Genomic DNA, 144,179 nt, shown 5'->3' with positions numbered 1-144,179 from the left:
AAAGAGAAAGGAATTTTTTTTTCTTTTTAAGCCACCATAGGGAAGATGACTAAAATGGGGTCGTTAAACAGACTAACTATAAAGCCTGAAAGAGACATTTCTTTCAGTTCTGAGATATTAAATGTGTCAACAGTTTGCCCTAAGTAGTTCTTTAACAGATACAGCCTCAAAGGATACAGAGTTCTTCTCCTAAGAGAAACCTGGACCGCTCCCCCTTTCCCTGTCCTGGGATCTGATGGATCAGTGGGCAGTACCAGTGAGAACAGCCAGGCACGAGGCAGGAGACTGGGATGGCTCAGAATTGGTGTGCTACTAAGCACAGTTGAGCCCCCTGCTGGAGATGCTCAGAAGTGCAGCTGGAAGCTGAGCCCTTATCGAAGGTAAGGATATGGCACCAGAGCTGGAACCCACAGGTATAAAACTGAAAGACGGTTTCAGCTAAGGGCTTGTAAGAAGGCAACCAACGAGTGTGAATTGAGATTAGGAGGTCTTGAGGCTCCTTCGCATCTTTGGCAAAGGCAGGCTGAGGCATCCATAACTAAATTTGGTGGTCACGGAATTGGGGGAGGGGGTGTCTCCTTCAGGGACATTTTCTGACTGACTATTGTAATTTTAGCATTTGTTGGGTGCTATAGAGGACTCAGCAGTAGTGTGACTCTCCTTGGCTAACGGGCTTGTGGTGTGGGGGGGCACTGCACACTGATAGAAACAATGTGGGAGATGGAAGCTACCAGCACGTGTAGCTAGCCCCACAGTTAGAACTGTGGGGAACAGTGGCCATCCGCTAACTTGAAAAGACTGGCACAGCTCTCTCTCCAGCCGGTCTCTAAGTTACTTTGCTTGGCTCTTTTTGTTTGTCACCCTTGCTTAGTCCCCACACAAGTAAAAAACGGCTGCTAAGCTTTGAAATATATCAACTGTGAGCACTGACTCAACTTCAGATACATGTGCACTCTCATGTGCTTGTGCCAACCTCTCCACATCACTGCATTCAAAACCCTTGGGTCAGATACGTTTGATTTATAAATTAACAGCTTTAGTAACATTATATACCATCTAATCCAAGAAGGCATTTATTGTAAAATGCACTATAATTTTATGTACAAGACCAAACCTGCCAATTAAGTTATGTCACTTTTTGCTTTCTTGATGCTTAGGATTTTAAATGTGCATTTACTAAAAGAGCTCTTAAAAGCTTACCTATACTGACAATTTAATAAAATGTCCCTTGCACCCACATAAAAGGAAGCATATAAACTTAGGCCGCTGGTTCTCAACCTTCCTAACGCTGTGACCCTTTAATACAGTTCCTTGTGTTGTGGTGACCCCCAACCATAAAAGTATTTTCATTGCTACTTTGTAATTGTAATTTTGCTACTGTTATGAGTCTTAACGTAAATATCTGATAATTCTGTTGGTATTAGGCCACCCCTGTGAGAGGCTCATTTGACCCCTGAGGGAGGTCGTGACCCATAGGTGGAGAACCACTGGCTTAAGCTGTCTCTGAAACTTTTTCACTCCAAGCCTGACTCTTCAGAGTTGACATTAAACTTGGAAGTGTCAGGCTTTAATATACAATACCCTCTCTGTGCACAAGGAAAAGCAGGGTGCTCCATGGCATCTTTCCATCTTCTTGCCTCTATATACTTACATATGTGTGCGGGTAGGTGTGCACCATGATCAGAGGACAGTCTGCAGGACTTGGTTCTCCTTTTCCACTGTGTAAGTTCTGGGGATTGGACTGAAGTTCAGGCTTGGTGGGATGAGTCTTTACCTATTGAGCCATCTCACTGGCCCCATTCCTTATTTAAAATGTTGTTTTGAAAATAGGAAGTATGCTATCCAATGTTACAGCTCATTGCGTTATCCTAAAGCAAATACCCATCAAACTACTGCCCAGCTTTTGTTTTTAAAAGGAAAATCTGATCAAATACCCAAGATGCCCTGTGTACTTCTGGGCACACCGCCTTGCCTCTTTTAGCACCACTGCTCTTAATGGATTAATGTTTATCAACAAGGTTGTCTCTTCATGGCATATGTGTAAATTAAATAATTCAACATGCATTTCTTTTTGGGCCTCTTTTTTCGGCATTGTAAGTTATACCTTTGTCATACGAAACATAATGTGTTCATTCTTATTGCTTTATATAAAATTTTCCAATTGACTGTTCATCATTTTATTAATCTATTATCTAGTCAGTGGGTACTTAAACATTTATTTTCATGTTATTATTGTATTATAAGGAATGCTATGGTGATCTGTCTTGGGTTTTTCTCTTTGTCCATATACCTAATAATATGCAGAAGTGAAAATCTTTATAGCCTTGGCTGTCCTGGTCTTGCTTTGTAGACCAGGCTGCCTTCAAACTCACAAAGACCTGTCTGCTTTGGCCTCCTTGAGTCCTGGGATTACAGGTGTGCACCACCGTGCCAGGCCTAGTGTGGTTTTAATTTTAGTAAAATTAAACCACTAGTTTACAAAGTGGTTGTGTCAAATAGACCAGTTTATGAGAATTTCATGATCTTACAAGTGGGTTTTAGTTTAAAATAACAGCCAGAATTCCCTCCCACATCCCCAAGCATTTTAAATCAAATGTCTGTTCTGGGAGAAGAATCTCAGGATTGCTGTTAGGATTCTTTAGGTTTGGACTTGAAAAGCACACCCAGAAACCATAAAACCATGAGATGGGGGAGGGGGGAGGGGAGGGGGGAGGGGGAGGGTCGGATGAGGGGGAAGAGGGTTCTGCTCAACACATGTTATTTTGTTCGTTTGACTGTTAGTTGACTTGTTTTTGTTTTTGTTTGTTTTTTTTGTTTTTTGTTTTTTCAAGACAGGGTTTCTCTGTGTAGCCTTGGCTGTCCTAGACTCACTTTGTAGTCCAGGCTGGCCTCGAACTCACAGCGATCCACTTGCCTCTGCCTCCCGAGTGCTGGGATTAAAGGTGTGCGCCACCACGCCCGGCTTAGTTGACTTGTTTTTTGAGACAAGGCATCCAGTATGGATCGATTGATGACTCACCTGACAGTATGCTTATGCTGATGCCATATAAGATGCTAAATGTGGCTAAGGCGTGTAAATGTACATACAGTATGGTGTAAGAGAAAGAAAGAAGTAAAGGGTGTAGGCTTTGAACTTTTTCAAACCTACTTTATTTGGGTTTCTTTAATGCTTATACCTCCCTTCCAACCCACCTACCCCAGATAGGAGAGAAAAGAGGTTAGTGGGAACAGGAGGATAGACCTTTTTAGATTCTGTTACGTGGGGCAATTCCACTCTTTCATTGTCAGAATTCCAGTAGACCTGTTAAACATCATCCACCATTCAGCAAAGCTGACTCCAACCACAGCAGCCAGAACCTGAAACCTCGAAGTGTTCCCTGGAATTTTCCCTCTAGGAACATCTTAAAGCGGAGTGATAAACAGCCAAAGGATGGGAAGCAATGCCAAAACCAAAAAGCCAAACCTCAGGTTTGGGGCTTACACACACACACACACACACACACACACACACACACACACACACACATCCTCTCAGAGTCTGTACCAGGGAGTTTATCACGTGGCAAAGACCGTGCCCCCACAAGAGGCAATTCCTCCTCTAGTAGATAAACTCCATGTGTCCTCTCACAAGTCTGTTTTCAGTGGACAAACACCGCACACCCTCACACAAGTCTGTTTAACATCCCACACGTGGGATCAAAACAAAAACATGTTTACATCCACTACAAAAGGGGAATTTAAAAAACATGAGTCATGATGCCTGGCCATTAATCGGAGCAACTAAAGATCAAAAGAGAATAAAATTGTTAATTTTCTACTTTAGATAAGGTTTTTATCCCGATAGTTTTCTTCAATGAACCCTAATACGATTTTCTTCATGCACTTGCATTGTCCAAGCCTGCTTTCCTTGAAGCTTGTCAACCCTGTCACATATTGATTCTAGACCTCAGCTGTTCTCCCTGTCCCTCCTAGAGGACAAAAGTATCTTTGTAAGTATCCAGTCCCTTTGTCATATGTATGGGTATACGATCTCTCTATCAGTCATCTATCTGTCATGTAGCTTCTGTCTATCTATCTATCTATCATCTATCTATCTGTCTGTCTATCTATCATCTATCTATCAATCATCTATCTATCTATCTGTCTATCTATCTATCTGTCTGTCTATCTATCATCTATCTATCTATCATCTGTCTGTCTGTCTGTCTGTCTATCTATCTATCTGTCTATCATCTATCTCTACACATAGTCTGTTAAGCTTTCTGAATTTGTCACAAATCTGCTGCATACATTTCCCATGTATTTTAAAAATAATTTAAATGCTCAAATCATTGCACTAGTGAGGATTTCCCCTAAGTTACAACCAGTATAAAGAAAACAACAGCAACTGAGCTATTAGCTTGTAGCAGGCACCACAAGAGACTCCATAACACACACAGAAAAGTCCTTAATGCAGACATTGTCATCCTCTTGCCCTCGTCCCTCACTTGCTCCTGGGATGTTGACTTCCCCCATCGCTGTCCTTTCTACCTACATGAGCATCAGGCCTGAAGATAAAGTCACCTGTGTATAGAAATGGCCTCCCACAGCCACATGACCTCTAAGATAAGCGTGAGGACTGACACTAAGGGTGCCCACTGCAAACACTGGGCTGCTGTTCTGAGCACTTAGCTTTGTCCCACTCTCTTAAGGTGCCATTGTTCTTTTCCTCACCTGTTAGACATTTATTAAGCCAAGCAGATGGATTAATACCTTTGGCTTCTTTAGAACAGTTTACTAAGTCAAGGTGACATTTCCTTTCTCAGGCCAGTCGTGCACTTCTCTCTGAACATATCAGGCAGCAAGTGACCTGGAAATCAGCAGGAGCTCCTGTAGTTCTTTCCATTTCTGTTCGCTTTGTTTCATTTCCTTTGCACATTAGTTATAAAGTAACGAAGGCCAGATCAATAAGTTTGGTCTCCGGGCAACAGAGAAAATATCACTCAATTTAATCTTAGGCAGAGCCCTTTGTAAATCCAATTCTTTACAAAACCTCTGCACCTACAAAGTGAGAAGTATAACACGTTTCTAACCATTCTTTTTGTTTGATTCTGCTTTAAGCTCTACATGTGAGATCACAGGTGTGTAAAATACTTGGTAATATTGAATTTTAAAACTTTAGTATTGAGTCAGTCAATATTAAAACGTTATTGAGCGCTGCTACACGCTTTCTTCAAAAATAAAGAAGGTAAGGCTCTAATCGTCATGAAAGACAAACGCTAATGATTCATTTCACGTTCAAGGGGCTAAGGATACATGGGAACTAAGTTCATTAATTCTAGAAAAGATCTTGAATTACAAAAGTATCCATAAAGGATACTGCTGAGAAAGTTGGCGAGAGTCAAATAAGAACTGAAGCTTGGGGATTAACAGCATGTATTGTTAAACCTGATTGGCTGCTGTTTCAGAAGTAAACTCCCAACAGTAAATATTTAGGAGGGAGTGAGAGAAAAAGGCATCGATGAGACATGGTGTGTGTGTGTGTGTGTTTGTGTGTGTGTGTGTGTGTGTGTGTGTGTGCACGCATCCCTGTGTACAATTGTACAAGAGACAAATCAAGTGGTAAGTATTAAACAGTTCTTTTATTGTATTTCTGTAAAATGCTTCATTGAAAAAATAATGAAATAACAGGAAATAACGGAGAAGCCTCTCTCAGTTGCTGAAACCTCACACATCTCTTCAGCGAAACCTGTATTTGTCTATGATTCCAGTTGTGAATAAACAGGGTACGTTGTTCCAGATTCACTGTGGCATAGAACAGGCTTATAGCAAATGGTTACTGTAAATGTAAAGTTGAAATCCAATTTGGGTGTCAGGTGACTGGCTGGGCACACAGTAGGCTTACAGAGATCCTGGACTCTGCCTTCTGTCCCTCTGCAGCAGTTCTCAAGTGGATGCTGTAGGTGTGGACACAACCGTTGTTGTGATGTTCAGCAGGTGAATGAAGAGATCAGTCACGTGGGGAAGGCGTGAGCATGTGTGAATGTGAGGTTCACAGCTTCTCACCATGGTGACATATGCTTGGCGGTACCTACCTTCCTGAAACCACTTCTTAGCAATGTCACGACTTGGAGGGAGAAAGAAAATGAAATCGTAATCGTACTCAGCGATTTTAGACAGTTTCTCCTCGGCTCTTCCGTGACTTTCTCAGGCTTTCCTGTGAAGCAGGTTAAAGTGGGTAAAGCCAGACTGTTCACTTCAAGGTAGGAAAAAAAAAATAGCTTATCAGAGTAAAGTGGAGGCTATGGTTTCACCCTCAGTCATAAGCTGCTAGTGTACTGTTGAAATATTGGAAGTTTCAAAGCACTGGGATTGTCTGCCTGTTTCAAAGTCTAAAGGCGTATTGGGAAGAACACTTGAAATCAGGCTTTTCCCTGAGAATTCAAACTATATTCTATTTCATTCATAAATACACCTCAAGAATTCAGTGTCCCTCGTTCGGTGACATCCTGACAGCATTTTCTCATTCACTCTCATTTTTTCAATCTCTCTCTCTCTCTCTCTCTCTCTCTCTCTCTCTCTCTCTCCTTCCCTCCCTCCTTCCCTCCCTCCCTCCCTTCCTCCCTCCCCCCCCCCTCATAGCCAGTATATAGTAAAGACATTGGTAGCACACCTTCTTTGGAATCAGGAAGGAAGGATTCTGTATACGTATTTGATGTCTGTGTAAACATTGCCTGAAATGCGTCATGGGTGTGCTGTGTTAGCATCACAGAGGGTCTGTTCCTTTCCACAGTGTCAGGACTAAATTTGAAAGGTGCAGCCATTTTAAAGATATACATCTTTTCAAAACATTTTTATATGTTTTGCCTGCTTGTATCTCAGTGTACCAAATGCACGCCTGGTGTCCTCAAAAGCCAGAAGGGGGAGTTAGAGCTTCTGGAACTTGAGTTACAGATGTTGTGAGCCACCATGTGGGTGTGGGAGCAACTAGTGTACTTAACCGCTGAGCTGTCTAGGTAGCCCCAGGGCACAGGAGTTTTAATGGTAGAAATTTGCCAGATATTTCCATTTTCTTTGGTAACCATGGATGAAGGAAACACTTTTATAAAATTTTAATCTTAATTATTAATATTTACTCTTAGGCTTTTAATGCAAACCACAGTATGTATGTATGTGTATATATATATATATGGAATATTTTATGTGGAATCTATACTGATAAGAACGAGAAAGCCAGATGATGGTGGCGGATGCACTCAGGACACAGTGGCAGGCAGATCTCTGAGTTCAAGGCCAGCCCGGACTACAGGAAGCTGGATGTGTCAAGCCATTCAAGTGAGAGAAGCTGTGGAGCTGAGACTAGATGCAGACTTGTAAGGGTGGGACTGGAACCAGATGAAGGGATGGGTGGATGAAAGGTACACGGCAGTTGAGTCAACAATGGGGATCCAACCAAACTGGGTGTGGTCCAGAGTTCTCTGCCTGATGCACATACCAGCTGGTCAACAGGGCTATTGCAGTCTCAAGGTGAGGTGTCCTTCACCTTATGGAGTTCAGAAGAAAGAGTAACACACAGTACTTCTCGGTCTAGTCATTCCATAAGTTCTTGGGCCTCGTTCTCATGATATAATTTTAATATGCTCATGTATATAGTATATGTATATAGTAACAGTCTTGTGAGTTTGAAGGTGTCCGCCTCTTAACTTCCAGGAGTACGTCACCTGTCACCCTCGGCTGTGTGGGTGTGTTCCTGGAAAGAGGCTGTCATTCCCACATCTATCCAGGTCCAGAGTCATCCTCCATTGCTAAACCAGAGCAGGAGCTACCGGTAAAATGGAGTCTCTAGGGCAGTGGCTTCAACCTTCCTAATGCTGCGACTCTTTAATGCAGTTCCTCACGTGGAGGTGATGCCCCCCCCACCAGCCATAAAGTTACTTTGGTTGCTACTTCATAACAGTAAATAATTTTGTTACTGTTGTGAATCACAATGTAAATATGTTGGGATATAGTGGTTTGCTAAGGTGGCCGTAACCCACATGCTGAGAACCGCTGCTCTAGGGGCAAGTGAGAAGATGCAAAGTCGGTGCTTTATACAGCATGGATAAGTACGAGCAGGAGTGGCCTGATTTTAGCTCTATGCTACGGCATTACGTTTTAGCCCATGCTACTATTATACCTCTAAACTGTGGCACAGTCAATTTTTTTAAAAAAGATTTATTTCTAATTATATGTGCTCCTGTCTCTCTCTCTCTCTCTCTCTCTCTCTCTCTCTCTCTCTCTCTCCCTCCCTCCCTCCCTCCCTCCCTCCCTCCCTCCCTCCCGTGTGTGTGTGTGTGTGTGTGTGTGTGTGTGTGTGTGTGTGTGTGTAGGTGCTAGTGGAGGCCCAACAGAGGGCGTCAGATTTCCTTGAAGCTGGACTTAGATGCAGTTGTGAGCTGCTTAGTGTGGGTGCTGGGAACTGAACTTAGGTCCTCTGGCAGAGCAATTGTGCTCGTAGCTGGCCAGTCAGTCTCTGCAGCCCCAACAGGAACAGATTTGAATTACATTCTAGGGGTCTTTCTGTGTTTAGAAGTCATTTAGTTTGCAAATTAGAAATAGCTAGCTCCAGATCAGATAACTGTTAAGAGAAAGAGACAGGCTATTGTTGGCCAAGGCCAGTTGCTGGATTTGTGAAACAAATTACTATGCAGTCAGTCTGTGGAGAAGGGCCGCACAGGGCAGGATTGTCTAATGTGTTACAAATGCTCCCCAGATGGTTTTGGGTGTCAGTGAAGCCGGTAGCATGGGTAAATAGTATATGTTTTCCTATCTTTCAAAGTATTTTTTGTTGCTTTATGATCAGGTTGTCTAGAGGAACAGATCTAATGGATAAGTGCGTACATGTGCGTGTGTGTGTGAATTTGTTAAGTATTACGGAACTTTTGTGGACCTGCCCAAAGTTTAAATAATGATGTTGAGGCTTCTATATAGTTTAAAGCTTTCAGCCTTTCTCGGGAGCAGTTTGCCAGCTACTTCTAACTTAACCTGACTTCCCATGCTGTGTTCCAGCCACATGGCTAGCTCTTTACCTCTCTCTATGCTCGGGTCCATATCCTCGATTCTCCCACCTCTGCTTTCATCTCCCTGCATCCCTCTCTCTCTCTCTCTCTCTCTCTCTCTCTCTCTCTCTCTCTCTCTCTCTCTCCCTCCCTCCCTCCCTCCCTCTCTTTCTCTGTGCCTGGAAGTTCCGCCCCAGCTATCCTAGATCTTTATTACAACCAATCAGCAGTGAGACAACACCTGACGCATCTCTTAGTTTTCCTCTAAACATAGAAGGTTGTCTGATGTTTAAGTATCTGAGCAGGCGTGGAAGGACTAATGTTTACAAATATAAAGCCAGTGATGGGCCATGGAAAGACAATGCGAAAACCCTGCCAGCACTTAGGTGTCTGTTGATACAGTAATCAACAATTAAAAATAGAGACACACCTTCACACAAGGTGAAGGAAAGTCACACCATCAGTGAAGTCAGCTTTAAAATGGTAAATCACCCCCGAGAAGCTGAGAATCCAGCAGTTACTTGGTTCTTGAGGCCAGAGGTCATAACAGTCGGAGCAGTCCCACAGTAGCTGTCTCTGACTGGGGGAGAGTGGATCATATGATAGTTTGTGGTTACTCAGTTCACAGGTCCATGCCTCAGTTGTCCTAATCCAGAAGCCCATAAGCATCCTGCTGGTCCTCAGTTCACCATGGAAGCTTGAAAAGGGCTGGTTTGTCCTCTCGGTAGAGGCAGCAACAGTAATGAGGTGAGACCCAGAGAGAAGGCAGCCAGCGCAGAAAGACAAAGAACATTCTTCTGCTGTATCCTTTCGCCTGAGCAGGGTGAACCCGAACGTGCAATCCAAAAGCAAGGCTGGGCTCTCTACACCAATCAACACAGCCAGGACAGGTCTTCAGGTGCAGCTCCCTACCCAGCAGATTCTAATTTATGTCAAGGTGACACGAATACCCACTATCATGAAGGAGGCGGAGGTCCTGCCGACTTCTCAGATACACAAACCAAAAACTGAAAATGTCACCAGTGGACCTCCCTTAGAGAGATGTCGATAGGATCGCCTCAAACTGAAACGGAAGGACATGGACCATCTGAGGAACTAAGGAGCACTGTTAAACATAACTACACAAGTAAAAACATAAACAGTTATAAAGATCGCTAGAAAGAGCAACAGCATAGAGCAGTAATTATAGACATAAAAACGGTCTTCCATTAAGCTCCATTCTTCCCCTCACACATCTTTATACATTATAGGCCCATAAGCACAGAGTTAGCTTTATAAAATAAGAGCATGGCATACCAGAACTTACAGAAATATGGCTAAAGTTGGCGTTGTGGCGCACACCTTTAATCCCAGCACTTGGGAGGCAGAGGCAGGCAGATCGCATGAGTTCGAGGCCAGGCTGGTCTACAAAGTGAGTTCAGGACAGCCAAGGCTACACAGGGAAACCCTTTCTCAAACAACAACAACAACAAAAACAAACAAACAAACAAAAAAAGAAATATGGCTAAAGCTGTGAACAGAAAGAAATGTGTAGCTACGAAATTACACCTATAAGGTAAGGAAGAGCTAGCCAAGTGTGGCGGTTCACGCCTGCGATCCTAGCACTTAACGGGCTGAGGCAGGGGGATTATTCACCCATGGCCAGTCAGAACTGAGTCTTGACACCCTGTCAGCTGTTAGCAGGCACTCGCTGGTAAGTCCAGTGAGGTGGGCAGACCCTGGCAGACACCCTGGAGATTGCTGCCTAGTCGCTTTACCCAAGTGGTTGTGCTCCAGGTTCAGTGAGAGGCCCTGTCTCAAAAACAAAAACAAAAACAAAAACAAAAACAGAAACAAAAACAAAAATGTGGAGAGCGACTGATGAAGACACACGATGTTTCAATGGGTGCAGCTAACAATATTTAAGCTCTGTATACACGTTTTTGGAAAAGGCGCCGAGGCCTCGTTTTATTTCCTGTCTGGAAAAGTCCTTTACCTCCTGCTCAGGGAATAGTTAAAGTAACAGAGTACATATTATAAAAGGGGATCATGTCAGATCATCCAAGCATTCTAAAGACACTCAGCGACAGAGGACTCTCTTCTGCTAGACTACGTCAGTTTGAGGATGTCAAAAACAATCCTTGCTCTTAGGAGATTTTGAGTGGAGTCAGGGGTCATCCTAGAGTAGCATTCTCAACCTGTGGGTCACAAGCCTTTTTTTGGGGGGGGGGGTGCCAAATGACTCCTTTGCAGGGGTCGCCTGAGACCACTGAAAAACAGATATTTTCATTAGGATTCATAACAGTAGCAAAATTATAGTTATAAAGTAGTAAAAACAATAATTTGACTATTTGGGGGTCACCACAGCATGAGGAATTAATTGTATTAAAGGGTGGCAGCAGTAGGAAGGTTGAGAACCACTGTCCCAGAGTTAAAGCTGTCCAGTAAGATGGTGTTTCTTAGAACTTTAGATGCCACCCAGTACCACGTGTTCAAGCAGAGGCTGCTCCCCACCTGTCTGCGTGTTGTAGAGTTCACGTCCTGGTACATACCAGGGTCTTCTATGTCTTCCTCTGGCTTGAACCTAATCTTCCGGGAAGTCTCTTAATGTGCTTGTGATTGCTGTTTTGATTAAAGAATGCTTCTGGGTTTGGGTCCTAACTTTTTTAGAATGTCAATTAAGGAATCGAAGGCCACATCTTCTGCACTGTGTTTGGCACCGACTCGACTCTGGCTTGAGTTTTAACTTAGCCAACATTATTTTCTCTACACTAGGCAAACATTTCAGCTTGGAAATCTCTGTGGGGAGTGGAAAGAGGCATCAAATCGGGCTTTGGAGATCTGGGGTCTTTCTATGGTCCTCAAGTAAGGCATGCGGTGCTTACCCACACTTTGCATTTCTACTTACCAGTTTCCTGGTATACAGGGTCTGAGGGCTACCCTACCGCATCAGTTCCTAATAGCATACTTCAATGAACGTACACTAATATTCAGTATCTTAAATTTATTTTTTTTGGCGGACCATCTCTCAAGGCCAGCATGGCGCAGTGCATGCTGGGAAACACTGTCATTTGCCCTATAGCTCAGAAAGACACTTTCAGCTCCAGTGTTCTGAGCCAGTCGACATGCTGAGGCCACTTGAAGTCACTAACTTCAAGTGAATTTCATAACCTCCCTGAGCTTCTTCAGTTCCGTGCTCACAAAAGAGCATCTAATACACGCGCCTGAAAATACCATGTAGACGTACAAAATGCCACCCAAATGCCAAGGCATCTCTCGGAAGGACCCACAGCAGCTTAGGCTTTCTTACAACACTAAAGCTTGCTAAGGATGTTAAGACAATGGAGACCACAAATGTACATGTGTGTTCGCATTAGCACAAAGGGTGAGTAGAATTTCTCCTACATAAGGGGAATTGTCTGATTGCTCTTCAGAGTTAGTTTCTAATTACCGTGATGGCATCTGTACTTGGGAGTTTCCATATACTCAAAATGCCTAGTGGTCTGATTCATGGAGAGATTTTTCATCTGTCCTCTTCAATTTGCACTGGACAGAGACCACTCACGGAGATTGTGTTTCTTCGGCGCTGTTCTCATGGGATGGATTCCGTGCTTTCCATACATAAAAAGTAAAGCAGCTAAGGGGCTGGAGGGAAAGAGACCATGATTTTATGCAATGAAATAAATGCAAGGAATGTGATTTGCAGTGAGAAGAAAGTATGGTTCCGATTATGTCATTTGCTGGCTGAGTGAGCCTGGGCAAGCTCAAGAGAAGCAGATTCCTCCTCTGTAAAATGAACTCTGGGACAAAACATTGTACAGCGGTGGAAAGCAAGAAGAACTGTTCTCTGCATTAGATCCATGGCTTTTTAGAAATTGAAAATAGGTTTTTTTCATACAGTATGTTCTGATTAGAGTTTCCCCTCCTCCAACTCTTCCCAGATCAACCTCACTTCTCCACCAACCCAACCCTCCCCATTAGAAAGCAAACAAGCATCTAAAAATGATAACAAGAAAGAAAAATTAGACAACAAAAACAAGCCAGAATAGGACAAAACAAACTAACAAAGACCAAAATAAAGAACCAAAAGAGAAGTGTAAGAAACACATACAGATGCCGACACACATACATTTGCACACACAGAAAACCCATAAACCAGAAAGAGTAATCTATAAGCAAAAGATCTCTTAGGAAAAATATGTCCAGTTAAAGCATATCTCTTTCTGTGCTTTTACCCTGAGGTGATGTCTATCCTAGGTGTTAAGGTCTGTTTGTTGGATGCAGCAAAAGACGGATCCTGTTTTCTCATCCGTTCTGTTAGTCTATGTCTTTTACTTGGGGATTGAGAGCGTTGATGTTGAGAGCTATCAATAAGACATGCTTACTGGCTCCTATTATTTTGTTATTATGCTGTGGGCCCTCCCCAACTCTTTTGATTTGCCTCTCTGGGATTATTTATTCTTGGATATGGTAAACCTTCTGGACCAAAGTTCCTCAGTGCTTTCTGTGAAGATGGATTGTAGATAGATACTGATTACACTTGTTTTGTTTTGTGTTTTTGTTGTTGTTGTTGTTGTTGTTGTTTTTTATCATGAAATGATTTTCTTTCTCTGGCGATTGCGATTGACCTTTTTTTTTCTGGGTAGAGTGGTCTGGTCTGGCGTCTGTGGTCTCTTGGAGTCTGTAGCACATTTGTCCAGACTCTTCTGGCTTTTAGAGTCTCCACTGAGAAGTCAGGGTTTATTCTAATGGGCCTGCCTTTATATGTTGCTTGGTGTTTTCTTCCCCTTGAGCTTTTAATAGTCTTTCTTTGTTCTGTGCACTTAGTGTTTTGATTATTATGTGCTGGGGTGGGGGGTGGGGCGCGAACTTTCTTCCTGGTCCATTCTACTCGATGTTTTGTGTGTTGCCTGTACTTTCGCAGGTGCTATCTCCTTCCATAGGTTTGGGAATTTTCTTTCTATGATTTTGAAAATACTTTCTGTGCCTTTGACATGGACTTCCCCTTTTTTTGTTCCTAGTATTCAGAGATCTGATCTTTTCACAGTATCTCAGATTTCCTGGATTTTTGTGTCTGATTTTTTTTTTTCTTTTTAGAGTTAACCTTTTCTTTGACTGAGGTATCCATTTATTCTATCTTATTTTTGATGCCTAACCATCTTTTACATATTCTGTATTCTGCTGGTGAGGCTTTCCTCTGAGATTTTGTCTTGCTTTTCTTACTACCTTAGTTTGGGTTTGTTTTTGTTTTTGTTTTTAATGGTTCAATTTTTGCTTTCATGTCTTGAGTTATTGCCTTTATTTAATTCCAGTATTTGTTTATATTTTCATTAATAGATTTATTCATAATCTCCTTAAGGACCTTGAGTATCTTCATAATAGCTATTTTGAAGTTCTGGTCTTGTGCTTCAGTTTTATTACATTTCTCTGGTCTTCTGTAGTCAGGTTGCTGGGTTCTGGTGGAGACATATTGTCCTGGCTGTTGTTAGTGACTCTGTTTTTATGCTGGTTTCCAGGCACCTCAGTTTGGGATGATTGAAAAGTTGGGTGTTGATATAAAGTCTTGTCTTCACTGCGTAGATGTTCTGTTCTTTTGTTTCTGTTGCTGTCTCTAGATCTTAGGAGAGTGTATTATGGATGTGAGTTGCCTGGTAGGGAGTGCAGAAAGGCTTGACTTTCTAGAACTGCACCAACATTGTGTTCTCCCTTTTAGGATTACACAGTGCCTGAAAGCGTGTGTTGCAGTGGGTTTTTTTTTTAACCTTCTGGCCCCAAACTCCCAGAATAAAGACTTATGAGATAAAAATATATCTACAAATACCTAGGCCATATAGCTAGGCTCTTCTGTGACTAGTTCATAACTTAAAATAAGCCATTTATTCTAATTTACATTCTGCCACATGGCTGGTTACCTCTGCTCAGGTACCATGCTTCTGTCCTCCTTATATCTTGCCTGGGGAAATCTCCTGCCTGAATCTATCCCAGAATCCTTTGTGCCTGCCAGAGGTCCCACCTCCTATTTCCTGCCTCAGCTATAGGCCAATTCGCTTCTTGTTGACTGGTGATGCTTCCATGCAGACACAAGTGATTTCTTCTACAGCATGGCACATAATAAGCATGTAAAATATAATAAGCATATCATATGCAAAATAATGACCATTGTGTGGGATTCCATGTCATTTACTGTATAGATTCTATCTAATCCATATGTTTTCGGTCTTGTTCATATGGTATGGCCTGTGTGAATATCCTATGAGACTTTTTTTTCTTCAGGGCTTCTTACAGAGGATCCAGATTCAGTTCTCAGCAGCCACACGGTGCCTTACAACCATTAACCTCAGTTCTAGGGGATCTGATGCCCTGTTCTGGTACCTTATCAGATACCAGGCATACAGACGAATACACGGGCATACAGACGAATGCAGAAAGGTACACATGCATATTCAAATAAAACATACATACAAATAAGTAAATAAATTGAAGTGGGTACAAAGAGTTAAAACTAAACCTGCCTTTAAAGGTTAGAGAAATAGATCCAATATTGCTTATGTTACTTTCCCCCTACTTACGTGCATTGGAAATATTTTATTGGTCTGCTGGAATCTTTTATCAGAGGTGGCTGGAATCTACTGTCTCTGTAGTCATGAATGCTAAACATGGAGATGCCACATGGAAAGGATTTACTGAGAACTAGTGTGGAGGAGAGAGAAACATGTTTTTTGTTTATATCACAAGAGGGGGTTGAGAAAAAGACTTGTGAGAGATCAGGTGATGTTTATCCCCTTAGAAGTCGAACCACCATGAGGGGGAGATTGGTTGTTAACCAGATGAAAAACATCCTTGAACAAATTCTGAGAGGAGGTATAAATGTGAACCAAAAACAAGAGGCAGGGCCTTTGGAAACTTGGGATAGTTTTGGCTGTTCATTGCTCCGCTTTGAGATGCTCCTGGAGAGAACCACTCGAGGGAAGGCTTTGGGGCTCTGGGCTCTAGCTGAGGTTCCAGGTTCTGGTTGCTCCAGGTTCCAGCAGAAGAAATCCTGCTGATTATACCAGGAAAATTGTTCCTTGGAACTGATATCCTTACAGTTTCATTATTGTATTCTTTAATCTTCTTTTCCTATTGTTTAGGTTAGTCGGGTTATAAGTGAGGTTCTCTCTCAGTTAGTAAATTCATAATAAAATATAGTTGCTAAGAAAATTGAGCCTACACTCATGTAAGTAGCTGATTGAACAGAAAATTGATCAGGAACACCCTAAAACCTGTGTCATCACCAGTGACAGTTTAAGAAAGTATGATACAGATAGTTCCTTCGAGTGTCATGGAGGCACCCCAATCCCTAGGTCAGCTCCTTGCCTAGTTACGAAAGCATTAATGTTGAGTGGTCAATTAACAGGAGACCTACAGGCATTCAGGCTTCAGCATTCTGGTTTTATCTTTCACAAGCTTCCACAAGTACTAATACTTGGATTATTTATCTCTTCTCTTCCTTAGACAATAGAAGGAAATAGGGGCTGGAGAGATGGCTCAGAGGTTAAGAGTACTGGCTGCTTTTCCAGAGGTCCTGAGTTCAATTCCCAGCAACCACATGGTGGCTCACAGCCATCTAGAACAGGATCTGATTCTCTCTTCTGGTGTGCATATGCATAAAATGTATAAATATTTAAGAAAATAGACAGAAACATAAGTTTTTCCTGTCAAATTTTCTCTGTATGGTAAATTATTTAAATGACCCCCCCAACTTTCCTCTCTCCATATTCATACTTACAATGTGACACTGCAGATCATCCTTTAAATGAGGGCTAGTCTGTAACTGTACACTATGAATATGTGTTGTCATGTGATTCACTTTGACCAATAGGATATTAGCAAACCAGATATAACCAGAGGCTTGCAGAACATTTGTATGTTGGCGCTCACACTCTTGCAGAGTTTGGAACGCCAAGACACACTCTAGAAGAACAGCCCTAGTTAAGTTGTTCATGGTGGCAGATTACTGGGGTGGGGGTGTTGAGCACTGGCCAGTGGCACTAGCCATTAGATGTGGATAGAGCCGCTCAGGATCATGAGGACACCATTAGATCGATAGCTTGCTGCAGAGACCTAAAGAGCTCAGGCAGGATCAGGAAAAAACCTGCCCATGCCAAAACAATAGTCCAACTGACTCATAGAACTGTAAGCTAAGTCACAAGGATTAAAATGAAGGCCCTCCTACCGTACAGTCATCTGTCACTGAGGAATAAGTCACCCCTCTGTGGTTTACAGCTTACAGGGACCAACACTATCCCCTTTTCTTCTACCCCCCCAACCCCCCACCATCCCCATGCCCCCCACCTCGCATAGGAACCTAAGTACATGCAAGCTTTAGGCTCAAGGTCCCATAAGGCTGAAGTGAAGGCGGCTGACATTACAGCCATCTCAATACTTTTGGCAGACCTTGTGTCTTCACCGTTTGTTTGTCTGATGGAGCCATTCTTTTTGTTGCCACATATGTTTCTCCAAAAGGTTGGTGTGTGTGTGTGTGTGTGTGTGTGTGTGTGTGTGTGTGTGTGTGTGTGTGTCTGCTTTTTCCCAGAGCAAAAGCAACTGGGAGAATTCCCGGAGTCAGAAGTTACAGTCTTTTTTATAACTGACTCATAGAAGCAACGCCTCCTTGTTTCCACTGAAGCTATTAAAAGCTGTTAGAAGTGGGTCAAGAAAACCATCCCCTGAATAAGGTGAGGGAGGCATACAGGTCATGGGAATAGAAGGCAGAGATAAGTCTTGGAGGCTGACTATACACACACTCTTAGGAAAACATTGGATATTTTTTTCTAAATGCAGTAAGAAGTTGCCACAATACCAACTTGTCATTCTGAGGTGATGACAAGGCATGATCAGGAAACCAGACTATGGCCTCAAGATGTAGTCTTAAGTGTAATAGAAAATTCGAAGTATATTCTCAAAGAACACAGGTAGCTTTTCACATCTTTAAAAGCTGCCATAACATAATCAATGTGGGGACGGGGGGGAGAAGGGGGTTGGGTCCCTTTGGGCATCACAGCCAGGAGTGAAATGATCCAGGAAGAGTTGAGGATGAAAGCTCAGTTCAGCCCAACTTAGACTGGATCAAACGTCAGGAGTATCACGCCAGGCGACTCATCACCCAGTGTACTTAAACATGGTGCAAAATGGAAAAAGGGTTTCTGGTGTTACACAATCCCCTGTGCACAAGGAGGCATAATTACATCGAAACTCAGCTCAAAGTACGTGTCATTTCCTTCAAGAAGATGGCTTCCAGAGATAGGCTTAGAGCCTAAGGAAGGATCTGGCTTGAGCTTGGTCGTACAAATAACATCAAGGTCATTTGGGTTATTAGCCACCTATGGTTCTGCTTGTGGGAGCTCTGAGGAGCCTCTGACTATTCAGATAATGTAAGGGTCATTGAGACTGTTAGGGAGCCCCTGGATATGCAGGTAATGTAAGGGTCATTTAGATTCCTAGATACCTGTGGTCCTGGTTGTGAGAGCTTGATATGGCCTGGCCCAATGCACAATGCAGATCCCCAGGCTGTTAATTACCTCCAATGCCCGGCCTTCTGGGTGAAAGACTAGGTTTTATGTTCTTTCTTTTTTTTAGGGGACAAATCTGTGGACTTAGCATTCCTGGTTTCCATGGAGATCTGTGGGCACAAGGACCTCTATTCTCCCAAAAAAATCAGAGTCATATCTTAGATGTACGTGTAGGATGGACAGGACGAGATGCCAATGCCAGGTACACTGAGGGGCATGGAGTTTGCCATTAATCACTCAGCAGACTTTTCTCTGATGGTGTAGGGGACGGGCTACATGGCCAATGTTCAGCCATCTTGTAGAACCTAGGTTCCTATTTCTCCAGAAGTCTGCCATTCACCAAAAACTAGCTGACCTTGTCATAGGTCGGCAGTTAGACACCTGTTGTGGTTTATTGTGGGGGCTGGTCACTCTAGACCCCCGAGCTACTCCTTTTCCGGTGGGACTACTGATAAGATCAGATTAAAGGCCTTCAAGCAGCAGTTCCGGGAGCTTTTTTCTAACTAACCAGATCCTTCACGACTTTCCTGGAATTTCTCTCCTGCAATTAGCAGCTGTAAAGGTAGACACCTACCTGCTGGAGCATTCCAGAGTTAGGTATCCATAGCAACCCTTGCTTATGCAAATACCCATGCCTCTGTGACTATATAAACTCTGTGAAAATTTTCAATAAGCGGGGTTTGAACAGAATACAGACTTGCCCCCTTCTTCGTGTCTAGTGTTCTGTCTCCATACAGGAAAAATTTCCTCCCGAGCGTTAGTCGAACCCCGGTGGGCCGGGGCATGATGGAGTAAAACTTACTTCTTTTAGGGCTATTAAAAGAGAGAAGGAGCAAAACTTAATTCTCTGGGGCTGGTGAAAAATGGAGAACACACACACACACATGTGCGCGCGCGCGCACACACACACACACACACACACACACACACACACACACGCACACACAGTAGATGAGAGAAGACTCCAACAAGCCCCAACAATTTTATGTCTTTTCCCACAGCTTATAAATCCCAGCAAAATCTTTCTTTCTTTTTTTTTTTAAATACATTTTTATTAATTTATACATATTACATCTCAGTTGTTAGCCCATCCCATGTATCCTCCCACTCCTCCCTTCCTCCCACTTCCCCCCTACTCCCCTCCCCTCCCCTAAGTCTGTGTCTGAGGGGGACCTCCTCCCCCTGAATATGCTCATACGGTATCAAGTCTCTCCTTGGTGACCTATTATCTTTCCTCTGAGTGCCACCAGGCATCTCCGTCCAAGGGACATGTTCAAATATGGGGCACCAGAGTTTGTGTGAAAGTTAGATCTCCTTCTCCACTCAACAGTGGAGAATGTCCATCGGCTAGTCCGGGTAGGGGTTCAAGGTTTTTACTGCCTATTTTTTCCTTGGCTGTTGCCACAGTTTGCGGAGGGCCCCAGGGCCCAGACTCGCCTGTAGTTTTCCAGGACCCACTGGGTCCTTCCATTTCCTCTTTCTCCCAGGCTTCTCACACCTAAAGTTTCAATAGGATGTCCTCCCCTCTTACCCACTATTCTGGTAGGTACAGTTTTTCATGGGGACGTACACCTTGGACTAGTGTCTCGATATAAGTGAGTATATACCATTTAGCTCTTTTTGCTTCTGTGTGAACTCACTCATTATGACAATTTCTAGTTCAATCCATTTGTCCACAAATTTTGGAAATTCCTTGTTTTTAATAGCTGAGTAGTATTCCATAGTGTAAATGTACCACAGTTTCTTTATCCATTCTTCTATAGAGGGACACGTAGGTTGTTTCCAAGTTCTGGCTATTATGAATAAGGCAGCTATGAACATGGTTGAGCATATGTCCCTGTTGTGTAGTAGTACATCCTCTGGGTATATTCCAAGGAGTGGAATAGCTGGGTCTTGAGGAAGCCCTATTCCCATTTTTCTGAGAAAGCACCAGATAGCTTTCCAAAGTGGTTGTACTAGTTTGCATTCCCACCAGCAATGCAGGAGTGTTCCTCTTTCTCCACACCCTCGCCAGCATGAGGTGTCAGTTGAGTTATTGATCTTAGCCATTCTGATGGGTGTAAGATGGAATCTCAGTGTCGTTTTGATTTGCATTTCTCTGATGACTAAGGAGGTCGAGCATTTCTTTCAGTGTTTCTCAGCCATTTGATATTCCTCTGTTGAGAATTCTCTGTTTAGCTCTGCGCCCCATTTCTCTATTGGGTTATTTGGTTTGGTGGTGTTTAATTTCTTAAGTTCTTTATATATTTTGGATATTAGACCTTTGTCAGATGAAGAGTCGGTGAAGATCTTTTCCCAGTCTGTAGGCTGTCGCTTTGTTCTCTTGACAGTGTCACCTGCCTTACAGAAGCTTCTCAGCCTCATGAGGTCCCATTTATTAATTGTTGATGTTAAGGCCTGGGCTGTTGGTGTTCTGTTCAGGAAGTTGTCTCCTGTGCCTATGAGTTCCAGACTCTTCCCCACTTTTTCCTCTAATTGGGTTAATGTCTGTGGTTTTAGGTTGAGGTCTTTAATCCACTTGGACTTGAGTTTTGTGCATGGTGACAAATATGGGTCTAATTTCATTTTTCTACATGTAGACATCCAGTTAGACCAGCACCATTTGTTGAAGATGCTGTCGTTTTTCCATTGAATGGATTTGGCTTCTTTGTCGAAAATCAGGTGAGCAAACGTGTGTGGATTCATCTCTGGGTCTTCAGTTCGATTCCATTGATCCACTAGCCTATTGCTGTGCCAGTACCATGCTGTTTTAATTACTGTTGCTCTATAGTACAACTTGAGATCAGGTATGGAGATTCCTCCAGCGGATCTTTTATTGTATAGGATTGATTTTGCTATTCTGGGCTTTTTGTTTCTCCATATGAAGTTGAGAATTGTTCTTTCAATATCTTCAAAATATTTAGTAGGTATTCTGATAGGGATTGCATTGAATCTGTAAATCCCAGCAAAATCTTTCAAGCAATTTAAAAAATTACAGTGAGGTTACATTCTATTTTTCTTTAAATGAATAATTACAATGAATTTTTTAAAAACTGAGCATGCTCTCTAATATCTTTACGTGGTTTAACATTCTACGTAATACAGGTAAAAGAAAAATCATTCCAAGAACTTACATATAGTCATATCTAAGCAACGCGTTATAGAGTAACAAACTGTAAGAAAGGAAGTTTTTTTCCCCCTCCCCCCTTGGCCAGTTTCTCTTACTTGCAGGCTGCCATTTGCAGTTACAAAGAAAGGATCAATTATTTTATTATTTATCTTTTAAAAATTAATCTTATAAAGATCTTAAGAGAATCACAAATCTAAACTTGTATTTAAAACATCATTACTTTAAATCCTCAGAGTGCACACCTACTCATTAACAATTTAATTAAACCATATTAGGAAGCCAAAGGCAAAAATGGGTACAAGAAATTAATCATCATCTTGATCACCAGCCCAGACTTAGCAAGAAGGACACGTCAGCTACTACTAGTCGGGCTCCTTGACCTCAAAAAACCCCCTCACACAATTATCAAGAGTGTGCATTTCTGAACTTCACATTGTTTCCCAAGATTTTCTACGTCAGGGCTACTAACAAAAGCATCTTAACCTAACTTCGCTAACAATCTACATCTCCAAGTTCTTTCTAATGGCAGTGGTTTAATCATTAGTCTGCTCCAGCGGCAATGCTTGGGAAAGATCAATCACCAATATTCTAAGCGCCAATGATGACCACTGCCCAGGGTGAGGCTGGAAGCCCCCTTAGAATTTTCATACAACTCATCGGTTAGGAGGGACATGATGACCATGAGGGCAATAAGCAGAGCTAATCTCTGACAGCATGAAGCCCTCAGGATGTGTTGTCCTCGGGGCTCTGCCCCTCTGAGTACCTGGTTGTGCTAACTGTGGGCCACACCCCATGAGTTCTAAAGCTGCTTTGCTGTTCCTTTTCCACAACCCCAACAATGGGCAGGGCAGCTAGAAAGAGCTTATAATGGGGCTCCGGATTGTGCCAACCATGTAACCTTAAAAGCCACTATCACCTGTGCCCCAGCCTCTTTATCTACAAAAACCTGTGAGGTTGAGTTGTACGATTCCCAAGATGCTTTGTGGAATCTTAGGAACAGAACCGCTTAACTCTCTGGGGTTGCTGTGAAATAAAATCAAAATATTTAAGAGTTTGGGCCATTGAAGGAGCCAAAACAACCTTGGTGAGTGTCAGTGAGGAACAAACCCCCTCTTTTTATTCCACTACCTCCCAAGGCAGAAATCCCACCTGCAAAGGAGTTGACAGATGTCCTCAAGTGTCTGCTTTAACAGCTCTAGGAACAACTCATTCTCTTGGAAGAGAGCATGCATTCCATTCCTGGGTAGTTAGAATACTCTTCTCGTTTGCTTTTATGATAAGGTAAAGTTTTCCCATGATCACATCTGCATGCTCTAGAATTATACACGGGTGTCATTAGATATGGCCGTCTTTATGCCAGAGGATGTGAGTTTTTATGCCTGTCACTGTCTTGAGCACCCAGAGGAGAAAGGCTGTGAATTTTAAATTCCTTCCGCGGCAGCCCTTGGTTCCTCTTTGAAGTCTGCACTTTTCTTGGCTGTTGAGTAGGCGCATACCTCAGACACTCTCACTCAAGGGCAGAATATGTGGTTCTCCATCATGCAAGCTCCAAAGAAGAGCCTCACGGGATGATCCTGAGAGGATCTGTGCATTGGCAAGTTGGCTGGGATTCAAACCCCTCAAGATCACCCACAGCAAATGCGCTTGAGCCGGATGGACATGCCAACGAAATGGGTGTGACCTCTGGATTGGTCATGGCAGAAGAGGCCGTAGACACCAATAGGCTCTTGAATTCTGCAGGTTGTGTGTAACGAGTGTTTCTCAACAACTCCTAGAAGAGTGTACAACTAGAGTCAAGTTCAGCGCTCGAGTTCCAAAATGCTTGCTCTCACTACTAACAACCCCCATTTGATGTTATCAGAGGCCTAAGAAGTGGCTCAAGGTCCTGCCCCCCGCAATTCAAACTCACTCTGTAGTATTGTGGTTCAGATCATAAATGGCCCTCAAAAGCTTATGCATTGAAGGCTTGGCCTCAGGGCATCAGTGTTCAGAGGTGGGGCCTTTAGAAGCCATGGGCTCACCAATGAGCATATCCATCAATGGATTTGTAGATTAGCAGGCTATTGGTTCAGGAATGTAAACTTTAGGCAACGGAGCCTATCTGATAAGATACAGGTCATCAGGGAGTTCCTTAAAGGGGATATCTTGTCCCCAGCTCAATCCCTGATGCTTTTTGGCTTCTATAAGGTAAGCAGCTTTGCAACTACTGGGTGCTGTCATGGTCTACCATGACACAGGCCCAGAGACAATGGAGCCAGGGGACTATGGATTGAAATCTTTCAAAAAACAAGGCTTCATTTATCTAAAAATTGTTTTTTGGTCACGTACTGACCACTGACTACCACACTGCCTCAGGCAGCACCACCCTGGGTCCAGTGTAGCCATCCAAACCTGAGTGACAGGCTTTGAGTCGATCAAGGTCTCCAACCCTCCTTTTCCTTATCCTTGTATTACATATTTGCTTAGTGACTCTCTTACCGTTTGCTTGTCTTAAAGTTGTAGCATTTACTCGCACGCACCTCACCACAGTTTTCCAATGCACGTGTAGTACACTCTCACATGGGTGATTCTCCCGGTTTCTTCGGTGACTGACTATGCATTTCCTTTTCTCTATCCCATGTGGGGTGAGTTCTTCTCTCACTAGGGCTCACAGCAAGGGAAGTGTTAATCCCACAGTGACCACACTGTCCCTCACAGGATGAGTGTCACCCACAGATGTGCCTGCCAGCTGGAGATCAGATCTGGTGAGGGAGCTCCTCCCAGGCCTTCTGGAAAACTCTTCTTGTGGGAAGGATCCTCTTGTCAGCCAGGCTCTGGAGAGCAGCCAAGCAGGGCCCGTCTGCACACAAGCCCTTATCCCCGAGCCCAGAGTCCCCTGTCACTATTTTGTGGAGGTGAAGCCTACAGTTCCTGACAACTTGGAGCACTGTCATTTAGCTGTATCTCTTGCCACTAAGCTTTCTGCCTGTCAGCACGCTCTGAGTGCATCTTCAGTCATGACAGCAGTTCCACCACGGCCACCTTTCTGAGGTGGAGTGGAGACAGCCTGTGTGCATCACCCAAAGACCAGGAAGTCTAAAGGAACAGGCCACATCTGCTCTTTATCTTTTGCTAAGAAACTATTGACAAGGACACTCATCTGAATAGTTTGGGCTAGTTCTCAGGCCTGAAAGAGCCATCTACCTTAGTGTGATTTGAGTACTCTCAGCTAAAATGTTCTAGAATTTACATGTTTTGGGTTCAGGCATATTTGCATATCCATAATGAAACATCTTAGGGATGGGTCTAAACCAAACATGAAATTCATGTTGGCTGGAGGTAGCTTAACAAAATTCAAAAATAATTTTGTGCATGAAATGAAGTTTCCCGCTGTGGAATTTTCCACTGAGGACATTATGTCAACGCTCACAACGATTTTGGGAGCATTCTGAGTCTCAAGAGTTTGCTCAACCTGTGCAGGCAGGCTTAATTTCCTGTGTTTGGGGCATTCGTGGCATGCCCTCTGGCCATGGGCCTTCATGATGAATAGTTGAGCGTGCTAAAAATTAGAGCTGCTTAGCGTTTATTGGGTGTGCCAGGCACAGTCCTACCCACTTCATAAACAACGAAGCCTTTTAATCTGCAGGGAAAGACTACGGCAAAGGCACGCATTCTACTGCTCCGACAATGGAGGATCTAAGGTGTAGACGTAACACTGGCTCTAGATTACAACAGAGACAGAGTTTGGGCCCAAGAAACATGGCTCCAAATCCCAGGCTTACCCACCCATCTGCCCCCTTCGGATACCACTTCCCTTTGAGATGGGCCCCAGCTCACCCTTTCTTGCCCATCTCGTTTCTTCCCCTACCAGAGCTTGCTGAGCCCCTGCTGCCCTTTGTGGAGCGACTTAAGGAAACTCACACGAAGCACTTGGTGTAATCCTCAGCCTGACTCTTTGACATAGGATAACAGGTAGATTTGTCCGTTTTCCAGCTGAGAACAAGTTTCAGGATGAGTTCCCTCCACATGCAGATGATCTGACTGCAGCATTGTGCACAAGTGTGCCAGCCCATCCCCCCCAGATGCTCCGACTGTAGCATTGTGCGCAGGTGTGCCAGCCCATCCCCCCCCCAGATGATCCGACTGCAGCATTGTGCACAGGTGTGCCAGCCCATCCCCCCCAGATGCTCCGACTGCAGCATTGTGCGCAGGTGTGCCAGCCCATCCCCCCAAGATGATCCGACTGCAGCATTGTGCGCAGGTGTGCCAGCCCATCCCCCCCCAGATGATCCGACTGCAGCATTGTGCGCAGGTGTGCCAGCCCATCCCCCCCCAGATGATCCGACTGCAGCATTGTGCGCAGGTGTGCCAGCCCATCCTCCCCCCAGATGATCCGACTGCAGCATTGTGCGCAGGTGTGCCAGCCCATCCCCCCAACAGCAGTGTGTCCTCTTCCAGGTCACTCCACTTAGCACTTCAAGCATCCCTCACCATACTTGGTGGGTCGTTTGTATTGTAGATATTTGTGTAATATATCTCCGTAATACCGATTCTGAGAGCAGGAATTGCGTCATATGCCTTCTTCTCTAGGGCACCGTGCCTGGTCCTTTATACATGAGACTAATGACGAATAATATTTGTACGGTTAAATGAAACAGAGTCAGGAACCAGGGAGGCAGCCTTCATGAAGGAGGCAGGCTCGTTCTTGCCAACTCTGACACGTTCAAGTTCTTGAAAAATGAGCTGTCAGTTCCCTTGATGCACTAAGCCTTTTGGGAAGGAGCAAGCGAACTGAGGCAAGCACCTACGTGCCTTGAGCCCCAGAAGAGGAAGCTCCTGCTTCCAGACATGACAGGCCCATCAAATATGTTGCGTTAACTCCAACAGCATGTATCTAGGACAGTTCGCTACTGCATAGACGTGTGCAAACAGGTTTGCAAGTAATGAGACATCCTCACCCAAAGGTGTCAGAATGCATTTAAAACAAAAAACAACACACACACACACACAAACCACAAAACCAATTTAACTTGAATTTGACATGGTTCCTGCAGAAGAGAATAATTTGCTTAGTGACTTTATCTTATCATATGTATGCCATGTTTCCTTGAATGTTAATTAATGTCTGTTAATTAGCCTGGTTTGTACTGTGCTAGCCGGGCAAGTAATTAGATAAAGAGCCAGACAATGTGCAGAGTAAGGGACAGTTAGAAAACTCAGCACATACAGCACATCTCTATCAAATACCTCCCCCTCCGTGCTCAGAGACCAGCAGGGGAAAGGAGGAAGAAAGAGTGTAATTGCTGGAAGGAATGGAGGTCACCAAAGGACTGCTGGGTAAACACAGCAGGGCTAGCACACCCGTGATGGTCAATGCAGGATGAGTTCCGCAGCATCTTCGGAGGGTCTCTGTCCCAAAGCGTTAAGTTAGGTGGGTTTTTAAAAGATTTGTTTCAGGGCTGGAGAGATGGCTCAGAGGTTAAGAGCACTGTCTGCTCTTCCAGAGGTCCTGAGTTCAATTCCCAGCACCCACATGGTGGCTCACAACCATCAATACAGGCACCTGATGCCCTCTTCTGGTGTGCAGGTGTAAATGCAGATAAAGCACTCATACATAAAAAAAAATTGTTTTGTTTTTGTTTTAATCTTACAGGTTCTTTGTGTATGTTATGGCTTCTGGTTTGGGGGCATCCATGTGTGCAAAGTGTGTGTGTCTGTGTCTATATGTGTTTCCTGTTCTTTTTATTTGGCTATTTTCCTTGTTTTTTTTTTTTTGTTCATATTCTGATGAATTTTTGTTGTTTATTTATCTTACTGTTTTTATTATTATTTCTTAGAAGCCTGTTTGTGTTCTAATGACACAGGAAGGGGGTGGACCCAGGTGGGAGGGATCTTAGAGGAGTCGAAGCAGGAGAAACCATAATCAGAACATTTTGTATGGAAAAAAAATCTATTTTCAACACAAGTAAGGAATAAAGGAAGGGGGAAAGGAAGGAAGGAAGAGAGAGAGAGAGAGAGAGGAAGGGAGAAAGGTAGGAAGAAAGGAAAGAAGGATGGAAGGAAAGAAAGAAGAAAAAAGGAAGAAAGGAAAGAAGGAAGGGAGGGAGGGAGATAGGGAGGGAGAAAAGGCCCAGGCTCCATTCTATCATTGCTGGAACTGGAAAAAAAGTGAACCAACTGAAATAGAATATGCCCATTATAAAGGAGGACCTAGTTCACACTTTAACCTACCTAGTTCACACTTTAACCTACCTAGTTCACACTTTAACCTACCTAGTTCACACTTTAACCTACCTAGTTCACACTTTAACCTACCTAGTTCACACTTTAACCTACCTAGTTCACACTTTAACCTACCTAGTTCACACTTTAACCTACCTAGTTCACACTTTAACCTACCTAGTTCACACTTTAACCTACCTAGTTCACACTTTAACCTACCTAGTTCACACTTTAACCTACCTAGTTCACACTTTAACCTACCTAGTTCACACTTTAACCTACCTAGTTCACACTTTAACCTACAAAGGGGGGGTCATATAGAACAGTCAAATGTGGCACGACTTGGTAGAAACTGGGTTTGAGTTGGCTAAAACAGCTGCCTGGGTGGATGGTGCATTTGAAGGGTGTATGGAGATGCATTCTCTGGGTGTATGGAGACCAAGACAGGCACTGTCACAGGAAATTTCTGGCAGAAACAAAATTGAGAAGGGAGGGGCCATGATGCATTCATTGGTAGTCAGCCGAGAGAGCCTTGATGAGGAGTTAGCAGAGTCCCTGACTACAGCTCTGGGTCCTGGGTGGCAGGAACAGCAGCCAGTCCTGCAGGGGAGAAGAGGGTAAGGCAACAGTGCGCGTGTAAGACTGGTGGTTTATCTGGGTAAAGTAGAGAGCAACATCAGCGGCTACTCACAAGGATGGGTGTGTCAGGAGGTAGAAGATGGTGGAGGTTTGCAGCGGTAACCACATGTGGAACGGTGGCTGGATGGAAGGATAAGTGCGAAGGGCAGAGATGGGCGCTCAACAGTAGCTGGAGGACACACATCCGCAGACTGTGGCGATCTCCCATCTCCAGCCATGCTCAGCTGCTCGGCGGTTGGACCAGCAGATGCAGGGAACTTGAGAGTGCGGTTCATCGGCAGGGCCCGGCGGGGCATGCCTACCTGCTCCGACCTTGTGGCAGCCGATGACGTCTTGACCTAGATGGTTGCAGAGTGCCTCCCTAGGTGGTCGTGTTGTAAGTGGATTACACTTGTAAGGTAGGCAGTGACAGAAAGACGTGAGGAGGTAGGACTGGAGGCAGGAAGACCACCGTGTTACAGATGAGGCTCTGATTGAAGGCAATAAGTCAGATTTTAATGAGGGAAACAGAAATGATCACTACCTTCTCTTCTTCCTCCATGTTAATGTATGACCGAAGGCTCAAAAGGAAAGGAAGGAAACTTCTCCCAAACAAAGATGAGCCATCTATACTAAGTAATACAATGTTATTGGTAAGAACGCATATTCTGTGCTGTGTGCTGGTTAGTTTTGGTCAGCTTGACACAAATTAGAGTCAACTGGGAGAGGGGACTTCAATGCACCATGTGGCCATGTCTGTGGGGGCATTTTCTTTCTTTTTTATAATATTTTTACATATATATTTATATTATTATACATATAGAATACAAACTACATAGAGCAAGAAACATCATGAAACAATCAGGAATTATATTAATGTTGCATTCATAGTGTTTTGGCTATTTGTATTTGGCAACCTTGAAGAAAGCATTTTCCTATTTTGGTGAGTCTAAAATTCTGAATGTAAATCAATATCTATCGTATCTCATTTCTGCCAACTTAAAAGGAGTATTTTCTTGATTGATGGCTGAAGTGGGAGGGCACAGCCTGCTGTGGGTGGTGCCCCCCTTATGCAGGGGGCAGGTTGTATAAGGAAGCAAACCGAGCAAGTGCCTTGAGTAACAAGCCAATAAGCTTTGGTCCTTCATGGCCTCTGCTTAAATTCTTGCCTCAGGCTTCTCCTCCGACTTCTCTTCATGATGCTATATAAACCATAAATGCAAATTCTATATAGGATGAGACAAACACTTTCCTCCCCGTGGTGTTTATTACAGCGAGAGAAAGCAAAGCAGAACACCGTGGTAAGTCCCTATAGTCAAATCTCTTCTCTACCAACTTTGCTGTTTTCTCCCAGATTGGTGGCCGACCCCCTTTCTTTCCTCCCCTTCCTCTCCTGCCTTAAGAGTACAATTTTTTTTGATTACTAGAAACATTTGCTATTACTCTCTTTTGAGTTCACTATGAGCCGAATCTGCACGCTAAGCATCTCCAGACCCAGGCTAAGCCCCATCCCAAGCTTTTCACTTGTGTTTACTTCTTCCCAGCGTCAAACTTTAGCCACACTCTCAGACCTTCTTGCCTTGCAGTGCTTTTCTTTCAGCATTTCAGGGATATTGGATGTCATCCAAGAAGGACCTATTTTCTTCTCCCTCTTGCTCTTGAGTGAAAAATGCTGCAGGGGATCTTGGCTTTAGGACAGAGAGCCGAGATCTCATTATTGTGGTAGATAACGTATTACAAGAAAACCAATCAATGCTGAGGATCAGGTCTAACTTCATGTAATTAAAGGTAAACATTGTAAATAAAGCAACTCCATTCTTCTAAAGGTTTCTTTTTTTGTGTGCTGTTTTAAATACTGGGTTTATACTTGCACAAACTTCTGCTTGACAAGGGTGGGTCTCAGTTCACAGGAAAGCACTGGGAATATATTGAAACTGAACTCATAACTATTCATCGCTCATACATTTATACTTGGACATTTTTAAAAAGAATATAATTGCAAGGTCTTTTTTTATTTTAAGAGTGTTTTCTGGTTTATCTTCATTGTCAGCTTAATGGGATTTAGATTCAACTGGGAACTTGGTGACATGTGTCATGTGTCTGTGGGGACATTTATAAACAGGGATAGCTGAGAGGAGACAGAATTACCCTGAAAGTGAGTGGCACCATCCCAAGTGACAGAATAAGAAGAGCAAAAGGAGAAAAGCAGCTACAGGTTGGTACCCCCACCCCCCAAACTCTGTTACTTGACCCGCCGTGCTGTGAGCTGATCTGCTCAGCCATGCCTCCTCCACTAAGACAGGCTGGGCCTTCTGGAACCATGAGACCAAGTCAACACTTCCCTTCTCGAGTTGTTTCCAGCAAGCTTGTTAACTATAGCAACACCAAAGCAACTAACAGATGCGTAGAGGACAGATTAGCTGAGACAAGCACCTGCGGCTCTGTGCAACGGTGCAGGAAGCTCGCACTCCGTGAAGCTCATCTGCTGGGCAGACACGCCCGCAAAGCTATCCTCTGAGATTTGGAGTGTGTAGGCCCAGGATTCTGATCAGGAACCCCTGAATCTATTTACCCTACGGTCCTTATAGCTACAAGTTCCTTTCTTTTCCTGATCTTCAAGCACAGTTGCTCTAAGCGACTGTGCTGTGATTTTTCTGTCTATATAGGAGTTGCTGTCTTTTCCTCTGCTGGGACTGGCCAATGTGATGGACACAGTGTACAAAGTCTCTCAGACTCTGAGATAAGGACATTATGTTTGCTCAGAATTCCAGTTACAGTCCGTCACTGCAGAGATGCTGAGGCAAAACTTGATGACGCCACAGTTAAGAGCCAAGAGAGAAAGCCAGGTGTGGTGGGGCACACTTTTAATCTCAGCACTTGGGAGATGGAACCAGGCAGATCTCTGTGAGTTTCAAACCAGCCCTGGTCTAGATAGCTATGACAGGACTTTCAGACCTGCCAGTGGTATAGATGATGACACAGAGGCTTTTTTTAATACTTTAAAGCTTAGACCTTTTAGCTAGAGGTAGTCTACCATGCCAACTACCTAGCTTAACCCAACTAAGCCTGGCACAACATCCTGCCATGTGGCTAGCTCCATCTCTCTGCTCTGCTCTGGTCTGTCCACTCACCTCTGTGTCTCCCGGTGAATCCTCTGCCTTTGCTCTCTTCACCCAGAGTCCCTCTCTCTCCCAGAAGTTCCGCCCTCCACTTCCGGTCCAGATTTTTATTAGAACCAATAGGCAAGCGAGGGAGGTTGAATATTTACAAAATATAAGACTGGTGATGGGCCACAGAAGTAACAATACCAAGCTATGACTAATACTTAGCTCTCTGCCAGTTTAGCAATCAACCATTGAATATACAGAGACACACCTTCACACAATGTAGCCCAACATCTCCCCTTTTTAGTCCAGTAAATGGCTTTGTCTCTAACATCAATGAACTATATATAATAAGAACAATTGTGAGAACTGTCAGGTAAGAGTTACGTTCACGTTGTCTAGGCCGTTTGCGTTTGGCAGCCTTGGGAAAAAGTTCTCCATTATCTATCCTAACTTGGTTAGTTCAAAGGTCTGCACATAAATTACTTTATTATCATCATATACGCTTTCACATCCTCTAATCTTTACAACTTGTGTCTACCAACTTTAAAATACCGTCTTATAACTTAAACTTTCGTGCCCTCCAACCTTTATAAACGTTGTACCTCTTTTGTGAGTTTCTCTTTTTCTGAATCTCGTCACAAGGAAACTATAAAACTATAACTATCTGGTCTTCAACCCAATCAGAGACTGGAGAAGGATAAATTTCACCTCAGTAAACAGGAAGTACGGAGCAAGCTGCTCCTGAATCTATAAAAACTGACAGGGACTGACGGCCACCTGGACAGTCACCCAGGGTTCCTCTGTGTTGGTGGGGGTCTCCATCTTTGGCCACCAGGCACAGAAGATCTGGGAGACTTTTCTGTGAAGCAGGAATTTTGAAGGATTGTCCTATCTTGTCTTGGGCAAATAACTTCCCCGTGTCCTGCCTGTCCACGGTTTGGACAGCATGCTGTCAGCAGTTGAGGTAAAGACAGTTTTGTTTTGTTTTGCCCGATGGCCAGCTTTGCCACATTTGAAGCAAGCTCCATGTGGAGGCTCTTTGGTGCCCATCATCTTCTTTGAAGCAGACTGGGGTGCTCCTAGGAGCTGACATGTTTCTCTGTCAGAAGAGCCTATTATTAAGACATATTAAATGCCATATTCTATATCTCTGAAGTGTTTCAGGACCAGCTACCTAACTCAGTATATCTAAATGGACAAAAATTGTTTGTTTCTAACTATTTACTTTATGCTTAACCTTGAAAACATATACAGGAGGCTAAATAAAGCTTAGTTCTGTAATTAAATAAACTAGTACCTAAAATGGCTACAAGTATAATTATTTATAGGTGACTAACTACTACCTTGAATTTTTTTTGTTTTTTGTTTTTTGGTTTGTTTGTTTGTTTTGTTTTGTTTTTTTGAGATAGGTCTTTACTGTGTAGCCTTGGCTGTTCTAGTCTCACTTTGTAGACCAGGCTAGCCTCGAACTCACAATGATCCTCCTGCCTCTGCCTCCTGAGTGCTGGGATTAAAGGCGTGTACCACACCAGACCATCCTAAATAGTTTCAATGGCATCTTCAAGGACTAGAACCTTACATTACATTTCAAATGAACTGCATATGCACAATACTTTAAAGAAGAGTAAATCATATATACAGTATGTTGTAGCAAATATATCTTTAAATTTCTCTCAAAATACAAAAATCCATACCAATCTGAAATACTTAAGACTTGTAGCTTTCTTAGTCTAAAAGGAGGCACAACAATCCACTTTTCTTTTTCCTAAAAAGGAGATACAATAATCTGTCCTTTCTGTCCTTCCCTTCCTATTCACCTCCTTTCCTCCTTTTTACCCTCTAGTATTAGATAGGAGAAAAAGAAGGATAGAGGGGAGAAAGAAAAGAGAGAAAGAAATGCCTGAATCTAACCTCCTTTGCTTTGTTTCCTCCCTGACCATGACCTATAGCAACTTGTAACCACTCCCCACCCCCCAAATCCATATCCCATTGAACAACCAAAACCCACCCACCCCACCTCTAGGGAATGAAGGCATCGTGTTCTTTAAATTGCTTCCTTCTGTCTGGGTGCAAATCATCTTTTGGGAGACCCTAAGAAAACTGGGATATTGTTGCTGTTAGTTTAGGAGTATGGCCTAATACATGTTTATTATTAGGCTTATAGATATCACGGCAGTATTATCTAACCTGCTTTTGCAATCAATAAAGACACAGGCACCTGATGTATTTTAGAATAGCCTATTTTCACCTGGGGCAAGGCAGATATTACCTCTTAAGCTATCTTTATTTGTATCCGAGCCTCCATCCCATGCCATCTGCTTCGACTTGTTTCTATTTGATTTACCTCCCATCCATAATCCTAAAATACTCGTTCATTCGGTCCATTTCTTTCATGTGGGACTTCAGAGTTCCTCCTCTAGGCCCACATGGATCTTTCCAGCCTCATGGGGGATCCTCCTCCTTTTTCCTCATCCCTCTCGTCTTCCTCTCTCCTTCCCAAGATTCCCTCTGCTCAAAGCCCTGGAACCTTCGCTCCACCCTTCCTCCTGCCTTGCCCAGGGGTAGGCCTTTTATTCAGCCAATCAAGGAGACAGGGCAGGAACTAGATCTCAGGACCCAGTAATTAGCATCAAACATAGCACCAGGCCAACATCTAAAGGGATATTGGCCAAGTCTTGGGAGAGCTGGCTGTTTCACTTGCTGCCCAGGTTCTGTGGGATCATCTGTGCTAAGAAAGGGCAGGTATTAATAGATTCCAGACTGAATCAGTCTGTCCTGGATGTAATTTTTGAGGAAACAGAAGCTGAGGCAGTATGTGAGGCTGGATCACCTGGTATACTTGTCTTCATTGGTGTCTGGTCTTTTTGCTTTGAAAGCACACAAAATTTTAAAGGTAACACGGTAGGCACATCTCTGTATTAACACAAGTGTGGAATGTGCAGTGTGTACAAGTCAGCTAATGATGACTCTCTGCTCTATGTATGAGCAGGTGAAACACATCTGTCATTTGGACTGTATAGCCAAACTTTAATATAAATCTCCACCCATGACATATGAAGGGACGGTATGAAATAATAAGCCATGAAGGCCCTGTAGCCAAGTAGATTCACTGACTACTACAGAGACATTCATGTCTCTGCCAGTCTCTTGAGTTGTTCCCATGTAAGGGGATCAGCAGTCATGTTATCTGTTTTGTTGTTCTTCTTGGTTTCTTCTTTCATGTCTGCAGCCAAGGTTTTCAGGAGGTCTCCCCCGGTCAAATCCAATCTTTATTAACTTTGAAAGAATCCACAGCTCTTCATTCCCCAGGGAGATAAGTGTGTAGTCTTTTCCACAATGCAAAACATTTCCTGACTTCCAGTCTGTGGTTAACACATCCTTAAAGTATATAGGCCGAGCTAATTCATCAGTCCTTTCTAATATCTAGGGGTTCCCTGCCCCAAGCAGCTGTGCTACTTGTCTATTTAATCTATTTCTGGGAGATCCCATATCTCCCTCTTGTTTTATGAACATTTCCTTTAAAGTGTGGTTAAGTCTTTCCACAACTGCTTGAGCTGTAGGATTGTAAGGTATATCTCTAACATGTTTTATGTTACACCTTTTTAATGTTGCATTTTACTGGATACATATGTCAGAGAATTACCAGTTTCAACCTGTAGAGGTATTCCTAAGATACCCATCATTTCTAATGAATGTGTAATTATAGAATCAACATTTTCAGAACTCTTTTGAAATCCTTAATAGGTATCAACTGTGTGGTGTACATATTTTAATTTTCCAAGCTCCAATCTTCCATTTCCCACGAAGGGGCCTTCAATATTGAGCTATTCTCACTATTAGGGAAAAAAAACATTCAAACAAAAACCAAATAAAGAAGAAAATTCTAAGTTCTGAGCCAGCTATGTTACCTCATATGACAGCAGTGGATCCCTGCCCATCTTTCTTTGGCATTCAGGTGTTGCTTCTCTGTGCCCATAGCAGGAAGAGTTGACAGACACCTCGCAGCCAGAGTTCTGAGTTCCAGATGCCATCAATCCCCATTTTTTTCTATCAAGAAGAGCCTTTTTCCTTCCTTTATTTCTACTTTTTGTAATTTAGCTCTCCATCTCTCCTTATTTAAGTTTGCGTTTTTTCTGATCTTTCTTGGAGAAGGCACAGAAAACTGTCATTGTTACTGAGAATATTGTAATTAGTTCTATGCTGACAGTCAAAACAAAACTATACGAGGTCCAAATGCTTTCTGTCATAGTGTTTTTCATTTCAACATGGAAAATATTTTCTTTTTAATCTTGTTAACTCTCTTCTTCCTTTGGAGACTTCACTTTCTATGCACATTTACAGAACATTTCTACTTATTACTCTTTCAGAGACTTCATTTTATTATATTTAAGCCAATATTCTCTCTCTGTCTACACACAGTTTCTTTCCTTTCTTTAGTGTCTATGCACACAGACAAAATAATTCTACCGATTTCTCTTTTACTTCTTTCAAACTTTTAATATTTATTTCTGCACCTAAGTTTCTCTAAACTCTTTCTTCTGAGAAGTGTTCGTTCTGAGCATAAATTACTGGTACAGAGGTCTGAAAGTCAAGCTTCTAAGTAATGCTGCGGCTTCGGGCTCCCTGGTTCAGCTGCCTGCAGCCGGCTTCAGGTCCCAGCCAATCCGCCCTTTCTCTGAGCCATAGCAGTCACCTATGCACACCAGATTGCCAAGCTCTCACAAGCCCCGTTCGCCTGTAGACATTGCCAGCAGCCTGTCTGAGAGACGTCCGTGTACCACGGTTCCAGCACCCTCCTGCTGTGCAGGCTGCTCCTAGGCCTCACTCGTCGGTGGGCATCACCACTGCCCTTGTTCATCGGTCCATGTGGCCAGCAGGACCTCAGCCACTCCTCCCACAGAGAGCATGCCTCCACAGCGCGGCATGTGGTCACTAGGGAACTGCATCTGCATCCTGTGCCTCTTGTTGGTACAGCAGATATAGCAGGACCAGCAGTGCAAATAATGACACAAAGGATTTTTAATATTTTAAGGCTCAGGCCTTTTAACTAAGGCAGTCTCCCAGCCAACTTTCTAGCTTAACCCCACTACGTGGCTAGCTTTACCTCTCCACCCCGCTCTGTCCATCCATTCCCCTCTGTGGTCACTGGTGAATCCCTCACCTTTGCTTTCTCCTTCTAGAGTCCTTCTCTCTCTCTCTCTCCAGGAAATGCTGCCCTCCACTTCCTGCCCAGCTATTGGTTGTCAGATCTTTATTACAACCAATAGGCAACCAAAATCAGGGAGTCGTGCTGCCCCCAAAGGGAAGGTCTTCTCAACTCAAGAGTTTCAACACAACCCCCCACAGGCCAGCCTGATCTCATGCTCCCTCGCTGAGACTCCCTTCCCTGGTGAGTCTAGATGGTGTCAGTTGACAATTAAACCGTCACATTGGCTATTAAACTCATCTTCTAAATCTAGACATGTTTGAGTGATTGGAGATGTTAACAGAATGCAAGTACAAATTGATGCACAAACTGGGACGGTTCTAGAAAATGGGGATGTATGGTCAGCTGCCTACAAGGCAGCCAGTTGATGTTCACAGTGGCTATACCAGATGGGGTCCTGCCAGGCACTTATGAGATTTCATCCCCATCACAAAAGCACTGTGCAATATGTACATTTCTAAGGACATGGCAAGCATCAGAATGGGATAGCTGAGAATATAAGATCAGTTTTAGAGGTCTGAGCCTCCTCTAGAATCATGCACACCTCCAGGTGATGGGTGAGCCTCCTCCAAAATCATGCACGCCTCCAGGTGATGGGTGAGCCTCCTCCACCACCATGCACACCTCCAGGTGATGGGTGAGAGCAATTGTTGAAGGTAAAGAGGTGATGGCCACTGTGTTGACTACCCTATGTACACACACTAATAGTGATTACTTTGAGTCTGTAGGTAGCAACATTGTCTAGGCTTATAAGGGCAGGAAGTGGTGGCATCAGCATTTAAACCAGGGCAGCTTCTGTTGATAAGGCTGGTTTAGACATTCTGATTTGCTTACTTGAGAAGTCTCTTTGTGGGACTCCTCCCTCCCTCCCATCCTCTCCCCATCTCTGGTCCTCCCTCCTGTTTCTTCCCAGCCCTCTTCCCTTTCCCTCCTCTTCACTGCCCCCCTCCCTTCACAAGCTTTTACACTTCTTGGCCACGCCATAGCCTTCTCTACATTCTGAGCATCGTTAACAGTTTCCTTTCCCAGGAAGCTAGTCCTGCTCCACAGCAGAGGATACACGTGTGCACCTCATGTTGATGCCGTTGGTGTTCTTTATTACCACTAAGTAATTACCTGACTGTTTTATGGCTCCCAAGGTGATCTTAATCTCTTCATAGGAAGCCTCTGTGTTCTCATTTATTTCAAATCCCTTCTTGGGTGTAATTAGGATCATGATTGACTTTGCCCGCTCAAACACTCAATTATACGCTTGCTGACAGATTGGAGAAGACCACGTGGTTATTTCTACGCGAGCTCAGAAGGCCGTAGTCAATGTAACTGCAGAGAAAGCATCTGCCCTATGTAAGGACTCTATATGACAGAAATGGCACTCCCAGACCAGAGGAAGACATCTGTTTCCCTAGAAAGAAAACAATTTCTTCTTAGCACCACATTCAGAAGAAAATTACTAGTAAGTATCTACATTTTTAGGAACACTTAAAAGTTTAAAACACAATGATTTGATGCTCTTGGGGTTGGAGGAAAAAGAAAGGATATACTAGACTAGGTCAAAATACAGTGCTATTATGTGAAAAGGATGTTATAGGAAAAGCTACAGGAACCAGGAATGGCTTAGGGAAAATGTTCATACTACGCAGATGATTACCCTCAGACACATTTAAAATCATGACTTTATACGAACCAAGAAGTGGCCTTGGATGTGAAATGTCACCGCAGCTATGGAAGATGAACTGGAGACTGCTCGAAACATCTGACCCAGGAGCCCCACTTACAGGCATGTGGCCAAGAGATGAAGGAGAGGTTCTTAGGCATCTAGCATCCGCAGCCCATGGTAATTGGAGCATAATCCACAAAGTGGAAACGGTCTACTGCCCACTGGAGGAAGGAGGAACAAAGAAAACACAGCATTCACATGCAGATTGTCATTCAGCCTTAACCTCAGGGCCCAGCTCCGCAATCCCAAGTACCAGGAAGCCAGAGCAGGAGACTCCCGAGATCAAGGCCTGCCTGAGTGGCTCTGCTTCAAAAATACAAAGCAGGAAGTATGGGCTTGAAGTATAGATCAGCAGGGCACTGCCTACTAGCTCATGCGCACACGTAGTAAGGCTTTAGATTCAATTCCAGGTCGTGGGAAAAAAATTCTGTCAAATAGCCAATCACAAAAGGGCAAGTACTCCACATGTCCACTCCCATAAAGGCGTCTACAAGAGCCTTTAGACGTTAAAAGTAGCATGGTGGTTTCCAGGAGCTGGGGGGGGGGGGGGAGAGAAGAAAGTTGTCAATGGGTGTGTATGAGTTATCTTTGCAAGATGAATGAGGCCTGGAGGTCACCGTGCAAAGAGGTGACTATACTAAACGCCACCAAGCTGTGCCATTAAAAAAATGGATTATGGTAAATATAATGTTATGTGCCTTTTGCTACGACTTTAAAAGCAGAGCTTTAATTCTCGGTCCAAAGGAAGCAGTGCACACACAAACCCCAGGAAGAGGAAAACAACTTTAACTCAATCCTGCCTTCGCTACAAACACCCAGCATAGCACCTTATTCTAACAGTAACAGCAGGGCCTTACAGCCTGCAAGGGGCTGAGTGCTTGAAACCTGGGAACTTTAAAGGAATAAAGTGAGCTTTGATGTAATCAGGCTGGAGGGGTTTGGCAGTCAGTGGCACGAGGAGGCGTTCACTAATCTAAATTTGCTTGGGAGAGCATACGTCAAATAAAATATATTTTTTTTCTTTTTGTAAGACATCCTGACGGCAGACGGCAGCCTCCCCTCCTTCCCTTTCCTTTCAGAAAAGACCAGGCCTCCCAGGGCTAGCAACCCCACAGGGCATAGCAAGATGCAGTAAGGCTGGGCACAAACCCTCATGTCAAAGCTGGACAAAATATTTGAAGGAGCCAAGAAAGATTGATAATGAATTCATAGTGATGGTTAATACTCACCGTCAGCTTTATTACGTAGAGAGACACCTAGGAGATTGGTAAAGCACACCGCCAGACGTGTCAGTGAGGGTGAGTCCAGAAATGACTTATTTACTAGGGAGACCTGGCCTGGATGTGGGTGGCTTTGCCTGTAGGCTGGGGGTCCAGAAGGAATTAAAGGAGACAAAAGGGGAAGGGATGTCCCTCTGCCTCTCTCTCTGTCCCCCTCTCTCTATGTCACTCTGCCTGTCTCCTCCCCTCTCCCCCCTCTTTCCCCTCTCCCCTCTCTCTGTGTCTCTGTGTGCCTGTGTCTGTGTGTCTGTCTGTCTCTCTGTGTCTCTCTGTCTGTCTCTGTCTGTCTCTGTCTCTTTCTTTTTCTCTCTGCTCTGAACCATTATGCTCTGAAATCTCTGAAGTCAAAATAAAACTTTTCCTGCTTTAAATAATTTATGTCAGTATTTTGTCATAAGAAACTAACTGTGGCGCTGGAGCGATGGACGGCTCAGCAGTTAGGAGCACGTACAGCTCCTCAAGAGGACATGGATTTCAGACCCAGAAGCCTCACCCAACGGTTCACAACTGCCTACAAACCCAGATTTTGGGGATCTCACACCATCTCCTGGCTTTCATGGGTGCTGCACTCAGGTGGCATGTACTCATACACACGCATTAATAAGATAATAAAAATACATCTTTAAAACCCTAACTGCCACAAGTGGCATCTTGCTCAACATTCATGAGATTATGCATTGCTTTTGTTTTATACTGTTGTGAGAATCTGCTGTGAAAACCTAAAGGAATATGTGGGAGGTGCTTATACCGAAGCTAGGAATGGGAAGTATTCTAACTTGATTTTAAAAAAAAAAACAAAAACAAAAACAAAACATAGTCAACTAATTTGATTAAAAAAAAAAAGCTTTTAACACCTAAACATAGCAGAATGTGCTCTAGCCTGCACGGAAACTTGACAGGAACATTACACAAATGAGGAAATGACATACATTGGAGATGCAACAGATACACATACAGAGAGGCTGGGCTCCGGTGGGCTGTGCTTGCTCTGATGGAGGGCACTGCTACTCTACCACATAACTCAGGGAGTTTATTGTGTGCAGCACAAGGAGGACGGGTTAGGTAGGCTTGGAAGGAGAGCTGGGAGCGGCCAGACTCAGGGTGCTGTCATTTGGGAGCACAAACTGTCAACATTCACATAACAAACAGAGGAAGGCTTTGCCGATTTCCTGAGCTTGACAAGGAAAAGGCTTCTCTGTTCTCATTAGTCTGAGGCATTGGATGGGCCCTTGACTTAGCTGGGCCAATGTCAACAATACATGTGCCCTCGGGAGCTCATCCACTCCCTAGAGAAATGACTTTTCATGCCCCTCATTTCAGTTGGCTTTCATTACTGCAACAGAAAGAAACAGTCATCCCACTTTCTAAAGATTCCACAGCTCCCAGTAGTTCCATGGGATGTCAGGATGTGGATGTTTGAAGGACGCCCCTCAGAACCGCAGCATTGCTGGATACGCCTCCACTGTCCACGTTAGCGTGTCTATGGTGGATGCGCCTCCGCTGCCCACGTTAGCAGGTGTATGCTGTCGCCCTTGTCCTGGTCATGTGGGGGTTCTTTATGTAAGAACCTCGATTATCTGCATTTTGCCTCATTTCTAACATAAGTGCTTTATGCTTTGCCATTCCCGCTCAGCAGTGCCCAGCTGCACCCCATAGCTTTCGGTGTTTTAAGATTCCATTCAGTTCTATGTATTTTCAATTTTCCTTTGATACACATTCTGGGCCCCACAGATGATGTGGACATGTGTTGTTTAATTTCCACGCATTCACTTATTTCTCCACTGCTTTTCTGTTGTTGATTTTTAACTAATCGCACTGCTGCCAGAAAACATACTGCATATGATTATATGGCTACATTCTTTCACACTTTCTGAGCGTAGCTATGATTCCCAGGATATGGTCTACCATAGCAACATTCCAGGAGAACCTCAAAACCAGTGTCTCTTGCTTTTGACAGTAGAATGTTCTATACCTACCAATTAGAACCTGTTGGTTGATTGTCTGACTCTTGTCTTCTCGTGTCTACTTCTTCCTCTTTTTACACGTGTATGTATGGGCACAAAGCTGTATGTTCACCTGTGTGGACACATGTGTACAGAGGCCGATGGTTAACATCAGGTGTCGTCCTCAGCCACTGCCTGCCTTATTCATTGATGCAAGTTTTTCTCAACTGAAGCCAGAACTGGCTGACTCGGCTGGTCTAGCTAGTCTGCTCGTCCTTGGCAATCTCTCCTCTGAGCCTTCTCCATACTGGGCTTACAGACAGGACGTTGTGACCACATGGCATTTATGTGAATGTTGGGATTTGAACTTGGGTCCTCACACTTGCGCAGCAAGTACTTTACCCACTGAGCTGTCTTCCCAGCCCCTCTGATGTTCTAATTGTGGATGTATTTATTTCTCTTTTCATCACTGTCAACTTTTGCTTGAAGGGTCTTGAGTTCTGTTGTTGGGGTAGGATAGGCTATGGTTGTTAAGATGGCCCTCTGTCTGCTGAGGTGAACTTTTTTATCATTACGTACATGACAGAGCAAAATGATACTCCCTTGGCTGTCTGTCATCTAATTAATAGACATTCCTTTCTCCATTGCTGATTTTTATGTGTATCTTTTAAAAACTTTTTTCCTTCCTACTCACCCAAGTCATTGAATTCAAAGTTCATTTCTTATAAACAGCCCATAATTATTACGCTGTAGCTTTTTGGGCACTCTTCAGATCACTATTTATTGGAATATTTAAATCCCACTTGCCAATAAAATTGATATTAATGTGCCAATGCCTAAATCTGCTGTTTTATTACATATTCTTTCTCTCACTCTTTTTTTAAAAAGATTTATTTATTTATTATATAACAGTGCTCTGCTTGCATGTGCATCTTCAGGCCAGAAGAGGACATCCGATTACATTACGGATGGTTGTGAGCCAGCATGTGGTTGCTGGGAATCGAACTCAGGACCTCTGGAAGAGCAGCCAGTGCTCTTAACCTCTGAGCCTGCTCTCCAGCCCTTCTCCATTCTCTTTTGGGTTTTTTTTTCCTTCTGTTTTCCTGGATTCTAGTAGGTTAGCTAAACATAGTTTGGATTCCCCTAAATTTATTTATTCATGTTGATGAATATGTCTTTTTCTTGCTTTAAAGTAATGGTTTTCTGTCTTATATTTGTGCATATCTTATGCTATATGTGTGACTTAATACATTCTACTGCTATCAATATACAAATTGAATGTAATGTAGACCATCACTTCTATTTCAAACCTTTACCTCCCCTTGGGTATCAGGTGATGATTCGTTTTTAATAAAATAAAAACGTATTTATAGCCAGGTGTGATCATGCATGCCGTTAGTCCCAGACGCAGAGGTCTGTGGATCTCTGTGAGTTTGAAGTCACCCTGGTTAAATAGTGAACTCTAGGACAACCAGAGCTACAGCCTGACACCTGTGAGTCACCTGTATTTCTTGTTGTTGTTTTTTTTTTCCTGTGTTCCAATATTTGTTCCTTTATTGTTGATTTTCTGATTAAAGAACATGTTGTCTTTTATTTTTAATATTTTAATAGTCATAGAGTTAAAACAAGCTCTTTTTGTCTCCCTTTTTTGGGGAGTGTAGCTATTTTGCGTTGCTGGCTGAGAGCTGCATACTTCTGCTGGGTATAGAAGTCACAGAGCTAATTCTCCTTCATCCCTGAAGAGGCTAGGGTCCTTCTTTCTGATCTCCACCAGGAATCCTTCGACTTTTTGTGTCTGTGTTTCCCTATAGTTAGTGTGTTATTTCATCTCAAAATGTTTTCAAGATTTCCTTTTCTTGACACTAGTTATTAACTTAGCACAATTTTGGGGAGGTTGGTACCATATGAAATTTGCTCAGCTCAGCCTTTTGGATATGTAGGTTTTGGTTTCAAGCGCCTTTTGTAAATCTAATAATAGAAAGGTTGGATTTATTTGCCTTTTGTCCCACAGCAGCACAGCCTTGTTGTACATTGGGGAACTTATCTTTTGTTTCTGGCTTCTTTCCTCCTGCTGTTCATACACTAAATTCACTTGAGTTTATTGATTTTTGACTTTCTTCGCCTCCTACCATCAGCACATCCAGTGAATTTCACTTTCTGCTACTATATTTTTCAATGCTACATTTTATATTAGTTTGGTTCTTTAAAAAAAATCACTTTCTTTTTTGGAATATCTTAGTTTTTCAAATGAATTTATGATTCATTATTAAATTATTAGGATGGTTCCCATAAAAATTCTTGACTTTTGATTTTTTTTAATGTTAGCATTAACATTTTTTTCATTAAAATTGTAGTTTGACTGGTTCTTGGTGTGACAGGTGATTTTTCGATTATCTGGACATTCTATGTCTTGTGTCTATTTCAATACTTTATTGGAGCACATAGCTGAGGGCCTATCCTGTGACAGTAGTGCTAATTACAGTGTAATTTTAAGAATCTTTGTTATATTACTTGCTTTGCTTGGTTTTCATGATTACATTCTCTCCACTGATTCTTGCTGCTGATGCTTAGGACACATCACTGTTTCCCACACCAAGCCACAGGGTTCCTTAGATTTGGAATTAAAAAAAAAACATCTAATTACTGAAAGAGGACTTTTAGAAGTTTAGGCAGAGGGTTTAATTTAAAACTCCTGTATATATGTAAGAGGAAAACGTAAAGGCATTGGTTCAAGTGTTCTCATTTTTTTTTCTATATGTAAAGTACAACTTTTACGGGTTAAGGACTAAGTTCTGTTTGAGAAAGTAGGTGTTTATATTTACCCACAGAGTTATCTTTCTGCATAAGTGCTTCTTGGTGCAGAAACAGGCCACTGCTCTCACTGGCACGTCCCCATATTGGAGTCACGTTCAGAGAACATCAGGAAAGCAGATGAACACCTGGAAGGGCCTGTGTGGTGCCTGCTAACCTCTGAGATGTGCAAAGTGCCCAGCATCATGTCCAACACAGCCTGTGTTCCTTCCTCTAGTTTAATCTTCATTTAATAAAATTAAGAAAAAAATGGTGACTCAAATGCAAGAAACAGCCCACAGAGATGTGTATCTGCAAGACTCCTGCTCAGAGTCCTGACTCCCACAACCATAAGACAATAAGTTATTTTTTTAATGTATTTATTTATTATATATACAGTGCTCTCCTTGCATGTACAACCGCAGGCCAGAAGAGGGCACCAGATCCCATTATAGATGGTTATGAGCCATCATGTGGTTGCTGGGAATTGAACTCAGGACCTTTGGAAGAGCAGCCAGTGCTCTTAACCTCTGAGCCATCTCTCCAACAATGAGTTATTTATAACCATAGACTCTTTGAGATCATGCCTTACTGTGTAGCCCAGGGTGGCTTCTAACTGGCAATGCTCCTGCTTCTGCTTCCCAGTGCTAGGTTACAGGCGTGTGACACCACGCCTGACTTTTAATGGCCTGCATGTGTTTACACCACTAAACGTCCAGCCATTTGTCACAACAGCAATAGTATGCGTACGCGTGTGAGATGAAGGCGTTGATGTGTTTGCATCCTCAGGGAATGAAGAAATTGTACTTTTTGCACATGTACAATGAATGTACATCAATTTAAGACAGGTAATAGTTAGGCTCTCAATTTTATCTCATGAACAAATAACTCACAGCCTTCTTTACCGAGAAGGAAAACCACAGCGGGGTCATTTGAAAAGTCTATTTATTATATACCAATATACACTTTCTGTAATAAAAAAAAATCTTCCCAATACATTGAATCGTCTTATAAATGACATAAGAAAATATAATTTGCATCTGTTTACAAAGGGGTTAAATTTACCAGAACAAGGCTCTCTGCCCTACAGCCTGTATGAGCTCTGATCCTGAAAATGGCTACGCAAAAGAATGGTGCTGTGTGTAGTCTTTGGCACTGCCGTACTGCTCTTGGATATTTATATAATTACACATGTGGACACTTTGAAGTTAGTCATTCTGCATGTAAAATATTCAAAATATATACAGATTTTTACAGGCTTCCAATGTTTTTTGGATTAATCTTATATTTACATTTAAATATGTTCAGGTTGAACATATTTAATATTTGCAACACACTTTTTTCCACCTTCTGTCTTGGTTTATTTGTTGGGCAAGTGAGAACGGAAAGACATCTTAAAGATGCTATTTGGGGATTTTTTTCCCCCTCCCGAATCATAAGAATTTAGAAGTCATGATCATTTGTAGTAATGCTCAATTTCTATCACAAAGCACACCATTTTATAGTATTATAACTCCAGAAAATGATACATAAAACAAATACATGTTTCTTAGGCGCACTGCACGAAGGCTGTTTTAGTGTGACAGTATGATCACTCTTGGTGGGGGCGGGGGAGGGTGGTAAATGCCAGGAGCTCTAGCCAATCGATGGCAACCGACAGGAGCTCTAGCCAATCGACGGCAACCGACAGGAGCTCTAGCCAATCGACGGCAACCGAGCCCCATCTCCTTCCTGCCAAGCATCTGCAGACAGGAACAAGCGCAGAGGCTGGGTTCCAGTGCGACCTGCCGGCGCCCGGGTTTCTAACCACTTGACAATTCCATCAACCGCAGATGCATGTCAGCGAGTTCCCATGGGAGCTAAAATGAACTGAACCCTATTCTGGACATGCTAAGGTCAAAGACCATTGTCAGCACTGAGCATTATTTACAAACGAGGAGCCCCTTTCTCGGCTACTTTCCTGTAGATGGTTCTAGAGTTGTAAACAGTGATGAGCATTACTGAGCTATGTACAACTTTGATTTTAATTTTTAGATGTCTCCAATGGGCAGATTCATACACATGGATTTTTGAGCCCACCAGCTTAATTCCCTGCCCCACCCCATAATATAAATTTTTTTGTCTGTGAAGAAAACTACACATGTAAAAAAATTTTTAAAAAATCCAATGTACCATATATCAACATTCTGATAAGCACAGAATGAGATTATATACACATACATATAGCAAAAATCACAGTTTCCTGCACTGAGTGTTTATCAAATAAAAATGTATCAGACAATACTGGGTAGTGTGTATCCACACAAACTGTGGTCTTCTGGAAATTATTAATGAGAATGGAAGACGAGAGGGGAAGCCTTGTTCAAAGACAAAAATGTGACAAAAGTATCAGGAACCACGTGAAAAAACAGATGTTTCCTCATTAGACATTTTAGCTAAAAGCATTAATATTTTTTGTAGTTGTTTCTTGATAATTAAATAGCGCCCCCCTCTATGTTTAGTGAGATGTTAAAACATTTACCATTAAAAAAATTGAATGAAAGAGTCACTAATTCAGTGTAACAAGCAGGCTGGGCAAACTGGTCCTTGAGTACTGAAAACTCTAGACTGGTGTCCATCATCCATGCACCTCACGGGGACAGTTCCCAAGACACACCCCTGCCTCAGTCAGTCAACAGATCTTAGTGCTGGTGCAGAGTGGGAGATAGCCTTAAGTGAGGGTAGCTTTGCCAACCAGGGCATCTTTGATGTTCTGAGAATATAATTATTTGTTACTGTGGGGTGGTGAAATGTGGGGAGTGAGCATGGGGCAGGGTATTGCCTGCTGACCAACACATACAGCCAACTGGATTCCGCTTGCACAGCTGCAAAACACGCCTTGGGCATCACAACACTGCAGTAGAAGACCTGGGTTGAAATGTGTGCCACGGATTTTTAACGCATCGTTCGCCATTCCTGACAAAACCCGTGATTTTCTCTCTTCCGCAAGCATCAGGTGATAGAGCTAGAAAAGGTCTTTAGAATCTTTCTCGCTATTTCCTCTGACTAAAATCCCTATTTAGGCAACTAAAATGTCCTCTGGAGCTTGACTTCAGCAATTTCCGGTAGGAAAGCCTTCCCTGCCCCGGGGTTAGTGATGCTTGGGGTTCGGAGGGTTGTAAATCCAGTCGATTATAATGAGCGCCATGCTTCCCATCATGAAGATGATCCCGGTCACAAGGAAGACCAGAGCCTGCAATTCAGAAAAAGCACGTCAGGGAGCAGAGACATAGGCCAGCACGGTTTGTGTCAGGACAGAGTCACGGGGTGGCCGTGCGCCCTGCGTGTGAGTGAGTGAAAAGCGGCAAGCCGACGACTTAGGACGCTCATTGGGAAAGGAGGGGAAAAAACAGCAAAAACACATGGCACAAAAGCCAAGAGAAGAGTAAGGGGTGATCGATTTGGTACATGAAAGTATGGGTAGTACCCAACATTAAGCGACAGGATGACCACTGATGTAGGAGACACTCGTGCTCTTTTGAGGGGAAAGAGCTGAGCACTGCAAGAGGAGCGTGTATGATGCACCCGATAAACTACAGGAATAAAATGAAAGCCCCCAATGTATGCTGAATATTTCTGGAAAAAGAAAAAAGAACAAGTATAGGTGTCTTTGTACGTAGGAAAATTGAGAACACATCTGCATTTCAGAATTTTAACTGGAAGGGGTCTTAAATATTGCACGTAGATCAGCCTTCTAATTCTTCCTGTTGGAGAGCAACAGGTGAAGGTTGTCCTTAGCAGGGGCCTACGAGACAACCTTACCCACTTGACATCTTCTGGTCACAGCCGAGTGGGTGCTTTCCCCAAGGCACACTGCTGCAGACACCAGGCAGGGTAAGACACAGTCCCAATTTAAGGAAAAGAGACAGCAGGAGAGGGTTGAACCATCACACTGCCCTGGTGTTCCTGGGCAACCCAGGAGGTGAGTGAGTGACTTACAAGACTCAAACTTGGATTTACAAGTATTCTTCTCAAGCTTTAATAGAAGACCTATTTTAAACTGGTCTCTGAACATATTTAATTATCGGTAAAAACATCTTTTGTAGTGTACGTTTCTGTGGTACTTATTATGGAAAAATATACAGTCCACAGTTTAGCAAGATGATATTTTACACCTGAAAAGATTAACTGGAAAAGGGTGGCTTCTGTTTTTGTTTTTTACATTGCAATACAAACAACAGCGCCTATAGGGCATGCTGGAAGGGAAGTGGAAACTATCTTTGCCCTTGTGAATCTAGCAAATGGGACTAAAACGCTGGCATCACCCCAACACTGGGAGGGAGCCTGATACTTTACTACGTCACAAATCATATGCAGCCTGGCCCTGAATACGGGTGGTGTGCACATGCCTGTGGGAAGTCTACCAAGCCGGCGTTTACCCCATAGAAGGAACTCAACAAAAATATAGATATTTGCTACGTTGAAGGAGAGGGTTCTCCAATCATTGTGCCGTCCACCCTCGGCTTGGGCGTCTCGTTTACTGTTTCGTTTGTCTAAACAATGCGTGTCCTCTGGCGTACTCTGAGTAACGGAAGAAATATTTACGGCAGGGGATGTTACGCGTCTTACTTACCCCAACCTTCTGGGGGGATCTAAGAGGTTCTTTCTTGACGAGTTTGAGATAAAAAGCGGCTGGAAGAATGAAAATCAACATAGTGGCAGAGGAAGCCCCTGAGGAAAGAGACGCGGGGTGGTGCGTTAGAGTCTCCAGAGGCTGCTTGTCCTGGAAAAACAGCCGTCTGCAAGCACCGGCTTCGGGACAAGCCCGCGCAGTGCTCTTTTGTTATTCCCAGCATGAAAAGCAACACTTAAATCATCTAGATTCTGTACTTCTAGAACGGTGTCTCCGTAGAGAATGTTAAAATACGCCTCACATTATAGTCTTACAACTATAACAAGCAGTAAAAGGCCCAACAGTACAAGTTGGTAAAGACTTGGAAATACAGCTACACAATCAAGAGGCTGAGCGCATCGCGCATGCTCACTGCCCGCTCTTACTTTGCAATTTGTCCGCACCCGGCTCTCGTAAGTCATTCTGCCTTTAATACCTAGTAAACCCTCTGGCCACACTGAGAAATTAAGTGTACCAAGAGACTCTGAAATTTACCTATGAATCCAAAGATGTATTTGATGGTGGGCACAAGAATGACCAGGACGTTGTTGAGGGCGATGAGCACTGCGGCGATCAGGAAATGCTTCACCCAGCTGAAGGGTCTTTTGGGGAACAGCAGTGTAATCACGGAGGTACGAATCTGGAACGAGGCGGTTCAAAGGCACGGTCACTTCCTTAACTCCCGTTTTTAATTTAATTTAATTTATTTATTTATTTATTTTGCTATGATTTTAAGTGTTCTAATCTAAAGCCTTACTCCCTCCCCCCACACACACTTAAAAATATCTCGCCGCTTTGTTCTTACTTTCCTGATGTGGAAACACACACAAAGTAGCATTTATCAGCTAAACTCCTTCTAAGCTTATACAATCTGGAAGAATTAAGTCCGTTCGGATTGCTGTGCAAACTTTGCTCAAGGTTTTTCGTGTCCGGGAGTGATGCTTTTCTCGGTTGTATATCATGCAATCACTTTTTTTGGATCTTAGAATTCTTATTTAAAAAAATTAATCTTGGGCAGAAGAGGTCAAGTAGCAGCTACATACAACTTGGAGGCAGCAGCGCCCTTGCTGATAGCTAAGTGTGCCTTATTCTCATTAGACCGGCCTAAGCATCAAGGGCAAGACACAGAGGACCCACACAGGCTGGAAAGCAATTTCCACACGCCTGGCTCTTTTCATAATTTTCCATTTTATTCAACTTTCTCCACTGGTATTTTGAAAAAGAAAAAATGTGAAACTTTTTGCGTCTCCCCCTTTCTCCCCACACATTAATAGATTACAGATCCACGAAAGGCAAACAATGCGACTTAATAACCTCAACATTCCGCAGAGGCCCTCGCTCAGCCATTCGCACATAGCAGGCACTCAGTAAATGCCGAATAAAACTGACAGCAGGAGTCCTTTCACTCCCTTCGGGGTTCTCGACAGATTCCAACCCTATTTCAGCAGCTGAAGTTTGAGTACGCGAAGGCGCAAAGGCTCACGGGAGGCTCCGCTTGCAGCTGAGCTCCAGTAACACGGTGGTGTCGGTAGATAAAGAGGTCACCGTGGCAGAGGGACAGAGAGCATTTGGGTTCCGACAGCCTGACACAGAGACATGCTTATCTCTGAGATCTGTTTATGAGGACACTCTTTCTGGACGTAGCAGAGTTACTTTCTCTGCCTTTCGGTGAATAAACCCTTCGGGTTTAGCTAAAAGCTTTCCCTGTGTGGAGCGATGGGAGTGATTTTCACTTAAAAATTTCAGTCCCGAATTCTCATAACAGTACACAGGCGGGAACAAACCACAGAGACAGCAAACGTGAACTCCATTTTGAAACACGTATGGACAACCAAAAATGCAAGCTAAATCACCCACAGTTTCTCCTGCGGCATTCCTTTCATACCATCCTCGGAAAATTAAAGCCATCTGTGTAGGTCAAAGGGAATTTCGTTTCAAGAACGGCAAACTACACAGTCCAGTCGTTGCAAATGGTTTAAGAGTTTGTGAAAGATTTTAAAAGTGGGATTAGTGGAAAACGTGAAGCTTATTGGGAAAACCACCCAGAGGAAAGCGAGCCGTTTGGTGGCTGTCCCGGAAGCTGGTAGGGTCTACATTCTGACTTGTGATGATGAATGCCTGATATTGACCACTGTGGGGCCAGTGGGCTTGCAGTAACTTTGCGTGTAGCTCAAGGGTGTGTCTGAGTCTGGGAAGCAAGCTGAATGCAGGCTCTTGTTTCGTGAAGACACCATGCTTATGGTTTTTTGTTGTTGTTGTTGTTTTGTTTTGTTAAAATGATACACTCAGTTTAAAAGAACAACAACAACAACAACAGAGTCAAGGGCAACCCTGTATGTCCAGGGCCTCTGAGAGCAAACACAGTTTCCTAAGATCCTGTGGAAGATGAAGGTTTGGCCTACTAGAACAACAGGACAGGAAATGTACAGGAATAAATGTAGCTTTCATGGTGAGCAAGCAGAAGAGAAGCCCTCACGGGAGAGAGGGAACATGGAGTGTTAACACTCGCCTGAAGAGGGCAACAGTGCCAAGAAGGAGGCAGGCTGCAAGCGGCCTCGGAAAGCATTAGAAGGAAACTGGCCAATACAGCGCTCTCAGCGCTCTCCTTAGGAGAGAGGGAGGAAGCAACTGAGGCCATTCAGGGCCCCATTACCCACAATGCCCTGGACCGCTTCCCCTTCCCCATGTACCAGGTTATCTGCAGATGTGAGCTGATAGGGATAAAAATGTGGGTCAGATGCTAGTCGGGCAAGTCCCAAGCACTAGCTAGGGCCCCTGACCCAGAACGGCTTCAGGAAGTTTCCATGCACTTCTAGGTAGAATGTCAGTTGTTCCTACTCAGGGTCTGGGGCACAGTCTGTGAGGAGGCACTCTGTGCTAATGTGGGGGACCCCAGGGTGAAGATCACAGATGTGGGAGTCAAGTAGAAACTGACACCTCTGACTGACACTCTCAACAAACACAGCTTCTCCCGTCGCGTAGAAATGGCTCCTTGTTTGTGTTACAGGATTGCTTTGGGGATGACGCCTTTGGAATACCAACTCTACTGCCGTGTGTCTGGCAGTGTCCCCCCAAATTTCTATTCCTGTATCTGTGATGAAGACACTGGAGAAGGCGAGAGGTGGTCTTCTGAACGCATCACAGATAGAGCATGCGCCCATCCACTCAGGATGCATCACAAAGGCTGCCTGCCTTCCTGTCCTTTGGTGACATGTGAGCCTCACGGCATGAAGGGAAACACAGTTGCAGGTGTCACCCTCCATCCTCTGGAAGGAGGTGCATCACATAGTGGACACCCCTCCCCCCAGTGCTCCACACCCCTAAGGAGATCCGTGTTAAGGTGCTAGTGGAAAGCTAGCTTCAATTTTTTCGAGTTCTGCATCTTTCCGACAGACATCACAGACGGCTCCGATACACTTGTCCTAAGAAGCCCAAGCAAACTCGGGATGACAGGTAAGACTAGAGAATACTGAGCAGACAAACTCTTACCCTATCCTGTCATCTAAGAAAGAGCCCAGTTACTGTTTGCTGGAAGAAAAACAGTGCAACTTAGTAGCTAAAATTGGTAGATTTGAACCCAGACCTAGGTTTGTTTTATTTCTTGTATATGGGAACATTAAGGCCAAGAAAGAAGCTTCTTAGCTGTCAAGCTGTTCGGAACGCAAAGAAAGCCCTCTGGGAGAGCCACACCCTCCGGGAGAGCCATGCCCTGTGATCAATTCATGGAAATCCTACCCACAAGTTACAAGAAAATAATAAAAACACTGCCCATAACATCTACTATTTTTGTCAAAAAACACATCAGAATTTGGCCTTTTAGAACTTGACTGGGATAATGAAGTTGCCACTTATTTGTCACCATCACATCCGTGGCCATTCGATCTGCTTGCCCCATCTCACTCACATGGATTAATGGAACATCAAAAACAAAAAACCAAAAAAAGCAAAAAACAAACAAACAAAACAACAACAACAACAACAAAAAAACTAGAAAAGGCAGTTCATACATTTCAAAAAAGGCAAGCTTCACTCAAAAAACGTTTTTCACATTCAACACCACCAGCGCATCCTCTGTGCCGGCCACCATCCTGCTGGTGACTGCTGCTAACTGTGGCAGTGGAAGACCATGCCATGCCTGACGTCATACTGCTAACACCGAGTGAAAACACACAAGAAATGGCAGATACCAGTTATTTTTCTGGATGTTGGCTCTTATGCCCAATTTTGGTCCTAACGGCATCTTCACACGGACGAACTGCTACAGTTCCTGATGATCCGATCTAGTCCGGGGCATTTGCTCTTATACAAGATAAGAATTTTTAAGGGAGGTTTGGATTCCTGATGTGAAGATGTAATAGCTGTCAAAGCTGGCTATGATGCCTCATTATGACAATGGGCCTTGCATTACTCAACAGCTATCTACTACCTGTGTGACCACAGTGACATCCATCAGTCTCTTGAGACTATGGCTCAAAAACATTGTATTAAGAGCTTGCCAGTAAAGCAAAATAAAAGCATGTTAAATACTTAAACAATAGTGCGAGAGTCTCTGGTATACCAAAACGTAGGGACTCTCTGACTAACAACAAGGACTCCACATAGGCTTGGCCCTCAGTAACTATCTTCTAGAAATTTCATCCTATAGAATATCCCACTCAAGCCTGAGCTCGCTTTATGCTAAAGGTCCACATATGACATCCAGAATACTTTCAGATATGTTACAGGCCAGGCGCTATTTGAGAGTCAAGTAATAGCCACGATGGTAACAGGGATTTGATTTCATGCACTCATGAAAAAGGAATGTGCCAAAATACACTTTTAGCACACAAGCTTTACTTAAAGTGACCGCGGCACATTATTTAAGCAGCTCTCTTATGCCGAGTCTTATGTGGAACATTTTGTACGCAGCAAAGCTGGCTACTGTGTCGCTTGTTTTTACATCCCTAAAATGGATGAGTAAACTGAATGTTTACAAAAGGGACAGAGTTGGCAGGAGGGTGAAAACCCACACTTGTCCGTAGGTGGAGTTTTAGCTCATGTAGCCCACACCCTCACCTCCAGTTCAGTGCTATGGGACACACTGATGGATACCCTGACCAGAGCCAAGGAGCAGGAATCTCAAATGCCAGAGGGCATGTGCCAGTGTTAGTGGGAAAGGTCAAAATATCTCTTCTGGTATGTCGTCTGCTTAAGGAGTGTCCTTCCCATCAGCCATCAAGACATCAGATTCAATAGCCTGACCTTTAGATGCTTGGTACCTCAACACAACAACCGAGAGGAACAACTGAAAAACCGTCAAAACTACAGCAAGCTGCAGCGTAATGTTGAAGTTTATGTGGCTTTGGCTTCTACGTTTCTGGAGTCAGAAGCACTTCTCTTATTTTTATTAGTCTATAGATAACAGCCGAAGCTCTGCTTTTTTTTTTTAAATTAAAAAAAAGTTCATGGGTTTTTTTTTCCCTCATATTTGAAAAACACTAACATTGCTCACTGTGCGTGCACATATATGCTTTAAGTGGCTTCTAAATTCTATGAGAAAATAATAATTGGCTGGGACACACAACTCCAAACACACAGATACCTAAATTAACACTGAGTCAGAACATTGCCGCAATCCCTCAGAACTCCGTGTACTTACTGGGAACAGGACGATGGGCACAGTTAGTGTCACTGCCACCAGCACTGCCAGGCGTACCATGAGAAGAGGGGTATCAAATGTGTAGACTTTGCTGTAAGCATGGAGTAACTCGTCCTCAACTTCCCCTGCAAGATGAAGAGTTGTGGAGTTGATGAGTCGGCTCTGGCCACTCACAGACACACGGGGTGTAATGGAGGAAAAAGGAGGACGGAAGTGGGCCAGGGTGGGGATGCATATGGTCCTGATGCTGGGAAAGCTGAGGATGAAGAGCTAAGAAGCTTCCTGAGATTGTTTGCATCATAGTCAATCTATGTCTGCTACAAAGAAGCATCACAAACCAGGACAATGTGCTCTGTTTAAGGGATGAAAAACCCAAGCGGTACCAGCCTGTCCTGCCCGCGCCACCACCATCCTCAGACCTGTCTGTCCAGCTACTCCTGGTGTAGCTGCTTGGCATCCAGTGTGGAAACTCTAGGACTGCCATTTGTGTGTGTGTGTGTGTGCGCGCGCGCGCGTGCGTTTGCATGTTTGCGCATTCACCTTTGGGAACGTGTGGAAGCCAGAGGTTGACAGTGAGATGTTTTCCTCAATCACTTTTTTTGCCTTACTCTTTGAGACAGGGTCTCTCACTGAACCTAGAGCTGGCTGTTTTGGCTAGGCTGGTCAGCCACAAGATGTGGGATCTACCTCTCTGGTCCTTAGTAACGGGGTTTCTGACACATGCTTCCACCCAGATTACAGAGGGACTGGGGATCCAAACTCAGGTCCTCGAGGGGCCTTTAAAAGTTTGCTGTGTCATAGAAATCGTTAGAAACACATACAAGAATGAATTCATGTTTTCTTCTTCTTCTGGCTCTCTCAGCCGTTTTACTCTAAGACTTATCTGATGCCTTCTTTGAAGACAGCCATTCGGAAGTCCAGACACAAATGCACACAGATACATATGAAATGAAGACACAAACAGCACATAGATGCATATGAAATAAAACATAGCCTGGTTTCCCCTCTGTGACTCTCAAGACAAGACAAAGAGAAGAAATGCACTCAGTGGTATTGATCTTGACTTTCACTAATGTATGCATAACCAGTGACAAATCAGTACTAAACGCAGGGGAAGCTCTTGGTTAACAGTCAAATATTAGTCAAATAGAAAAGACACCTAAGCAAATGATGCCCTCTTCCCAAGTCATTTCCTTCTCAATTTTTTTATGCATTCAATTTAATTTACTAAATCAGCTTTTTAAAAAGTTGAGGTTCTAGGAGGCAAAAGAACTAATTTATCTTACAACTTTGCAGTTAATTTTTGTATTGTATATGCATTATATGCACATTTATTTTTCTATTTTAAAATAACTGAAATGTTTTCTAAAGTGGTGTGTGTCTTGCAATGAACACTTGTTAACAGAACTCAAAAAAAGTTGGAGGTGTTTATTAAAAATGTCTACTTGTATTGACACCTTAACTAGTGTGCAAATATGATAACACACTTATGTTTGATTACAAAAGCTTCTCTATTGGGCTACACTTTCTGGAAGGAGTAAATAATGTTAACTCCTTTGTGTACTGTTAAGATGCCAGGCAGAATGTTTAACTCGTACTATGGCCATGCCATTTACACATAAATAAACATTTATATATAGAGATATATAAATGTATAAATAATATGTGTTATTTAAACATATAAATAAATGAACCTGAAATACACACACACACACACACACACACACACACACACACACCACATACAATTTAGAATACTCCCAGATTGAAGGAAATTCTTTCATATCTTTTTCTTAGGAAATTATTACTCTAATAGAATTAATTAAAATAAACCAGACATTTTACTTAATGAATTAAGATGCCAGCCTTAACTGACTGGTAATAAAGAAGTGGGTTCAAACCTAAGGACTGCAAGCTTTGCCATTTTCTTGGTAGCTGTTTCCTCCCCCCCGCCCCCCCAAAAAGAGTTTTGCTGTATATACTTGGATTCATTTGCACTGTGTCTAGCCTGAGCTGGACCAGCAAACTAGACCCTTCTTCAGCTCATTCTCCACGGCTGTGGGGAGATTGGGGACTGCCCCTGACATGATGCCTGGTTCCCCTGATTTGGCCACTTCCCCTCAGTGGGGAGACCCAGCGGCACACAGAGGAAGCAGGCTATCCGGATGAGACCTGGTAGGCTGTGGTCATATGGTGTGGGAGGAGGTCCCCTTCTGTCATAGGTCTCGGGGAGCAGAATTGGGTAGAAGAGGGAGGGAGGGTGGAGACGAGCAGATACAAGCAAGCAGATAACAATCCGGATTAATATGTATAAATTACAATAAGTAAAAATTTAAAAAGGAATATCACCTATACATGGAGGAAATTAGTTTAATTTGAGGGGTTTGGTGTATGTGTATGTGTCGGTGGACATACATGTGCATGCGCATGTGCGTGTAATGCTAAGTGTCTTCCTTAACTGTGCTGCTCCCCTTATTTCTTGAGGCCGGTCTCCTACTGACCCAGAGCTCACAGATTTTGTTGCTTAGCGGGTTTATAAGTCCCACGGATTCTCCCTGTCTCCACCTCCCCAGCGCTGGGACTATGGTCATGCAGGACCGTGCCTGGATTTGTATATTGGTGCTGGGGATCCAGACTCGGGTTCTTACGCTCAGACAGCAAGGACTTTATCTACTAAGCCATCATCCCAGCTGTCATTTAAGAGATTTCAAACAAGAAAAATCAACGCAACTTTGCAAGTTGCTGGGATCTATTAGCAGGTGGATCCAGAGTCCGCTTCCCTTGGAGAAGCGGCAAAGCTAAAGCGAGTGTTAATTAAGAATACGGCGTCTATAGATGGCGGTGCCCACGGAAGGAATTAAAAAGAGCTTCACTTATCCAGGTGAGTTATCAGTCCAACCATGAAGAGAATGCCTGGGACAGGATGACCTACCGTAGAAAGTTAGGTAGCCAAAGAGAGCGGCAAGCAGATACATGACGAGCATTCCCGTGATGGAGATATTGGACACTGTTTGCATCTTCCTCCGGGACCGGCTAGAAAGAAAAATAGCATCAGGCTTCACTTTAAAAACCATCCCTGTTCAGAAAGAGGTTGTGCCGCCTCATAAGGCATCTTTGAATAAGTGAACACATTTGCAAGTCAAATTAGAATGCCGAAATGATGGCTGCCTTACTCTTTAAGCTCGCTGTAGATGGGCAGGACCTCAGGGTGACAGACAAAAGCAAACGCCAGGATCGGAATCGCATAGGCTGTCTGCAAAAACACAAACAACACTGTATAATTAGAGGTCCGGCATCGACGTTGCTCCCAGAGAATCTCAGTTTACGAAACAAGATTCAGAGACCACAGTGCCGGGCCCGTTAGGGGTCCGGGCCTGTCACTTACTCTCGAGTTGAATACAAAGTATTTGGGCTGACACTTGTCATCGCTGTGGACCTCGTACTCCACCCCACTGCCATGAAGAGGACCTGTGGCCTGGTTCTCATCCAGTCCTGCAGGGTTGTGGTGGCTGTAATCCATCATGAAGTTCACACCAGTGCTCTCCGAGTTGTTGGGTGACGCAATCACGTGCATTGGAAGCGTGTTGTTGAACGTCAGGTTTCCAGGGTTGTGATCCAGAACAGGCAAAGGGCAGGGGATTTGAAATTTTTTGTAAATTACCTACAGCCAGCCATTAAAAATCAAAAACAACAAAACAATCAATCTTTGGGGGGGAGGAACAATGACATAAAATCTATCTGTGTGCTGGTAAGAGAACTCAGTGGTAGAGAGTTCCCTTAGACTACCAGGCCACGGCAACTCCTTTTAGCCTCTGCTCAAAGGAAAGAGCTGGAACCGTGATTGGCAGCACCGTTTTCTAGTCAACAGTACCAGGCTTAGGTGAGTCCACTCCAGGCCTTTGTGGCTCTTCTATGACAAACATCATTTCTTCAATACCTTTCTTACCAAGATCTCATCAAAAATTCCCTCCTCTTCCTTTGGGGGAAAATGATTTACAAATGTTGCATCTATGATATTTTAGGGAATTTCTCCTTTGGCTTCTTCACTGATCCCGCTACAGTTATCCTCTCTTACTGAATAGAAAATGGGATAGGGAGCGGCTGGGACAATCAGATATGGCCCCGGCCTACTCATGTCTGCGATTTCCGTCTTCTTAAACACTGGATCGCTACCATGGTCCTTTGTTTAAGTGTTCACCCAGAGAGCCTAGAATACGCCATTGGTTACGACCTTGGCATTCTAACTCAACTATTTTTAAACCCATGACTGTCCCCTTTCCCACTCCAAATTAGAATACAATAAAAATCGCTTGTGATGTAAGAACTATTTCAACGCTGGTGAAGAGCTGGGACAAAAATGAGGGCGCTAACAAAGCACGGCACGCTTGCCAGGCCGCAGAGGGCGTGTCAACAGGGCACTTACCACACTGACAAAGAACACCATGCACGTGAGGGAAAATCCACTGGTGTAGCCCAAGTAACCTAGGGGTGGGCAGAAAGAGTTTGGAAGGTGACTATACCATCTAGAAGCGGGTTGCCCATTAGAACAACAAGTAAAGATGCACATATTTTCAGTCAGGCAGTGAATTAATACCTAAGTTTTTGAGGAGAGACAGTGGGAGGATAACCCCCACGGACACAAAGACGACGAGGTAGTTCCCGTTGAGGTACCATTCCCTAGAAAAGAAAGAAAGAGGGCGTTGGGAACAGACGAGATCAACAGAACAAGCCTCCTGGCATGGCAGGGAGAATGGGAGACGTACCCAGTGTTTTCTTCAAGTCCCATGAACACTCTGATTACTTCAGGTAGTTCGTATTTAATGATGAAGAGGTAGCTTGACATTGCTGAAATGGACAAAGGGACAGATCAGTGGTGGTGCGCACACTGCCACCCCATGTGTGCTGTGAGGAGTCAGAGCCTTTGGGGCATCCATGCTCCTTGGCAAGGTGAGCATCTCGTCCCTAAAGCAGAACAGGAAGGCCCCGTGCACTCTACACAGCACCCAGGTTCTCCTCAAAAGCAGATGTCTGTCCTTCCAGCTCATACACGAGGGGCTGCGGTTGACAGTGTCCATGTTGATTCTGGGTTAAATCCAACTTAGAAGCTCCCGGGGAACTTCGGGTCCCATATTTTCAGTCGATAGAGATCAGCGTGGACTGTGTTGTGTGTGTCTACGGACAATGGTCTGACAAAAGAAGGCGGAGGCCAAGCCAAGCGAGCACAACTGTATAGCAGGCCTCTGGGCAATGCGGTCACTCTGGCTTTCCCCAGGTGACACCTGTCGGGTCCTCTGAGGTCTCCCAGAGCTGCACAGAGAAGACTCTCAGAACAGTGGCCACTGAAAGTATTCCAGACTGACAACAGAGTATGAGAGACCACCCCCCACTTCTCCATTTTGTCAGTTAAGGATTTGGCCTTTTTCCTCTTGTTCAGTTTCCCACTGGTCAAGAAAAATTACAGAAAGGGTCAAATTTCATCTGCACAATTTTGAAAATATCATAAAATCTGTAAAACCTCTCCCTGCATAAATGTATGTGTACATATGTAAAACATGACAGTTCGCCTCTAACGGGAGAGATTCGTGCAATGCTTCTTTCCCAAATCCACCATTTGGTGCAACTTGATACTAATTTGTTATATGACACATGGTGAGAGATACAATTAAGGATAAACCCACAGGGCTGAGGCTGTAGTTCAGGGGGTGGAAATGATTCCCCAGCATGCTCGGGGATCTGGGTTCCAGCTCCCAGAGTCCCGCACAGGGAAAGGCCAGTGTTATACAGAAGCTGTAAGTGTGGGCATGTGCGACACCCTTCTGTTGTGGTTGTGTGAACAGGCCTCTAAGTCGGACACCGAACTGTGACTTAGCTTTGAATTAGTCCCTGAGCTCCCGTGGAGGTAAGGATGGCGCCACTTATTTCTGGCACTATTGGGTTCTGTGGATTCATCATTTGATGGTCTGAAAAGCCTTGGAGAGGACAGGTGTGTGTGTCTCTGCCCATCCCTGCAGCTCAGGAGTTTAGAATTTCAAAGACATAGCCAACATCATATTGCTTGCCGAGGGCAGACCCCTGACTGCTGGCCCGTTGTGTCGTCCCAATCAATGCCAAAGGGAAATGATTTCTCCAATCCCTGCCGTGGCTTCCGCCCACGTGGTTTGGTTAATCTTTACAAAGGCCTTGGCTACCGCAGAATCTTACAGAGCGTAAACAGGAGATGCTTCTGATGAGCTAGCTGGCTGAGGGACCGCTCGGTTTTAGAGCTCTTAACTGCTGAGTCTCAGTGATGTCACCAGCGTTAATGTGTTTGGTCTTTGGAAATTCAGGGTGCTCCAGACCTGACTGGGTAATGTCAACACCACCCTGCTGATGTTAAAACACCGGTGGCAAGGGCCAATTTCTTAGGGAGTTGAAAAAAAAACCAAACTGTTCTAAAAGTGGAGTTGCTAATTTAAGAAATACAAGTGGCTCCCCTTATGACAAATTGCTAATCACCTGAAAAGAGCATTTATCTGAGGTGGCAGTGTGCAACCTCATCTCTCTTAAAGCCACACTGATTGTCTTTGGCTCGACACAGACACCTGCAAGGGTAACGGTGGCTGTACCAATGCTTTGAACACCCATGGTGCCATCACTCATCCTGGGCAGTGAAAGGCTAAACACATTCAGGTCACCTTATTTCAGCTGTCACAAACTGGAGTAAGTATGAGACGAACTTATGAAATGCTTAATAATTTACATCTCTGTAAGGCGGAAAATTTTAACTAAATATACAACAGACTCTTCAATGGGCTTGATGCCTATAGGCCCAATCCAATAAAAAAAAAAGACAAACAAACAAATAACAAAGACAATCCTAGTGATTCTAGAGCTGTCTACACAAGACTTAAATCTAAAAATATCAATAAGCACACTGGGAGCTGGGGGAGTAGCTCACAGTTAGAGCTCATGCATATTCAAAACAGGGTGGGTTCAGTTGGGTTGGAGCTCATGCATATTCAAAACAGGGCGGGTTCAGTTGGTGGTGGTCGAGGGAATTTGGTGAAATTAAAAACTAGAATGTGGGCCGGGCGTGGTGGCACACGCCTTTAATCCCAGCACTAGGGAGGCAGAGGCAAGCGGATCGCTGTGAGTTCAAGGCCAGCCTGGTCTACAAAGTGAGTCCAGGACAGTCAAGGCTTCACAGAGAAACCCTGTCTCGAAAAACCAAAGGGGGAAAAAAAAACTAGAATGTGCAGGGCATGGTGGTGCACGCCTTTAATCCTAGCACTCAGGAGGCAGAGGCAGGTGGACCTCTGAGTTTTAGGCCAGCCTGGTCTACAAAGCAAGTCCACGATAGCCAGGACTACAAGAGAAACCTTGTCTTGGAAAAACAAAAAAACAAAACAACAATAATACCAAAAACTAGAATGTGGGAGTTTTTCTGTAAAGCGCCTGTTTGTTGTTTTTTATGGAGCATCCCACAGAAAGTACAAGTGGTCCCACTGCAAGCCCTTCTCTTACCTCCGATGTTCTGCATTGTAATAGAGACAAAGGCTCCAATTTTCCCAGGCCATCCAAATGCCTTCTCCCCTAACTTCTCATAAATTAAAGATCCTATAAGAGAAGGTGAAATTGCCATGTTAGAGGATCGTTTTCACGCCTCTGGCACTTCTTTATATAACTCTGGGATATTAAGCATGTAACTAAACAGTACAGAGAAGTGATAAGAACCAAAGGACGAGACCTCAGAAACCAAATGGCAGTGTCACAAGTGAGTTGTGCACAGCTAGTAACAACAGCTACCCTTCCATTTGCCAAAACCCCCCCCTTTTTTTTAAGCGCCCGTTTGGCTTGCACCTGAGCCAGTCGGTTTTCATTCTTGACTCTTACTTGCCCAACTAACTAACAACCTTGAGAGAGTATTGCTGAGGTCATAAAACAATAAATGGACCGAGAGGCTGACTAACGCTTTCCTTAGCTTATAACGCTGTGTGTAAGTGGAAGGATTCTTTCATGAGGATCAAACTAGGCGAATAGCCTTTTGGCTGAAGGTGTGGACTCAGGGCAGCGGCGTACCTCCCTCCTTGGCGGTCTTCAGTAGAAGGTGAACCGAATAGAGTGACAGTATCGCCACTGTAAGCAGCATGATTCTGTAAGGGAACACAAAGTGGACAGCAGGTGAGACACTGTTGTGCTAAACACGGCCATAAACTGCAGTGATAATTCTGCCTCTTCCAGTGTGAACTTTGCAAGAGAAATACGGATCTGGAGGATACCAGGAAATGCCTCCCGCACTGCCACACGTCCCCTTGAGAGCCGTACAACTGGACTTTCTACACTACACACGCTTCAACTGCTACCCGAAGCCTCTTACACTGTGGTGCGCTGTACATCACAGCTGAGATGCTAATGCGCGTACAATTAACACATCTCAACAGCATGCTGAGCGCCCAGAGGTATACATACGATATTTGCCTCAACTAGTTGCAGTAAAACATAGAAAAGAATAAAAAGCAGTTAAAGCCAAGAACCTGACTAAGCCTAGGCTTAGACACTCAAAACGAGAATATAAGGCACCTTGTCCAACTGAGGGTCGGTCAGGTACATTAAAGAAAGTGGAGGAGGGTGAGTGCAGAAGCCAGCAGGACCAGTCCTTGCTCAGACTCAGCAGGAATCGAGTCTGCTGTCAGGGCCCTCTCAGGACAGCATGTGTGAGCAGCCTCTGTATGTTAGTACTGATCAGTAGTTCTCCAAAACCAAGAATTAGATCATAAAAAGAAGAGTGTGGGCAGAGCCAGGCATGGTGGCACACACTTGTCATCTCAACACTTGGGAAGCTGAGGCAGGAGGATTGTCAGTTCAAGGTCACCCTGGTTACAGAATGGGACCTGGTCTCAAACAAATAGGGGAGGGGGGTAACACCACGCAGATAATAAACAGAGGGGCAGTGTTGCCATCTCTCAGAGAGCAACCCTTCCCTTTGGTCACTTTATGTGCAGACACACACTTTCCCAGTCTATCTGAAAATCCCAGTGAGATCCCTGCTGCATTATGGGTACTCAGACCACAGGTCACATGCTTAGAGCTACTCTAGCTGTTGGTGTCCGTATCTTCCAGAAACCAAATCTTCCAGAACAGTCTAAGCAATGGCTTACTCGTCTATGCGGTGTGAATAGATCCATTTTAAAAGAATTATGTAGTTCAGGTTACACAATTTTGTCCCATAGGGGGACTAATAAGGAGCATCCCTAAATCTTAAACATGTGCTTTGCTGTGGTGTATATTCTAAAAACCAAAATCAATGGAACACTGTGTCTCCTGCTTGGGACTGAGGGGGAGACAGCCCAATGCGGCCCATGCTTCTTAAGATACACAAAGTACATCGCATGGTGCTTAGCAATGTGCCGGGCTCTGGTCTAGTTAGCCTGCTAAAAGGAAGGGAAGGCTTTGCTTCAAGTGTGGAAGGCAACGTTCTCCAGAAGGCAATCCATGGCTCCAGGGTTGGGGAAAGTGTTTCTGTTTCCGCTCCTCGGTGGTCTGTCATAATCTCTTAGCTACTTTTAGTGGCATGGATGACTCATAAGAAGGCAGTCTTTTTGTCTCAAAGGTTGTGCTCCTTACACAGGCACATAGATATGCAAATATATGATGGGCCTACTATGCGGCTGGTAAGTGGTTAATTGATTTCAAACACGGTGTATTGAAGTTGGTATAAAAACCTGTTCGGCTAAAGACTATTATACATAAAATAGTCCATTTGACACAAGATAAAAGTTCTGATCCTCGGTCCTTAAATAGCTGTATGATTACATCATCCTGTGTGATGTCAGAACACAAATAGCATATGTCTGACAAAGTGGAGCTGTTACATTCTTAGACAGTTAGCTCTCTAGCATCGTCTTTGGGACCAGGCTGCGCGTTACCATGACTCCCAATGCGTAATGTGACTACAGACCAGCGTGTCTTGGGAAATACCAAACTGTGTGTAACCATGCCAACATCTGTGGTTGTCCATCACAGATAAGACCCCTGTCCAAGCACCCTATTGCTCAGCTGTGGGATGCTATTAATTTTAGGCAGCTTTTGACCAAGTGTGGTAAAAGTGCACAGGCTTAAAGTAAGCTTCAGTTGTCCCCCCCAATATCCTCCATGCCAGGCACTGTGTTAGTGGGTAGGCTCCCCCAATATCCTCCGTGCCAGGCACTGTGTTAGTGGGTAGGCTCCCCCAATATCCTCCGTGCCAGGCACTGTGTTAGTGGGTAGGCTCCCCCAATATCCTCCGTGCCAGGCACTGTGTTAGTGGGTAGGCTCCCCCAATATCCTCCATGCCAGGCACTGTGTTATGGCTTAGGAAAGGTGCGTGGCAAGACATGAGGTCAAGCCTCTGAGTCTTATAAGCTAGTCAAGAAGCTAGATATTATGCAAATCAGACACACACACACAGGGGCGTTACAATCGAGGTATCTGTCACAGAGGTCATGGAAGGCAGCACTGAAGTCACCCTGTGCTCAGATGTGAGGGCTTAACTAAAGAAGAAGCAGCTGGCGCCATATACGATGGCCAGTGCCCCAGTGTCTAGTGGCCAGAGGCATAGGGAATAGCACCAGGGCATGCGGGACTCCTAGATGACATGAGCTATTTTTCCCTGAGATTATTCAAGAATTCGATTTGCTTTGGAGGGGGGATATTTCTGATTACCGAATGCTACGCTAGTTTAAGCATCTGTCAAGTGATGAGATACTCAGAGAAAGGGTTTCTTCTTTCTGCGTACTGAGGGGCTGCACTCACGTTTTGGAGGTTGAATACATAAGCACTCTGCCACTCGATCGAAGACACTCGGATGGGTGAGCGCCGTGAGTACTTTCCACTGGGTCTCCCTCAGGAGGCAGATCTCCATCAGCGCAAGGGCAATTTACCAATATCTCCTCAGTGCTCTTAGAGAGCTCCATCGGGTGTTGGACTATACACAGCCGTGGCACTAACCACAGACATGTATGTTCACTTACATAAAAAGGACGATCCCCGTGTTGGCCATGGCGTAGGACAGGCCCAGGATCCCACTGCCCATGATGGCATTGCTCAGGTTGAACGAGGACATCCCGAAGGAAGTCGTTCCAGGGTGCTTGAAGAAAAGAATGCGGTGTGAGCAAACATTTGCCAAAGGGTCAGCTTCCCTTCCGTCACCCTGCTCACGTTCTACCTCCTGAAAGAGACTGGACCCCCCCAAATGAAAGAGTAAGGATAGAGTCATATCGAGTAAAAGCCATTAGTTCCTCAGAGCGTCAGGAACATGCTATTTTGAATGGAATGTAAGGCCTGTCTTCAGCATAGGTCGCGCAGGAGAAGCTGGAACTGCAGATGAGCCACAAATAGAAGGGAAAACAAGGTATGGCTGCAGATTGCATTAGGGTCAGAACGATTTCTTGAAAAAAAAAAACAAATAAATTTCATAAATGATTCATGCAGCCATATGGCAAACGGGGAAAAACAAGCCTCTCTTCCAGTAAGGGCCTGAATAAACAGAGAATGTGCTGATGAAGGGGTGGAAAATTTCAGCCACACTGTTTTTCCCTCCGAGACCTGGGCAGGTCAGACACCCTCTGTCCTGTTTACCTCCTGAAAGCAGAGCGCCACTTACGTGTTCGTCGGCGTAATCGGCTAGCTTCTTCTTCCCCAGGAACCCATTTGTCAGGAACTTCTGACTTTCGGCATCTTCATTAGCAAATTGGCTGAACGGGCACAGAAAAGGAAAGGGGAGAAAGGCAGGGAGGTGTCTCAGCAAATGCATTTAAGTTCACGATGAATTAGTGAACCGAGTCAGGGAAGACAGTGTCCAAGTGCTCTTTCTCTTCGTCCTTCACACTAGTGCTCCTGTGAGACCAACATCTAAACTCTTAATAGGCGGTTTTGGAGAAGGGGATCAGGGTCACAAGGAAGGACATATTTTGAGTTGGAGACTGTGTATGCTATTTCCTCCCAATACTGACATCTCGAGAGAAAAGATGAACCGAGCTTAATTTTGTCCCCTCTAGGAGCCCTTACAAGGAGGTGGTGCAGAGTCATGATCCTGACGGTTTAAAACTACTGTCATCTCTCCCTCCTCCCCTAGTCCTCAGAAAGGGGAGCCCCCCCTCCCCTAACATCTGACCTCAGCCTATCGAGTCTCATCTGTACTACCTGTAAGCTCTTCCTCTGTAGCCTGGCAAGGCCGCCCTGCCAAGGGGAAGTGATCAAAGTTTGGTGGCCAGAGTACATGTCTGGAATAGTCCTTACTCTCCATATTGGGCCAGAAGGCTGAAGAAGATGCTTCAACATTATAGGGCATTTTGGGTGACTATTCAGGTAGCAAACTGTCTCTGTCATCTTCTCATTTAGGAAGCTACTAACCTGTATCCCGCTATACTCAGGCAATCAAGTTTATTCCTTCTCAAGTCTCTGATGGGGCTTGAAGACCAAATCGTTCAGTTTTACAATTAAGCTTAGCTATTTAGGGGTTAAGATGTTTTTACGTCTAGATAGATGTTTTAAGTTGATAATGATGAGATGTGATAGATACTGATTTACACTCAGAATTTTAGATGCGCCAAGATAGGAAAGATGTTCTCTTCAAGGCTGCCAAATACAAATAAGCCAAAACACTAAGAATGTAACATTTATATAATTCCTGATTGTGTCATGGTTCTTCTTGCTATAGGTGGTTTATTGTATATATGTGTAATAATATAAATGAATAGGTAAAAAATGTTTAATAAAAAACTACTGTCATGCCACAATGAGACAATACTTTTATTATTGTTTATTTATGTAATTTTTTATGGTGCTAGAGATGAGCCCTGTGTCAGGCAAGATCTCCATTTAACCACACACTCCTCTGATTTTACTGATGTAACGAATTCTTATGCAGTTCTCATATCTGATGCCCAAAATATCCCTGTGAGAGGAGCTTCTCAGGTCCTACTTAAAGGTGAGGTGACTCCGGTCAGGAAAGGGAAAGAGCATGTGTCCACTGGCCAGACCCCGCGCCCCTGTGGTCCTTCCCAGCATCACACAGTCTCAGCAGGACTCCATAGCTACTATTGCCCCCTTGTCAGTTGCATCTGCCTGTGTCTGTGTTGCTTATTGGAGAACGGCTGCATAGCAACTCTGGGTGATATATGGTGGCGTGTGTGTGTGTGTGTGTGTGTGTGTGTGTGTGTGTGTGTGTGTGTATGCTCTGAAAATGTATTTTGGCTATTATTATGTAATAGATGAAACTGAGAAAGTTATCAATGAAACCCGATGAACTAGCAGGAAAGTTGGGAGAGAAAGTAGACTTTAAAAAGGCGTGAACCGCTGGGTGGATCTCTGAGTTGGAGGTCAGCCTGGTCTACAGAGCAAGTTCTAGGACACCTAGGGCTACATGTAGAAACCTTGCCTTGAAAAACTAACTAGCTAACTAACTAACTGGCATCAGGCACAGGAGCAGTGTGATTGTGATCTGCCCAGGCTCAGGCTAGCGGCTGCACAGCGTCATTGATGCCGTCCTCTTCCTGTGCGTCATATGCCAGAAGCTTTGAGGCTGTGGCCAGGGGGCCAGTCTCACTTCCAAGAGGTCTGACCAGTAAGGGAAGCTGGCAGCGTTGTAACCTTACTTACGAAACCGGAACCCAAGTCTTTGTTGTGCTCAGTTCTGTACGCTTCTAGAAAAGACGTCCTAGCCGACACTTGGTGGCTATGATAGGCATTTCTCACACTCAAGAGTAAGACCAAACAACCGAGAACAACGGCTCAGGAAGATAATCCTTAGAAATAAAATAAAAGATGGATTTCTGGAGGGGACCCTTACAAATTGCCTTTTATAACAGGAGCTCTTCCCCCAAAAAAACCACTCCAATAGGGAAGAGGCACAGCAAGTGTGTCTGGCAGGAAGAGGCACTACGAGATGACTCTCGGACAGCAGAGTTCGATACAAGGTAAAGCTAGAACAGCAGGCACCTGCCCAAGTCCTTCTGCCTGCTTCTAGGAACCACAAGGCAGATAGCTCTGAGTGCGTGTGTGAGGAGCACACTGTAGCTTTGCCCCATGTTTCTCACAGGAGGCACAGTGCGCTCAGCTGCTGTCTTCTTCCATGTCTGCAGTCCTCCCTCCTACCATCTTGATGCGATTTAACAGTCTGCATTTAATATTCTAGGTATGTGGGGGCTGTTACATACCGTTCACAGTTGAAACCTGGGATGACAGGATAACACGGGAGAAAAGGCTGTAAACACAAGAGTTTCTTCCCATGCAAGCTAAACTGAATTGTATCCAAGGCTTTAACTTTACTTTCCTCAGCAAATTAAAAGATCCATTTATGGGAGTGGTTCTTAAAACTGAGAATTTGATTGTAAGCATATTGCATGTGTCTGAGGCATTTGCCTGTTCTTATTTGGGTGTTAAGATGAAACGTAGACATGAAACAGACTGAGATTAGAAAGTATGTGAGAAATGCCCTGAGCATGTTAAATATTTTAATACCAGACTCAACTGAGTCTATTGAAAACACAAGGAAAATACTACTACAGATTCATTCCCAACCAAATACAAACAAAGCCTGTCTATTAAAGGTGAATGTTAAATCACAAAAATGACATTATATGCATGAGCCAGCAGGTAGAAAGTACGACACTGTGAGTAGCTAAGATGATGCTGGTGACGTTGAACGACAGCATTCACTGTGGACTCCAGGGCTGGTCTTGGACTAGATCCCCTTCACTTCATCCACCCCCTGCATCCTCACACCTGAGTGTGCTCCCTTTAGGATCACAAGAGCCTATGATGTGGGCCAGCCTACTAAGAGCAGTGATGTGGAGGAAAAGGGAACACAGAATTGCTGAATACCACTTTATACGCTGAGCCCTCACTTATTCCTTGGAAAGGATGTCTGTTAGTTTGCTAGTCCATACTTTGCACAGGAGCTCAAAAGAAGATAAATTGTCCTCTAGGTCAGGCAACCATTTTTTCAGACACCACTGCCCTGTTTTTTGTTTCTGTTTTTTTGTTTTTTTGTTTGTTTGTTTTGTTTTGTTTAGCACACTCAAGAGCTACCAAGTTCAGAGACTGCCCTGATTTACTCTTTGCTAGTCCACCAACCCTATCCTCACTGCACATGTGGGGGAAATGCTGCCTCCTCCTGCCTGCCCCTCCCTGACAGCATGAAGGAGCCCAGAAGTCCTTATTAGAAACAACATGGGTGAGCTGCGTCGGTTCTGCAGAGAAAAGCAGTTGGTGGGTTAACACAATGCCCTGAAACTCTGAGGGAAGGTTGAACAGGCTGACAATGTGCCGTGTATTTAATGGGTGACCCGGAGATAGTTCGTGAATCAGATTGTTCTGGACAATGCTTTTGGAGCAAAAACCAACCAACCAACCAAACAAACAAACCCTCTGTTGACACACAACATTGAAAGTGTAGTCAAAGGAAGAAGAACTTAAGGGAGAAGCCCTCCTAAGGTAAAGGGAACTACAGGCTGGTGCCAGTGGCACGTAGGTTACCCTAGCAATGGAGACAAGGACGTTACAACGTCAGCTTCCGATCAGTCACACAAAGGATCAGGGAGCTAACGTGTTAGGAACATCACTGCTTATTGCACATTTGTCCACAATAAACCCAGTCTTTCTACCAAGACCCTGGTTTTCCCAGCCTCTGGCTCATCTTATTTTTCTGCAGTTTTTTTTTATCCCGTACCTGCTCATGGCTGCCTTCCCGGAGTTTCCCAACCCTGTGTAACTATCTTGAATACTTTCTCCACTGCTGCTCTCCTCGTCGTCTGGTTCGATGTTGACATTTCTCAGCTCCACGGGGTCCATCTGAGCGGTCAGCGCTTTGCTTTTTCTGTCCGCACAAGAGCTTCTTCAGTGTAAACAACACACGGCACCTTCAGCTTAAGGCTCTCCCACTTGTGTGGACGCTCAGAACACTCTGTTCTGAAAACAAGAGCACAAAACGCATCGTTATAATTTGCTTTGAATTGGATCGATGAATTCAAATCCCCTGCTTTGTGGATGCTTGTTGTAAAACATGGAAAGGAGTGAAGTCTTTGGAAACCTCATAAAAACCTGCCCTAAGGCTTTCCCTCACCTACTACAAAAAGAAAAAGAAGGAAAAGAAAAAAAAAGAAAGGAGAGAAGGAAAAGAAAAGAACATGCAGATATTTTGTAACTCACCATGAGGAATTTAAAAAAAATCAAGCTGTGGCAGCAGTCATCGTAAAGACTTAGGTCTTTCTAGATGATTGCATAGTTTTTTTTAAATGGAGGGGAAAGGACAGAAGTAAATTATTGACAAAGCAAGGTCTGCCAAGTATCTCTATGAGCAGTAACTAGAAAGAACATTAGTGCCTCAATTTAAGTGAACATGAATGAGTTCAAGCCACCAAAGTGCCTGGTAGTACGCAGTCCTGGACAGGATGGAGGGTTAAAGCCACATTCTAGGCGTTTGGAATGCAAGCCATAGTCAAAGTAAACGCACAAGTTGGCCTTCGAATTGACGTTAGACATTCGTCTACATCAAACTAAAATGTATATTTGTCTTTTATACTGTGCTGTATCTAAGTCATTGGGTCTCAGCACAACTTTGTTTGGATTTTGTTCTCCTCAACTGTAAAGTGAGGAGGGCGAATGTCTGGTTTTGCCTTTTCTAAAAAATACCATAGCGCTCTTCTGATGAGTATTTCCTGAGACACAGCTAGATCCTTTCAGTTGCTGTTGGGCCTTTGTCCTAGCAGAAATTCAACCACACACAAAGGGAGGATTCTAACATGTGAGCCGCCCACCTGCTAAGCACATACTGAGCAGAGAGACACAATCATGGAAATCGCTCAAGAACTCAGAAAGCTACAAATCCTGAGAAACATGAAACATACACGTGAAAATGCCCCCATCAGCTCCAGAAGTATATGTGTGGAAAACAGTTCACACACATGAGCTCAGGGCCCCACATTTTGAAAGTTCAAAACACCTGTGGAAGCTCCCTAGTATGAATGTCAGGAGGCACAAGAAACAAGATCCCTAAGTAACATAGCAATATTAAATATAATAATAGTTTTAAAATCTAAATAAGAAAGGCCTTTAAAGTTATGTAATAATAATAATTTAAAAATCCAAATAAGAAAGTAGTGTCTGTAAAATAAGTATATTGTAAAACATGAAAAGTTTAGCTTATGGAAAATCAATTCTAAAAATAAGAAAACAAATGCACCTATAGAAGCAGAAGTCCACTGAAGGAATAATTAGAAAAGTGGGAGATAGAGCTGTAAAAAGTCACTCAGATTGTAACACCAAGAGATAAAGAAACCTGAGGGAGAAGTTAAGAGACTGGCACAGGGCCCAGCAGTTGTCTCAAGATTACAGAGAAAGACTAGAAAGAGAAACAGACAAAGAACTGGTTTAGAACTAAGGAAAGACAGTGGGTCCCAGAATTTCAAAGGCGATGTGCATTTCAAGCCAGAGGGATGAAAATTAGCCCTTTATTAATACAAGATAGAATAAGCGAGCAACATAAAGTCCAAAGTCAAGAGAAGACTACTTATGAAGTTACAATGTTTCTAACTCTAAACTATATGAACTCCATCTGCCCTCACTAGAATTTTCATCTTTTCTAGGGCTGTCATGACTCCCTTAAGACACTAGGCGGCAGTGGTGAGCTCCAAGGTCCATCAGCCCGGCCGCCATGAGAGTAAAAACAGCCAGTTCTCTACAGTTTGCTGTGTTTGCTGGTCTTGAATGTCCTTCAAAGGCCCATGTGTTGAAGGCTTGGCTGTCAGCCTTTAACACTACTAGGATGTGCGGGAACCTTTAGGTCCCTGGAAGCTGCCTTTTGAAGGAAACTCCCCTGTGTTAAACACACTTCTTTTGCCTTGTAAAGGACACCTCTACAGGTACAGAAGAAGAAGAAGAGCAAGCAAGTGAAAGCTCTGAAACTGTGAGCCCTAATACACTCTTACTCCTTCAACTTGATTGCCTCAGGTGTTTTGTCACAGTAACAGAAAATTGACTTGGATGCACTAACTGCACCTTCATCTTAAGGATATTTTCACCCTTAAAAAAAAAAAAAAAGAGGCATATCACGTTGTTGATTCACTGCAAATCAAGTAGCAAACCTGGCTTCCATTTCTTTATCTTACTCCCCCACACTCAGGAATAACCTCTCAATGTCACGTCCGAAACAGCAATCAGACCTTTGGGTTTATTTTTCAACCTAGCTAACAATTCAGTCTTTTCCTCAGCCATGTTCGGTCTCCTACTTTCTCTCCCTGCTCTGGACTCTTCCAGATGTCCCTGCACCAGACTTTAAAGTGGAGGCTTCAGCAACAGATGTGTAAACTGAGATGTGGCTGCTCCAGGGCATGGTGAGGTTTTTTTTTATCATAGACATGAGGGAAGAGTACAGCCAGGGGCATTTGGTAGTGTCCAGGGCAGGGAGAGAAGGCATGGCCATGAGAGGAGAGAGAGGGTGAGAGAGGAAGAGAAGACAAAAGAAAGAACCAAGAGAGAGGGCAAGAGAGCGGAGCCAAGAGAGCACACGGCCAAACTGGCAAGGTTCTATAGGAATGAGAGGCTGGGGGAAGGAAGGCAGAGAGCTTAAGAAGTTTAGGGTAGGGGGCAGGGCCAGAACAGCCAGGGTGGGGACATGGCGTCTGTTAACGGGTATTTGTGACATTGAGAGGGCCTGGAGGCCAGCGTGCACTTTGGTGCGCTAACGGGCACCGCAGTTAGCTTTTGATCCCTAGTTTCTTTTGGACCTGACAAGACATGCCTTTAATGTCAACTGATATATTTTTTTTTAATCCTCACCTTCTTCTTTATTTTTCCGGTCATCTTTCTGTTGTCTTACTTTATGGACATGATGTTTTCCAAACTCTTTCTAAAGCTGTTGACTTGGCATCTCCAGATTTTCCTAACTGCTCTCTAGGTTCCATGTTTCGTTTGGAGAGCTTGTGCATGCAGAGTTCCCCTCTCCCGTCCCCTCACACACTTCCTGTCCTCTGCTGCTGGTGTCCTTCAAACACTTGTGATCCTAGGCTGTCTGCTGCCTGAAGAAAGGTGTCAGTTGGGTTCTAGATGGCTGGGTTTCTGGCGCTGTGGGCTTGTTCAGAGCTACCTGCTGCTCTTTCTGGTCCCTCTGCAGTGTGTACGTGTAAGGAGGCCCTGAGCGGGGGAGGACCACCCTGCAGGGCTCACTCCTAATGTACAGTTGCCACAGGGGCTGGGTTTCCATCCCTACTTGGTACACTTTTTTTTTCTGTTGTCAAGGCCCTAACATTCACCAGAGAGTCCTTTGCAGGGTTTCTTTATGGAGTAGATTACAGAATTAAGGACCAAAATGGCAGACCACCCTCCTCCTAAAACAATGCAATTTCTAGCTGTATTCTAGATTCTCTGCTCACAGGTAAATGTCGCTCTCTCCCCTCACCACAGAAGCTTCTTTTTGTGGTATATAGAGGGTACGGTAGCGATGCCCAACTGGCCATAATGTAGAGAATGAGTGACCATGAGACGCACAGCACAAACTGGCGCATCTACAATGTAAATCTTAGAGGTAAGGTTCAGGGAATGTCATTAAAGAAGAGGTGGGGGTGGAGTGGGGGGACTGGAAGCGCCAGAGAACCAGGCCTCCTGCATCAAATAGTGTCTTCCAGACACGACCAGAGAAAGGGCGCCCATGAAATCTCAACGACAGAGTTGCCTAAACAAAACCTGCACAGTGACCACACCAGCGGACATGCCAAATGCAGGGGGCAAATCTCACAACGCCCCGCCCATAGATGAGGAGCTACAGGCAATCAATGGCTGCTGGGAGAGAGAGAAAAATCAGTCTCCTCCAGGGACAAGCCCCCTAACAAGCTATTTAACCCCAACAGGTCAGCCCTAAACACATGTGCAAACTAGCAAAACTAAGTGTCTGAATTTATGTGCACCAGTTATAACCATCGTGAACTTGAGAGAGTGTGGGACACAGGAGAAATTGAAAGAGGAGATGCAAAGCGTGGAAATGATATAAATATGGTACTCACATATGAAATTCTAAAAAAAAAAAAAAAGTAAATTAAAAAAAAAATGACAGTCCAAACAGACTACATACCCCCAAGCAAGGTTCTTTGGTGACTACTGTCACTGGCCACCTGTGGCCTATGCCCTATACTTCTCTTTGAACATGGTGACAAGCCTTGATGTTACTACAGAGTCCCCTTTAGAAAAACAACACACTTACCCCGAGGCTCGTTCCCTCTCTCAGATTTCCCAATACTATCTCTTTTCTGGCTTCTTTGAATTCTTCAAAGCTGCCTCCAGCTGATAACATCGCCAGCGACTGCTTGTCACACCTCCCACTGGCTTGTTGGCCACAGTGCTTTAAGTCTCATTGCTGGAGTCTCTAGAGGCCTTGCCCCGGACCCCCTCCTAGCTACCTTTAAGACTCTAAAGTATGTTAATGGAGCTAGGGGAAGGGCAGAATGCGAGTAAGACACTGTCCTTCAAAGACAGCGCCCATAGATAAGTTTCTGGAGGGAGAAATCGTATTGAGATCAATAGACTCGGTAAGGTAGCCGTTCCATCATGAGGCCTGTGACCCTGGGCCGATGCACTCAGATCCTGGACAGAACAAGACGGTGGAAGGAGGGCAAATTCACCTTCTCTCCCTAACCTGGTATACCTACCATGTTTCCGGTTCACAGGCCTTCTCGCACAGGAGCTTATGCACATTACAGCCTGGCTCTGAAGCCTGTAGCCTCAGAATAAGTTATTCAACCAGGCTTCCTAGCTCTTTAGTTAGCAGATGACGGATCTGTGCGACCTCTGAGCCCTCATTATCGCACGGGCCAATTCCCTCCATAGATCGTGATCACGCCTGTTAACTATCTGTTTTCCTACCGCTTACCTCCTACTTGTCCCGATTCCTTGACTTGCAATACATAGATGCTCAAGCTGCCGCTTTGCTCGGGCTTCCCCTCTAAGTTGTGCTTCCAACGTGGCCGGTGGTCTAACTGACACCTCCATGCCTCAACAGTTAAGTTCCCCGTGTCTAAAATCTTCCTTCCCCTCCACTTCAAGCCACTCTGCCAATGTTGCCAAGTGGGGACGGCTATTTGGACCAGGGGCAGGAGCCCTTTACAAAGCCTAGATGATTCCACAAGCGACTCAAGCTTTTCTCAAACTGGCCTGCCTTGTTCCATCTTTCCCACCATCACTTGTCCGAGTAGACATGACCTAGTTGAACTTGTTGGAGTCATTCTTGCCTGCCCTACCCCATGTCCATTCTGTGCACACGCACGCGCGCGCGCGCGCACACACACACACACACACATGCGCATGTGCACACACACACGCACGCGCACACACACACACACACATGCGCATGTGCACACACACACACACACACACACACACACACACACACACACATTCTCCACACGGAAGCCAGAGTGAACTTCTGGAATTCATCGTATCCTTTCTTTGTTGAACACCCTCGAATGCCAACCACATTCTCACAACCGTGCCATGGCTTTACCATCTACACAGTGTGTTTCTCCAGTCTCTGGTCTTTACCTCGCTCTGCACTCTCCCTGACTGGTATCTATAACTACACTCACCTGTAGTTTTAGACCTCAGGCCAAGTGCATGTGCCAGTCACAGTGGCCAAAATGGTCTCTCTTCTGGTCTATCTTTTTTCTCAGCTTCCTTGGCTACAGAATTACAAGCAGTTCTACACAGGGTCCAGGTTGGTCTGAGAATCACAGAAAGCTCCTCTCTGGAAGCTCAGGGCTGAGACTTTTGCCCACAGTCTGGGAGTTTCAGCTAGAGCCCATTTCACTTCCTTGTAGGGGCTTCACGACACCGTTCGCCTAAAACCATGCTAAGCTCGGGATCAAAACCAGAAGACAGAAACCCTCAGGTGGCTCCCACCCTGTATGTATGTATGTATGTACAGAGGGCCAGCGTCTCCTTTAAGGCCCTGTATACATCACCGGGGCAATCCTATCAGCAGCCTCTCATGTGTCCTTGTTCTTATTTGCATATACAGATGAGAAATGGACACTTAGGTTGAGGGGCCTTCACCTACAACTACCCATTCTACAGAGAACAAGGGGATGAGGAACAGGAACTTAGGCTTTGGTGGCAAAGAGAACTAGGTATAAATCTTGGCCACATTACCTAACTGATGGATCCCATGCTTTTGAAAAAAGCAGTAATATTATTTACCACAGAACTATCATTATGAGGGTTTAAGTGTGATGTATGTCGAGGGTTAGCATGTAAGAGGTCTTTGATAAACTCTAGTTCTTTTCCATCTTGCGCTAATCAGAATCACATCCGTGTCTATATCTACATTTGAACATACAAAATTTTGTCTTCGCCATCCTGAAAAGGGCCTATGTCTCACAAGCCTTGTAAGCAGAGTGGGGAAAATTATTTTTAGAGTGCTTTTACTGTACATGAAAGACCTTTTAATTCTCTTTTGAGAGTGAAATGCTCCATAAAATAGTTTGTGTTCTCAGCTCCCAATCCTGATTTTGGCTATGACCAGGGACGAAACAGTAAATGTGTAGCCTGTTTCCATTTCTGGAGAGCCCATTACTGAGCTAGTTAGAGAACCAGAAAGTGAGAAGCTCATTTTAAACAGCGTTACAACATCGTTAACACATGAAACACTTTGCCTGTAGCACAAAGTTAAGCATCTTGAAGCATCTTGGCCACATCATTGTTGCCAACGTGCAACCTAGTGTTAGTCACATAAATAGACTTCAGGGTGGAAGTGTTACATAGTGGCACTCAGCAGCTCATTCATCAGACAAATGACAAACGCTGAGAAGGGAATGCAAACCAGAAACTTTGGAAATCCCAGAGAATGACTTCAGTCAGAGCCCTGAGCTCCAGGAACTCACCCTATGAGAGAAGACAGATTGAACACGGCAAACTTTTACCCACAGTACAGGCAACATCTTTGCTATTTTTCTCTGACTTGGGATGGCATTGCGTGAGTAAGAGAGAAAAGAACAGTGCTGGCGAGCTCCCTGCCTCAGTTCATGACAACTCTCTTTACTGGGTGCTCTTTGGGTGTACGTTGGCACGCCCCACCTCCCCTTGTCTTTGATGGTCTTACTCAAGGCCAAGTGTAACTCCCATCCATCCTCCTTTCAGCAGTTATTAAGAGCACATGCACCTCCATCGCTGCTCCAGATTACTAACCTGAAGGCATGCCCCTTTGACTTTCTGGACACCATCCTCTTTAGCACCACAATGCAATCACAGCTGCCATTCACAGAGTCCCCGGGCATCTCCCATTTCCCGTCGCCACCTCGGAATCTCTTCGCGGGCTGTTTCCTCTACACGGCACTCTCTTCCCTGTACTCCCAAGGAGGCATCGCCAGGGCTCAACCAGGGCAACTTGAAGGACTTAGAAGCCATGTGGCTGGAAAGTGCCTTCGAGACACACACGTCTGAACCAGATGAACTAGACCTCCCCTGTTCTTTCTCATCATGTGTTCTACTTCCTCTGGCAGGATACATCACATCCTGTGCTTACCTGTGTGGTTACTTGACAAACAAACAGCTGTCTAAACTAGGGAGCAAGCTTCATGGGAACAGAGTGGGTACCAGGTTTGCAGACTACATACTCCCAGCATCTGGCATGGTGCCTTGCTGCTATAATCTGCGAACACCAAAGTAACTTGAAACTGTATTCATTACAGACACGAATGCGCATGCTCGCTAGTTGGGGGGGGGGGGGAGGAACAACTAATACCTCAAAATAAAGTAGCAAGTTTATCTGATCACCAAGAGAATGAACAGCTTCACTCCCCACCCCACCACCAAATGCTCTGATGCTCTAAAAGTCAGATTTTGGACAGCGTTGGCTGTCCTTCAGCCTTCCTTTTCATCGAAGCTCAGTCTCCCCATGACAGAGAAGTCTTATGAAGACAGGCTAGCTTAAACTGTGCAGCGCTCAGCAGCTTGACTAACAACATACTATTTATGGAGATGCAAAGTCAAAACTTAAAGCGTCATAAGACACTGTCATGTTAGTGTTGGGTCTCATTACCTGGGAAAATGGCTGAGGTACCTATTTAACAAATCAAAGTGGACGCTGGCCTCCAGCTTCTCCCTACCCCCTTAACTTCCTACCTGTTACTGGCTGGCATACTGCGCCCCTTACCCCGAACTCTCCAGCCCAGGGGGCTGGGCTGCATTTCTCTATAAAACCCAACCATTTTGCCTGCCCGCTCTCTTTGTACTTTGGGCCTCCTGGTTGTTGCATCTGGCTCCCTCTCTCTCGTCTCTAAATTGTCTCCCCTACCATACCCAGGAGCAGTCATGTACTTTTTCACTCAGTTAGCCAGCCGACTTTCCATTTAGCACACTCGTTAGCAGGAGTCTCGGGTAGCAAATCCCTTACATCCAGACCCTGGTTATCAAGCATGTTAGAGTTTGACCTGCAGCTAAGAAGCTCATGGAGGGGGAATCCTCAAAACAAGACATTTCTCAGATGTTGTGGCTGTGGCTCAGCATGAAACCAAGACATCAACAGTGGTAAACAAAACTGCCCTGCGTTTTTGCAGACACCAGAGTGATGACCTTCTGCAGGGACTGCAAACATTTGTTCTGCCTGATAAGTGAAAGTGGAAGGGGAGTGAGTGACGTCAGGGTGGACTTTCCACCGCTGTCATTGGTCTGTTCCTTCAGACCATCTCAGTGTTGACGAGTCTGCACCAAAAGCCTGGCACAGGCAGCAGACAGCCAACGTGGCAGTGACCCTTGTTGGGTAAGTGAATGGCAGCTGCCCATGCCACTCAAAATCAAACCTATCTTCCCTCTGAGGAACTGACTTCAAGTCAGAGCTAAAATGTGCCTCAGATAAATGACTATAGTGCTGGCGTGAAAACCAATCTGATATTACCTTCCTGTTATAGCATCCAGCAAGTTTCCCCAATGATACAACCCTACTCACACTTTGGTAGCTTCAAGACAAAGCGGTCCTCCAACTTGCTGTTTCTCATAGAGACTACCTTCCACGGGAACATCTCGGGGCTGGGGCGATGACTCAGCTCATAAAGTGCTCATTGCTCAGGCATAAGGACCTGAGTTTGATCCCCAAGTTTAAAAAAAAAAGCCAGACGTGGGCATCAGCAACCCTAGCACCAAAGAGGCAGTGAGAGGAAGGCTCTTGGGATGTACTGGCCAGCCAGTCTAGCTAAGTCCATAAGGTGCAGGTTGAGTAAGTAATCTTAGCTAAAAAATAAAGTGTAGAGTAGATGAGAAAATACCCAGTGCTGACCTCTCTCTCTCTCTCTCTCTGTCTTTCTCTGTCTCTCTCTCTGTCTCTCTCTCTCTGTCTCTCTCTCTGTGTGTGTGTGTGTGTGTGTGTGTGTGTTTGTGTGTGTGTCTTTCTCTCTCTGTCTCTCTGTCTCTCTGTCTCTCTGTCTCTGTCTCTGTGTGTGTGTGTGTGTGTGTCTTTCTCTCTCTGTCTCTGTCTCTCTGTCTCTGTCTCTGTCTCTCTGTCTCTGTCTCTCTCTCTCTCTCTCACACACACACACACACACACACACAGAGAGAGAGAGAGAGAGAGAGAGAGAGAGACAGAGAGACAGAGAGAGAGGGAGGGAGGGAGGGAGGGAGAGACAAAGAGACAGAGAGAGAGAAGCAGAGACAGAGACAGAGAGACAGGGAGAGTTTTAGGATGCTCTTAGAAAAGAAGAAGCCACCTTATTTACTTGAGTATTTTAGTGTCCTGTCTTCTGTCCCATACTTAGACGCTGCTTAGAAATAGCCTCTAGGAAGACCTAAAATTTTTTAGAATAAACTGCCCTATTCGGAGGCTTTGTCCTCCATGGTGATTGCATGCTTAGCCAGGCGAGGGAGGGGCGTGTGACTGTAAACCCACCAGAAGGATTGCTTTGAGTCTGAAGCCAGCTTAGTCTGCAGAATGCATTCTGGGTCAGTGTGGGCTGTTGTGTGAAGCCCTATCTCTGAAACAAAAACAAAGCAAAACAAAAACATCACATGCTTGCTAATAGTAGGAATAGAGGACTGTTCATAAAATGGGAGTATGCTCTCTTCCTACAGATTTTTTTTCTGGGAAAAGACATAGTCAACTTAGTCCTTATTTTCCCATAAGCCAGCTTATGGGACATACAGGGACACAAAGCAAGTATAACCTGCTCAGAGGAAACCCATTGTGCCACTCAGTTTAGTCAGTGGTGCCTAAGAACCACCATGGCCACGAATACAGGAAGTCCCTAAATGTCACATTCCATAGCAGGTTCAAGCCCACCTCCAGAGATGCCTTTTTGTCGATTTTCACTTCCTTTGAAGCAACTTATATATTAAAAAACAATAGCGTCAATAACCTTTGGCATATATTGTAAGACACAGTTAAAGAAGCCCTTTAAGTTTGGCTATCACAGCTCTAAATGATGGCGTCATATGTTTTAGGAGTATAAGTTCCATCATGAGAATTCTAGAAATAATTAAAGTATAAATCTAGACCAGAGGCTCTGGGGTTATAAAAGAACGGCCATCTTTTTTTTTTTGGGAAACGTGGCTAACTTCACATAACTTGTCAAGAAGGTTCTTTAAAGCCACTGTCTGAGAGTATGAACTATTTCTTGAGATTGAAATGCTTCCCCTAGGGTATAACACTCCTGGTTTTGCTCTGGTTGTTTTAGTGGAAACCGTCACCGGTTTCTCTATCAGATAGATGCTCAATGCTCTAGAGTGTGCGAGGCCCCAACCCGCCTGGCCCATGTGAGAACAGCTGTTTCTAGACCCCCCATTCTTGACCTTCAAAACCTGAAGTCCTATTTATTCAATCTCACAGGCTCTTCTTATGACTTTGATCTTTTTTAAAAAATGTTCTTTTTAAAATTGTGATTTTAAAAAACACACAGGAAGACAAAACTAGCTCTCTCTCTCTCTCTCTCTCTCTCTCTCTCTCTCTCTCTCTCTCTCTCTCTCTCTCTCTCCAGTAGCCAGGACAAATACTTTTCCATTCCTACCTTCATTCGTGGGACATTCTTTCTTTGATCAAATTTCTGTGGATTTTGTTGAATGGTGTTACCTGAAGTCAGGATTTTTACAACTACACATCTTTTCCTAACTTTTATTCTAGCCAGTGATTTACCAGAAACCACACGTAGGGAAACTGCCTGTTGGTTTGGCAGTATTTCCTTTTCCTATTATTCACTGTCCAATTTTTTTGATCATCCCTAAAGCCATTTGCAAAAGAACAGTGCAGCCGGGATCTGGATAAATAATTTCAATGTCTGATAGATAACATATTGAACAGATCTTTTTAAGAAAAAAGCTATCCATGTAGTATTTTCAAACATTTTAATTTGTAACGGATAAGCAATCAACACAATATAAAGAAATCAAACACTCCTGTCACTCTGTGAACATGTATGTAAAGCCAACTGTACCTTAATTATTTATCCAGTCCTGTGCAGTCTTTCATGAATTGTTTGGGATGGCAGACCCCTGTCACAGAGGTGACTTATCTGAACTTTTGGAAAGCAAGACAATGATTTAAAGGCCAGTGGGAGTGAACGACATAAGCCAATCAACACTAACACCTAGACCTCAACATCACCCTCGGTCCAGCTTGCGTCACCTTAAAAGACAGGCACTCACTTGGTTTGCTATTGCTCACTTGGCTTAAACACTGGTCACACCAATTTCTGTTTGCTTTTAGAATTTTGGCTTTTACACAACGAAGCTCTTATTGGAAGTTTTACTTTGCTGTCACATTGCATTAAGACAAAATCTATTGTGTGGTCAGAGGATGATAAATCTAGAAGCATTAATTTATCGAGTTTTACAAATTGACAATATAAAGTTAAAAAAAAAAGAGAGAGAGACATTAAACAGTCACACTGTTGAATGTCCTAGTCAGAATGTCAAGATGATGCTGGTTACATAGGACTGTCTTCCTTTGAGTTGTTGACCTGCTCAGAAGACATTTTACAGAACGGCAGTACCTCCAACAGTACCGAGCTACTAAAGGTGCCAGATGGGAGATCCTAAGCCTCTGTCAACCATTGCTGCCTCCCTAGAGGTGGTGTGCTATGAGAGCAAGCTCTGGGATGTTCCAAAAAATTTTCTAAAAGCATATATTTTCTCTTTAGAAGAAACAAATCTATTTAGCGCCCACACACCATAAGAGGAAGTCTAACGTGGTGGCAAGTAACTTATCTGCAGTAAAAAATTGATCAACTAGACATTCTAAGGGGAGATGAGAAAGAAGCAGAAACCAACGCAGATTCAGGCTCTTCGCCTTTTAAATATTTATGACGTAAATGATCTCGCAACCAATCAGAAGCTCTGTTACAACAGGCCATCAACTCCTGTTCCTATAAAAACTAAACATTGCCCTCTGGTTAAGAAATACCCAAGTTGATGCAATACACAGAACACTGGTGGCACATGGGCACCCCCATTCCTCACGGAACACTTGTGGCACATGGACATACCCGTTCCTCACGGAACACTGGTGGCACATGGGCACCCCCGTTCCTCACAGAACACTTGTGGTACATGGACATACCCTTTCCTCACAGAACACTCGTGGTACATGGACATACCCGTTCCTCTCTTCCTCATTAGTGTGCCCGTCTGGTTTATTTACTTGAAGATGGTATTTTTATTCTTATCTGTAATGGTGTGTTCTCCGCTTCTAGAGTTTTCTCTTGGTTTTGGTTTGGGCCTCTCCCCTCCCCCACCCCCACCCCCCAGATGAGGGCTATTGCAATTCAGTGAGAAAAGAATACTACTCACATGAATTTCAGGGAAATCTGAAAAAATACTTTTCAAATGACTGTGGCCCTCATTTAATTGGATTTCATCCTGTCTTCGAGGTTATCAAATAAAGCTGAGGATAAGCAAGCAAAGATTTGCAAATTTGCAATAATAGTTAGAAAATTGAATGCTTCTAGCAAAATTCTATTTCCTAGTGGGCCAATTGATCCAGCATAGATGTATTCCCAATAGAACTTTATTGTATAGTCTCATATTCAATATGGAGCTGATGTGTATATACTTCAAACATTTTACTTTCCTTAATAGTTTATGTTTTGGCTTCCTCATTATTCTCATTTTCAAGTGTAATGAGTAATTAAAGAAATTAGCATGTTATGTTAAAATTACAAACATAGTTCCATGGCCTTTTTTATTCCAAATTTCTCTATGTAGACAAATTCCAATCACACAATTTCTAACACTGACTTAAAATCAAATCCATGCACGTGGAAACTAGCTCAAAGGGCCAAGGCCCTATTGTTGTTAGGGACCATTTGTGTTTTCATAGACCATTTCCACACGTTCAAATGTGGCCAAATACTGAAGAAACTGTATGGTCTTCCCTTGACAATAGGCGGATAACCAGACTTGTATGTGACACTGTAACACCTGATTATTTCTTACAATCAGGTCAGAGTGTGATTTCATATGCACCTTGTGATAGATTTATGCTGTTTTGACTTTTACAACGTCCTAAATACAATATGTTCAGTCATGTTCTGGGATGGTTGAAATGCCATTATAGAAGGAGGTATGGGATCACAAAGTTGATCTCTTAAAAGTGAAAATGATGGGCAGGTATGCTCGCACACACCTTTAATCCCAGTACTTAGGAGGCAGAGATGGATCTCTGAGTTGGTGGCCAGCCTGCTCTACAGAGCAAATTCCAGGACAGAGAACGCCTAGAGAGACCTTTAAAGGAGATTGTAAATGTGTGTTACTCTTTCCCACTATTTTATTTCGGGTTCCTTAACGCCCCTACCTCCCTTCTAACCCACCTTCCACTACATAATGGAGAGAAAACCCAGGTAAAAAGGTGACAAACACTTTAACTGAGCCCTTTCAAAGAACTCACAAGTAGATAATTCCACAAATGGGGCAGACATGTTGGTCTATGTGGGCACATGTCCCGTGAAGACTAACACCCTGGCTTCCTAGGCTCTGTCACAGTTAACACCGACTTGACTGCAGTGTCCCCTAGGGACTTGTCAAGTACAGAGGCGTTCCTAGAGGCTGAGGTCTTCCAGGAAGTTTGGGGCCTCTGGCTGAGAAGAAAGGGCATCTGAGATCCCACTGGGCAGAGAGAGGGGACATGTTCTGACAACGTGAGAACCCTTGTGGCCAGAGCGGAGACCTTCTGACAGGATAGGAGAAGAAAATGAAGGGATCTAGACGGACGAGACTGAGCCTGGCAACGCGGATGCTCGAGATGAAAGGCCTGGAGTCTTCTGAAGAACACACTATGGCTGCCATGGTAACGCAGAGAGGGTTGGTAGCTGGGACAAGGCTGACTGACATGATGGTTTGGGATTCATGTAATCTGCCTGTCCGAGAAAGATGACGGAAAGGGAGAGAAATAGAATTCAAAGTGAAGTCAATAGGAGTTTGGCTTTTTTTCCTTGAATTTTTTTTAATCATCTTTTTTTCAGTTCACAATACAGGCTATGACTTTTATGACTACGTTATGAGAAAGGAGAAACTTGAAATCAAACCTTTTCCTCACATAGCAAAGGGCTTTCACTCACTTTTTTTTCCTGTTATCTTCACGCAGAGAAGATCCCCGAAAGTACATCCCAAGAAAATTTTACTAATTTGAAAGCACAAAACTACCGAGTCACAAGAGACTTCGAATACAACAGTGTGTGGAATCCAAATTTGCCTCTGCCATGTTTAAAACTGCTGAAGTCTCCTGTTGGAAATGTCAGCTTCAACGGTGCCCTCAGGGGACGTTAGCAGGAGCAGCTTAAAACTGGTCAACAATGAAAACACACACACACACACACACACACACACACACACACACACACACACACACGGCAACCTTAGCCTGACCACCTCAGCATGTTGCAATGGTACAGGAAGGTCACGCTTTGTTCTCACCTTGATGGCACCTACTTTTCTAACTTTAACCGTGGAACAAAATAATACTTGGAAATGGATTCTGGTGTGGCGGAATCCAGGGAAGACACACAATCCCAGGGGTGACTAAGAAACCAGGTGGTTTACTTTTTAATAATTTTACAACATCCACATGCTGTCTTTTACCTGCACGTGCACACTTACTTTTCTTGCTCTCACTTTACTCTCTCTTCATGTTAGCCAACCTCCATCTTCTGGCTGTTGCTTTTCTTCTTCTTCTTCTTCTTCTTCTTCTTCTTCTTCTTCTTCTTCTTCTTCTTCTTCTTCTCTTCCTCCTCCTCCTCCTTTTTCTTCTTTTTCTTCTTCTTCCTTCTCCTCCTCCTTTCCTCCTCCTCTTCTCTTTCTTCTTCTTCCTCCTCCTCCTATTCTTCTTCTTTTTCTTCTTCTTCTTCTTCCCTTTTTAAAAATAACTTTCCTATGCTTTATGTTACACATTTGCTTAACTCACTCATTTGTTTATAAACACAGGGTTTCTGTGCATTTGAACCTGTGACCCTCCTGCCCCTACTACTCAAGCATTATGGGTCTGTTCCATCATGTCTGACATTAACTATAGCATACTGTATTCGTGGTGCGCTAGTCTTCAAGAAGAGTCGCTGCTGGTCATTGCTAGCCCTTAGGGTCATAAACTCAATTGACGAAGCAGATGACGAGCTCTCTGGTTTGCTCTCATGGTCTTCCTGAGCCAGTTCAGGTGTTTTTGGAGGTGAACAACTACGCGAAGCATTCATGTACCCAGTCTCTCCCCACGCGTGGAAGCTCACAGTATTCAGCAGGAAACAGTCTGCCGCTTCTCTGGGGCGGGTGCAGTTTGAGATGGGAGTTTCTCTGTATAGCCCTGGCTGTCCTGGAGCTCGGTCTATAAACCAAGCTGGTCTCAAACTCACAGAGATCCACCTGCCTCTGCCTCCTGAGGGCTGGGATTAAAGGCATGTGCCACCACCACCTGGCATTAAATCTCTTTTTATCTGCATTCTGACCTCTACTATCGCGCATCCTCCTCACCGACAGCCCGGTAGTGAAGGTGCCCGCGTCCTGTGCGGACAGCTTCCCATGGGTCCTACATTCCTTGCTTCAACTTATATTATAAAACAAAAACAAAAGAACAAACAAGAAACATGTAACAGACTATAAGATTGCATATTGCCTTCAGAAGCCACATGCATCACACCTATTGTAAACCGAAAGGTGAGGTTGTTTTTCTTTCTGTCTGCCTTCCTTTCTTTATTTCTCTGATTTTGAGGCAAGGGCTCACACATCCTAGGCTAGCCTCCAACTTGCTATATAACCGAGGGTGACCTTTCTGGTCCTTCTGCGGCCACTTCCTGAACGCTGGCATTCCAAGAACGCGCCGTCATACTCCGTTTAGTCAGCACTGGGGTGGAACCCAGGGCTTCACAGGCGCCATGTCATGGATTCTCTTCCAGCTCCATGCCCTGGTCCCCTTTAGTAGACAGACAGACAGACAGACATATATATATATCTATGTCTGTATATCCCTGGCACGTTGGCCTACTAGAATTTTTTGTTTTTGAAGCGGAAAACACATTAACCTAACGAAAATCTGAAACTGTAGTACCACTTCAGTACACGTTTTCCATTGTAACCACCCGTAAATGTCACAACGTTGTCCAGTTCTCCCACTGCTTTTTCCCAGAGTCCTGGTGGAATTCTGCAATGAACTCAAGGCCCCCTCATCAGTTTTCCAAATGTCTTAGCACACGCACATTGTAAATTACTCTATGGATAGCTTCATTTTATGAAATCTTCAAAAGTCCAGATCTGTGATCCTCCTAACAAGGAGACCCTGAAGGGCTTTTCAGCCTTGGTCCCAGGATGGGAGAGGTCCCAGGATGGGAGAGGTCCCAGGATGCTCGGGAGGGAGCTGCTACCCACCTGACCTAAGACTTCTGAGGAAACTGTGAACTCGAAGGCACTTGTCTCTCTTCAACCCAGCCTACGCCACCTCTGGTTATACAATGGGCTATTTTGGAAATGTTTGAATAACCAACAGCTACCTTGCAAAATTAGCAAACAAGTTTGGTAAAGGTTGACAAATTTATTGACTTTGCCACTGACCGAAGTAGAAAACTGTATTTAGCCTCAGCTGACAGAAGTTCTCTGTAGATGGCAGTTTATGAGCTTGATTTTTTTTTTTTTTTTTTGCAGTTTTCCCCTTTGAAACAGATCTTTCTGATCTGTCTCGTTTCTCGAAGTCACGTTGAAATGACAGAGAGGAAAGTGTCACAAATTCACTCTAATCTTTCACTCAACTAGACATAGTGAATAAAAGCAACAAGGTCTTTAAATAAAACTTATAGGAACTAAAAACATAACCTATGGAAATTCTAAATATTAAAATAGACTTCTTTAAAAAGCTTACTTGCAATGGTGATTCTTAGCCCTTAAAATGCCGGCTAGAGGGTGGTGGGGTTGGCTTGGTGGGTAAAGCACTTGCCATGCAAGCGTAAGGACCTGGCTTCCCATCTCAGAAAGATGGGCACAGTAGGTGCTCCCATAAGACCGGTGTTCCTCTGACAAGATGGCATGTGGAGGAAGGAGAACCCTCAGGGCTTCACAGGACGGCTAGCCTGGCATACGCAGCAACAAAGTGATGGCCTCAAGCAAGATGGAAAGTGAGGACTCTCTCTCTCTTTCTCTCTCTCTCTCTCTCTCTCTCTCTCTCTCTCTCTCTCTCTCTCTCTCTCTCTCTCTCTCTCTCACACACACACACACACACACACACACACACACGATGCAAACACTCCACACACACAGATTATGTACACAAAAAAAGCCTATTAGATAAAATAGCATGGCTAAAAGGTGCATAATTATCGCAATATCTCCAAAACAACTGACTCTGTTCTGTTCATACTGATTCTGTTCTCCATACTGCTAATGAATAGAGTTGAGTTGGTTCCCTTTTCTGGTTAACAGCAACTGGTGCTTTAGACAAACATGCAAACAAGCAATAAACAAAACCAAAAACTTCACATTCCTCGGGGTCGCAGTACACCCGTTACCCTTGCTCTCTTTCACATTCCCATCTGTGTTCCCATTATGAAAACACATTTTCTAAAAGAACGATTTACTTTTGTAATTCTGTTAGCTACTGGACTTGGTAACTCTCATATTGTGGCTGGGTCCCCAAGGGCAGTGTTTAGAGGTGGGGCTTTCCGCGACGCCCGGACCTAACCCGTGGGTTAACCCCTCGGCACAACAAATCATAACCAAATAGATTGCTAGTTGGTGACAGAAACTGTTTGTGAAGGGTGTACCTCGCCTCCTCTCCTTGACTTTCACCACGGGCTCTACCACGTGTTTCCCAGCATGGCGGTCGGCCTCGCTCTGCGCAGGCCCAGAAGCCACAGACTGAGACATCTCAAACTGTGTGAGTCACAAGGAATCGTTTGTCCCTTAAGTTGATTTTTCTCAAGTATTTACTCATAGTAACAGAAAACTAACATCCTTGCTTAGCAGACAGCATTGTTTGATGGTCTGTGTGCGGGGTGTGGGTAGGGCAGGGGAGGGGAGGGAGGGCAGGGGCGGGAGGGGAGGGCTCTTGACGATCTCCATGGACACATCAGTGAATGGGGGAGGATTGTTTGAAATGAGTCTCTTCATTGGAAGGAGCACAGAGATCGCTTCCCCTGACGGGTTCCAGGATGAGGTCACACTGCACCCTGAGCCCTGCACGTGCTGCCCAGCTGCTGTGTTCTTCTCAAGGAGCTGGGCAACATAACTCAGCTTTGCCTGTTCTACCGGTTACTTTAGTTAAGAGTTACACCTCTGGCCCAGGGGTGGTGGTGCACGCCATTAAGCCCAGCACTTGGAGGCAGAGGCAGGCAGAGCTCTGTGAGTTCGAGGGCAGCCTAGTGTACAGAGTGAGGTCCAGGACAGCCAGGCTGCACAGAAAAAAAAACTTTGTCTCAAAATTCTATGTACGTAAATAAATATATACAATTTATATCTATCTATTCTATATATGAATTATAACTCTGGAGGCTGGGTGTGAAATCAATGCTACCAATCTTCTTTTAAGCAAACGTCTTGACCTATCCAGTGGCATAGCAGCAGAAGGGAGTCATTCAGACAGACGGTATATTTAGGTTCGAGGAAGGGTTTAAGTCTGTCTAGACAATCGATTTAAATTAGCTATAAACAACCCGCCTTGTTTACTCTGATTAATAATAGACTATGCCTGGATATAGTTGGCACTGTATAAACGTTGAATGAATAAAAGTTTTTATTAAAGGCATTGGTTCAAGTTGTCCATCCAAACTTGTCTCTAGAAATTATTTATAAGGTAGCAATGAGACATACAATGACAATTCTAACTGGTGTGTGTGTGTGTGTGTGTGTGTGTGTATGTGTGTGTGTGTGTGTGTAATCCCCTGGGATCAGAGCCCCCTATGAAATGCTGGAGTGAGTGAGCGCTTGACCCACAGGGGGACTGATGAGCTCCATAGGAGAAAGCACCTTCTCACATAGCAGCAACCATTCAAAGTACACGGTCAGAAAGGGAGAAATGATAACACACAGAACACAAGAATGAAGCCCTGTACTGCTCTGTCACGTCCCCAGTGTTGTCTTAAAATGTACAAACACGAGGGCTGGAGCGATGGCTTAAAATCACTTGCTGCTCCTCCAGAGGATCCAGTTTGGATCCCAGCACCCACATCCTATGGCTCATAACCAACTTTAAATCCAGCTCTGTCTGGGGGATCCCATGCCCTCTTCTGCCCTCCTCAGGCGTCCAAGCATCTGTACAAACACACGCACTAAATAATAATAATAATAAATAATAATAATAATAATAATAATAATAATAATAATAATAATAATTTTAAAGACCATATAAATGTAACATAAAAATATACAAAGAAGAAAATGGCTGAAATAACATACACCAGATAGTTATTTCTAGTATATGAAAAGGTAGATAATATTCATTTTGGCTCATCTATACCTTTGATCAACCTTTAAAAAAATTATGGATTACTGTTGTTTTCAGGAAAAAAAATGAAGATAATTAGAAACAACCAAAACCAAAGGGCTCCTCTCTGAGGTTTTTCAAAAACTGCTAGTCACTGCTCTCCAGTATCAGCCACTGGACCTCTCTTTTTAGTGAGAATATTTTAGGTACTTAGCTATCAAAGTTTCTTTTTTAAAAAAATTCCTTCTGAATGAGCACTTGCCCTATTTCAGCTTCTGTTGCTGAAATAAACAACTGACCAAAGCAACATGGAAGAGGAAAGGGTTTCAACTTAGAGCTCCCAGTCCATGCCAAGGGAAGCCAGGGCAGGCACGCAAGGCAAGAACCTGCCCTCAGGAACTGAAGAGAAGCCATGGAGGAACACTGCTCACTGGCGTGTTCCCTAGGCCCTGTTCAATCTGCTTTTTATACAACCCTGGACTACCTGCCCAGAGGTAGCAGGCAACACTGACATTGGACTGAACCCTCCCACATTAATTTCCCGGCAAGAAAATGCCTCGCAGACTTGTCTACTAGCCAATCTGATGGAGGTACTTTCCCAATCGAGGTGCCTTCTTTCCGGATGACTCTAGTTGACAAAGACCAACCAACACAGCATCCATGAGCAATCCCAAGATAAAATGGCAGGCCTCCAACTTCTTCCTGAAAGGCTGGGCTCCCTCGCTGTAAGCTGTACTCTAGCAAGCCTCAAAATACTGTCTAAAAATGCAGAACTTTGTGTGTGTGTGAAACGGAAAGATAATCAGTTTCTGTGGTGCATAATAAGGAGTTATTCACCTCCATTTACTCGTTCAATAACCAATATTAAATAAAAACAAAAGACCCAGTTTCCGTGCTCAGGATCTGTTCCCTTAAGAGCATCTGTTGCTGAAATGGTTATGATGGCATAAGAGAGTATAAAAACGCCCACTGGAGGGGAAGAAGTATGGTACCCAGCCTGACCTGAAAGGGACAGAGATGAGCATCCTAGAAGAGATGATGGATTGGCTGAAACTGAAGGAAGAAACAAGAGTCCTCAGAAGAAATACTGCATGGAGAGCAGATGGCAAGCAGAAAACACAGCATTCACCGTCGAAGGACTTATGAGGTGCCGTTGGCTGCTAGCAGCATCTGCCGTGTCGAAGGACAGAGAGCTCACTAGAGGAGTCACGCGCAACTTTGGGTATCAGGTTTTATTCTTACTACTCAGCTAGAACCAGTACATACAACAATCCAACGCACTTGCACCACACAGAGTTCAGAGATGCCAAGAAAAAGTGCTGATGAAAGGACCGTGGACCGTAAACATCACTAGCACATGCCTTACTTGCCGGCTTGGGTCGCTCCTGAGAAAGCAAGCCTGTGCTGGCTTGGGCGTCTGCTCTATATCTGGGCCATTGAGATATCCGTGGCATATACTTGGTCAAGAAGGAAATAGTTCAGGTTTGTATGGTAGAAATGCCCCTTAAGGTGAGGCACAGTGTGTCTTCATAAGCCCGCCATAAGCTGAAGATGTGCTTATGACATTGGTTATTATATTACTGAACATCATAGATTAGGCATCCACTTTAAAGCTACCCAGACGTCTACAACTGGATGTTATGAGGGAAGATGGCAGTAGATAAATATAGAAAGAGAGTAAATAACAGTAAAGACATCTGGAACAGTCATAAGGAATTGTGGTATTAACCATCTTCCGAAAATATTTATAATACTTGTAAGAATGGGAGGATACAAGGGATGGGATAACAATTGAGATGTAATATGAATAAATTAATAAAATATATTTTAAAAATACTTGTAAGTCTGTGTATAAATATACATATACAGTCTAAATGAAAACTTCTTACCTGGGCTGACAATGTTCTCACCTAGATTCATAAACAAAAGCCCCAACACTAGGCATGAGAAGCTCTCCTTTGAGTCTTAGGTTAGGGTTGTTCAAGAGACCAACTCCAAACCATTACAGAGTGTTGCTATTGCCTTTGGTTGACCTCCAGAGGTGTAAGATAAGTCCTTATTGCTGAACACAGCATACACTTCAGACACAGAGGCTCCTGAGCTAGATCTGACCTGAATGTCTCCTCCCTGAGGACTGGCTCTCAACGCTGCCAGAGGAATGATGCAAGCTTCCGATGGAAGGAAGCAACAAGTATCTTACCCAGCTGTGATGCCTATGAACCACAATAATTGATAACCCAGAGGGTCTTTTTTCTTTTAATTTTTTAATTGAAAAATAAAATCATTCATATTACATCTCAATTGCTATCCCATCCCGTGCATCCTCCCATTCCTCCCTCCCTCCCGCTTTCACCCCATTCCCCTTCCCTATGACTGTGACTGATGAAGACCTCCTCCCCTTGAATATGATGCTAGGGTATCAAGTCTCTTCTTGGTAGTCTGCTATCCTTCCTCCGAGTGCCATTGGGCATCCCCATCAAGGGGACATGGCCAAATAAGGGGCACCAGAGTTCATGTGAAAGTCAGTCCCCAGTCTCCACTTAACTGTGGGGAATATTCTGTCCCTTGGCTAGGTCTGGGTAGGGGTTTGATGATGACTGCACATATTGTCCTTGGTTGGTGCCATAGATCGAGCAGAACCCCTGGGCCCAGATCTGCCCATCATAGTGTTCTTACTAGTCTTAAGTCCTTATTAGTTCTTATTAGTCTTAAGACCCACCCAGAAAGAGAGAAATTGTGTGTCTGGTACTGTAAGCCTAGCCAACTACCCAGGCCTAGTAAAGTCATGGATCTTGGAAGAGAACCTACCATTGCTCCATTACTAAGCCAGCACAATCCTTAGCTACACTGTCGTCTTCATTGCACATCAAGAAAACTCCTCGGGCTGGAGAGATGGCTTAGAGGTTAAGAGCACTGACTGTTCTTCCAGAGGTCCTGAGTTCGATTCCTAGCAACCACATGGTGGCTCATAACCATCTATAATGTGATCTGATGCCCTCTTCTGACATGCAGACACAGCACTGTACACATAATAAATAAATAAATAAATATTAAAAAAAGAAAAAAGAAAATTCCTCTTTCCAATGGGCAGAAGAGATTACAGAAAACCACAACCCGTGGAAATACATGGTTGGGGAGCCCAAATTCCAGCTGACATTTCAACAATACAACGCTTGCACTTAATGCTCACGGATCATCTAGGAAAGCGGTGGGGGACAGGGGTGGAAAAAAACTGTAAGAGCCAGAGGATCTGGGGGTTTGCTGTAAGACTGTGTCTCTGAGGAATGTCAGAGGCTGCACCCACAAACTCTCACCAGCATGCTTAGAAACATGAGCTGAACAAGGACAACAGCAATAGACGTGCTAATGCGGATGGGAAAAGCCCATGATGCCTCAGCCCCACACAGAGAGCCACAAGCAACTAAGGATGCTGAGATCAAGAGGAATCGTTATTCTTCAGGAAAAGTACATCAAGTAGTTACCCAGTACCGACTAGTCAGCCCTGAAAACATACCTACAAGTACAGAGCGGGTTGTGCTCATATATTTAGGAATATCTGTAATAACAATGAATAAAAAAGGCCATGAATATTGGAAAAGAGAGCAAGGAGGGTTCATAGGAAGGCTCGGAGGGAGAGGGGGGAAGGGAGAAACGGTGTCATTGTATTATAATCTCAAAAATCTGAAAGAAATAATTTGTAAAAGGCATGTAAGCCTTCGGGCAACAGACAAAGCCATTGTGAGAAGAAGCTACATTCCATACACTATGTGAAGAACTAAAAAAAGAAAAAGAAAAAGAAAAGAAAAGAAAAGAAATTGAAACTTACGAGTCTTAAACACACGGTACACATAATTATAGCTCAACCTGACCAAATGTCTTTCTCCCAGCGAAGCTCTTTTGCCGTCATTCAAGCTAAAAGCTCTTTAACGGAAGTGGCAACTGTATGCCATAGAACTCAAAGAATCACCAAGATGTTTGCTCACCGGAAACTCTCAAAATACGATTCTCTGTTGGCGTAATAATCTCAATTTAAAATATTTCAATTTAATTCTCCTATTCAAAAGAGAAGTGGCCTTTAGTGCTTTTGTTTCTTTTCCTTCCCTGCTTCCAGCCAATGCACTCACCATTCCATCAGCAAGTATCCATTAGGCACCAGGTGTATACAGCCGTGCTCCGTGCCTCCACGGCCCTGGCCGCCTGCCTTCCTACTTCTGTCTTACTATGGTGGGTCAGAAGCCTTGGGATTCTTGGGGTAGCCTTAGAGTTGAGCTGATGTACACAGAACTCTTTGACATGGACATTGGATGGATGGATGAGTGCATGGAATTGTGGGTTGTGTTATGGCAGGCTCTCTATACACGCTTCTGCATTTGTCTGTTTGGCAATGTACGACTTCGTGTCCCATCCACAGAAGCTCAGCTTCTCCTTTGTCTCTCTTGTTCTCATTCAAGGATTCTGGTGGGAGCCCTGCTCGGCTCCTCCCGGCTATAAGAAGCTAGAGGTCTGGAACCTTGTTCTTTTGTGTTTCTGCCTTGTGCATGCTTGGGGACAGGCTCACATGTTCACATTGTCGGCCTTCTACAAGAGCGTGGTTTGCACATTTTCCTGAGACTCCTGCCTAGACTTGACTCTAATCTCTATCGCTTCTTAGCGCTCTGACTTTGGGAAAGGTGTTTGCCATTTCTCTTTGCCTTTTCCCTTGCCTCAGTTTCCCCACCTATAAAAAAAAAAGGAAGCAATAATGCCTGTCTCACACTTCCATTATGAAAGTTAACTGAGTTAATAATGTTTGTGCAGTGTTCAGAGGGGTATCTGGCACATGGTGAAGATGGTTTAAAGAGCTGTTGGCATCGCTGATGCCCACTCACCCCGCCATACACGTGGTTAAGAGGGCTTTGTCAAGTGTGTGTGTGTGTGTGTGTGTGTGTGTGTGTATGTGGTGGCACACACCTGCAATCCCAACACTCTGTAGACTGAAGCACAAAGAACATTAAGTTTGAGGCCAGCCTGGGCTACATAGCAAGAGTGCATCAAACAAACAAACAAAACAAAAAGCCAAACAACAACAACAAAAGCATTTCGGAATCCCAGTTTTCTCTTTATAATTGGATCTAACAAAGCTTACGCCAGCATACTTGGAGGGTTAAATGTGATAGCAGATAACAGGCATTTTCATGTTCTGGCTAACTACGGTATCTTATTGTTTGCTTATGTGGGCAATGTGATGTTCCTAAATGCGCCTACAGGATTAGGTCGGTATAACAGCTCTTGCTTTGGAAGTGTCACTGCCCCTTGCTGGCCTGCTGTTTCGCCTGCTAGGCTATTGATCAGCTCTGTCAGAAAACTGGAAAAGGACAGTTTTTGGCCCTGACCTGTAGAGCCTCAGAAAACAACCTTGTAATAAGACATGGTCTGCAATGTGTGTTTGTTTAATATTAACCAATATGTGAAACAGAACAGCACTGTGGTACAAATCTATTTCTGAACCTGTCTTTAGCAGTGTTTAAACACACCCACACATGTCCAGGCAGATTTGGGGGGGCGGGTCTTGCTTGGCGGAGTTATTATTCTTTTCGGTGAGTCTGACAAAACTTCAAGACACGCAGATGAATGAAAACACATTTTCCAAATGCCAAAGTACATTGTCACTTGCATTCTGAGCTTTGAGGACACAGGGCCATCAGTCTCGGTCCCATCCATTTCTGGAGTAGTCCCAGCAAGACAAGCCCAGCAAGACCTTTTAATGCATCCGGAAGACAGTATGAAGAAGTGTGTGACATGGGAATGTGGTGTGAGATACTTGCCTATGAAATATAGATGAGATAGTGTGCATGAATTAAGTAGATCTGAGAGCAAAAATTACTTTGTAAAGGATTCTAAGCGGCTCCAGAGAACATTTCCCCCCTTTCTTTATCCTCCCATCTCTCTCTCTCTCTCTCTCTCTCTCTCTCTCTCTCTCTCTCTCTCTCTTTCTCTCTCTCTCTCTCTCTCTCCCTCCCTCCCTCTCCCCCTCTGTGTGTGTGTGTGTGTAGAGTAATGAAACAATTTATGCAAAGACTTAGAACACTGAAGTAAATATAGTAAAAATTAAATATATATTGTTGCTCCTGTGGTTTAGCTCTCCATGGACCATGTAAAGTAGCAGGCACTGAGTTGACTATATTTAAGGGAACCCGCCCACTCCTACGCAGTAGATTACTTTTTGATTCAGATTACTGGCTATACGTAAAATTACTGAATTCCAATTCAAATGTTTCATTCCACATCCTTGGCTAAAATCCAGATGCTCTGTTTAACTCCCAGGCTTTTGGACCAACATTTCATGAATCACTCCCCAACTCCTGACACTTAGAATGTTAACAGGGCCTTGGGACAAATAGCTTCCCCTTTAAAACACCCAGCCATTGGCCTGATGAACTTCTTGAACAGTGAACCTTTTATAGGCTGAAAAGGGGGTATTTTTAAGGGAGTGCAACCTGCCTGGTCATCTGCAGTGCGGCTCTGCGTGCCGTCATGTGCCTTTACTCTGCCTGGTGTTTAATAAAATATATGAGCTTGCCACAGCAACTTCAGCAAGGCAAACCTGTACATTTCTAAGACAGGAAGAAAATTTTTAAAGAAACACACAAACATGTTTTAGTTTATATGTGCAAACTAGGTACTTGGCAGAATAGAAATGTGTATTATAGTAATATTTTACTATTAGACCATATGGTTTTAAATCTTTATTTTATTTATCATGTGTATTATTTTTAACAAATGGAGTCTTAGTGGTAAGCATATCTGGGTGATGATAAAGAGCACGCAGCCAGAACAGTCCCTGACTTGGGTTCCTGGCTCTCATTTTAGGGAAAAAGCAAAATTGGACATGTAAACAGATTTTATTTTTGCCTAATGTCTTCTGTTACTTGCTAAAGGTAAACCTTGAAGAGATTTTTAAAAAACAAGCAAGCAAGTACTCCGTTATATTTCTAAGAATGGGTACAGGACATTTCCTCTAATTTATCATGAGAAAATAATTTTTGCATTGGTGTCAAGTCAGGCAGTTCAGCCCCATCAAGGCCCATCAAGGCCCATCAAGACCCATCAAGGTCCGTGGGCAGTAGAGTATGTAGTTATCCCAGCAGCCCCCCCCCACCTCCTATCTATTTTGGTAAAGAATAAAGGAATTATTTTTTTAATGATGTATATTCTCATGAACATATTCATTATTTTGTAAGATGATTTACAAAGCATTTCACAAAGATGGAAATTAAAATTCTGGAGTGGTATGTGTGTAAAGTGTGGGGGGGGAGGGGTATGAGCCTTATCAAGGGAGTTACTTTTAGTTTTCATTCTGAGGGTTTTTCCTTTTTTCAGACTTTGTAGGAAGTAACAGCATAGAAAAATCAGGCTCAAATTCCTGAAGGACTAGGGACAGAATTACAGAATGAGCTTTTTATGTCCTTCCACATGGCAATAAGAAATACAAATAAGGTACTTTTCCACTTTGATAAAAAGTTTCTAGTCTCTCTCTCTTAGAGCTTCAACACTTGGAAGTTCACACTAGGGGACTATTTTGGGGTAATCTTGGTACCCACTGTCTTTCTGCTTCCAATGGTAAGGTTGAAGCCAAGGCGTTTGGTATGCTGGGCAAGCACTCTACCACTGAGCTACATTGCCAGCCTCTGCTAATATGGAGAAACTTCTGGAAACTTTTAATTCACCTACTAGGCCTGGATAGGGTTTTTTTGGGGGGTTTTGTTGTTGTTGTTGTTTGTTTGTTTTTTGTTGTTGTTGTTCCTTTGCCTCTCAAGGCAGATCTTTTATTTTGAACGTGAAAAATGAAATTGTGGGACACAAATGGCCGACACTTCTGCAATGGTGGCTGCTCCCTCCTCACCAACTACGGCTCAGCCTGAGGCTGCACTCCTGGGTAAATGTTATATGTCCAAAACCTTCATCTCAAAGCAACAAAGCCTAAGTATAAGCTGTAACCAAGCCTGGGAGTCTCCCCCATTCCGGGCCATTTCTCCATCTCAGTGCACTAACATGCTGACTTCAAAGTTGAAATGTGTCTTGCATTTAGGCAAAACACATTTGCAGCATTAGAAAAGCAAGTCCACTGCTCCTCACACATGCCTTTATTATTATTATTTTTAATGATCCTTGGCAAAAAAAATATATAGATTCCCAAAATGCCTCATTAATTTGGATAATGTGGTATGACTCAGCCTTACTTTTTAGTTTGGACACTTTCAAGTTTGTGTAAAAGTAGACAGTATAAAATAATGTGCGTCTGCGCAGCCTCCACCATGGCACAGTTAACCATGGCCAACCTTACTCCGTCTAAAGCGTAGATCCCCCTCATGGTATTACAAAGGCTGTGTCTTCAGGATGTTTCCGTATATATCAATAATAAAAGTGCTTTTACGACACAGCCACACGGCACAAGTCTTAAATCAAAACAAAACCTTGCGCTTGCGGGCTATGTTTTGCAATCTTTGGGGAAAGTTGAACAAACACTTTCTGGTGAGCAGAGCAGGACACATTTTGAAACCTGATTCAAAGTGCGTTCCTGGTCAGCCACATCCTGCTGTCAGGAAGATCTGTCAGGAAAATCGCAAGCTCAATGTAGGACGACGTTGAGCAAAATCAGCGTTACATGCTGAACCGTCCTCGAGGCAACAAGCTAAAGAAAACACAATTCTGGCTTTTCTTTAAATATATCGATAATGCTAAATGACAAGTCACTAAGATCCATCATCAAATAAATCGCTAGGGGCGGGGTGAGAGGTAGCCGACCTTGCGCAAAGACACTTGGGAGGGCTGCCAGCCATCACCAGGAGCCCTGCTTGAATTCTGACTCAAATGACTAAGGGTCAAGCCGGGGAGGGGTCAACTGAAAATTTCAGGCATCTCTGAACACTATCTGATTGGCTGATAATAGCAAGCAAGCGTTGACGCATTTAAACTGTGGCAATATTTTACTTATTCTGCAAGGGCTCTAGGGGTGCAAGGCTGCACAGCAGAGCTTAGAGTCTTGGTGGGCTGGAACCTTCTAAAGTTGATCGCCACTGCCCCCCCCATACACATTTAGTGTGTTTTATGGCTCCCTGGTCTTGAACTATTTTAGTGACCTCCTACAGGTGGGATCTTCAGGACTTGCCTTGAACAACTGGTGTGTTTCGCTTAGCACAGTGTCCTCCACACTCTCACAGCGGCAGCCTGAATAAGACCTCATCTTACCTAATGGCGTAGGTTCTTCCACCATTCACCTGCTCATGGACAAACAGGTTGTCCTGTAACTTGGTTACTGTCAGCATCACGGCCACCTGTCAGAGATCATGATTTCAATTCTTTGGAAGAAATACCAAGAAGTGGGGGTGCTAAGTATCGCAGTAAACCAGCTTTTAATTTGGGGGAAGCCTCTGCACTGTTTTCATAACTTTTGTATCAGCAGCAGCAGCAACAGGTCCGTGTCCTTCCCAGCGCTTTCCGCCTTCTGTGATTCCTTCTGAGTCAGCCGTTCTGACAGGTGTGAGGTGGGACTTCGCCGTGCTTCTGCGTGTTCCTCAGGGAGCCGCTGGCCTGCCGTATGCCTCCTCTGGAGAACTGTCTTCTAGTCTCTGGCCCATTTTCAGCTGGATTATTTTTATGTAGTTCGGACACTGACACATATGAGAGGTGCACTTTGCAAACCTTCTCTCCCAGGTCCCACTCTCTCGTTTCCTTGGCTGTACATTGAAGCTTCTTAGGCTAATGTAGCCTTGCCTTTCCCCCTACTGCCAAGGCCAATGTCAAAAGCCTCCAGCCTATGCTTTCTTCTAAGATTATAGTTTCATGCCATATGGTCATGTTTTTAAGCCATTTTGAGAGGGGGGGGAGGTGTGGTATGTATTATGAGACGAAAGCATAATTTTTCATTGTTTACTGCATAGTTAGTTACCAACTTTTCCCAACACTCTCTTTTCTCGCGCGTGTGTCATTATCAGTTGTGCTGAACTTCAGCCGGCTGTGCTGCACGGGTTTAACTCTGGCCTTCTCTGTTCTAGTCGGGTGATCTACGTTACTATCTGCATGGCCAGCGTCTGGTAGTCTTAACTGCTTAAGCTTTGTAACACATCTGGAAACCAAGAAATGTGACGCCTCTGATTTTGTTCCTTCTGAAGGTCACTTTGGTTATTTTGAGTCTTTTGCGGTACCGTATTGACTTCAGGCTTGATTTTTCTGTCTCAGTGGGTTCTTGTTTGTTTGTTTGCTTGCTTGCTTTGCTTTTTAAGTGAGTGAGAACTTGAGAGGGCCAGTGTTGACTACATTACTCTGGGTCCTATGAACATTTTGGTAACATTAAACGTCCCATCCACGAAGCCAAAGCTTAGTGTTCCCATTTGTTTGTCACCATTAATTTCTGTCGTTGATGTTTTATAGTTTTCTATGTGCAAGCTTTCGACCTCCCTGCCTAATTTTATACCTAAATACTTTAGTCAAGTGCTATTTTAAGGGCAATTTGTTGTTGTTGCTGCTGTTGTTGAATCCTTTGGGGACATGACATGTGTAGTGTAGTTAACAGCAGATCTCTGTATGCTGACTTTTCAACATGCGACTTTATGAAAGTTACTCCCTTTTTGTGGAGTCTTTAGGATTTTTCTATACATATGATCACGACAGCCAGGGAGACAGCTCAGCAGGTGAGATGCCCACTGCACCAGCCTGGCAGCCTGAACTCAGTCCCTAAGAGCCATATAGGGGAGAGGAGAAAAGCGTGTCCTCAGAGCCGTCCTTTCACCTCCATACTCCAGTCATGTCACGAGCACACAGGGACACGCAAGTGCACGCGCGCACACACAACAACAGCAGCGATGGCATTGTGAAGTTCATACGTACCCACATGGACCACTCAGTAACCAGAGCTTGGGGGCATCCTGGGAGGAGGTTATGCTGCCATACATGTAAGCACAGATTTCCTGTCACTTAACAAAGAGAAATTACTCACGGCGCAGCCCTAGGGACTGGATCGAGTTGGAAGCTGTGACTGAAGACCCTTCCTCAGATTCTCTGCTGTTTAACGTAGTTCATCTCTGTCTAAATGTATGCTATGACTTAAACAAGACACTGTTAGCTCTGTAGCTCAGAGCGGGAACAGGGTCATTTGTGTCATCAGTGTCACCGGGAAGAGCTGTGCTAGGTGGAACACAACCAATTGGTAGGAAAGCATAATTTGTGCCAGAAAAACGTAATAATTTGGTGTTTTGTTGATCAAACCAGTTAACCCAGTAAAGAGACATTTCACTTTTGTGTGGCTCTTCACTGCTGGTTGAATCCAGAGACTACCCAGAGACTATAGAACCCCGGCTGTAATTTTTCTTTTATCCAAGATGCAATGTGCAGCATCTAGACCTAAAACAGGAAGGCATTTTCTTTCCTAATGTCCATGGATAAGCAACATTCCACACTTGTAAAATCCAGAAGGGTCCTATTCCCTCTCAAGTCAGAGATGCAGACACTAAAGGCCTAATAGTCAAGTTCTGAGGTCTGTATTTTCCTTTCAGGCCATAACCTGTTAACTTTTTAAAGATGGCCCCATCAGTCTGAAAAGTCCTTATAACTAAATAAACCATAAAAATGACAACGACAGCATGACTGTCAGCCCAGCATTGTGCTGAGTGAAAACATAGCACTGGTGGTTCCCTCACCGTTGGAATACTATTATTATTACCCTAACCTACAAGTGAGGCGGCTGATGCTGAGAAAGATTGAGTACCTTACTCCAAGCCAAACCAATGAGAGTAGCGACCCAGGCCTCACAGTGCACTGTCCTCAGGTACCTGTATGTGTTGGCTGCTGTACACTTAGTCAAATTTCAGGCAAATTGTCAAAATTACCTGAGACAATATGCTTAAACAAAGGAAAGGCTCGTTTTGCCTCACAGTTCTAGGGGTTTTGAATAATGATCTCTTTTCTCTATTGCTTTGGAGCTGTGCTAAGGCAGTGAAGTGTGGTGTGGAGTTAAGACGCTCAAAGCAGTCAGGGAGGAACGAGGCCTAAAGTAACTGATGTCCCAATGTCCCCTTTGAGGGCTCCTACTGGTCCCAGCTGCTCCAACACAAAGGTTCTACCACCTTCAAATAGTCTCAACAGGCTTCAACAGAGCCATGAGCACCCGGGCCTTCCAAGAGTGAGGGGTGGGCGTTAATAGCCAAACCACAGCAGATGCGACGCACATGACGGAGTCTATGTCTCTGTGGTGTGTAGAACAGAAACCAGGAGGCTCAGCATGAGAGCGGGGCCAGGAGAGCAGGCTTCAGTGGGAAGGACACTTTGGCTTCAGGGAGAAAAGTCAGGGGGAAAAAGAAGATTTACCCCACTGCTGCCAAAACAATAAGTTCTGCGTTGCCTGAACTGGGAATGTTTGCATTTATTTGGTGGCTTGGTCTTCATGTGGGTCCCCTAGTAAGGGGAGCAGGGCTGTCTCTGACAAGGACTCTGCTGCCTGATTTTCGATCACTTCCCCATGGTGGGGCTGCCTTGTCAGGCCACTAAGGAAGAAGATGTACTTAGTCCTGCTATGACTTGATATGCTGGGGTAGGTTGTCGGGGGGCTCTCCTTTTCTGAGGGGTAGAGAAGGTGGAATAGGGCAAGAGGGAGGGAGGGTATAGCCAGCAGGAGAGGATGGAGGTAGCTACAATTAGGATGTAAAGTGAATTAATTAATTAATTTTTAAAAACAAGTTAAAAAAAAAGAAGAAAATGGTTTAAAAGAAAAAGCAGTCAACTCCTCCCACCATGTTCAAGAAAAAAAAAAAAACAAAGCCTGCAATGTTAGGAGCTGCGATCAATATATTTGCATTTCTTGTCATGTCTTCCCAATAACTGTCATCATTAGTTACGTAAGTAAAGGGCTGAGCACCAGAGACAGGATACCAAAATTCAGTGGGCCTTTTGTTCAGTCCCTGACTTACCACAGGTGCTCACTGTAGCAAGTTTATAGGACTGAGGTAAGTCCTGCCACAGGTTGAGGGTCTCCTGATCTCTCTCTCTCTCTCTCTCTCTCTCTCTCTCTCTCTCTCTCTCTCTCTCTCTCTCTCACACACACACACACACACACACACACACACACACACACACACACACGCACAGATATATGCACAGAGACATAGACACAGGCACACACACACATACACACAAACACATACACACACACACACACTGGACAATATTGTATACCTTTTTCTCCCCACCCCGCTGGGGTGGGGGTGTGAACATCTGACTAGGGAAAGCTGCGGAAGGTGGGAGAGACCCCAACTTTCTGGGCACTATTTGAAACGACATCACTCCCTCAGACATCTGCAGCTCTCACCAATATGCTAAACAAGAATGTCACAGATTTTTTTTTAAATGTGACATGAAATATTGCTTAACAATGAAAAAACACAAAACTACTGGCTTATGCATCAATTTGAACGGATCTTAGGGCTGCATATAGACTGGAGAGAGTAGGACTATGGCAGCCTCAAAAAGAACATACAGGATGATTGCGTTTATGTGACATCCTCAAAAAAAAGAAAAAGGAAAGAAAGAAAAGAAAAACTCAGCAACAGAAAAAACCTAGATCCCAGAGTAGGAAGAAAGAGATGGACTTCGTGATAAAGGGGCCTGCACAGGCCAGATCTTAGTGGCCATGCAAGTTCTGTCTCTTGACCGGCTCCAGTCACACAGATCTGTGTGTGTGATAACGTGACAGAGAGACCGTACCCACCTACTGTTACCAGGTTTCTGGCTTTGATGCTGTGTTAAAGTGTGTCAGAAGTGACTACCACAGAAAACTGGGACCTACAGGTGCACGGTGGCCCCATGCTAAGCCCACCAGCATGCACGCACGAGGCCCTGTCTTCACTCTCCAGCACCAGGCGGGAGGCAGAGGGAAGGAAGGAGGAGTGACTCTGAGGGAGATACCCCGCCCTCTCTATCCCATTTGCTATCAATATGGAAAACCCATAGGAGACTGTGGACTCCTCTTTATAGAAAGGACAGTTAAATGACAGCAAGGCAACATGTGCCAATAAAGTGCCCGTCGCGTTTCTCAAGTTTGCTGTTATAACAAATTCCTTGGAAAGCCAGAGCCAAGCCAGTGCTTCCTGGATCGGAACTGTCGGGTTCTATCCAGTTCTGTCCAGCTAACACTGTGGCAACTGGATGCTTCTGCGACATCTACAAAGCTCGGCTGGAAACTTCCGCTCTTAGGTGAGAGTACCTAGTCGCAAAGGTCAGGCTGGTCACACAGCTTTTAGAGGAGGCGCTGCATGGGTGCAACAGGTCCCTCCTATGTGGACAAATAAGATACACGGCCCAGAGCAGAAGTTTCCAGCCTCTGAGGCCAGTGGATGCCTTCCTCACCCTCTGTAGATCTTTCCCACGCTACCTTGCCAAGTTCACTACCCCCGCTCCCCCTCCCCCCCCCAGCTCCTCGGGCTGGCCCTTCTCTCCAAGGTACCCAGTCATAGCAAAAGCAGCTGGCGAACCTGTGCGTGTGGTGTCCCAGCCAGTGACTTTGGTCCTCCCCGTTCCGCCCGGAGGCTCATGCTGGGCTCCTGGACATCCCAGATACCCCGCAGGGGCTCTAGCAGCCAGCGGCCCTGCGAACAGCTGTGGGCCCAAGCCGCCTCCAGGTGAATGGCGTTCTTCCCTTTTCTTCTTCAACATTTTATAGCACCAGGATTGTGCCCGATGTTATACACTTATGCCAAAACAAAGAGCAAAGTCCTTGTCCTGAGGAGCAGGGCCTCGGAAAAGGAGCAAATGACGCAAGGTAAAAAAGGACATGACTAACAGGCACACTGGGCAGGTGGAAAGTTCAGGAGGAGTGAAGGTAAAACCAAGACTCTCAATGGCTCAGCACAAGGAAGTCACAGCCCCATGGGCGACTGCCGAGAGCCGGGTGCAAACACCCCACCCAGTGTTTCCCAGACTCCCTATAACCTATGAGGTGTGCACTGTTGTTGCGTGGCACTGGGAAACCTGAATGTCTTTCAGCTTGCACAGCTCGAGTGTTACAAAGTTCAGTGCAGGACTCCCAAGTGCTCTGCAGACGTGAAATGGTTTGCTTCCCACAGGCCCTGTGAGGCAGGAAGCAGTGTGTTCCCCAGTTTCACAGGTACACAGTGAAACCGACAGGCTATCTTGCCCAAGGTCACTCTAGTATAAGACAGAAGAGTCACAGAGTGAATCCTGAACACCCGAGTGACCCAGCCCAGACACAAACCCTGAAAGCTCAGCCCTCCAGGCCTTGAGCACAGACTCCCTAGCCAAATGCAGCCACGGGCCCTACATGTGACCACAGCTTATAAACTGGCGCATTGACTGTCCGCAGACTATCAGAAAAAGAAGCAAGTTTTCCTTTTCTTCGTGTGTGCAACAAACGTGTACCAACTGTCTGGAGAGTGTGCATGGCAATGGGTGTCAGTAGTTAACAGGAGCCAAAGGGGAGAGAAAACGGAGCTGAAGACATCGTCCGTTTGAATGACAGAGGCACTCTTGGTCAAGAGCAGGAGAGGCCAGCCACCAGGACACACTGCCTTCGTGTCCTTCAGGGAATGGCACCATTCTCCAGGCTGGACTGGCTAGCGTGAGACTTAGTCAGTCATTTTCCCCTCCTTTATTCCTTTATTTCCTTCCCTTTAGTTGTGGTAGCTTTCTTTCTTTCTTTCTTTCTTTCTTTTTTTTTTTTTTTTTTTTTTTGCTTTTCTTGGTGTAGCTTTTTCTTCACACTTGAAACACTGTCCCCAGGAAGGAAGAAGGAGACCCATGAGGTTCTGGAAACTAACAGAACTTTAAGGCTGAGAAGCTCAGAAGGATTCTACTAAGCAATTTCTGGGAGGGGTCTCTTCAGTAGAACTCCTATAAACTGAGCAGGGAGCCCCGTGCATGCAGCTGGCATGAGACCTCCCTATGCTGACGCGGGCTTTTGTGATATGCAGCTGTGGTCTTTCATTCATCCACATTCCTGTGAGTACCCGCACATCAACAAATCACCCCCAGGAAAACGTGCTAGTTCCCTCATCTGGGCTGGGGGGAAATCGCTAATTTGCTCCATCACGGGTTCTTATCTGAGGTGAATGGACATGTTTCACTTTTTCCCAGGAAAAGTCACATGCACACATGCACACACATGCACACACATGCACACACATGCACATCACCCCCCACCCCCACTCCCACCCCCCGCCTGCCTTTCTCGCTCTCGATCTCTCTCTTTCTCTCCCTCTCTTAAGGGGTTAGCTCCAGGGAGGGAGGACCTGAGTTCAGGTCTGCAACACCTGTGTAGAAGCTGGGCATGTCAGTACATGTCTGTAGCTCTAGAGCTGGAAACAAGAGGAAACAGGCAGTCGCCCAGATCTCCTGGCCAGCCAGCGTATGAAATAGGTGAGATCCGGGCTCCCTAATAGATACTGTGTCAAGGAATAAAATGGGTCACGGTAGAGAAAGGCACCCAACATGGACCTCTGGCCTCCACATATGCACATCAGCCATGTGCCAATACATACATACGAATCCACCAAACAGAAACACTTGTTAGCATTTAAACATCTCAAATAATGCTAGCGAGTAGTAAAAGCAACAGCATCCTTAGTAATAGCTATCTCATACTGAGTGCTGAGGGTACACCAGACATCAGAGCAAACATTCCACAAGGAATAAATTGCTCACTCGCTTCTTCTAATCCACTGAGGCAGGCACCACTATCCTGTGTCACTGAGGAAGAGGGCCTGCTCAAAGACTTAATGCTAAGCTGTGATGCTTAATCTAGTGAAAGAAACATCTGGGGAACCTGTATGCCTCGATAACTCTGAACTCCCTCTTACTAGCCTCCTGACGAGGAGCTTACAAGTGCAGATATGACAGAGAAGCAAGGCGGTCCCCAATCCCACAGAGAAAAGGCAAAACTGCTACAGAAGCTCCCTTAGGATTGACCTTGGAAGCTAATCTTCAAAATGTATTTTGAAAAGCCATAAACATCTGTGGAAGCAGGATGATGTTTGTTGGTTTGTTGGTTTTGCTGGTTTGTTTGATTATCTGTCTCCCTGTTCTTACCACGGGGCGGAGCAAATGCCGTGTGCTCAGAAATGCTGGTTGAATAATGCATTAGTCTCTAATGGAGGATAATAAAGTAAACAGTTAAGTCTGACCGTACAATTTGCTTTATGGAAGGGGGTGAGGTTTGAGTGCTTCATCATAAATTTGGGGGGGGTCACCTCTTATTTATCGTGACTGTGATTCTGTTTTTCTGCTTCTCCCATGGCTTTCCATCCTATCATGATATATAGTACATGTCTGTATGTCTGTTTTCTTCCCTCCCAGTTTGCTGCTTTTAATGAGACAAGCAGGAACTTTGTCTTGGGGGAAAAAATCTTGATTCTCCTGTCATTTATTTACCAACTCTAGGGTCACTGGCTTTTTCCTGAAGGCAGTGGTCTTCAACCTTCCTGAGGCTGCGACACTTTAACACAGTTCTTCATGTTGGGGGGACCACCACACACACATACACACACACACACACACACACACACACACACACACACCCGGCAACGATTCATAACAGTAGCAAAGTTATAGTTAGGAAGTAGCAACGAAATAATTTTATGGTTGGGGGTCAGCACAGCATAAGAAAGGGCCATAGCGTTAGGAACGTTAAGAACCACTGATTTAATTCTTCCATCATAGACCCATAGCTGAAAAATCAAACATCAAGTACCTCAAATCTCCAGCTTCCTGGAGGACTCAAACCCCCAGGCACTCAAATCCCTCTAGTCAACCACCCTCGCCTAGGGCTCAGGTTCAGTTTGCCCCTTTCCTCCAACTGGGTCAGCCGCACTGAAGCATCACAGGCCTGGGGAGGGGGCGGGGGTTCTCTCCGCCTCTGGCTCTCCCGCCAGAGGGCCATGAGGGTCCATTCCCACGAGCCCCACCCCAGTCCCCACCCGAAGAACCACTTGTGGGATCCACGGACCAAGACCGATATCTGTTCCCAGCAGTCTGTTCCCACTCTTGAAGTGCACGCCGGAAAAAGTTGCTCCTTACAGACCCTTAGACCCTTCTGCCACCTTCCGTCTTCCGTCCTCTGCCTCCCACCTCCCTGGCCCATTTCCCTCTCCTCTTAAGTCTTCCATCTGTGCCCGAGACCCCAAACTCCTGCTCCTGCCCGGTTTTGGTGCCTACTGTTTGGCCAGCCAGGCAGGTCCAAGCTCCCACAAGATCCCACAGGAACCCACCATGTGGAAAGCAGCTTCCGCTCTTAAGCTAGACCCGTGCAGACAACCCTCACTTTCTCCAAAGCTCTTGAGACTCTAATGAGTTCCAACCCAAAGCCCCGGCACTCCTGGTGCACACCGGTCTTCTGCCTTCGGGGTCCAACTATCAACTCTCAAGAGACCCAGAGTCTATTTAAAACCCTGCACCCTGCGTCGCCCGCCCCCCTTCCTCACCCCCACCCCCTGGGAACACAGGCACATTTCCAGCGGCTTTTTCCAGCGGCTCGGGTAACACCTTGCAGGCAGGATCCCCAGGCGTGTGGAGCCAGCTCCGCGGAAGGGTCCGACCCTCTCTGCAAAGCAGTTACTGTGGTGGTCCCAGATCGAAATCCTAGGACCCAGGGACCTCCCAGCCTGGGCAAAACGGTGCCCCAGTCTCCGGGAGATGGCCACGCTGAAGGCTCAGGAACCATCAGTGGGAAAAGAAGCCCCCATAACATCCCGCTCAAGTACGCTACCCTCCCTTCGCCTGCCCTGGTTTACTTTATTTCAAGTCACTGTAGTTTTTCGGAATATAAGAATTAGGGACAGTCAAAAAATTCTGACCCTAGATGATACCGAGACCTATATGCCCACGTGTGCGTGTCCTCACGCGTACACTTAAAAGTCCACACAAGCTAAGATCCAGCGCTAAGTGCCCACGCTGACACATTTTTAAAAGAGAAAATACACTATATTTCACTCACCCTCTTTTCTACCCTCTTTGGGTTGGAATCCAAGAGAAGTGGCGGCAAGGGTTAGGTTGAAAGACCCTTCTTTTCTTTTCGCTTCCTAAAGAATGGAAATTTCCGTCCTATGATAGGGGGCAGCATCCCCTGGCTCCTTCCTGAGGACCCTCCCCTCTAGCCCAGCCACCAATAGCAGCCCAGCAACCTGAGCTGTCAACCGAAGCATCTTCCCAGGTGGAGCTAGCTGCCCAGCTGTCCCTTAGAGGGAAGCCTGGAGCCCAGGAGCCCAATGGAGGCTCTCCCTCCACCCACCCTGGGCCCTTGTTACCAGTGATCTTGCTATGGGCTTATTTTCGACAATTTAGTTTCTTCATTTTTGGGGGATTTTCCTGTGTGCAAGGACTCTGAATGATCTCCATCTTTAAGCAGGTGAAAGTATTCAGTGTCTAGTATTCATCAGGAACTGCAAAGCTGACCTTCACGTTAAAAAAAAAAAGCAGAAAGAAAGAAAGAAAAAAAAGAAAAAGAAAAAGAAGAAAAGAAAGGAAAAAGGAAAAAGAATAACAAGTAGAAATTTTGAGCACAGTAAAAGTCTCTTTATGCAAAACAAAGTTGGCCTTGCCAGGACTTACCTGTGGGTCTATCCTGTAATTTTCTCCTCTGGAGTCCTAACTTAAATATACATGACACCCCAGTATATATTGACACTATAATAAACTATATCTTCTGATAATAAACCATATCTTCTGCTTGTTAGAGGGTCTTAAGGAAAAGTATGCATGTGAAACCATTTTCTGATACTAAGCATAGTTTTTGCTTCAAAGAAAGCATATGTTAAATAAATAAATAAATAAATAGAAAGCTCATGTTTATTTAATAATCATCCATTGTCATTCTTTTTGGGAGGAGGAAGAGGTTCACCAGTGAAGACTTGACCTCAGAGGATTTAACAGACTCATCAGGGACACAGAGTGCTTTCTGAACCCTCACACGCCCAATGTAAATTAATTCAGAGCTGCCAGTCTCACTGTTTGTCCTTATGAAGAACACCTAGCCCCATGAATTTTATAGCTCCTGAATTCTTGGAGCAGTATAGTAATGTGGGCAGCACTTTAGAAGTTCAAAAGATGTAACAACAGAAATGCATGCATACTAATAAGGAAAACTCAAAAGATTCTATTTCTCTCTCTCTCTCTCTCTCTCTCTCTCTCTCTCTCTCTCTCTCTCTCTCTCTCTCACACACACACACACACACACACACACACACACACACACACACACACATACACACACACACCACTAATTCAACAGCAGGGTGGCACAATACATAACTTCTATCACAACATGATTTTGTAACCTCAAAAGAAAGCACACTATATAAGAAATATATTGAGAAATTAGAGTGGTGTAGCAAGCCTGGTCAAATAAGACGTATACATTTTTTGGGTTCTCCTGGCAAGACGTTCATATTCTGTGGAGTTAGGAAATAGGAGAATGACTTTAAAGTCCCGTTCAGCTTGTTGAAACTGGATTTTATTTAAACTATGGTATCTCTCTGCTGAGTCTTCTTTAATGAAGTGTATGTAGTAAGTATGCTATAGTGAACTGTGAACAGGTCAGAGCGGCTAGGCCAGGAGAAGCAAGTCAGCAGCAGAAGAAAGCAGGTTTGCATCTGTCGGTGCCTGCCGCCCTGAGACACAGCAGAAGCAAAGGCAGGCCTGTAAACAAAGCATCAGCGATGCGAAAGCACGCATGGTGGTGGACAGCTCCTTCAAGAAGCGGCTCGCGACCAAGGTGTGTTCCTGTATAACAGCCCAAGTTTTAAGAAACAAAAATCCTATTATCCATTTTTTTCCTTCTTGTTTTTTTTTTATTAAAAACAATTATTTATGTATATGGGTGCTCTAGGGGCACGTGTGTCTGTGTAACAGGGGCATGCTGGTGCCTTCAAGCCAGAAGAAGGTGTCAGATGCCCTGGAATCAGAGTTCTAGGAAGTTGTGGGGCAGCACATGGGTGGTGGGAATCAACACCAGGTCCTATGCAAGAGCAGCAAGTGCCCCAGCCAACTGTTTGATTGTTTGTTTTTCAAGACAGGGTTTCTCTGTGTAGCCTTGGCTGTCCTGGACTCACTTTGTAGTCCAGGCTGGCCTCAAACTCACAGCGATCCGCCTGCCTCTGCCTCCCAAGTTCTGGGATTAAAGGCGTGCTCCACCACCGCCCAGCCCCCCAGCCAACTTTTTAATAAATGATTTAATCAGTTCTTGGCATCTGGACCTTAGCTAGTACAAAAAAAAAAAAAAGATCAAAAGCTATGGTTCGTTGCCTGATTTAATAGCAAACTCTGGGTTATTCATTTATATACACTGGTAATATGAATCCAGTTGTGGGCTAAGGGAAAATGATGCTAATTTCATCTATAAAGCGTTGACAGTCTGATGAAAGTGCAAATCGCTCATCCTTCGTGGTGACTGTACTTCAACAGAGTTGCAGAAGGCCTCACAGTTATGGGGAGGCAACTAAGAAGGCTTGTATCTCTGTACTATGAAAAGTTGATGTGAAAAGCCATGTAGCAATGACCCAGTTCCTCAAGGGTTGTTTAAACCAGTGTCTGGAAGGACAGGAAACCGATTGACTAGGTGTATGAATGCCAGACCCCTCTCTGAAACACATTTGGTTTTAGCATGAGGTCATTCACCGGCCTTAGAGGAGACAAGCTCTACTCTAACTTTATAATCACCACCCTGGAACAAATTAGTTACATTCTAGTGCCTCGGTTTCTCTGAAAAATAGACAATTGTTGACACACTGTTGCCTAGACTAAATTATTTTCATACTATCACAAGCTCGCCTGGTGATGAAAGTGATGTTAGTGCCGGAGAGGGAGGATTAAGAACCAGTTAGGGGCTTCTCACACTTCCTAAAGCTTCTCCACTTAAAATAGCTCCACTCAGCCGGGCGTGGTGGTGTACACCTTTAATCCCAGCACTTGAGAGGCAGAAGCAGGCAGATCTCTATGAGTTCAAGGCCAGCCTGGTCTACAAAGAGAGTCCAGGACAGCCAGGGCTACACACAGAGAAACCCTGCCTTGAAAAAAAAAAATATATATATATATATATACATATATATCTGTGTGTGTATGTATGTATGTATGTATGTATGTATGTATGTATGTATGTATATATCTCCACTTAAAAATCTGGAAGCAGCTTTACATGCCGACAAACAGTCAAACACACCAAGGCCTCTACTCTCTTTTCCTGCTCTGACCCTCGGGGCACCCACCATATGCTTCCTAACTGGGTATTCTAAAGGCCTCAGTGGCCCACAGCTTCCTAAGGCCGGTAGCCTTCCACACGGCACTGTCCCCTCTTTCCTGGAAACACTGCTATGGGATTGTCCCTGACAACTTTACCTTTTCTCACCACTCAAGCCCGAGCTCCTATGTGAGTGGCTAGGGTGGTTTCTCGTGGTGAGGGTTGGGGGAGGGGAAAGGGGGTACTGCCCCACCTACACGAAACATTGGAGAACATGACACAGAATCGCCTCTGTGCTCTCCACACAACTGCCACTGGTCCATCAGCATTCCCTTTCCTGTTTCACGGGAGGCCAGCGTCCGTTCCACCCCACCTCTGAGGGAGCTTTCACAGAAAAGGTCAGCAAGAGGTTGGCCCTGGTCTCTCACTGACAGACCTCCTAGGCCTCTCCCGGGAGAGCTCCTAGGCCAACCTTCAAGAGCACATACATTTAGGACCGCGTGCATGTGGCAAGCCCAGGGAGCAAGGTGTCTGAGAAGAGCATTCTTGGCCAGAAATAAGGGCTCACCTGACTGCTAAAGGAACACTGTTAGGTCATTCCCTTGGGTGCTACCATTTCTGAGGGGTCTCTTGCTTCTGGACTCCATCTTGCCTATAAATCGCTCCAGATTTGTGCACTGTGACACCCCCTCCCCCATCACTTTTCCTCAGAAAACCACACTCACTGATTCTCCTCTTTGACAGACTTTGGCTGGGTGCCTCCTAACCAATAGGTATGAGAAGACAGGTGTGAACAGGGACAGTGCTGTCCTCGTGGAGATCGGCATGTGGCAGGAGAAAGTATTTTAATCAGAGCGTGATGCAAAGGCATGTAAAGTGACTGCAACTGCCTTGGAGGGTAGACTTCACTAAGCGAATAGTGGCGGATGAGTTGGGGGAGGGGGGGGCTGCCTGGCCTGCTCATCTGGCTGTAGCTCAGTCATGCTTGCATGCCTGTGAGAGGCAGCTCTGTCTGGATAGCACTCCTGAGGTGGGGGGTGGGGGGAGCATATGGTCTGTCCCTCTGAAGCCATGGCCTCAGGAGCAGGAAGAACACCTCACCTGCTCCTCAGGTGTTCTCGCCTCGTTCTCCCCAGAGCTTGGCAGGCACATGGTTCCAAACAGGATGAAAGAGGGACTCTGGTTTCACTTCCGCCTTCCTGTCAGGCTGCCTGGGTGGCCTCATCACACAGAGCACCATGGCTCACTCACCATCAGGTTGTTCGCTTGGCTTCTCTGAGGGGAAATGATCACATCTTGTGTGTGTACATGCGGGGGTGGTGGTGGGGTGGCAGATGCTTTCTGATGCGGAATTTCCTGTGGATGTGACAGACAAAGGAAGGATAAATTTCTACCTCATCTTACCATAAAGAGTTCAGGGGATGGTTTCAGAGCTGAAGGAATCCGTTAACTGGGCAGAGTCTGGGTGAATCTAGCCTAACGTGGGGAGCTTGGTTACCTGAGTTTCAAGAAAAGCACAGCAGAGGGAGACGCCGTTAAACCTTAGACAAACAAGCAAAACCATGAGAGGGTCGACTTGAAGCTGTGATTTACAGTCAGCCCCCCCCACCTGTTCTTAAACCTGTGTTGACGTATTGCAGCAGGCTGCGTGTTAGGAAAGACGTGTTGCAAGAGTCTGCAATATTTAATGAGTAAAGGACAAAGTCATATCGTGCTACCAAGTGAATTCATAGGAACCGGGGGGAACCCTGCCCAGTGAACTTGACCATTCCTCTTCAACGGGATGAATCAGTGAGTGAGTGAGTGAGTCTGTCGCTGAATACAAACTCCAGGTGTCCTCATCACGTTGTGTCTTCTGTCTATAAACTCGTTACTCTGCCTCCTGTGCTTTCCCTTTGAGACGATCCCACGATATAGGGTCCGCCTCTTTTGCTACACGCCTTTCCTTTCACACGGCTTAGATCGGTGCTTGGTAGAGAAGTACACTGAAAGGAATGTGGTGTGGGTGCACATCCTAACTTCCTCTAGCCTACAGGATCCCAGCATCCCTGTCTGTCCACTGTCTCACTCACCCTTCCAAAGCCAGAAGGTTTGTTCTGGGGCCAGGGAGATGGCTCAGCCAGTAAAGTGCTCACCTCACAGGCAGGAGGGCCTGAGTCTGGATCCTGAACACCCACTTTAAAAGGCGTTGTTTAAAATGCCATGGTTGGGGGCAGGGGGGCAGGGCAAGGACAGTTGGAGGAGCCTGGGGTCTGCTGGTCAGCCAGTATAGCGAAGTGCTAAGCTGTAGTTTGAATGAGAAATCTTATTTCAGAAATGGAGTGTGATTGAGAAAGACATCCAAGATTAATCTCTGGCCAACAAGCACATGTGCACGCACGAGCACACACACACACACACTCCAGGGAAGGAGGAATAGAGGTAGGGGGAAAAAAGGTAGGTTGAGAGCACAAAGGTCATAATGCAGATGGCACTAGTAGAGCCAGGAATATTAAATGCATGCAGGGCTGTCTTTTCAAGGAAAAAGATTAACAACTCGTTCTCTGCCCAGAAGGCTGGCTGGGATTGGAGGTTGCCTTGGTAACCTCTGTGCTATCTGTAGGGCCAAGGTCATACCTGGCTCCCCTCAGGCTCCCACAGCCAGGCCTGGAGGTGGCTAATAACCCAGATGACCTCTGTGCTTACCGTAAGGCTGAGCTCATGCGGGCTTCCCCTCTAGGCCCTTAAGATAACACACAGGCTATCTTGAGAGCCCATCTACCTGTCTTCATGCAAGTAGTGGCATGTTCCTTGGGAAGAGCTTTGAAATCATGCCTCCGTGTGCACATGGGATTATCTGTTACACCGGGAAACTTCTTTCCAAATTGCACTGTACTTAAATGGTTCCTCATGCTGTGATGGTGACCACCCCCCCCCAGCCACAACATTATTTTTGTTGCTACTTCCTAGCTGTAATTCTGCTACCATTGTGAATCATAATGCAAACAGCTGTGTTTTCTGATGGTCTTAGGTGACCCCTGTGAAAGGGTCGTTCGACTCCCAAAGGGTTGTGGCCGCTGCTCTAGAAATTTGAACCAATGCGGGGCTACCGAGTCTTGGTGAACCAATTTCCTTCCTGCCTCACGCGGATCATTGTTCTGCTGTTTCTGGTGTTTGCAGAGACCACCCCCTCATACACACACCCCCATGGGGTGGGGAGAGAAAAAGAGATATTATTCTACTCAATAGAAAATATGAAAATGATTCATGCTGCCCAAATATGGTGTCACCAGACGAAAGCAAAGCCACCCTTTTCTCATCTTATCACAAACTTGTTTTTCTTCAGGTCTCCTTAGGTTGACTACTTAGGGCAGACAGCCTTAAGGCACCGCCAATACAAAAGCTCACCAAGAGTTCTCCTGCTTTCCTGTGCAGCAAGCCCTGAAATGACTTCTATCATGGCGGCTTACAGACTGCCCTCCTCTATCGGGTAGACCCTGTGGAAACGAACGGCCATTTGGGTGCCTGGATACGTCTTTAGCTTTCTCTCACCCCACGGAAGGTGGCGTCCCCATGTCCCCACACTGTCATCCCTCTCCACACAGAACCCACTGTGCGGTAGAGGATGAGACCCTACTGCCGTGGAGGGCCACAGGCTAAGGGCCTCTTGCTAATTCACCAACAATCTGGGGACTGCCGGAGACAGAAACAAGTAAGACATCTTTGCTCTAAAGCATTTGCCGTCTAGTAGATGGGTGTGAAATAAAGTCTCTCCTGAGGGAGAGACTGTTGAGAGGCCAAGGTCGAAGAGTAAACGTGAAGAAATGTGAGGGAATCAGCCTTCCTGGAGAAGTTCCCTGAGCACACCTACCATAACTTTCTCCAAAGCATACCTGCTGCTAACTGTTTCTCTTACCTAACATTAGAAAGAGGCTGCTTCCTGAGAAAGGCCTGTATTTTTACAGCAAAATAAAATCACTTCAGAGGAACCAAATGGTGAATGAATCTCCACGGAATTTCAGACAGTAGGGAAGAAATGTACATAACCCCGCGGTCTCCAACTGCTGACAGGGCAACCAGACAACCCCCAGGGCTCCACTCTAAAGGAGACGCTTTGCTTGTAATTTGTACTGGGGGCCTTGAATCTGTCTTTCAGTTCTACACACCACCAATGCCACCAGCAAACCAAAGCAGCAGTTCTCAATCTTCAGGTCAGGACCCCTTTGGGGGTCGAAGGACCCTCTTTCTCAGATATCCTGCATATCAGATACTTACATCAGGATTCATAACAGCAGCAAAATTATAGCTAAGAAGTCGCCACAAACATAATTTTATGATGGGGGGGTGGGTACCACAGCATAAAGAACTGTATTAAAGGGTGGCAGCATTAGGAAGGCTGAGAACCACTGACCTAAAGTATTGTCAAACTTGGAAAACACGTCTTTATCTCCTGAAGCTGCAGAGGCTCCTGGCCAGCCCAACCCTACCCTTTCCAAAGGCAACAACAGTGAATGGATGACCCAGGCTTAACTGGGCTCTTAGTGCTCAGGGGTCATTCTCACTTGTGGGTGCTAGAATTCCATCTGTTTCTCCCTCGGCTATCCTAGAGCTCCTGACACGAGGCCCGTGAATTTCACTCAGCATGCTGGAGCCAACTGGCCTGAACAAGCTACAGGTTTGTAAAGCAGGCTCTCTGGCCGAGTGATAGTACAAGCCACTCCTTAATCTTGCCCTGGGCCTAAGGCATCAAAGTCTGTACAGTGAGCTTCCCAGGAACACACAGACGGCAGCAGGCTCCTACGGGGCTCTTGTCCCCTTTAAGAACAGAACTATCTAGACCGGGCTCACCCACTAAGGAAGTAAATCTGAGGGGACGGAAGTGAGGGGAACCTGAAGGGTCCGGTCACACCATGCGATGCTATGAGTGAGCTGAAGGGTATAACTTACAGGTCCTGCCTCCAGGATGAACCTGGGAAGGCTAGTGGGTAGAGTGAGACAGAGGAGAAGTGTTGTGACAGAACGTTTCGTCACAGAGCTCTCTGATTGTGGCACTGGGAACAGAGGGAGAATGCCGGTGCCTCCAACAACGCTTGGGTCCGGGGCAAGCTACCGGGAAAGAATTTGGGTAGAAGAAAAATATGAAGAAACCAACCCATTGCCAACTCTGAAACTCCAAGTGACTCAAAGTAGGATCTCTGGATGTGGGGTTTACCTAGACTGAGGTGGAGCCCTATGGCAGCTCCGAGAGACAGCCATGCGCAGAGAGAGAGCCCGGTGGAGCAGGGCAGGGGTGAAGCGCCCAGATGCTGCAAGTGAAAGTCAGGAGCCAGAGTGAGCCCTGCTGCGACTGCTCCCCAGGAAGAGCGCCTCTATGACCTCATCCCCAAGGGGAAGTGACCGTGAAGGGAACAGAACCCTGGTTAGGTACAAGGAAAGCACTCATTTCCATTTTTACTTACCACGAACAGCTGTGTCGTGCCATCAGCGAAGTCAGTTTGCATTACTTTTGCCTATTTCAACGACACAGGAAGTGGAATGAGCATGTTAACTCGCCAATTGAACCTTGGTTAGAACAGCCTCGTATTGTAGATTCTTTCAAACTGGAATTTTATCAGCACCCTGTCATATGAATTGTAATTTAAAGAACTATTTTAAATGTTTAAATGCTACTTAGAATTTCTGTGTTGCCTGGTTATTCTAATACACAAAGTTTCACCTGTATATAAAGCTTAAACTGAATGTGGGCTAGTACTTTTATGTGGTATATAAAATATATCGTGATGGTTTTATAAGGTATAGAAACACATAACAATATTTTGCATATATATATATACATATATATATGTAAAATTTCCAATCTAAGTACACAAGAAAATTTCTTCTTTTTTGAAGCACTTTCAATTACTCTTAAGCATGTCTGAACTCACAACATCCCCATCCCCAGCAGGCCAGACCAGCATCCCCAAAAAGTCAAAGTATCCTATAGTCTGGCATCTCATTTAGCACAGTCAATCAGACAGCCAACAGGAAAACATTGACAGGCGCATCCTTCCATACCCAGAGTGTGGCATCTTCAAGCTCCTTGCTGAGGGTCCATGACCTCGATGGGATGCTGCAGTATTAGGAAGGATAGGCCTTTCTGTTCCTTGTCCCCCCCTTCTTCCTCCTCCTCCTCTTCCTCCTCTTCTTCCTCCTCCTCCTCATCTTACTCTCCTTCCCTCTGCCTAACCTCCGCCTGCCGCAAAAGCTTTCCATGAAAATTACTTGATGCAAGAGAGAGAAAGGGGTTAAGGGCCAGGCGTTTCCTACCATGACAGGATCCAAGCCCAAAGCTGCCAGCGAGCTTTTTAGCTGTTGAACTCATGCTAGACTAACGTTAGCACTACAGAGGGCAGGAGAACAATCTTTTTTTTTTTCTTGTAGACTTTTAGGGTAGCTTCCAAGGAGCAATATCTCCCACTCTGAAGGCCTTGGAGTCCAGTTCTACTCTTAGGCAAGTACTGTTGTGAATCTCTATGGAACAGGAAAGGGGGCAGGTGGGTTGAGGGTGTTTACAGCACCAACATTTTTAGTTAAAAAACACAATGATGACAGTTACTATGTGAATTTTGTTCTCCTGGTAAAATACCTGTCATTATTGCTCGTGAAAGAAATACAATAATTTTGATAGTAGGATTTAATTTAAAGATACAAGGAATGGTATTTCCTGTTACTGCATATTAGAAGCTCATACAAAGACACAATAACTTGTGACTGAACTGTGACAAAGTAGTTGGTCACTGTGAAACCTACCTGCTTAGCACTGTGAGAGTTTGGAGACCCGGGTACAGGTGGGCCTGCAGGTCTGAGCTTTAGCACGCAGAAGTACAGGGTGGTTAGGATGCTGGGTGGGGGAAGGGAGTTGGAATAGGACAGAGGACAGGAGGGAGCAGAGGTTTGTCCTGCTCTGCTAACCTCAGGCTGAAGGCTTTGGGTCTGGTGGCCTCCCACATCTGGGGACTCGTCTGTGGATTCTCTGTGGTAAGGAGGAACACACCTATCTGCCTATCTCCTGGAACTTTTCCTTTTCCTCAATGAAGGAACCACGCCCACTGCTCCAAAGATTAAGCTCAGCTGTGCCCTGGGTTCTGAGGCACAGTAAATGACTAAGTGGGAAAACAATGTATATAGGGTTTACAGAATGGGGCCTTCCTTGAGGCCCCCTGACCCCCCCCCCCAAAAAAAAGGTGTGAAAACCTCACGATCTGGAGCATTTCTTCTATGTCATTTGGCACTGGAGGTTGGTCCTACTGACAATGCTTAATTAAGCACCCAACCTCATGCTGTAAAGTGCATCAACATTTTGGAGGGCATCCTCAGGCTGCCTTCATGGCACTCAGTGGCTCCTTTTGTGGGGAAGGACACACTTGGGGGGAAGAGCGAGGGCCTGAGGAGTGAACAAAGTGGTCCCCTCTTACCTTCCATTCTGGAAAGCAGACAGAGTTTGACATATAGTCCATAAACATGTCTTCAGCACGTGACTCCTTCCCGCTGGAAACACAGCGCAAACATGACGAATGGGCCCATTGCCTATGGGCCTGGCAGACATGAGTGACACCATGGTCACACCAAGCAGAGGTGAACTGAGGATAAAGTATGTCCCTGAAAGCCTGGGCTCCCCTCAGCTGGAGGAAAGGCAGAAAGGCTCCCTGCATGCTGCTGTGGAACCCAGGGCATGGTGAGTGTGGAGAGGCAGAGCTACACAGTCTCCGGGTAGATGAGGTTCTGCTAAGACAGAGTACCTGCTGCTTTCAGATCATCTTCTACAGAACAGCATGGAACTTGGGTTTCTAGCTGTGCTGGAGAGATGGCTCAGTGGTTAAGAGCACTGTCTGCTCTTCCAAAGGGCCCGGGTTCAATTCCCAGCACTCACATGGCAGCTCACAACTGTCTGTAACTCCAGTTCCAAGGGGTCGGGTCCTCATACCAATGCACATAAAATTTAATAAATTATTTTTTAAAAGTAAAGAAAAAAATTCTCTTGCCAACAAGTGTGTCCCGGTGGCATATACTCAGATTTCTTCAAATTAGTCCCAGGATCAGTCTCTTAATGACCTGCCAACTGAACTACACCAAAAAAAATCTTTGCCCCCATGACAAAGAATTATGAAAGTGAATATCATGTATAGAATTTAAAAATACTTAACATACAATAAAATGGTACCTTGCATGTAATAAGTCCTCCATTTACTTCCTGAAACTGACCAGAAAGATACCCCGAGCCCTCCCTCCCAAGCCTACAAAAGAAAGACACTCTCAGACTGGATGAGCCGCCTTGAAGAGACCAGCTGAGCTGCTCAGAGGAGCAGTTTTGAGCTGTCTGGCTCAGACCCAGGTAGACTGCCTGGGAAAGGCAGTTCCTAGCCTGTTGAGCTGCCTGTAGGCTGTGCAGGGCATCTCAGGTTTGCAACTTTTGCACACTGTCCTCCAGAATACAGTTTGGATCAGGAAAGATTTCAAAGCAGTTATGGATGTGAGTAGAGACAGCGCACGCGGATGGATAGCACGGGACGGAGCTTGCTTTGGAAGGAAGGGCAGCCGACTTTAGACGGCAGAAGGCAGTGACTAACCACCACGAGACTGGTGACTCTTGGCTTAGAGTTAAGGCTCAGGTGTGTTCCCCAGACTTTCATGTGATGGAAACCTGCTTCCTAGCAGGGCCTCACTAAGAGATGAGACTTCCAGAGAGAGAGAGAGAGAGAGAGAGAGACTGAGTGACAAGCAGATACAGTTATGAACTAATGGGCTCTTGTGGAATGGCTTCGTTATGAAAGTGAGCTCTCTCAGGGACTGGCTTTTGTTGTACGGCACCATTCCTGAGAGGCGTGAGCAAACAATCGAGCCATAACTATAATTTGTTCTGTGCATATTTAGTGTCATTTATTAAACTACATTACAGTTACTTATATATCTATTACTAATAGCTATTAACTCATTAGGATGGGAGACCACATCTTGCTCATCTTTTTAATTACAGCACATAGCTTGCAGATATCCACTTAGTTCTAGTCAGTGGACAGGTGACTGGACTCGCAACGCTGGTCCATGTTGTAAAACACATGTCCGGGAGAGTAGGAAGGGTTCTTAGAAATGATTTAGTCTAATCCCATCATTTACAGGGAGGAGAATTAAAGACCATAAAGGTTAGCCCAACTTAAAGTCACACTATTGTTAGCAGGTGGCCAGAAATTTTAAGTGCTGTGCTCTTGGAGGCAATTGGAACTTGTCAAACAATAAACCATGGTCGTACATCGTGTTTTTATGTGTGGGGTTTCTCTGGGGTGTGTGTGATTTTTTTTCCCTCTCTTGGTTATTCTTTAGCCAAAGAGACTATAATAATCTTGATAATCATCGGTATTCACCCATCTCTGCGTTCCAAAGAAGGGCAAACCACCTGGCCACCGCCCACGGTGACTCCGTAGATATGGCAGCTTTGATAACCATCTTCATCCTCCAATTACTGCTGAGTTCCTGTTCTGTGTAGCTGCTCTTTGGATAAACCAAGGGAGGCGAGGAAAGCAGAGCTAATACCACTGATGGAGATCTGTGCGGTGTGCTTAGTGAATACTCTTAAATGTTCCTGCTTTTTTATTCCTACCCAATAGGTAGTTCCATTTCCAAAACTTAGTGGTTTAAAGTAAAACTACCCACTTACCCTGCATACAACCTTACTTGGCAGTGACAACTCCTCTGGAGCGTATATAGCATCAACAGTGAGGAGTCACATCTGGGATGACTTAACCACGCAGTAGCAAGTGGACATTTACTGTCCAGGGCGATTAAGCCCTGGGTGGGGGTCGTAGTTTAGATTTGGCAATGACTTTGAAGAGCCTGGGTGCCAAGGTTTGTTCTACTGTAGGTACCTAGCCGGTGGGGCCTGGCGGGAGGGTTCAGGCCATTGCTGGACTGAGGACCTGCGGCACTATCAGCAGGGCTGCTCCTGCAGGAGGTTGGGTGTCGCTTCCCAGTGCTCACCCGCCAGCCAGGCCATTGGTAACTCCAGTTCCCTGTTGATCTGGCACCTTCTTCTGGCTTCCACGGGCACTAGGCGTACACGCAGGCAAAGCATTCTTTACATAAGATACAAATTTAAAAATCTCTAATATATGCTCAGAGGAGTATGTCCGTGACACTCTCAGGAGCGCTGGGAGTTTGGGTGTAGGTGGTTGAGGAGAGGCAGACAGCGCCATGGAAGCAACACGGTAAACTATAGCCCAGCTGGTTTCCTAAGAGAATCTTAAGAGCAAGGGATAACTAAGACAGGCCTTCCCCGATTTATTAAACCCCAAAGGTTGGCTTCAAAGCTTTCTCTTCTAATTACAAGTTGAATTTGACCAGGAACACTGTGCAACAGTGTCTGTTTCTGGGTGTTGTGAAACATGAGCATCCCAGCCAGACCTTAGTGAAGTCTAACACCTGCGTGTGATACCAGCGGGGCAGACAACTTAACAGAGATGGGGAAAGAGACAGAGAGAGCACTGTAAAAACCGCTGGCATGCCGGGTGAGTGTGTGTGTCCAACGTGGTGCCTGTAGAAATGAGTCAGAGCTTATACTGAAGTGAAAAGTGAAAAGGTCACCTAAGGAAAAGGGAGAACACTGTATTGTGTTAGTGTGGGCTCTCAGGAGGGCAAGAACAAGTATGTATATCTAAGTGTGTGTGTGTGTGTGTGTACTTATTTAATATATTTAATACATATAAAAGGATTGATTATGTCAGCTTTAACACAGTAACAAGGGCAGAATCAGACCTGAGAGCCAAGAACCCAGTAAAGCACTCAGTCCTTGAGGCTGGGTTCCTCAGCAGTTGGAGTGGTCCCACAATGGCTGTCTGTCACTAGAAGGCGGTGGCTGACAATCCGGAGTTGCGCAGTCCACAGGGCTGGAGCCATAGCGGTGTGAATCTGCTGCCTGAAGCCTGGAAGCTTCCTGGAGAGCCAGTAGCCCTAGTGGGTACAGAAAGGCCAGGGATGCTGGCTCCTGAACCAGGAATCAGCGCAGAAGCAAAGAGACAGACTGACTTGGAGGACAGAGGGAAGGCCGAGAAGCCAAAGGAGAGACCTCTTCCTTCTTCCCGGCAGCCTTTTCACCCTATCAGGAGGTCCCGCCCACAATCCAGGTGAGGCTCCTTACAGCCAATCAAGGCAACCAGGACACTTCTTCCAGTAAGACCCTCGGGTGATTTTAATTTGTGGCAAGGTGACATTAAAACCAGACACAATACTGTCTTAAGCCTCCACCTAAAATCTCCAGCTTTAACAGAAAAACTAGTTCTGAGATCTACAAAGATAAAGTGCAAGGAATAAATGGGGAGAAGAGTAAACCTTTCTCAGCCACAGCTCCATAGTTTAGAAAAGAATACTAGGAGGGGGAGAGAGGGAGAGGGAGGGGGGGAGGGAGGGAGGGAGGGAGGAGGAGGGGGGGGGGGAGGGAGGGAGGGAGAGAGAGAGAGAGAGAGAGAGAGAGAGAGAGAGAGAGAGAGAGAGAGAGAGAGAGAAGGAGCCTGTTATTTTGTACTGAAACAGTGGGTACCCAGAGGCAGCGATGAACAGCCAGAGTTCTCACAAGACAAAATTTTCAACCGGGATTTTATATTCAAACAAACTAGCTTTCAAAAGCAAAGACGGTATAAAGACATTGCCAGGGAATTCAGTGTGAGTAAATGTTGCCTAAACACTAACATTTCAAAGCAAGTCTCCCCCCCCCTCTCTCCACTTTAGTTACTGTATAGTTAATTATGTTCTTCTTAAAGACAGTGTAAATGCATATTTACAATTTATTATCGGACTAAAGAGGGTAGCATACAACAATATGTATTATATTTTAAAAGCATACAGAAATATAATAAATTTGGCAAAACAGCACAAAGAAAGTGATTGGGAGCAAAGCTGTGTGAATTTTTTTTTTTTCTAGACAGAAACTCAGACCCACAGTAAGGAATGAAGACAACTTGAAATGAGAGATATGATTAATATGTTCATTCTCTGAGTTTATTACAAAGACAAGTTTATGTGGAATAATAATAACAACAATAACAAATTGAGGGATCAAATAAGAGGAGAAGAAGGAAGAAGAGAAGAAAGAAGAAAATGGTTAAAGATACATAAGAGGTGCATTTCTAAATTTCTTAAATTAGAATTATTCTCAAGTGAATTCTAGTAAGACAGGGTATATAATCTGTGTGTAGAGTTCTAGAGATAACTAAAAACATAAAATTTTTTATAAGACAATATCTACTCACTGGAAAAGAAAAAAGAATGAAAGAATAAAAGAAAATTAAAAGATAGGCAGAACAAATAATAAAATAACAAACAACAACAAGATAAAACACTAACCATAAAACTAACACATAATAAGATAATAAAAATAATTTTTAAAAAAACCAAAACGACAGATCCAACTGTCCTCAATAATAACTGTGAATGGATTAGACGAGCCAATAGAAAGGCAACTATTGTCACACTGGGTTTAAAAAACACACGGTCCACACACACACTTCATATTTAAAGGTATAAATGGAAATGAAGGTAAGTGAGTGGGAAAAGTTATACCAGGAAAGCAAGAGTAATGAGCATGCTATGTTACATTAACACCAGAGAAAGGGCTCGGTAAAGTGTTGCTTAAAGAGAGGTGATGGGCGATGGTGATGATGATGATGATGATGGTGGTGGAGGAGGAGGAGGAGAATAATAGGCCGCAGATATTGATAGAAAAGAGTCAACCTGGAATGTGCAACAACTGGCTATCTCTTGCACCTAATGAAAGAGACCAAAATGAGTGAAGCAAACTGCACTTAAGTACAGAGAAAGCAATGACCACCCATTAATATCGGAAGCTGTCAACTCTCCTAACACACATAGACAAAGAGTAGTGACCCAACAAGAGGAGAAAACTTCCGAGAACACATGGAACATCCTCCAGTATAGATCCCCGGAGCAGGGGGATTGGAGAGTTACTGATGAAAGTACAGGCCATGAGAAGACAGAAAACTCGTTCTTCTGCCAAAATGAAATGAAAGTAGAAATCAGAAACAGAAAAAAAAAATTAATAAACTCACTAATATTTAGTGCATTAAAAACAAAACATAAGGGAAATTCCTAAATGTTTAAGTGAAAATGAAAACACAGCACACAAAACGTTCTAGAAAAAAAAAAGCAAAGTGTTTCATTAAGAGAATTTTTAAGGTTTACTTTCTGACTAGTATACAAAGATCTGGGTTTGACTGAGTCATTTATACACATATAGATTTTTTTATTTTGTTCTTCTTGGTCGCCTGTTCCCACTGTCCCTCCCCACCCCACAGATATTTTCCTCTTGTCACAGCTATCGTCAGCTGTCAAGCTGACACAAACAGAGTTACCAGGGAAGAGGAAACCTCAACTGAAGAACTTCCCAAATTGGAGTGACCCGAGGCCATGTCTGTGGTCCTGCCCACTGTGGGTGGTGCCATCCCTAGGCAAGTGAGCAAGGGAAACTCAGATGAGCCAGCCAAGACGTCCAGTAAGCAGTTTCATTCTGTGGTTTCTGCCTCAAGCTACTGAACACCACTTATGATATATATGTATATATTATTATTATTATTATTATTATTATTATTATTTCTTGTTTCTTCCTCCTTTCTTCTTTTCAATCCCTTTCTTCCTTCTCATAGCTCCCTTTTCTACTTTGATGTCCTGTATATGAATATAAATAAACGTACAGCCCATGTATGAAAGAAAACATGGAATTTATCCTTCCTGATTGTGGGTTGTGCTTTGTTTTGTTTTTAAAATAACAATCCCCAGCTCCACCCGTTCTTCTGTGAATGTAATGCTTTATTTTTCTTTGCAGCTACATAAACTTCTATTATGACTTGACTATGACCCCATCTTCATTTGTCTACATTAAACATTTAGTTTTTCTGATTCTCTTAATGATAACCAGTCTGACAGGGCAGGGGCAGGGGTGGTGAACTAGTATCTTAAAGACATTTAAATCTGCATTTCCTGCTGGCTAAAGGAGGCTGGACGTGTTTGCAAGTAGTCGGCACCCATTTGTATTTCTTCCTTCGAGAACCATTTGATTCATTAGCCTATGTATAGACTGTGACTTGAATGGTTGGCTGTCCATATTTGGAGTTTGTTATAGACTCTAAATACCAATTCTCTGTCGGGTTTATAATTGATAAAGACCTTTTCCCATTCATAGGCCATCTCTTGGCTTGCATGAGTCTTTCCTTCCCCTATGAAAAAGATCCTCCGCTTGTGTAGGCCCCTCCCCCCATCTGTCAGTTCTCAGAATCACTGCCTGTGGGCCTGGCATGCTGTTCAGAAAGTCTTTGACTAGTGTCTTGGTGTCTAATGGTGTTTTCCTCCAGCAGGTTCTGAGGTTCGTGTTGCAGAGGCTCTATGAGGTCTAATGTACATAGGTAGTGGATACCTCTCTCAAAGCTTAGGTGGCAGCAGCTGTGTGGGTTTATATGACGGCCTTCCAGTATGTTCCATTGGTTTACATGTCTATTTCTGTACCAGTACCATTCTGTTTTCATGATTATGGCTCTGTAGTGTAGTTTGAGGTCAGACTGTGATGGGTTTAAAGTCTCTAGTCCTGTAAAGATTGTGCCTGGGATTTTGACAAGGATTGCTTTGAGAGCCTAGATTTCAGTCGAGTTATTTTCATCATACTGATTGATCTCCTCTTCCCCAGAATTTGATTAAAAAAACAAAAAAACAAAAACAAAAGCAAGCACTAATGGACATGAAAGGTCAAATAGGGCCACTCGCCAAAGAAGTGAGTAATAACACCACCAAAGGAAAAAACAAAAACAAAAAAACCTAGCAGGCAAAACAGCAAGTCCATCTGGCATCTTGATCTCCTAATAGAATCAACAGAGCCCCAAAAGGCTTAGGTAGCCCAACACTTCTCCTCCTCCATCCCCTCCCTCCATCCCTCCATCTCTCCCTCCCTCCCTCCCTCCCTCCCTCCGTCCCTCACTCCTGCTGCCTGCAGCACACAGATCCTCTCTGGCCAGCTCCCTTCTGTGTTTTCTCAGCAGGCACCCCGAATATCTCAATGACATTAGCACCAGCCCTAACTGTTGGGGGTTAGCCTGGTGTTTTGTATTCTGATGCTAATTATTGCCCCCCCCCAAGATCCAGTTTCTGCCCAAATAAGCAAACTCACAAACCCCAAAATGATGCTTGTAACCTTGCCGAAAACTGTATTCCTGTTTGACCAATAAAAAGCCGACACACCGGGACAAGGTGGATGGGGTAGGTTTGGCTAAGGTTCGTGGGCCTTGAGGGCAGAGCTGATCTTGGGAGAGACCATGAGGGAAGAAGAGAAGAAAGAGGAAGCAAGACAGGATCGGAGGAGAACGAAACGGACCGGCGCCATGGGTTAGCGTGGGAAAGAAACACATTGCTAGGTCATTGTGGATGGAGAGATGGAGAACATTAACAAGTATTTTGGGATCATGGGTGGGAGGCAGCCTGAGATGGGCTGGAGGTAAAGTTAGTTTATAAGGTTAACATCTGCCATGCCCCAGGTAAAGGCCTGTTCTCTGTTTTCATTGATTGATACCTGGTTAGAAAATACCGCCGTGATACTAATTAGCCTGATACTAAACATTAGGCCATACTTTTAAGTTAACCACAACACCTAATGTTTACTGTCTTGAAATTTCTTCTGCCAAATAAATTAATCCATTACATTTAAGATCAGCTCCTCATGACCACCGGCAGAGCAAAACTAGATTCTTGACCGAAATGTCACACAAGCGGTCCCTTAGCCAGTTCCTGACAGAGTCCCCTCTGAAACCTCACAGTCCACTGTCCACATAGCCACTGAGTCAGCGATCTTGTCCTCCAAGGCCCACCAAGCTCTGCTTACAGAATCAAGGTTTTGTCTTCCCTGCCGTTCCAAACGCTCACATTCCTCCTTCCAATCAGTCGCCGAGGTCTGAGAGCCGCATCAGGCTTATCACAGCCACCGCCGCACTTCTCAGTACCCCTTTTCTAACTTAGTTACTTTTTTTTTTTTTCCGAGACAGGGTTTCTCTGTGTAGCCCTGCCTGTCCTGGACTCGCTTTGTAGACCAGGCTGGCCTCAAACTCACAGCGATCCACCTGCTTCTGCCTCCGAGTGCTGGGATTGAAGGCGTGCACCACCGGCGCCTGGCCTAGCTTAGTTTTATGTTGCCAGGCGCGCAGGTGGGGGCGGGGTGGGTGGGGGGGTGGGGGGCGGGCAGGAGGGTGTGTACAAACAGAAAAGGCAATTCGAGGAAAGAAGGACAGAGGGACAGACATCATCATGATTGAGGAAAGGCAGCAGCAGGAGCTGGAGGTGGCCGGACACATCTCATCCACTGTTGAGAAGCAGAGAGCAGTGAGTACCTGTTCTCAGCTCCCTTTCTCCTCCATACAAGCTGAGCTCCAAGCCCAGGGGATGGTACCACCCACCATTAATGTGGCCTTTTCCACCCTGGTTAACCTAAACAAAACAAAGCCTTTACAGGTGTGCCTGGAAGGGGAAATTATCCCTCACAGGTGTGTCCAGAGGTTAAAACATCCCTTACAGGTGTGCCCAGAGGGGAAGTTATCCCTCATAGGTGTGCCTGGCACCTAAAAGAGAAACTTCTCCCTCGCAGGCATGCCCAGAGGGTCAGTCACCTCACACGTGTGTCTGCAAGCTCCCTTCCTAGATAATCCTGGGTCCTGTCAAGTTGGCAGCACTGGTCATCTAACCATCACACAAAGAAAAAGAAAAAAAAAAGAAGACAAAATCATAAAGGCTTAAAATAATAATTTAACATCAATAGACATCAAAAAGGAGAAACACGGGGTGCCAGAAAAAGAAAAAGAAAAAGAAAATAGAAAAGAAAAAGATTGAACAGTAATAAAAATATGTATAAGCACAATCACATAAATGTACAGCAGGAAATAAAAATTAGAAACACATTTTAAGGAAGGATAAAGCAAAGATGCTATTGTAAGCATCGAAAAGAGGGCATGGGGAAGTACAAGGGGCAAAAATAAATAATTGGAAAAGAATTGACGGGAAAGGGCAATCCCCTCTGTGTTTTAAAGCTGGAAGCGTCCTGGTCTGTTTAAGTGGGTGAAAGGTAAGCCGTTGGAACTTTGTGGGCTCTCGTCTGTCCTTCGAGCTCTGCTGGCACTGAGCCTTTATTGGCTTCGTTTCTGGTGTTGTTCATGGTTGTCTTCACTTTTAACTTGTCCTTTCTTGAGTAATGGCTGCTCTGCAAGCCACACGTAGCTTCTTTAGCTTGTGTCCTGGGCAGGATTTCCCAGCCTCCTGAGACTCCCAGCTTGTATCCTGTGGGGTGGGTAGCAGTCCAGCTGTGGGATGTCCCTCTCTCCTGAGTGTTGGGAGTAGAGGAGGCTACCAGAGCAGTAGGAGCTAGGCAGGGGCACCTGTCTTTGCCCTTTCAAAACCATGGGCTTTAGTAACCATGATGGAAGGGCAAGGCTGCGGGTGTCACTGGAGCATCAGCTGCCAGCAGTGAATTTAGGGATGGACAGCTGGATCCAGAGGTTGACTCCAAATTCAGGGCTGGCCAACTCCACATTTATTCTTAGCTGATGAAATATGCTCCTGGTCTCCAGGAGCAGATCGTCTCTGCCCTACATAGGTCACTGCCTGAGCTAAGTCTCCTGCCACCACAATTTTCAATTCCTGGTTTCCATAACTGTCTCCCGTAGGTTGAATTCAGGATTCCCTGGTTTGTGACTATTCCTGTTCTCAGGATACCCCAGCAGAGCTCAGTTTTAAACAGCAGATTCCTTCTCAAGATGGTGTCTAGCCACACACACAGCTTTCTGAGATGAGGGACCTCCTTGCTGACCAGGTCCCCTGGGAAAAATCATTGTCTTTAGCAAGACCACAACCAAGCTAGGGGCTTGTGCGCTGTGGGCCTGTCCCATTGGACTACTGATCTATTTTCACCGTAGCCACCTGGATTCACCACTTCACCAAAGTCACCTTTTGGCTGCAGCATCTGCTCCACCATATCTAACCCCTGCACATGCCAGCACTTCCTGGGGAGTCCTGTGGCTGGAGCTGTTTTTGCTTGGCTTTCTTCTTCTCGGGGATCCCCGCCTATGTGGTTTCCATAGTTTTCTGCTAATCTTTCAACCCTCTGTGGGTTTCTGAGGCTCTGCTGCCCTTTCTGTCTTGAGGGCAGTCCATTTTTCTTATCCTGATGCTGCCTCATTGGGTCACAAGAAGATGGCTCCTAGTCCTTTCTCTTACCTGGAAGGTTCATTAGGAAAAATTTATAACCCCTAAACCACTGAATTATATAAATTAGTAAATGTAGGTTAAATTAGGTGAATACATGGTATGAGAATTAAGACCTCATTAGAGCTTTATTAATTTTTTTTATTTATTAGACAAGTGGTGGTAGTGCACACCTTTAATTCCAGCACCTGGGAGGCAAAGACAGGTGGATCTTTGTAAGTTCAAGGCCAGCCTTATCTACAGAGTGAGTTCCAGGATAGTCAAGGCTACACAGAGAAACCCTGTCTCGAAAACATAAATAAATAAACAATTCAACCTGTGGCAGACAGTTATGGCCTTACTTTGTAGATCAGGCTGGTCTCAAACTCGGAGATCCTCCTGCCTTTGCCTCCTTGAGTACTGGGAACACAGATGTGTGCCACCGTGTCTGGCTAAAAAATTATTTCCTCTGTGTGTGTGAGGGAGAGAGAGACACACACACACATACACACACACACACACACACACACACACACACACATACACATACACACACACACACACACACACACACACACACACCACAACCCTTATGAGAAGGTCAGAGGGCAACTTTCCAGAATTAATTCTCTCCTTCCACCAGGAGGGCACCAAGGAAGATACGCAGGTTATCAGACTTGGAGGCAAATGCCTTTACACTTGGTCTCCACCCACTCACCCACCCACCTGGCCCCCTTGTAAAGTTAAAAAAACAAAGCGAACAAAAAGAGTATTTTATCTGACAATGCTCAAGAAATTCTAGGCGATGCTGTAGAAATTTAACTTTGTTCCAAATTGCTTATACTCCTCAGAGAAGAGGAATGGAAGCCTAGAATGTTTCAGCCAAGCGCTGAATTCTGAGAGGACAGAAACAACACATGAAGAACACTACCCAGCCATCTGAAGGAAAAATACAATGGCACCCAAGAGCCGTCTTCTACCTCGACCCTACCTCCACCGCCCCGTCCCACACCATTCCTCTCTAGGCATCTTGTGGAAGGTGAGGAAGCACTCCCCACTCATGACTGTTTCTAGCCAGTGGTGTTATTCTGTCTTCTGTTCTTGCCACAAATCCTAGAGAGAACTAGAAAACTAGTGGGCTGGAACTGGCCCACACCCACTTTCTTACTTGTCTGTTCCCACAAACCGCCTCAGGATCAGAGAAGTGAAAGTCTTGGTGGTTCCGAGGTAGGGAGAATTGAGCAGGCAGGAAACAGCTGGTTAAATGGCTCGCTGCTGGTAAACAATTAGTTTGAGGAGAGATTGAGGAACGGAAAGAGAAATATTGATGTCCAGGCATAAATTGCAGTGCAAACTGAAAGTCTTCTAGCCCAGAAGAACTTTATTTTTCTTCTGTTGTTTTCCTTGGCCTGACCCCAGTTCAATTTTTTCATTACAGATTACATCATGGTTTTTTTTTTCATCTTTTACAATCAATAGAGCATTTAAAAATCAACAGAGCAAGAAAACAATCTAACAAAGAAATACAAACAGTTCTGTATAAGCTAAATAAACCATATAGCAAAAAAATCAATCAATTTCCAAGCAATGGTCAAACGTGACCTGATTATTACCTCTTAAACAGTACTCAGAAACGTCTAATTATAAATCTCCCCAGGCTAAAGCCATTGAATTTACCTTGAAACTAAATGTCCTTAACACAGAAAAAATTTGACTTACTTCCAGGCCCAAATCAACAGATATGCTATCCAAGGCAAGGCTAACTGCCAAAGGGTCTTTTATTGTAAAATATCTGTAAAGTACGACATTCCAAGCCCACCTTCTATTACTTTCAAAGCAGATTCTAAAGAAACAAGTTTTGGGCCGGAAAGATGGCTCAGTGGGCTCAGAGCACTGTCTGTTCTTCTCGAGGTCCTGAGTTCAATTCCCAGCAACCACATGGTGGCTCACAACCGTCTATAATGGGATCTGGTGCCCTCTGATATACAGGCATACATGTAGACAGAACATTATGTAATAAATAAATAAATCTTAAAAAAAAAAAAGAAAGTTTTTTTTTTCTACAGCTAACAATATCTGACCAGGTACTGCTATGTCAAAGTCCTAACTTTCTTCTAAGCAGTTTCTGCCTGGCTGCTCACAACAGTCAGAGCCAAAGTCATCTCATTGTTTCAGGTCTTTGGCCAGATGCCTTCTTTCAACATTCTCTCTATGGGAAAAAAGTTTTCCCCAGTGTGAACTTAATTAGGGCTGAGAAATAATAGAAAGAAAGGCAGTTTTAAGAGAAAAGACAGATTTCAAAGTAGTTTTCAGTCAAGATTACACCTGGACCATATATGATATGAAAGGGCACTGGTGATCAGGCAGAGATCTTTGGAACTTTGTCAATCAATCCCTCTATGACTTGTCCTCATGTCTGTGACAGACTTGTCTGTCACCTTCCTAGGTTGTGACTGTGTATTTTAATTTTCTAGTGGTGTGACAAAATAATGACCCAGGAAACGTGTGTGTGTGTGTGTGTGTGTGTGTGTGTGTGTGTGTGTGTGTGTGTGTGTATGGGTGCGCACGCATGCATGTGTATGATTTATTTGGGCTTACAGTTCCAAGGTATAAGAGTCTATCACCATCACAGTGGGGAATCATGGAGACAGGTAGTCATGACAATTGGAGCTTGATCACACCTCAAACCAAAACCAAACCAAAGCAAACCAAAACAACAAAAAACAAACAAAAACCCCAAAATTGGAAATGGCACATGACTTTTAAAACTTCAAAGCCACCTGCTCCCAGTAACACACTTCCTCCAGCAAGGCCCCACCTCCTAAACCTTCCCAAGCAGTGGCACCAACTGAGAACTAAGTATCCAAATGCCCTAGACTAGGTGGGGGGACAACTCATTAAAACCACCACACTGCTATCTCCCCCCCCAACCCCCGTCCCTTCTTTCATGGCCACAGGCCTTTTTCTCTTTGTTTTCCTCTCTTGCCATTTTCTCTGCTCTATAAGATTATTGTCTTCAGGTTTGAAGCCCACACACTCAAACATCTCCTTAATCGTATCTATACAGACTTTTTTCTAAACGATCACATCCCAAGGCTCATGGTTGGCGTGAGTTCTCGAAGTATTAAGTCCACTCTTGGGGATGAATGAAGGCTCCCATTTGGGATCAATCCATGATATCACTACACAAAATCAGTAGTCAATCATACTTTGTTGAAAGCCTGGCAAAAATGATAAGCTCTACAGGTTGCAGGGAAAAAGCAAATCAGTCAAATAGTCTTTATGAAATTAGGCCACGTCTCATGGCAGCTTAAGCCACATACATCAGACGCATGAGCCCATGGGCCTTCAAGCCTCAAACCACCACAGGACACCTTTCCCTCTGATTGGCTTCACCCTAGGAAATGTCGCTTTTCCCCCACAAGGCTGTTCACTAGGGCCCAGTCATTACTGATTAATTTTCTAAATCTAAGCTATGCATATCCTTCAACAGAAGGGCTTCAAGTGGGCTTGGGAGCCCCCAGAAGAACAGCTTGTCTCCCCATGCTCACCTACTCTGAGCCAACCCACTTCTGTGAGCTGCAGCTCTGCTCCATTCTCTTGGTGAGAACTTCACAGAATAATGCAGTTTATAACCCCTTATAAGAAGAGAACACGTCCTCTACTGAGTCATATATCCCGTTCTGCATGGGCTGGGATCTTAGGTGAAGAGTGCCTCACTCCTCGGCGCAGTAGAGGGAAGAGGCGGTACAGATGGTAGGAACAGGTGGTACTGGGCCCAGAGACGCTGGTTTCATTATCTGCTGATGCTACCAAAGTCTGTTCTGATGACTTGTCTTTGAAGCAAAGTTTGACTCCATTTTTTTTCTTTTTTTATTATTATTATAACTTTTTCACATCACGTCTGGATTGTAATCCCCTCGCTCTTATCTTCCTGTTTCCACCCTCCCCACCCTTCCAACCTATTCCCCTCCCCTATACCTCTGACACATGGGGGTCCCTCACCCTGTCTGACCACAGCCCATCAGGTCTCATCTGGACAGTCTGCACCCCCTCCTCTGCATTCCCACAGGGCCTCTCTATTGTCCCTGTGTATGCACATGACAAAGCTCACGTTATGTCAGCATAGTCACCTGTCTGCAGAGCCGGAGCAGATTCTGCCGTCCAACGTCCTAGACAAGGCTTTATTTATTACGGCAACAGTGAGAACACATAAGGTCAGACGTGTGTATAATGCATCACAGGGCTAAGGTTGAGACCCAAAAGATATATGGACCCTCCCCTATAGATAGACTATCCTCAATTTGGGAGCTGAAAACATCACCCTGGAAATCTTTCCCCAAAGTTCCAGCATCCCATTTCTCTACACACGACACCATATCCACCTAGTTAGGCACCTAGAATGGCATCTTAAGACCTTATTCGGCGTCACTTAATCTTATTTAACCTGTCAGAACAGCCTCAGTCCTTATCAAATTAATCCTCTATGACATGCATGCCAGCTAAGCCACTATCATGTCTTGTTCAGACTTCAGTTAGAGCTTCCGAAAAGGGCCTCTGGCAGGTTCACTACACCGAAGGCAGATTAAACTTTTCAAGACACACATCTCCAAGTGTTTCCTGTCCTTTTTCGTAAGTCTGGTTTGCCCCCAACACTAAGATCTCAGATCATATGTTTGCTTGTTTGGTTGGTTGGTTGTTTTTGCTGCAAGGTTTCTCTGTGTGTAGCCCTGGCTATCCTGGAACTCACTCTGTAGACCAGGTTGGCCTAGAACTCAGAGAGATCCACCTGCCTGGGTGCTGGGACTATATGGGTGTGCTACCACCAAGGGCCACATGTTGTTTCTTCAGGGAAGCTCTCCTAATCCTTCAATCTGGGTCAGAATCCCTTGTTATCAGTTCCTGTCTGATTTTGATCTTTCTCTCTCCGATCCTGTCCTCAGAGGTACAAGAACATCTCTAATCTCACACCCTACCACTAATTATAAGCTCCATAAAATGACAAGGAAGTGAACAAATCTCAAGCTGTATGATTTATGGTAGCCTTGTTGGGATCATGTGGGAACGTGTTTGATAGAGCTGATAGCAGAGTTGTGGAATTCTGGCCTTCCATTGCTAGGAACAGCTCTCCCTCCGGTGTTTCTAATCCAGCATCAAATCACAGCCCGATGGTCTGATTCGGCACAATAGGACAGAGGGTGGGAAAGCACCTGGCAAAGATAACATACTTTCTGAAGGTGTCTTAAAGAAATAGAAGGAGCCGTGGACCAGATCGCTTGTACATTCCTTGTGTATTCTTAAGCACAATAGCCACGGCTTCGCCGCCTGTGACGTAATGGTGCACTCTCTTTTTTATATATTCACAGTGCCTCAACCATGACAAGAACTATCTGCAAACCAAAATAAACCTGGAAAAAATAAAAAGTAGGGACATTTCGAGCAGAGGGCCAAGCGAACGGAAGGAACTCGGCAGATGACTGTTATCAGCGCATGATGCAATATCCAACAGAGATGCCTACGTATTAGAAGTTTTTCTTAAAAGGGGGGCAGTGAGATCATCTAGGAAGAGGTTAGGTGGTGGAGCAACCGGGTCAATAGTTCGGGGCAGGCTTTGTTTTAAAATGCCACACTAGGGGGCGGCCTAGAGGGATGGTTCAGTGGTTAAGAGCCCTGGCTGCTCTTCCAGAGGACCTGGGTTCAAGTCCCAGCAACCACATGACAGCTCACAACTGCCTGTAACTCCAGTTCCAGGGGATTTGACATCCTCATACCTACGCACATAAAAACAAAATTAAATAAGCTATTATTTTTGTTTAGTGCCGTGCTAGGAAGGCCGGTGGACTGTGGCGGACAAGGCAGACAAGCGTAACTAGTTATCCACATACAACGCTCGCTGATGACTAGAAGCTGAGAAGGAACACAGTCTCACAGCATAAATGAACAACTAGGTCTCAAGGAGACCCGGAGAGGCCCCACAAGGGGGAGGTGGGCTATAAAGAGTCGGCTCAGACAAAAACAAACACCCGCCATCAATATCAGTGACAGTGAGCGCCCTGGGTGGTGAACGGGAGGTGAACAGCAGCTACAGGAGCTTATCGGTGTGTTGGGAGTCAGAGGTGGGGGTGGGGGGGGGAAGTGAGGGGAATGGGGGGGTCAGGGAGTGGGGGAGGGGCTGGGGAGGGAGGGGAGATGGGGACAGGGCAGGGGGCGGGGTGTGTGCCCCGGTAGAGCCCTTGCCTAGCACACACAAGGCCATGAATTTAATCTCCAGTCCTGCAGAAAAAGAAGTTGCGGGGGGTGGGGGTGAGGTGAGGGGGGTAAGGGGGGGGGCGGGAAGAGCCTGGCACCGGCCTAGAGGTAGCAGTAACAGAAGCTGGAGTCGAAGTTGCAGATGGGTTTTCTTGTTTCTTTTGTTTCCTTTCTCCGTTACAGTCCGAGGAACTGATCAGAAGAGAGGGAGCTGTCTACTACACTCGACTAAGAGTGCATGGTTAAGAGGGACGGAAGTTCTGATTCGCTCTTGTTCTGTCAGTGCTGTGGCCCCGCAGCAGCCCAGTTCCTGAGCCCTCCCCCACACATCCCTGCAAACACCAGCAAGCTTCTGGGCCAGGCCTCCCTGCTGGCTGCTGGCCTTGCTGCTGCAGCCTGACTCCAGCACTGCTTTGCTCTGACCTTTGCTTTGCCTCTTGTTTTCTTGAGCGTGCATTTATTTGGCCTTAAGAACGCAGGACTGATTCAGCGTCCCTGGCACCGCCGTTGCTCTGCCTGGTCACACTGCCACCCTCACCCTCAGCTGTTGCAACATTTCGGCCACTCTTTGGAACTGCACTGGTAAGCGTCTCTCCCCGCCCCCCCCCCGCCCCCCTCCCCCCGACTGCCCATAGAGTCCCAGAAGTGAGTCATAGAGCAGATCATACCGAGATGTTGCAATCCAGGGCACTGGGGAAAGTAAGGGTCACTTCTAGAGCGGATTAACAGAGGTTAGGATGAGATTGGTGCAATGTAAGGGGGGGTACGGCCGGCACATTTCTTTTAGGTATGTTCAGAGGGGCTCATCACAGTAACGCATCACATTAAAATAAAGCTTTTGTTTTCAAATAATTACAAATTTAAAAAGCCAGTGGGCTTATTTCCCTTCGGAGCCCAAGAAAACCACATCCTTGCGTACTGATATCCCTGATAAAATAGGTCCATCTCTAACCTTGTGTTGCTACTAGCAGGGGAAATGCAAAGACCGCCGCCCATTGCCAGTTACACCCCTGTTTGTGAAGCGGACCGCGGGAGAGTTCTGCCTCAGACACATCTGTCACTAAAAGGCAAGAGACAGGGAAAGAATAATGAATGTGAGGACAGCTGCAAGGAAGCGGGGACCAGACTGAACAAGATTATACAAACCATAGCAGACTACACAGACTCTTAAACATCTCCAAATGCAAAATTCCCCATGCGTGACATGTGCTCGCGCTTTACAACGGCAGCCTAAATATCTTGAGTTGTAGCTTTCGTTGTCACACCGTCATTCTCAACCGTCTTTTGCAGAAGTAGTCTTCCATCCGCACCAATTATGCTAGGGGTCGCTCATCCATGTCTTGGGGACTAAGTGATAAAATAAATGTCTGGATTAAAAGCTACAACTGTGTTCTTAGGTTGCTAATGAAATTTTTTGGGGGGGAGGGCACAGTGGCCATTGAAGCCCACTCATCTCAGCTGTGATAAGCTCCGGGCTGTCGCCTTCCAAGGGTGTAGGCATGCTGGCCCTACTTAAGCTTCTGAACTTTTATTACTGACAAGTGGTCCCTAGCATATTTAAACAATTGGATCAAGGTTAAACATCCCAGAACTTGGAAAACCCTTAATCCCAAATGTACATCTCTCTTTTTAAAAATAATTTATTTATTTTTATTCCATGTACATTTGTGGTTTGCCTGCATGTATATCTGTGTGAGGGAGTCAGATCTTGAAATTACAGACAGTCGTGAACTGCCATGTGGGTGCTGGGAATTGAACCTGGGTCCTCTGAAAGAGAAGTCAGTGCTCTTAACCGCTGAGCCATCTCTCCAGCCCCAAATGCACATCTCTTAAAGCAACACATTCCTCCAAGAAAATATACGCTGAAAATTGGAAGAGGGTTTTTTAAATTGAGTGTGTAATATCTTCTCTCACATCTTTGCCTTGCCTTATGAATTCACCAAGAGCTTTGCCTTCTACACATAGGATCTCAGTTGCATTTACAGTTTTCAGCTGGCCTGTACACTAAAACAAAGGTGTCTTTGAATATGAAAAAGTAACAGCCACCAAGAGCTGTGGACAAAAATAGTTTGCTGATGTTTCCTAGGTAACTTTGAGTCACGTGCTTTGTGTGCATGTCGCTTTTATCCTCCTGTTCATTTCGCTTGTTTTTTTTTATCAAGTGTCTTGTTGACACAGCTTGATGTGTCCTGAGCTGTGATGAAGTCGATGGGAGAGAAGATTCGTGGCTGAGTTTTTTCATAACAACTGTGATGTGCTTGCACACCCACTAGGCAAATAATAAATATTTATTGAATTCATTTAAATTGAGCCCAGAACAAGGACATGGGACTGATGATCGAGATAGGCGTTGCTATGGTAGCACGTCCTGGAGGAGGGAGGGAAAGAAGTGAAAGATAACTCAAGATGAGAAAGGCAGAAGCAAAATGAAAAGAGAGGGGTTTTATGTGTGGACATGCGCAAAGACTATTCACCAGAGGAGTAGATACAGGAAGCAGCAGGCGTACTGCACAGTCAAGTTCCGACAGTGAGACATTAAGGCAAACATACTCAGATCGAATGCTTTCATTTAAAAACAAGCTGAATTTTCACACCTCCTAGGCACGCGGTGATGGCTGTGAAGAGACTTGGTAGGCAGAAGGGATGTGGAATGTCCCCCAAGGGCCCTGGAATTCCCCTCCTCTCCGTGGCATTCCACTTCCTGGTCTTTCCACTTGCCTTACACATCTCACTGCCCATAGCGAGGCTCATGAAACCACCACCACAGCAAGAGGGCACAGCATCACACACCACACTGGGAAGAACAGCCATATCAGACCCCCCACACCTTGTGGGTGCCCCACCCCCCCAGGATGTTCAGCATCAGAGGCATGCTTTGCTACCTACCACCCTGTATAAGGCATGTTTACTTGTGGTGTCCTTCAACTGGTTTTTTCTTCACAACATCTTAGTCATTTCTTGGCTTCCCGAGTATATCAAACGTATCGCCAGCTGACAATTTTTGGAAACTAGAGAAGTCCGTGGGGAAATGACGGGAATCTCATTGAATTAAATTACAAAGATTGAACTCTAAAAACGATTGCATTTTCTCATCAATTATGATCTCTCTTTACATATAATTAAATTTCCCTCAGTAACATTTATCTATAATGAGCTTGCCTATTTTCTGTTCTGTTCGTTATTAGGTATTTCCTCTTTCCTCTGCACTATTTAAAGTACTACCTCTTTGATTTTTGCTTTTCAACTGTTGCTTATGCTGTGATATGCATTTCTTAGACCGGAACCCTCCTGCCTCTACCTTCCAAATACATCCAGGGGCCAATCACTTTGTACGTTTCCATCCTTTCGTGCGGCCCACACCACACCATCTCTTGGGAGACTTTTGTCCTAATTTCTTAATTGATACCTTTACTCCTGAATCAGTTTTCTGTTGCTGCTATTGCAAATTATTGGCATCTCAGCAACTGAAAACGGCCTCCTTTCCGCAGCGATCCCCACTGGCATGGTTGCCGCTCTGGGTTCTCAGAGTCAAGGCTCACAGGGCTGCAGACTTTCCAGGATGCTGTGGGCGGATCCATTATCAAGCAAACACAAGCCTTTTGGCTGAACTCAGGTTAAGTTGGATTTAAGGCTGAGGCCCTGACTCCCTCTTGACAATTTTCTGGGGGGCTGTTCCCAGCACCCCTGTTCCTTGGCTCCTTGCATCCTTCTGCATTCTTGTCTAAGCCTCGGGATGCCTCACATGTTTTCAGTTGTCCTCTTTATCTCCATCATCCCCTGTTCCCTCTGTTCTTTCCATCTCTCTCCAGACACAAGTGATTGGATTTGTCCTGCTCACGTGATCTAGGACAATCTACCGTAAGGTCTGCGGATGGGTAACTTTAGCTCCATCTGTGACATCCCTCCATAACAGTGCCTAGAGCAGCCTTGGGCTGAATAATTACAGGGTAGGAATATTCTGCCTGCCATAGACTTTCTATCATCTATTTCTACCATGACAATGAGAACAGACCCCAGAACACTACTGATGCTTCACTGGCTTCCATCTCACTCGGTGCAAGCAGCAAGGACTTTCCAAAGCACTGTGAAAGCTTCCAGGGTGACCCCCCTCCCCCAGCATCTGTCTTTGCTCTTGTCACCTCACTTTCCCTCGACTCTAGCCATGTTCATATGGCTGCGACTTTGCCCATCAAAGGTCAAGCTCCTTGGTCCCTGTCTTGGCCCATTTTTTCATTCACTAATGAGTTGTTCAGTTTCTGTGAGTTGGTAAGCTTTCTGTTGTTTCTGTTGTTGACGCCCAGCTTTATTCATGGTGGTCAGATAGAATTCAGGCTACTATTTCAATCTTTCTTGTATCAGTTTAGACTTGCTTTGTGTCTGAGTATGTAGTCGGTTTTGGAGAAAGTCCTACGAGGTGCTGAGAAGAAAGTATATTCTTTGGTGTTTGGGTGAAATACTCTATAAATATATGTTAGGTCTATTTGATTTGTACCATCAGTCAGCTCTGGCATTTCTCTGTTTAGTTTTTGTCTTGATGACCTGCCTATTGGCGAGAGTTGGGTACTGACATCCTACATTGTAGGTGTGTCAGAGTCAATATGTGCTTTAAGCTGTGGCAACGCTTCTCTTAAGAACTTGGGTGCTTCTGTGTTTGGTGCATAGATGCTAAGAATTGCACTGTCCTCTTGGTGGGTTTTCTTCCTTTGGTGAGTAGGTAGTGTTCTTCTCTGTCTCCTAAGTAATTTTAGTCCGAAGTCTGTTTTGTCAGATGTTAAAAGTGGCTACACCACCTTGCTTATTAGGTCCGTTAGTCTGGACTATCTTTATCCATCCTTTTACCCTGCGATGATGTCAGTTCTCGCTGTTAAAGTCTGCTTCTTGGTTATGGAAGAAATATGGGTCATATTTCATACTTCTGTTAGTTTGTGTGTTTTTTATTAGGGACCTGAGACAATTGCTGTTGAGAGACATCAATAGCCAATAATTGTTGCTTCTTCTTCTTCTTCTTCTTCTTCTTCTTCTTCTTCTTCTTCTTCTTGTTCTTTATTTTTTTTCTTGTTCTTGTTCTTCCTCCTCCTCCTCCTCCTCCTCCTCCTCTTCTTCTTCTTCTTCTTCTTCTTTCTCTCTCTCTCTCTCTCTCTCTCTCTCTCTCTCTCTCTCTCTCTGTGCTTTCCTTCTTTTGACTTTGCTGGTCTGAGATTATTTAGTCTCTGTGTTTTCTTTTATAAACTTAACCTCTTTAGATTGGAGTTTACATTCTAGCACCTTCTGTAGGGCTGGATTTGTGCATAGATATTGCTTAAATTTTGTTTTGTCATGGAATGCCTTATTTTTTCCTTCTACTGTGGTTGAAAGTTTTGCTGGCTATAGTAGTCTGGACTGGCACTGTGGTCTCTTAGAGTCTGTAGGACATCTATCCAGACCCTTTCGTCTTTTAGTATCTCCACTGAGAAGTCAGGTATTGTTCTAATAAGTCTGCCTTTACATGCCTTTTAATACTCTTTCTCTGTTCTGTACATTTAGTGTTTTGCTTATTATGTGCCAAAGGGACTTTCCTTTTTGGTTCAGTCTATTTGGTGTTCCGGATGCTTCTTGAACTTTGATGGTCATCTCTTTCTTTGGGCTAGGAAATTTTTCTTTTGATTTTGTTGAAGATATGTTCTGTTCCTTGACTGGGTTTCCTCTTCTTCCTCTATTGCTGTTATTCTTAGATTTGGTCTTTTCACAGTGTCTTAGATTTACTGGATGTTTTGTGTAAGGAGTTTTTATTGAGACTTAACATTTTCCCTGACTGGGGTCTCCATTTCCTCATCTTCAGTGCCTGAGATTCTCTCTTCCATCTCTATTATTTTATTGGTGAGGCTTGCCTCTGAGGTTCCTGTTCAAGGTACTAAAATTTTCATCTCAGCTTGGGGTTTCTTTATTGATTCTATATCCACTTTTATGTATTGAACTATTTTCTCCATTTCCATTAACTGTTTTTTTTTTCATAGATTTCTTTAAGGGGTTTATTCATGTCTTTAAGGACCTATATCATAGTCAAAATTGCTATTTTAGGGTTTTTGCTTTGTGTGTCAGCTATATTGCATTACTCAAGCCTGCTGTTTTAGGGTTGCTGGGCTCCAGTGGAGACATATTGTCCTGGCTACTATTGATGTGTTTTTATGCTGGTGTGTAGGCATCTGGGTTTGGTAAGATTGTAACTCTCGGTGCTGATATCTGGGTCTTGTCTTTGTTGGGTGGGTGTTTTGTTCCTTGGTTTCTGTAGCCCTCTCTGGTTCTTAGGAGAACATGGTGGCTCTGTGTTGCTTGTAGGAAATTCTTCTGGGATCCTAATGGTGCGGCTACTAGGGGTTCCAGGTAAAATGCACTTCTAAGTTTTGGAAGCTGACACTCAGTAATGAGGATGGCCTGGGAGGGAGTGCTGAGGGGGTCCACTGGAGGAAGGAAATCAGATTGTTCCACCAGCATCTGCTTAGTCCCCTGGGAATGGGTGTAATGGAACTTTTGGTGTCTTTAAAACTCAGTTATGTTCTGTAAACATGTTTTTGTTTTAATCCCTGGTGTGGGATATGGTACTGATTAAGATTGTCCACAGCCGTAGATTATGCCTCGTGTAGGCTCTGAGGGGGACATGATTCTGTCAGCTGATGATGGTTTAATTCTGAGGCCTCTGGAGAGAGAATAAATACCAGAGCCCAGGGAGAGAGAGAGGAGCCTCCTAGAAAGAAGAATGCTGCTGCTCCTGGCTGCTGTTGATGCAGTTTGACGAGAAGTTGGAGATCTCCTGAAATGAAGACTGGGCTTGCCCCA

At 44.7% G+C, this 144,179-nt stretch overlaps 1 protein-coding gene and 1 long non-coding RNA gene across 8 annotated transcripts in view; one reads left to right on the top strand and one right to left on the bottom strand.

Moving 5' to 3' along the window:
• Window positions 1–45,445: 45,445 nt before the first annotated feature.
• On the bottom strand, window positions 45,446–114,133 carry SLC38A4 (solute carrier family 38 member 4). 7 transcript variants are annotated; one of them, XM_084749114.1, is made up of 18 exons: window positions 113,988–114,133; window positions 109,960–110,107; window positions 109,650–109,734; window positions 70,496–70,734; window positions 66,428–66,518; window positions 65,796–65,911; window positions 62,866–62,939; window positions 62,311–62,403; window positions 59,571–59,652; window positions 59,402–59,484; window positions 59,231–59,289; window positions 58,193–58,468; window positions 57,981–58,060; window positions 57,740–57,840; window positions 54,808–54,932; window positions 49,665–49,809; window positions 49,131–49,228; window positions 45,446–47,750 (listed from the first exon to the last, which is right to left on the bottom strand). In XM_084749114.1, the coding sequence occupies exons 4-18, from the start codon at window positions 70,615–70,617 to the stop codon at window positions 47,649–47,651; spliced, it is 1,647 nt and encodes a 548-aa protein (XP_084605240.1). In that variant the 5' UTR covers window positions 70,618–70,734; window positions 109,650–109,734; window positions 109,960–110,107; window positions 113,988–114,133; the 3' UTR covers window positions 45,446–47,648. The 7 variants fall into 7 exon arrangements, with proteins under 7 accessions (XP_084605240.1, XP_084605239.1, XP_084605243.1 ...); XM_084749113.1 differs by lacking the exons at window positions 109,960–110,107; window positions 113,988–114,133 and having other exon boundaries at window positions 109,650–109,789; XM_084749117.1 differs by lacking the exons at window positions 109,650–109,734; window positions 109,960–110,107; window positions 113,988–114,133 and adding an exon at window positions 108,925–109,047.
• A 23,346-nt stretch (window positions 114,134–137,479) lies between these two features.
• LOC311578653 overlaps window positions 137,480–144,179 on the top strand; it is a 12,640-nt gene continuing 5,940 nt past the window's right edge. Inside the window, exon 1 of the long non-coding RNA XR_014772921.1 lies at window positions 137,480–137,948. This is a non-coding gene — a long non-coding RNA (uncharacterized lncRNA). The remainder of the gene's footprint in view (window positions 137,949–144,179) is intronic.

The sequence above is a fragment of the Acomys minous genome, assembly GCF_964271855.1.
Source record: "Acomys minous genome assembly, chromosome: 12".
Classification (NCBI taxonomy): domain Eukaryota; kingdom Metazoa; phylum Chordata; class Mammalia; order Rodentia; family Muridae; genus Acomys; species Acomys minous.
This window is presented reverse-complemented; position numbering and strand designations above follow the sequence as displayed.

Coding starts and splice junctions, on each gene's coding strand:
- SLC38A4 (XM_084749114.1), bottom strand. CDS start 70,617: ATGGACCCCGTGGAGCTGAGAAATGTCAACATCGAACCAGACGACGAG. Junction 62,940..65,795: donor ACGGGGATCGTCCTTTTTAT/GTAAGTGAACAT, acceptor GTTCCCTTACAG/AATCATGCTGCTTACAGTGG. Junction 47,751..49,130: donor GATCCCCCCAGAAGGTTGGG/GTAAGTAAGACG, acceptor TCTGAATTGCAG/GCTCTGGTCTTCCTTGTGAC.